The sequence below is a fragment of the Megascapheus bottae genome, chromosome 1 (assembly GCF_031878675.1).
Source record: "Megascapheus bottae isolate mThoBot1 chromosome 1, mThoBot2.hap1, whole genome shotgun sequence".
Classification (NCBI taxonomy): Eukaryota; Metazoa; Chordata; class Mammalia; order Rodentia; family Geomyidae; genus Megascapheus; species Megascapheus bottae.
Window position 1 is genome coordinate 20,335,904 of NC_143509.1, and position 144,179 is coordinate 20,480,082.

Consider the following 144,179-nt stretch of genomic DNA (forward strand, 5'->3'; position numbering starts at 1 on the left):
TTGAAGCCAGCCAGAGCAGAAAAGTCTATAAGACTGTATTTCCACTTAACAAAATAAAACTGAAAGAAGTTATTGTTCAAATGCTAAACCACCACACACACTTGCTGAAAAAGCTAATAAGAGTACAAAAGTACAAGACAGAATTTCTATCCAGGGTTAGCAATATAGGTGAATATACAGTATTTTTATACCCTTCATAGGCTTGGACTTAAATCCTCTTCTATTCCTTTAAATAGGTTTATTTTTAATTTAGTTTTTATTTATAATTTGTACATTTATAAGTAGTTAAATAATTGTATTTGACATGTAGATACCAGTCAACTAGATTGATTAATTAGTGAAGCCATTAAATGGTTGAATATGCAAAAACAGATGATTAGGAAAAGAAATCTCTGATGTCCATGATAAATAACTGCCATTTGTCAACAGAGTTCAAATATCATCCATCTCTCATTCAACTTCCTCCTATTATATTTATCAGGAAACTGGAGAATGCTGAACTTTAGGAATCCCAACGTATGTGGTATTTTGAGACAGATTATATCCCAATGAACAGATATGTAAGTTTGAGCAATTTATTTAATCTTCAGCTCTTTCTTCATTTAGAACATGATAATATATACACACTATCATGTTGCACATTAAAATAATATCTGAAAAGCAATCCCTACCACGAAAAAGTTTTAGTATTTCATGCAGCTCATGACCATACATCCAGGCATTGGTTCAGCATGAATTCAGTAGCAAGAATTCTGATGTCCCAGGATGTCACTTTCAACTCACTTGAACAAAGATTCCATCTGACTAAGAAACAAGAAGAAAGTGAGAGTATCTGTTAGTAACAGATGGCATCTATGTGTCAAACTCATGTGGACACAGACACATTCTTGCGTGTGGATCTCATGATCTCCAGCTGAGGTTCACCTGTCCCAGTAATTTCCTGTCCTTGAGTTTGAACAATGCCTAAGACTGGGTCTGATCAGTACAAAAATGGCTGTTGGTATATGGCTGTCATAGATATCCTGCAAGATGTCTCACACTAGAGGTGACCCCTGGTGACTTGAATTTGCAAATGGCTTTGGTTAGGAAGAACCAGTAGGAAGAACTGATTGTTGCCTGCCATAAGTGAATGGAAGCAGCACTGAGGAGCTGAGGGCAGCATCCAGATGACAGAGCCTTGGTCCTCAGATGAACAAGCAAAAGAATACACTACATTCTACAACAGACTATCTAAGAGCCTATCTGAGAGCAGACTAATGGAGAATAATTCTTGCTGTTCACAGGCAGGATTGGAACACAATCTAGCTGATGTTTTAATTTGCTGAGAGCTAAGACGGGTTGACTTTCAGTGATAATATGAAAGTCCTCAGAGTACACTAAGCAGTTAAGCTTTCTTTTCTCAAAGACTAAAGTGGGTATATCTCTGGACTAGACTTTCCCACATTATGGAAAAATGTATCTGTCATTTAAAAAGGAAATAAAGAAAAAAAAACTTACAACAGGAATTGTTTTAAGCTCTAGGTTTCTGATGTGTTAGTGCTTGAACCTGTTAATTCTGGGCCAGGGTTTAGGCAGCATACCATGGCAATGGGAGGAAATAGCAACTCATGATAGAGAGCAAAAAGGGGATGAGAAAGACAGCATCTCATTTTATATGAACAGCTACATGAGCACAAGCTATCTAATGTTTTTTGTTAGAAAATTTATCTGGAAGTCTTCACTACCTAGATATGGTATTGGAAATCAAATAAGGTTGCTATATAGATACATCATCAAAGTTCTGTTTTAAGAACATGATACCTTTGACTAATTATGAACAACAAATATTCTGGTATTTGCAAAGTAGCTTAGGTCTCAAAAAGAGCACTAAATTAGGAGCTCTCATATGACACTCAGATTGTCATTTCTTTCCTCTGGCAGTCATAGTTGATGTCTGAACTCAGACACAACATAAACAAAGTTGAATTTACTGTGAGGACGAATAACACAATTCCTGAGAATACACAAAATGTCTTTCAATGACAAGTTCGAAGTGTTATAAAAATTGGAATTGTGCTATGTGAATTAGGGAAGGGGTCATGGGAGGAAATAGGCTACAGCTGAAATTTTTGGTAAAAAATAAACATAAATCTGATAGTTCTGTCATCCCAAAGAGTAGATGATCACAATTACTACTGTCTCTTGCTTCCTGCCCTCAGACATAACTAGGGAAGTCTCTTGCTTCTTTCTTGTTCCACTGTATTCACAGGGAGGGCTTCTGCCATGCCTGTGTTCTCAAAAAGCAGTTTTCCATAACAGAAGTTTATCATGGTTCTTAAAGCCCAATCACCTCCAAGCTGATTATACTTTATTTTCTGTTTCAGTAACAATATTTAGTGTTATTTGGTGCCTTGGGAGAGCCTCTCAAGGGTGAATTAAATCACTGTTATTATTATTATTATTATTATTATTTGCAATGATCTTTTTACTTTGAGTTATGAATTTTTTTTTATTTTGTGGGTCTTAGGGTTGAACTCTGGGCTGGGGCACTGTCCCTGAGCTCTTCTATTCAAGGCTAGCCCTCTACCACTTGATCCACAGTGCCACTTCTGGTTTTCTGGCGGTTAATTGAAGATAAGAGTCTCATGGCCTTTTGTTACCTGGGCTGACTTTGTACTGTAAAACTTAGATCTCAGCCTCCTGAGTCACTAGGATTGTAGGTTGAGCCACATGTGCCCAGCGCAAATTGTCTTAAATATTCCACGGTTACAATGTTCTAATTTTCTAAAACAAAAATATCATGTCAAGTCTTGGGCAAATAATAGACTAAGCAAGTTAGTAATAACTTTATTGCTAGAAATACCAATAAAAACTATTCTAGGCTATGAGACTTTCAAAATGAACAAAGAAGGAAGAACTCAACTAAAAATCATTAGACACTAGTGTTGGTTTCTCCTCTATATGAAGTGAAACCATGAAATAAAAAATGGATTTATCTTTCCCCAAAATAGATTTTTTTCCAAACAATAATCACCAATAAGCTATGTGTTAGAGATGAGTCTTTAGGGGAGGAGATGATGTCATGAATTTGTAACCCCAAATCAGGGTTAGGGCCCTTAATATTAGAAAAGAAATAAAATTTTATTTGATATTAGTGTCCTTCATAGAAGAAAAAAATAATTAAAACTAACACTCTCTCTCTCTCTCTCTCTCTCTCTCTCTCTCTCTCTCTCTCTCTCTCTCTCTCTCTCTCTCTCTCTCTCTCCCACTCTCTCCATCTTTCTGTTGCTCCATGCATTCTATGAGTATAGACAAAAGATATAATTAAGAGTTTGTCTCCATTACATCACATATGAATGAGAGCATCACCAGTCACTAAATTTCTATGTGCCTTCATCTTCAGTTTCTGAACCTTGTAATCTGTGAAAAATTGTTTCTTGTTAAAGCAACTGAGATATAATTTGTTACAGCAGTTCAAATCTAAGGAGAGTAATTCATTTAGAAAAAAAATAAAGGGGAAACAAAAAGAATGATTTATTATACACACACACTTTATTTTCTGTTGCCTAATTAAATGTACACAGTACAAAATAATTAAATTTTGTATAAGTTGTTATATAAGTTAAATCTACAAAATACTGAAGGAAACCCTATATATAATTTACAGTTATACAGAATTTCAACTTAATTTAAATAACACCTGTTTTAATTACATTCTAGTTACATACATACTTGTTTAGAGACTTTTTATAAGTATAAATACTATTATTTAGATTTCAATATATTTAAAAGTGGAGTCCTAGCCATATTATTGTAATAAAATCAAAGTACTATTGATGTGCTCAGTACTACAATTTTAGATGATTTCTATGAAAGCATGCTTTAGAGAATATTTGAAGACAACAGCAAGTTTAGTGAAGTTCAGTATTCATTTCTCCTCAAGAAATCCAACCGACAGGGAGTTTCATGACCAACTGATTGTTATTGGCTCATCCAGAGTAACCTGATTATTTTTTAGGTCAATGCTTAATATCTAAAAAAAAGAATAAAATTGCAAATAATTGCTCAATCATAATCACATTGTTTTTTGCCAAAGATAATTTCTATTTCATGAATTGTGTAATTAATTATATCTTGTCTTTCATTTGATAGATTTTTATTTAAAAGTAGTCCAAATGGCTGTTAAGTGACATGGAAAATCAAAACTACTAACCGAGCATCTTAATATCTATGCCATCCTTTTTTCCACATTATTTGTAAACATGAAGTAATTTCCAGCCATCCTACAACATACCCTCTACTCCCCTCCTTCAGTTTTTTCCCGTTGCCCAAACCCAAAATATGGATAACAAAATGTAATTGCAGTTCTGCAAATGTTAACTGTGGTTTAGAGAGATTTTATTTTATTGGCATGTATTAGTTGTTTAAGAGGATTTAGTGTTATATTTCAAACATATACACTGTACACCACCTAATTCACATACCATTTCCATCTCTCTTCTTTATTTTCTGAGATCCCTTCTTAAGACAATTTCAATAAGTTTTGCTGTTGTTTTTATACATGCTTACAAAGTACTTTGACAATATCCACTCTTTTCACCTTCTCCATTGTCTCTCCGGTTAAGCTGGCACCACTCCCCCCTATTCATTATGCTTTTTATTTTTTTAATTGCTTTGATTCCCTTCAATATTTATTTCTCAAAATGTTTTCAATTTGCTATTTCACACATGAATGTATTATAATTCTGTCAAACTGTCTTCTATTGCTTTCTCTTTACCCATTTCAATGATTAACAGCTTTACTATTGCCTGTTTCTTTCATTGGAAATAATTCAAACTGGCCATATAAGGTATAGTCATGAAGATAATCAATACAGCAGCTGTAGTCAGGCAGTCATTGGTTACAATTTTATGATGTGACCATTTAGGAAGATCACATATTTACTGATTTTTCTTCAGCATATTTCGTGCCTTAGCTCAGAAAGTTTAGGTATAATTCTCAATAGGTAAAGAAAAAGAAATGAAGAATATCAATGTTTTTTAATTCCTCCTATAGATCATGCTCTCCTAAGCATTTTATAGGGTCAGATTTTCATTGTGGACACAGTCTGAGTCCAATTGCTACACTTTCTAATGCAGATATTTTAAAGTGAATATTAAACTTTGTTTAACATGGATAGGCCCGGTGGCTCATGCCTGAAATCTTAGCTATTCAGGAGGCTGAGATCTGAGGATGAAGATTCAAAGCCAGCCCGGGAACAAAAGAACCTGAGACACTTATTTCCAATTAATCTCTAGAAAATGAGGAGTGGGGCTTGGCTCAAGGGTAGGGTGGTAGTCTTGAGTGCCCAGGCAGAGTTCAAGCCCCATGACCCACAAAAAAAAAAAAGAAAGAAAGAAATGTTGTTTAACATGATTGAGAAATAGAGACAGATGTTTTGAATGGTTACCTTGCAACAATACATCACTTACCTTGCTTGTTGTGTTATGACTAAAGTGAGTTGTCTCAATTTTGTCACTGTGAATCAAAGAAACCTCTTGGATAGAACTGCTCCCCTCTCCCCACACTTCAATAATTCCAAGCCTAAGTTCATCTTTGTTTATGTAACCACTTTTCAATATGGTGGTCGTCAAAATGGTCTAAAAAGGTGAAGAAAAATAAACAAAAGAAATCTTTCATTAACAAACCACACATAATTTTTAAGAAAAAATACCTGTTCAACAATATATGTTGCATAGTCAAAAATTATCTGCATACTTGAATTAAGTATGTTACATAATAAATACTGAATAAAACATTACACATATTCCAACAAAATTTTTGTAAATAATCTGAAATACCTTGTTTAAATTAAATTGCACCAGGAAATATATGTCTCTTTCATAGGTATCTGTAGAAAGTAAAAAAGAGATTGATTTTTATTTTCAAAGAATAATAGTATTCATGTAAATAACTTTTATTCCCAAGGAAAATTTCTCTGGATTCATTTTGAATTAAAATAAAAATAACTCATATATGTTTCATCCTAACTAATGTGTGTTGTTGATATAATTATTCCATACATAAATCTAATTAACTATATTCTAATGGCAGAGTTTAAGTACTTTATCACAAATATAATATTACTCTTAAGGTACAAATGTGGATAATCTGGGACTGGGAGTTTGGACTAGTGGTAGAATGCTTGTCTAGCATGCACAAAGACCTGGGTTACCCAATACTTTCCAGGTCTGTAAATAAAGTCAAGTTTTCTTGACTTCTGATATTGAATTTTCACATGAATAAAAAATTTAAAAAGAGCATAGTGGAAAGAAAAAGAAAAGTAGTCAAGCACATGAATAAAACAAGCAAATGTCATAGCAAAACCAATGTATTTTAACACTTCTTTGATCTATACGTATTAGCACTCTAGTAAGCAATTTATTCAAAATTAATTTGCTGTGAAATATTTCTGTCAAGTTTTCTTGAACAGCTAAGTGTATACACACAATAAAGTATATAAGAAGTATATAAGTGGTAATATGCCATCCACAGTTTAGTATTAACATTTAAATATAAAATTCTATGCTAATTTAGTGGTTTTAAGCAGCGAATGAGGTTTAAAAAGTTTTGAAAATAGTGATAGATTATTAGGGAAACACGGGTATTCTGCTTAGATAAGAGAAAAACAATGCATGTGACCTTTGTGAATGGCACATAAAAATATTTTTCTTTAGGATAAGTACAACAAGTTAACATTTTATGTGGTTATAACTTTATAAAGCTATTAAAGCTAAACTTCTTTACAGTAAATGGATTTTAATATAACATCCTTTGCATATATCTTTGATATTTTAAGAAGGAAAAATTTAGTCTGTAACTTATATAGCAGATTTGGTGTTTGTTTAAAATAGATGGGTGCGTTGCAGCTGGCTGAGGAGTCTGCAGTAAGAGAAAACCCATGAGAAACCACAGAAAATTATTACTGCTGTATTATGGCTTGTGTCTAGTCAAGAAAATTCCAGGGCTTATTTGAAATCTTTATACTTAACTATATCAAATATACTGACATTGTGATGTATAACAAAATTAGTTTCAATTGTCCAGAACAAGTGCTCTCTTTTCATGAAGAGATCATGAAGAAATACATGGATTTACTGTTACATTCCCATCTTTAAAGAACAGATTCAGTCATGGAAACTAAATACAATAAAGGCCAGACAATGAGGATGTAGCTTGATTTTTTTTTAATGAAGAGAAAAAATTTCTAAAACAAAGAAATATTCCCTAGCAAAACATTATAATGCATTAAGTTGGTTTGTTTAATTATGATACTCATTCCTGGGAAATGGTGAGGCAAATGACAAATGCTATAAACTGTGAAGAATTTCATTAATTTGTTAATGACCATCTAAGAAATGAAATAGAAGGTTTCATTCCACATTTTCTACATGAAAACTTTAGGAAGAAAATTTATTTTTCCCTCAATTAGAGGCTTCTCGCTATTATAGAATTATTTTATCTGCCTTAATATAGATAAAAGAATATCTGCCTTAATATAGATATTTACTAATAGACTCACTTCTTATGGTGGCAGAATATTAAATTTGACCTAAACACAAACACACACACACACACACACACACACACTCACCCTAACATATGTATACACACATTGTAAACTCTTCCATGTCCTTCACAAAAATTCTTAGGAAATCTTTTATTTATGTACAAGAACTAAGACTAGAAAACAAGGCAGCAGACAAAAATCTCAGTAGACTAAATATTGGGCTGATGCAATATGATAAAATGTATATGTATACATATTACTGTCAAGAAAATCTCTTTTATATGGATATTTTCATTTTCAGAAAACCCATCTAAGAGATTTTCAGTTTGTTACTGATGTTAATTCATATTAAAAAGTCTTGTGTAAGCTGGGCATTGGTGTACTGTGCCTGTATTTGTAACTGATCCGGGGGCTGAGAACTGAGGATTGTACTTTAAAGCTACCCTAGGCATAGCATTTTATGAGACTCTTCTCTTCAGTGAGCCACCAAAAGGTTGTAAGTGGAACTGCGGTTCAAGTAGTAGAGAAATATCCCTGAACACAAAGGTCAGTGACAGCACCCACATCCTGAGTCCAAGCCTCAGGTCTAGCCAAAAACATAACAATATCAGCTCTACTGAATAGAGTGTTAATATAAGTGGTCATTAGTGGTCAGTGAACAATCTTAATTGTACCTGATGCCAAAGGACAGATAGCAGAAGCCACATAGCTCAGCGTTTTGCTGTCTAGGGTGCTCTTCAGGTAAAAATCATAATTGAAAGAAACATAGGTGCATGTGTAATGATATCTTAATGCTGATTTTTTTTAATTAGAGCAAAAAGTGAAACCAATGAATACAATGTACAGAGACCCAACTCAATCTGGTTTCATGTTGTTGCACTTTTTTTGGTTCAAGAGTCACCTACTGCGCACAAATTTTGTTTGTTTTGAACATTGAATGGACCTTGTTATCCACGTTAAGCTAACACAAACTACAGGCACTCCATCCCACCATGGTTAGCCCATGCCCAGAGCACTCTTTCAGTTACTTAGTTAGTCTAGAGTGTAAGTATGATAAAAAGGAGGTGGGAGTTTATAAATGTGATCAACATTGTTTATATAAATTGAAATAATAATAAGGCTTTTTTAGCTTTTTGTTCAGACTCTCAGAGTATAATAAAAGCTAGTGTGAAAGTAGTGTGCAGGATTATGTAGGACGTGGATTAGATTTCTCCACCAGTTAGCACACTCACCAATGGTGTCACCGTCATCCCAAAACAGAGAACCCTGTGCCATTTGATTGTCATCTGCTGCAACAATGAGCTTCATATGATTTTTTCGACTACAAGAAAGAAATGGATAATTGTGGTATTGCATTTGTATTTATGGCATGTACAAATGAGTCCAATCTCATGCAAGTGTAATTTCAATTAATTAGAGTGCAAATGTTTACACAAAAATATCAACACATACCCCTTTAAAAAACTGAAACAGAAAAACCAACTAAATCCATAAGTTTAATTTTTGTCTTGTTTTTCTTATTCATTTCCTTTTTTCTTTTTTTTGGCCTTTTATATTTTTTCTTTTCTTACTTTCTTTTTTTTTTGACAGTCCTGGGGCTTGAATTGAGGACCTGGGCATTTTCCCTGAGCCTTTTTGTGCTCAAGACTAGCCCTCTATCCCTTTTCTCCCTAGACTAGATTTGAACCAAAATCCTCAGATTTTAGTATTGCTAGGATCACAGGCGTGAGCCAGAGGCACTCAGATAAAATTCACAATTTTTAATACAAATACCATGAATGTCATTTCATACTGAAGAGTTTCAGAAGTCTCCCCACTTACCTAATGGCAATTTCTTTTTTTGTTTTTTTCCATATATTTTTATTGTAATTAATAGAAGGATTACATTATATTCACCAGATAGAAGGTGCATTACTTCACATCTATTGATACCCTTTCTCATGTCTTGGTCCCCATTTCCCTTCCCTCACCCCCACCCCTCATGTTGTTTTCCCCATTTCCCTATCCAATTTCAAATAACCAAATACAAATATATGCAATATATCAGATAACAAGGTGAAATACTGCAACAATATGAGATAACCAAGGGACAACAAAAGAGATGAGAGATAAGATAGTACATTAAGGACAACAATCACTCATTACATGGCTTTTGTTTCTATATCCTGGAGATCATTTCATTTAGCATCATACTATATGGCCTTATGTATCTAGGTTTTGTTGTATACTATATGGCCTTACATATCTTGGTTTTGTTGTATTGTAAATATCTGCTAGGAGAGCCCAAGATTTCTACTGATTATGACAAATGAGGGAAAAACCATTGAGCCTATGTTCCTTAGAGTCTGGCTTACTTCACTTAATACGATTTTTTTCTAAGTCATTCCATTTCCTTACAAATGGGGCAATGTCATTCTTTCTGACAGCAGCATAGAATTCCATTGTGTATAAATACCACATCTAGGTGATCCATTCATCAACTGAGAGGCATCTGAGTTTGTTCCATATATTTGCTCTGATAAATAGTGCTGCAATGAACATCATTGTGCTACTTGCTTTAGTATATCCTTGTTTCTGGACGATTGGGTAAATGCCAAGGAGTGGGATTGCTGGGTCATAGGGAAGCTCTATGTTTAGTCTTTTGAGGAATTGCCATACTTCTTTCCATAGTGGTTGGACGACTTTACTCTCCCACCAACAGTGTAGTAGTGATCCCTTCTGGCCACATCCCCTCTAGCATTTGTTGTTCATAATGGCAATTTTTATGGTATTTATATTATGACAATTATAGTGTGGAAATTTGGTGTGACTGGTTCAAATTCCCAAATAAGAATTTCTTAAACCAACGATGTTTTGCTGTCATTTCCAGAGTGAGAGACTGGTTGCCATGAATGTGCCAGATATAACCAGAATCTGACACTGCAAGATACTTCAAAACCTTGATTTTTTTTCTGGCACAAGATTTTAACTTGACATATCAGCATGAATGTAAATATTTCAATTAACATTCATTGGGGTAAAAGAGGACTCTATCATCATATTAAGAGAGAATCATCAGATAAGATGAAATCCAAAAAAACTATAGAAAGAATCAACAAAACAAGGAGTTGGTTCTTTGAAAGAATTAACAAAATTGACAAACCCTTAGCTAATCTTACCAAAAAGAGAGCATACCAAAATAAACAAAATAGCAGACGAAAATGGCAATATCACAACAGAAATTACCAAGATCCAGAGTATCATGAGGGTATACTTCTCAAACCTTTACGCCAACAACTTTGAGAATCTAGAAGAAATAAATGAATTCCTAGCCAATATTAACATACACACTGAACCAAGAAGAACTATCCCAACTAAACTGGCCTATTTCAAGCACTGAAATAGAAATGGCAATAAGAGAACTTCCACCTAAGAAAAGCCCAGGGCCAGATGGATTCACAGCTGAATTCTACAAGGTCTTCAAAGCAGAGCTCGCACCAATACTCCTCAAGCTCTTCAACAAATTTGAAAATGGAGGTTCTTTACCAAACTCATACTATGAAACCAGTATAACCCTCATCCCCAAACCAGAAAGAGAGTCATCAAAGAAAGAGAACTATAGACCTATTTCTTTGATGAACATCGATGCAAAACTTCTCAACAAAATACTGGCCAACCGTCTACAACAACTTATCCAAAAAATTATACACTAAGATCAAACTGGATTCATCACAGGGAGGCAAAGATGGTTCAACATATGCAAATGAAATAATATAATTCAACATATCAACAAGAGCAAGGACAAAAATCACATGATTGTCTCAATATATGCGGAAAAAGCATTTGACAAGATCCAACACCCTTTATGTTAAAAGCTCTGGAGAAACTAGGAATCCATGGAACATTCCTGAATATAATAAAGGCTGTGTATGACAAACCCACAGCTAATATTACACCTAATGGTGAAAAGCTAAAGCCATTCCCTCTAAAATCAGGAACGAGACAAGGATGCCCACTCTCTCCATTCCTCTTTAACATAGTATTAGAATTCCTAGCCAGTGCAATAAGGCAAGAAGCAAGCATAAAGGGGATCCAAGTAGGGAAAGAGAAAGCAAAACTATCCCTCTTTGAAGAGGACATGATTCTGTATTTAAAGAATCCTATACACTCTACTCCCAAGCTCCTTGAGCTGATTCAAAACTTTGGAAGGGTAGGGGGCTATAAAATTAACCCTCAAGAATCAACTGCCTTCCTCTACGCCAACACTGAGAGGAACAAGACAACAATCAGGAAAGCAATTCCTTTCGCAAAAGCCTCAAAGAAAATAAAGCGTCTAGGAATTAGCTTAACTAAGAATGTAAAGGACCTTTTTGATGAAAACTTTAAAACCCTGAAAAAGGAAATTAAAACAGAACTAAGGAAATGGAAAAACCTCCCATGCTCCTGGATTGGAAGAATCAAAATCGTGAAAATGACAATCTTGCCAAGAGCTATCTACAAATTCAATGCAATACCCATCAATATCCCAATGGCATTCTTTAAAAAAATAGAAGAGGCAATCCAAAATTTCATATGGAATAATAAAAGACACCATAAACGAAAAACACTTCTTAGCAGAAAGAACAGCGCTGGAGGAATTTCAATACCAAACTTTACACTCTATTACAGAGCTATAATAATCAAAACAGCTTGGTACTGGCACAAGAACAGGCCTGAAGACCAATGAAATAGAACTGAGGACCCAGATATTAAACCACAGACCTATGGCCACCTAATTTTGACAAGGGAGCAAAAAAAATAGAATAGAAGAAAGACAGCCTCTTCAACAAGTTGTGCTGGCAGAACTGGTTAAGCACCTGCAGAAAACTAAAGTTGGATCCTTCTTTGTCACCCTGCACTAGAATTAACTCCAAATGGATCAAAGACCTGGAGGTAAAAGCTGACACACAGAAAACTTTACAAGAAGGAATAGGAGATACACTAGGCCTCTTTGGCACAGGTAGAAACTTTCTTAATAAGGACCAAGAATCACAACAAATCAGAGAAAGGCTGGATAAGTGGGGCTGCATTAAACTGCAGAGCTTTTGTATGGCAAAGAACATAGCTACTAAATTAATTAGGAAGCCTACAGAGTGGGAGAAGATCTTCACCAACCAAACAGCGGACAAAGCCTCATATCTAAAATATATCAACAGCTCAAAAAATTGAATCACTCCAAAATTAATCTCCAAAGTAACAACCATCCCATTAAAAAATGGGCCAAAGACTTAAAGAGAATCTTCTCTGAAGAAGAAACAAAAATGGACTATAGACACATGAAGAAATGCTCAACATCTCTGGTCATAAAAGAAATGCAAATCAAAACAACTCTAAGATTCCACCTCACTCCAGTTAGAATGGCCAGGATCAGGAAAACTAATAACAACAGATGCTGGAGGGGATGTGGCCAGGAGGGATCACTACTACACTGTTGGTGGGAGTGCAAACTCATTCAATCACTATGGAAAGCAGTGTGGCAGTGCCTCAAAAGGCTAAACATAGAGCTCCCCTATGACCCAGCAATTCCACTACCCAACCATCCAGAAACAAGGGCATACTAAATCCACTAGCACAACAATGTTCATTGCAGCACTATTCACCATAGCAAAGATATGGAACCAACCTAGATGTCCCTCTGTTGATGAGTGGATCAACAAGTTGTGGTATTTGTACACAATGGAATTCTATTCTGCTGTCAGAAAAACCAACATCGTCCCATTTGTTAGGAAATGCAAAGTCTTAGAAAAAAATCATATTAAGTGAAGTAAGCCAGACTCAAAGGAACTTAGGCTCAATGGTTTCCCTCATTTGTCATAATCTGTAGAAACCTTGGGCTCTACTAGCAGAGATTTGCAATAGAGCAAAACCTTGATACATAAGGCCATATAGTATGAAGCTAATTGAAAGGACCTCAATGATATTGAAACAAAAGCCATATAATGAATGATTGTTGTCCTTAATGTACTATGTTATCTCTCATCTCTTTTGCTGTCCCTTGGGTATCTCATATTGTTACAGTATCTCACTTTGTTATCTGATATATTGAATATATTTGTATTTGGTTATTTGAAATGGTATAGGGAAGGGGGGAAAACAAGATGAGGGGTGGGAGTGGGGGTGAGGGTAATGGGGACCAAGACATGTGAATTAATGCACCTTCTATCTGGCAAATGTCATGTAACTCTTTTATTAATTACAATAAAAAATATTTAAAAAAGAGGAAATCATCAAAAGTCTGGTTGAATCCACAATTTTCCAATACTTATTAAATTTTTAGGTAAAAATGTTCACAATTTGCATTGTAATGTTTATGCAATATACATATCTAGATCTGTATATTTAGCTATATCTACCTAGGAATAGATATATGTATGTAGATATCCAAATAGAGATTAATCTAAACATAGATAGTTATAATTAGATAGAAACATATATGCATAGATATCTATATCTATCTAGATATATAGAGCTATTTGTATATTTATCTATTTGTCTCATTACATAAAAAGGTAGATAGATCCACATTCAATGCTGCATGTGGCATTCTCTCACAGACAAATTGAGATAGATAAACAGACAGCGATAGGAAAACTGTATTGTAGGAGGATGTAATAGATCCTACAAACCATGATACATGTATATCAATGTAACAGGTGTAAGACCGCATGAGTGGATACTTGAAAATGTTGAGCTTGGAGTAAGAGGTAAGTTCCTGCTGGCTCTCAGTTCCTCATTCATATATGATTATGACCGTGAGAGTTCCATAGAAAACTCAGCCTTCCTCTCTTGCTGCTAAAATGTAAAGCTACTCTATTTTAAATGTCTTATAAAAATAATAAAGCAACAATTAACTCCACGTATCAGAAGGAGGACAAAAAGATGATTGCTTAGCCAAATTTGTCCCTGAAAAGACACAATATTGGCTTGTCAATTCTTCTCTATGTTATTATATAGCTCTGCAGTCAGAATTTGTATCTCTCTTTGGGGAGCTTTCTTTCTTTACAAAAGGAAATTTCATCGGAAATCAGTTTCTCCAGGGTCTCTTGAATTGCCAACTATTCCCACCTACAAAGATGCTGAAGTTATTTTTCAGAACTTTTTTTAGGTTAAAAAATAAATTGCAGCACTATTTACCATAGCAAAGATATGTAACCAACCCAGATGCCCCTCAGTACATGAATGTATCAAAAAGATATGATACTTATACACAATGGAATTCTATGCTGCCATCAGAAAGGATGACATCTTTCCATTTGTAAGGAAATGGAAAGACTTGGAAAAAATCATATTAAGTGAAGTAAGACAGACCCAAAAGAACATAGGCTGAATAGTTTCCCTCATTTGTATTAATTAGTATATACCTAGGACTCTAGCAGAGGATTGCAATAGGGCAAAACCTTGATGAATAAGGCCATATATCTTGAGGGTAAATGAAAGGATCTCCAGAATATGGAAAGAAGAGGTTTGTCTTTTGTGACTGTCTTTCTTAATGTACTATGTTATTTCTCTTCTCCTTTGTTGTCCTTTGGTTAAACTTATATTGTTACTATATTTGACTTTGTTACTTTCTATATTGTAAATAGATGAATTTTTTATTTGAAATAGGAAAGGGAAGGTGTGAAAACAAGCTGATTGGGGGGGGTGGGGGGAAAGAAATGGGGACAAAAACATGAGAAGAGGTATCAATGTGTGAGAAGTAATGCACCTACTATCTGGCTAATGTAACTGTAACCCCTCTATACATTACCTCAATAATAAAATAAAAAATTAAATAAAAAATTAAAGAACATTTGGAGGTTAAGATTGGATTTTTACAAAAATATCAGTTACTTTATTTTTTAATCCTCCAGTTCAATAAAGTCCCTGCCCAGGTGGTGGCTAAACAAATTTGTTTGCAGTTTATTATAAACTACTTAGTTCCCTAATATTTGAGGTTCCTCTGGTGTGACACAATCCTGCTACGTGTGTAGGGCAACACTGGCTGGGTGACATCCCTTGATGTCTTCCTAGGGACTCACAATGCCAATCCCACTGCCACTGACAGTAATGATTTTTCCTTTGCTGTGCTTATGTGAGGATGCTCAATGTATCTTCCCCCACACAGGTGGTAGTACAACATAATAACTAGTATGAGTGTCCAGTAAACATTCAGGCCCTACTTACTAGCTTAGAAGTCATGCAATTATTATGAGCCTTCTTATTTCTGTTATCTCTGCACTCTATATTGCAAAGTTTAATCAAAGCCCTGAAAATAATTGTGCTAACCTGTGAAATGTGTTCTGTGCCGGCTCTTGACACGGCAGGATGTAGCCACCACGCACATGTAGATTTATCATATCAAAAGGAGCTGAGAAAGTATGAGTTTGACCTCTGATATTTATATCCTGGCCCTGGAAATGAATGGAGGGGTTAGGAAAACAAGAAAAGAAGAAATAGATTCATCCACAATATTGATATTTGAGGGGGAACATTTATAAATCAAATGTCATACTTCTGAATTAAAGAAAGGCAGGTTCTGGTGGCTCAGACCATTAGTCTTAGCAATTCAGAAGGCTAATCTAAGAAATTCTTGTCTGCAATCAATAAACAAAACTCAGAAGTGGTAGTGTGGCTGACGTGGTAGAGCAACAGCCACAAAAACCACAAGCTATCTGATAAGCCAAGCCCATTATCAACATAAAAAGTAAAAAACAAATTTTAAAATAATTTTTTAAAGCCTAAACATTTAGGAAACCATAGTGCCAAAGCAAATCTTTAGTTCTGTTCAAGTACAGGTCCTCATAATATCTCAGAAAAGTTATCTGTTTTGTAATGCTCACTTGAAGACATTCTGTGGGGTTTTAAAGTTACTGACTTTCCATGAACATTAGACTTTGACAGACTGCATTGCTTTTAATGAGCATATCTGAAAATACAGAGCAATGACCTTTCTGAGTATTATGTGAAATTTCCCTCTTTATTTTTTTAATGACAAACTAAGGAACTCTTCTCCCTCACTTCATACAATGCAATTCAACTGCAATTAGCAAGAACTGTCTTACTCTTGTTATTTTTTAAAGTGGAAAAGAAGCAAATGCATCATAGATAGCATTGATTCCAGTTTAGTGAATTCTCCAGAATCATGTTAACAACTTACAGTGTGGTAGTCAAACCACCGAGCATCAGGAACGTAACCACTTACAGATGTCATGTACTAGAATTAAAAAAATGAAATCGTTAAAGCCATATAAACCCCGAACTATCATTTTATGAAGAAAATTTGTGGTAGAACTTACAGCGTCTAGTACAGGAGTAACCAAAAATGCTGGACCCCACAGAAACTGTCTGAATATATCCCAGGTTGCCTTATCCTGGAAGAACCTTGAAAAGCAATTACAAAATAATATTAAGTCAAGAATTTATCTGTCCCATAGATCAAAAATTTTATTTTTCAAATTCTGTGTTCATTTAAACCATACTAAAACCCAAATTCCAGATATCTCTAACAACCTTGCCACTTAAAATGAAATTTGCATCAGTGTGAAATTCTATAAAGAAAATTGTGTCATTATTAAACAAGAAAACGCACATCATTATGATGAATATAGAATCAAGTGATCAAAACAACTCTGGAAGAGGATTCATGAATACTAACTTTTCAAGGCATACCACTGAAATACTTAGAAGTATAAATATGCATTCTGGCAGAGAATTGTAAAGCATATCCAATACAGGTGTTTACTTTAGAAACTTTAGAAAAGAAATGGAAGCCAGAAAGAACAGCTTACACCTATAAGACAAGCACTTGGGAGAATGAGGCAAGATAATCCTGAGTTTGATGCGAGCCTTGACTGCAGAGCAAGAGTGACTCAAATAACTCAAAAACAAAACAAACAAAAAATACAGAAGGGCTGGGAGTTTGGCCTAGTGGTAGAGTGCTTGCCTAGCATGCACGAAGACCCAGGTTTGATATCTCAGTACCACATAATAGAAAAAAGTCAGAAGTAGTGATGAGGCTCAAGTGGTAGAGCTCTAGCCTTGAGAAAACCCAAGGACAGTGCTCAGGCCCTGATCCTAAGACCTTATGGGAAATAAGAAAAGATAATAGGAGACACTCATCAATATGTATTAGAGGTGTATGAAGAATTCTCACTTATTTTTACAATAATATAGACTAATGAAAAGTTAAAAGACATTCTTTTATGTGTTAATAAAATGCTGAATTAGACACATGACCATCAAGCCTTAAACCAATTATATAGTTTGATGATAGTCATTATTATATAGATATGTTATCTAATTAAAATGAAATTATTGTAAATATGTTTATTCTTGGCCTTTTTCTTTGGTAACTGAGGCCAGTGCTTAACTAGATTTGTGGATTTATACATCCACACACTTCTCATGAGAACAGAACCAAGACAGTCTCAATAGGACAAGAATATGTGAGCTTCTGGATAGGGACTTGGTTCAGAGTTGATAATCCAGTCATTGCAAGCAATTAATAGGGATCAGTCGAAGTGATTCATTTGTAAAGGGCAGAGAAAGGAATCAATAGTACAGTATGAGAAAGATAAAAATGATTTAATGGCCCATTAGAAAGATAACTTGACAATATCTTGAGTAAAACAAATTAAAATAAAGTTGGGGTTTTCATGCAGTTATTAAAAAAATAAAGAAATGCAGATATGTATATTATTTCTGCAAGCATTTTACTAGCTCAGTAAATATGTTGGCATTTTTATTGTTTCATTCACAGAAAATTCTGGAAAACCACCTCGTTTAACAATTCTGACCATCTATCTTATGAATAACTAGAGGATCCTGGCTACCCCTTCGTGTCATTGGACTGTGTATTTAGATTTTATAACATCTACAACAAGAATATGTATTTGTCTTAAAATGAGAATAAACAAAAAATATTCTCAATGATCTGTACTGACTTGACATCCTTAAATGTGATATATATATATATATATATATCATTCAGAACAATGTCTGGCATACTGAAAGTACTTTAATATTATTACATTTTAATAGCTTATTACCATGTTTCCTTGGCTAATGGAACTTTTGTGTGATTACAAGATTTATTCATTTACATTCTTTTAATCCAACTGAATACCAAAATTCACAACAAAAGCTCTCCACTGTAAGAGTTATTTGAGCAAATTAAATGGAAACTCCCTAGGTAGAAGGAAGAAAGTGACTTTTTACTTACTCATGCAAAAGGGGTCGGATAACAGTGCCACCCTCAGCATGAACTTCATGCATTTGTGTGTAGAAATAAGGCAATAAAGTGTATCTAATCTCTAGGACATTCTTTGACATTTCTGCAAAAGATGCATTCCAGGAAACAGGATCTTGTCTCTGAAATAGGAGATAATTAAGTAGACCTAAGTTATTATCTCTGTTTAATACTGACATGGACAAGAAAAGAAATTTTATGGATTCACTGTCACGGGCTATGCATCCTCTTCATATGCGCTAGGACTTTTCTACTTCATATGATTTAAGATAAAAGAGAAGGGAGTATGTGAATATTTTATTATAATGTTATGTCAGCCCAAGGCTAAACCTACACAAATAAAAGTTCCCCTTTGAATGGAAGAGAACACATACACAACCGAAGATGGTGCTACCCACTAACAAGGCAGATGATCTAGGTGGAAATGATGTGACAACGCTCCATTATAATGCTGTGTGATAATGCTGTACTGAAATGATGAGAGAAATACAGAATGTATCATGATGCCCACACACTCTCGTGAGAAATGAGGAGATGATAGCAGTAAAGAACCCACAGAGTCAAAGGAGGACAGGGCACAAGGTGAAGCTACAGACCATGCTCAAGATTGGTCTGCAACGTCCACTCCATGAATCAAGACTGAAACTAAGAACAAAAACCTGCACATTTATCATTGACCCTGTGAGTTAAAATAAAACAGAGCATGATTACTATTTTATATTGACAGCAAAGATACAGGAGATTTTTTCTATCTGTGTTATGTTTATTTTTGTTTTTTGTTATTGTTATCGTTTGTTGTCAGTTCTGGGGCTTGAACTCAGGGCCTAGCCACTGTCCTTGGACACATTTTTGTCCAAGTCTAATGCTGTGCTACTTGTGCCATAGCACCACATCTGGCTTTTTCTGTATATGTGGTATGGAAGAATTGAACCCAGGGCCTCATGCATGCTAGGAGAAGTCTACCACTAGGCTATGTTCCCAGCCCCCCTTGTTATGTTTATGAAGGTGGTCACTTTAGTAGATTTGGGGATAAGAAAGATTGAATGTTGACTGGGTAATAATCCTAGTTTCCAAGTGCTAGGATCCCAAGAGCCATTACAGTAAAAGTAGAACTGGAACTACTAAAATACATACGGAATACTATTGCTATTTGCAATAGTGGGGTAAGAAAAGATAATGTTTAAACTGTGCATTCTTTTTGAATGGAATACTAAGATTTTGAACTCAGGACCTTGCACTTACTAGGCAAGCTGTTTTCCACATAAGCCTTTAGTGCTTTGTAGTTTAGTTTTGCTGTGGACAGGGTTTCAACAATTTTCCATGGCATTCTTGACTGAAATTCTACTTTGTATTCCTTCTACATGGAATTCCAAAAGTAATATTACACTCAGCTTAATGTTTGAGATGGTGTCTTGCTTACTGTTGCCCAGACAGGCCTCGAACTATTTTCCTCCAAAATTTTCCATCTCAAAAATCTGAGATTACATGCATAAGATGCCACCTTCAGTTTCTGTCATACATTCTTAAATATGAGTCCATTAATTCATGTTTAATCAAAATGAAGTTTCTAGTCTGACATTTTTATTTCTGAGAGGTTATTCTTTTTCTCCTATTCTCTGGAGTCTGTCCTCCCAAACTTCAGTTTGCCATTTTATAAACCGTTCAAATGACCCCTGAACTTCTCTTTTTCATGTTTATATTGAATATTTTTATGCATCGGATGTCAACAAATGTTTCCCATTTAAACACAGGTAATTGAATCTGATGTAACACAATTTTTCCCTTTTTTTTTAAAGTTTCTCTAGGACACAGTGATTCACTGTGAAGAGCTAGTAGATATTCAGTGTCAGACTTTGAATAAATATTATTTAATCAGTCCCTGTGCAGGCTTTTATTAAGCCATTCCCTATTTCCCAAATAGTATAGTCTTCTAAATTTTACTATTAACTATACATGTGCTCTGAGTTCCAAATCCTTTCAAAATGTAAAACTATCCTGCCTTTTGTCCTGAAAGACAGGTGCCTTCACACCTTCTAGGAGATGTATTTTGCCACTCATTTACTCTCCACTCTTTCACTGAAGGCATCAGCAAATGCATTACTGAGATATTTATTTATTATACTTGATCATCTTTCAAGCATTATAGTGGTGTCCCTCCTATCACTCCATGTGTTAATAAGTGGACACCCCCAAAGCTACTTTTCATGAATTTCTTCTCTTATTTTCTCAATTTTCAACTCCATATTTGGCATTTTCCTTTTAAGCCTACCCACTCCAGTCATTGTTACAAATGGCTTTTCTTCCAATTATTGACTTGGAAGCAGATTTATTTCTTGCTCTGTTTTAGTCTGGGAGAAATTCAAGAGGCAGATATTTCTCTGGCTGCTTAAAATGCAAGTAAAATGAGTACAGAAAATAGATCAACTAATCGTGCCATGTACCCTGAAATACAATAAAGAGGTGTTTCCATCAGAAAATTCACCAGTGTTAGGATAAGAGATATTCTTCATACCCTAAGGAAATTCAAGAGGAATGCAGTCTCCTGAAACACGGCTATGGTTGGCTGGGGGGGAATGGTTGGAGGAACCCAAAGGATGACTTACTCGAGTAAATGCAATGTTGTGATTCCTTGAATAGGGGTAGAATGCCCCGAGCTGCATCCAGCGAGCACAGAGATGGTATTCAGAGTTGTTAAAGAAACCACAGATATCTGCTCCAGTCTGAAAGATAATATTAGATCTCATTCATTTTGAATAAAGGGCTTTAAAAATATCTGTAGTCAATAAAACAAGATAAACAGACATACTTACGTATGACATTCCAAAGAGACTAAATTCCATCATACCTAAATATTAGAAAGAATTATTTTAGAAAGCAAAACTTTATATATCGTAAAATTATTACTTTTCTCAAACTTACTGTCTTTTAAAATCAACTCAGTTTCAATGAAACTGTTTTAGATTATTCATATGAACTTCTCCATCTTCTTATAAAATTCAAGACAAATTTTACCTTGTAATGTTAACAAGGATCATAAAGTCAGTTATTTATAAAATAAGCTTCATTGACAGTTGAAATAAGACATGTTCAATACACAAGTCTGTTTAAACATATTACATGATAGAGAAGAAAGCAGCTGTGATTTATTCTATTTCATTGTGAAATTAATCTGTTTGTTTCTGCAGCTATGTCACTAAAGGTCTTGTCATTGAAATCAAATGAATTAATAGACTCTTGTAGGATTTATGTAATACATCTCTATGTTAAAGAAACATGTTTATATATTTTTCCTTGAAATGATCATTCAGAAAATAATTTTAAAGCAAACTAGAAAAATACTTAAAATAACACTATTCATCTAATTTATCTGATTATCACATTGTTAAGAGAAGTTTTACAATTTCATTTAGAAATATTGTATTCTTTACCATTTGTCAGGGTTTTCTAGTGTCAACTATCTACAACTTGTTACTCATACTTTTTATATTAGCATTGGAATTTTTCTCAGTTCCTGCCCTTGTCAGTGTGAAAGCTGAGGCCAAAGTGAAAAGATTATATTTCTCAATGTAAATCTCTTGGATATTGTTCATTCTTGTTTACATTGGGGCTAATAGCATTAGATAGATAGATAGGTAGATAGATAGATAGTATGATAGTTTGACTGATTATAGGTACATTGTGAGGTGTTGGCATCTTTAATACTTTAACTCCTTTCTTTAAAAACTTTTATTATTATGAAGTAATTGTACAAAGGTATTTTATTTCATCATATCAGTTTATGAGTACAATGTATCTTGATCGGTGTAATGTCTGTCTTAATTCTACACCACCTCTCTCAATCCTGTCCATTTCCTCCAAGGGATTAATTCTGTTTCAAAATATATACATTGAATATTATGCTTGCATTTGCCTGTTCTTCCTCACTTGCACTTACTATATCATTGACCCACCACTAATATTTTAGTTTTTCTGAGTCAAACCATGATACCAGAAGGATAATTCTGATGATCTAAGTATATGAACCAGTGTCAAATGAAAATGTCATAGACTACTCATAAAACGTGGGTGACTATCACATACCAATGATGGATTTGTCCAGGTTGTCCCAGTTGGCATAGTTGTCTCCAAGCCAGTGACCTCCCCAGCGCCCCGCTGTGGGATATGTGGACCTGGAGATGACGATTCCCCTCTTGCCAGTTGTCTTCTGCAATGCACTAACAGAGACCAGGAAATACTGTGAGCTCTTTCACAGGCATGATATTTGTCTGCTTCTACTTAGGACCATGGAGTTCAAGTGTATACATTCAGATTGTCTCCTACTAAAACCAACTCTTCGTAACTCAGTAATAGCCTCACAGGCAGGAGAGAGATTATTCTTTCCTTCTGGTGATTACTAGAGTGCCATACAGATAATAAACATGACTGAAGGTTTATTAAGGCTTCATATGAAGCAAATGTCTTCATATTTATCTAACAAAACTGAGTTGATAGGTTTCATTCTTGGGCATCCATCAACAATATTCATACAAATTTTCAATTAAAACAAGGCAATTCAACAATAATATGAAGTACTTGATTTGAAATATTCATTGTACACAAATATTCCATTAATGTTCCAGTTCTTTTTAATTATAGCTTATGACCATTTAACATTCATGTCACTTCACAGAAAAGCCATGTTAAATAATACTGTACAGAAAAACAATGCTAAAATATTCTTGTTTGGGAGAGGAGATTAAAGGAAATAAGATATTAATGGATCTTAACAATAAAACTGTGGATCTTGTTACTGACATAGAATCTATACCAACGCAATAAATTTGGTGATTTATTTTTAATTTTCTTCAGTCTTTGAGGTTGACTTTAATGTCCTATACATTTTAAAACACAAACTAATGCAATTAAACATGTTTATAAATAATCTTTCTCTATTCTTCATTGCCTCTCTAACTTCTCTCTTATTTCCTGACTATAGAATATTTCAAAATTATTAAATAGAAAATATCAATACAATACAAAGTAGAAAAATATTTGCATTTAAAATAAGTTTATACAAACTGCAGGACTATCTCTGGAGAGCATAACTCAAACTCAAATATCTAATTAGGAAGACTTTTTCCAGTAAACATTATGGCCAATATCAAATACTTTCCTTGTTGCAACAAAGACAACACTGAACTAAGAGGTTTATGTATTTATAATAACTGCATTGACAGCTTGAAATTGTTAATATCAAATATTACTTCTGGTATTCCTTGTATCTTATAAGGTATAACCCTGCCATAGTGCTTGGCATGTAAAAAAATAGCTCAAGGGTTGTTTATAATTAGAAAACAACTCAAGTAAAATTATAGGAGCCTATAAATATAGTAGATACAAAAGATACTAAACCATCCTTTGATAAATGAAACAAAATTATATAGATATATTCATTAACTTAATTTTCCCACTCACCACTTACTGCATCATAATTTAATTTTTAATATTTTAATTAAGTGCTATTAAAATTCCATTCCAGAGTTACCATCTTGCTCAACAGCCATATTTTTTAATGTGTTTTTGATACACAATTATGTATCAGCTGCTTCACCTGAGGAATTTTTATTGTACAGATATAATAAATTCTTGGTCTGTACAAACAGCCTATATTCCAGTAATGAGTTTGTTTAAGATCAAGGTGATTAGGAGAAGTATTAATGAGAAACTGAGGTCAGTCAGAGATCCTGTCATTGCTAACAAATGATTTATGGGAGGTTTTACTCAAGTATCTATTCCTTGGTCAGTATCATTAAATTGTCTTACTTGCTTGACACTGTTCATGAAGTCTTTTCTTAGTAAGAAATACAATAAAATATTCTCAATAAGATGAGAATTAAAAAAAGAATCAATAGACACATATATAAAAGACACATAGATATATAGATAACAAATAGATGAGGGTTAGATAGAGAATAACAAGATGGATAAGTAGGTAATCTATAACACAGATGACTGATAGATAAATAGGCAGATACATGATTAATAAATAGGTAGACAGATGTTGATATGTGATTAATATGAGATAGATGGACTGATAAATATAGATAGGCATATTGTAGATGAAAGATGGATATGTGGGTGTGATCACTGAATGATAGGGAGACAGACAGATATATAGATAGATTTTCTTTGGTTCCTGGGAGAAGAAGACCATTTTAGAGAACGATTAGGAAGGAAAGCGCTAGGAGAGAAGCCCAAAGGATTCTCACACTAAATATTACCAAGAGAAGCCCTAACGAGTGTGAGTCCTGTGAGTGTGTGCACGGTTATTTGAAACCCGGCTTACTCGTAAGTAGGTTTCATCTGGGACCAGCCGTAGAGGTTGTGCACATCGTAGTGCAGGACTGAGGAGCCATCACTGAGAATCTGCTCGGCCTCCATGCATATGGTTCGGAAATGCAATCCCTCATATCTCTTTGTAAGCGCTGAAGGAAATCAGGAACAACAGTTAAAAAGTACAAAAAGCAAAGACGGGAAGCTGGTACTTCATACATACATATTCTTATTTCCATTTTAATTTGTGGGAAGTAAGAATTGTATCTATTTGTACTGTGTGGTGTTTTGATTCATCTATATATTGTGGAGGAATTATTACAAGGTTATTAAGCTTAACTAACCAAAGAAATTTGTATTATCTCTTTATACAGTTAGAATATATGTACAGTAAAATTCCATTCTTTTAAACACTTTAAGGTAGGTAACATAGTATTACTTTTTCATCATAATTTTTATTAAATTATCTTAAGTAAATGTGAAGCAATAGTTGATTCATGGTGACAGTATAAAACATCACTGAATGAATGCCACAATATTTTCCTTATATAAAATTATATCTTTGAGCAAAATGATATATTCTTTTAGTGAAGAAATTATGTGTTGAAAAATATGTATCAGCATTTAGCATTTGTATATGGCTTCTAAGAGTTTTACGTTTATAAATATACATATAGTCTATAATTATAACTCTATTACATGAGTTTTAACATATATCTAAGAACAAATCCAACCCTAAATATGTACTATTTTATTTATTTAGAAGGAAAATGCTGACTAAATAAACTTTTATTTTTTACATCTACTTAATAACACTAAACTTTCTCCATTGCTTTCAACAATTTTTTCCTCTGGTATTTTTAAGATTGTTTTTGTCCTTTCAGCTGTTAATATAGATCAGCTCAGCAATCAGCAGAAAAATCGTACATTTCTTCCATTAGCCCCCACTTTAAAAAAGCAAATAAGCAAATATTGTAAAAATGCTTAACAAAATTGGTCATGTCTAGGTAGGAAAGTGCCTGTCAGACTCTTATGTATAATTAACCACTAAAAACAGAAGTAAGCTGTGGCTCAAAGGGATAGGGTACTAGCCTTGAGCAGAAAAACAAAAACAAAAAGAAACAAAAGCAAAAGCAAAACTGTAGCTTGGCATTTCACTCCTAGAATCCCAGCTACTCAGGAGGAAGAGGCCAGGAGAACTGCAAAATCAAAACATGATGAAGCCAAGCTGGTGAGACACTTGTCACTAGCACCAAGCTTGCAGAGCCAGGGCCCTGAGTTAAATCTCCAGTACATTTTTCTTTTTTTTTTGTTTTAATGTTTGGTTTGAATACAAAATTTTTAAATCTGTGACAAATTATTTTAAAATATCAGCACAAAAAAATTCCAAACAAGAAATGGTGGGACAAAGGGTAAGCTGATGAATCACTGGTCGATGCTACACACTACGTTGAAAATAAACTACATATTCTCTGGGTAGGGATGAGCAGAAAACTAGGAGAGAGGGAGAGATGAGGTGACACTAATCAAAAAGGAAGGTACTCATTAGGTGACTTATGTAACCGTAAGTCTTCTGTATATCTCCTTTATAATAATGGGGTTTTTTTTCAAACAAATTTATATTTGGGGTGGTTCAAACAACACTTTCTTGTTTATGTTCCTTTCAACGTAGTGTTAAGTAGTATGGGTAATAGGTGAGGACGTAGCCCAGTGTGTGGAGATGTACTGAAAACACAGAATAGAAATCTTCTGGCCTGGTTCTGGTGTAATCCTTGCTATTCAGGAGGATTTTGATTTGAAGCCAGCCCAAGCAGGAATGCCCAAAAGTCTCTTATCTCCAATTAACAACCCAAAAGCCAGAAGTGGTGCTATGTGGCTCAAATAACAGAGTGCTGACCTCAAGCTCAGGGACAGCATTCAGGCCCTGAGCTCAAACCCAAGGATGGGCAAAAAGGAAAAAAATAAATGAAAAATAAAAGATGTGAACCTTTTGGCCTGAATTCTTAGGTAAGCATATACTAGATGATAGTATGGTCATATTAGAGGCACAGCAAATACAATTGTACCTGGGGAATAAGGTGGATAATTTAACTTGTCATTTCTGCATCGATTAGTAGTTGTCCCATTTACAAAACTTGATGGCTCATTCATGTCCTTAGAAAGACAGACAACCAACATTGTTTGAGGGATTTAGAACACAGATTCTGAAAACAATTGCTTGAGATTGCAAGGGGATTAAAACAGCTTTGAACAATATTATCTATATTCAGTATATCAGAAATTATACATAAAATTCTTTCAATTACACTGAGTATTTTAGCATAATGTTCCTTCGCACTTTTTACTGTCTATGTCTTCTTTTGAGAAAAAGAAAAGATTCTATGTTCTCCTGTGGTATAAATTACTCATAAAAAAGTGAAATTAATAATGTTTCCAAGGAATAACTTGTAACAGTGTATAATTTAGCAAGTCCACCCTTCTCATTGCTGCTTAGAACCTGGTAATACTTCATTTTTATTTAAAAAACCCAGAGAGATAATTTAAAAGTATAGACTATTTTATTGTCTCAATTGAGCAACTCTTAGTCTCCAAAAACATATGAAACTAGCCTTTGACTTAATATGTGAATATTTAAAAATATGGAAATACCCTTTCTTGATCAAAGTGCCAATTTAAGATAAGCACAATTAAACCTTTTATAACAGTCTATACATTTTTCTATCAAATTTTTGTCTTGCCAATATTTTAGAGCTACATTTTATAATATTTTATGCCTTAAAAGATTGTTCATAACAGCATCCATATAAAATTTTACTCAACTAAAAGTCTGTATATTTTCCTATGCAGAGAAATGTCACATCTGAAATCTACCCTAGGCTACATATAATCTCCTATATTAAATATTTACTTATGATAAAGAAATTTCTTTCTATACTACCTCAAATTTCTATGTAAAACTGAAAACCTTCTATAGACACTTTAGGCCTTCATGTAAAATAAGGAAATAATTTGAAATACAACATCATGATAGTCATAACTGATTATTTCACAAAACCTAAAAGTGAAATGAAACTTACTCACTGAATAAAAACAAAACAAATGTTTGGTGAATTTATTAACAACTTGAAAAGCTAAGTGATTAAGATTCCTCGGCCAAGCTGATAATTTCCAGTGAAATGCTCCCATATACCTATAGAATTATTCAAACTGCATCCCTACCAGCCTTTTTCATGAGAAAGTTCTACAGAAACTGTTCTGTCTTTTACAAAGAAGGTTGTATTAATGCAATTAGAGTTACATAAGAACGTTTCATAACTGTTACCCCCAAAGAACGTAAAATGAATTGTTTAAAGCGTACTTACAATCCACAAGCCATCAAACTTCATTTGGTCATTATAGAAATCCATGATTTCCTGGGCCCACCACTCTGCAGTGGAAGTCTTGAAGAAATCTGGGAAAGCTACATGTGCTCTGGAGGCCTGCAAAAATTAAAATTCAGACGCTTGGGTAGAAAGGCATCAAAGGTCTTATGAGTTCCATTCAGTGCTTGTGTGACTCACAAGTCATGTAGGAGTAACAAAGACAGTAATTGGATGACAATTTAATTACATAAATGTTTGTGACTGTCCTTCAACATTTCCAGTATTTTTTGGGGGGGGGAGACTGTCTCAACCAAACATTATAGGGCAAAATAAAACCAAATGCAGCAATTAAAATTTAAATCCTAAGTAAAAATAAGTAAACATTGTGTACCCACATCTCTGAACTCTCACAACCAACATGTTCTTTCATCAGCCCCAATTAACTTCTTTATTATTATAATTATATTTGTGAGCTGTCAATAATTTGTGATACTTGAGGGGTCTACTGTGACACATCTACACACACACACACACACACACACACACACACACACACACACACACAGAGTGAACTTTGAATCAACTCCTCTCTTCTATCAGTTACCTTTTTCTCTGTCTTTCTCACATAAAACTTTCCACAAACTATCAGGAAACAGAGATCTTATTCAGTTTCCTACCAAAATAAATTCCTATTTGTCAGTCTTCATGGAAAAATTCCAAGTTCTATGCTACTGGGTGTCAGCAAGATTGCCCTGAAGCTAAGTCAGTTAAAATTGAAGAACAACAATAAAAATACAAAATTGCTACAAATCAAGTGCTTTCTTGGAATACCTTGAATGTATGACTTGCCAGTGAGACTTTAGAAAATGTTATAAGAAGGAAATAGGCAAAGAGAAAATGCGGAACGCAGGTTGATGGTATCACTTATGAGTATTATGAGTATTTTAAGTATTTAAATTTATCATGTCTCTCCATGCTTGTAGTTTTCTCCACTCCAAAGACAAAAGTTTACTGGGATTATAGTCATTGAATATTTTGTAAGTGAAGATCATCTCAGGATCAAAATCATAAATCACAAGAAAGTCACCACCAGATCATATTCTTTAATTTTTCTGTCCTTTCTATAATTTATTTGTTGGATTGTTTACTGTATTTTTCTTTCCTCTTTGCTTTCTTTCATTTTAGTTTTAGGGTTTTTTTTTTTCCTTTTTGTGCGTTGTGGGGCTTGAATTCAGGGCCGGGCATTATTATCCCTCAGTGGGTTTCCAGATTTTGATTGGTTAATGGAGATAAGAGTCTCACAGGACATTTCTGCCCAGGCTGGCTTTGAAAACTGATTCTCAAATCTCAGCCTTCTGAGTAGCTGGGAGCATAGGCGTGAGCTACCCTGGATTATTTTTTATTGGATTTCTTTAGATGAATGTTTCCATGCTCTCAAAGCAAATGAGTGCGTTTCAAGAAAAAAAAAGCTAAATACATCTAGTCCAACATCCTTTGCACCTGTCATGGAGCAGAATCCTAAAGAATTTCTTTTATTAAATTATTTTATTGTTGTTACATAGGTGATGTAGAGAGCAATTGCAATTAAAAGTCAGGTGATGAATATGTTACCTTTTGCCTACATCTATTTAAGAAATAAAATCTTCTACTTCAGTGTTACCACAAGAATAAAGGCTTATAAAGACATGAAATTAACCTTTTCCCTCAACTTGATACTTCGGTATGTTGTTTTTTTTAACTCTGCATTAAAATATTTGAAGAAATTTTAAGGTCCCTATTTTCTTACAATTAGCATAAACCTAATGATTTAATGATTATAGTTCAAATTAAATAGATTGCAAACTCTGTTTTTTAAAATAATTCTGTATTTTGTATTTCTTTTTACTCTCATCTAATATTTATTTTCCCCCTTATGTTAACTTTGGGCTTCATTTATACTTTCTCTTATTTCTTTTGTCATTTATTGGAAATCTTTATTTTTCATGTATTATTATAAATTCTATTCACATGGCTTTTGCTGTATCCCATATGTTTTGATATTTTGCTTTTATCTTACAATAAGTATATTGCAAGATACTTTGCAATTCATTTTTAATTATTCTTTTATTCACTGATTATTCAAAAGTTTATTTCTTCATATCATTATGTATATTATGCTTTGGTTAAGATTTTATTAACATTGATTTTTACATCATATTTCAAATGTTATGTTTAACAAGCAAGTATTCAAGAAGGAATCTCTATAAATAATCACTGGCATATAGATTTTAGAACACAATTAAAATTAAGCTGAGGGTTTGTATGTTATACATACATATTAATCTATGTAATAAAATGTTATGTCTAAACAGTATAAAGACCATCATAGATTTTTATGTCTATGTAGTTATGTTTATATCTCCAAGACCATGTCTATAACCTTGGGTGGCCGAATATTAATTCCTTGCTCTTGTACTGTTTGGATCTAATATCCACATATCAAGGAGAACATGCTCCTTTTTGGTTCTTTGCTTTGACTTATCTCACTCAACATGCTCTACTGCATCCTATTCTTTAATAATAAGCATAGGAATGCTAGGAAAACAATGAATAAAAAAATATCTGACATCAATCAATCTTCCCAACATTCAATATCAGTCTTCACTAACATAATCTAAGCTGGAAAATATCTGATGAGATTTGATGAAATAAAAAATTATTTTGGTGTTAATTAGATGGGCTTTACTATACAGACTACTTAATCAATATTTTGTTCAAGTCTGCACTTTCTCTTCTGAATTGTCTCTAGTTTTTCTATCCATAAACAAAAATAAAGTATGGAATATATTAACTATTCTCAGATGGAGATCCATTTCCAACTTCAAGATTGTAGGCAGATGGACTATACAGTTTCAAGTAAAAATGTGCATTATTATTATATTTATCTTATATTGATTTATCAATAACAATATGCTATTGATATTATTAATTGGGTATAAGTTTATGATTGGTATATCTCTCTAGTGAGTAAATCTATTATCATTACAGTTAACCTATTTCTACTGTGATAACAGATTTAAAATCTATTTTCTTCAATTTGTTATCTTGTTCTCTATTTATTATTAATAAATGAGTTAGGTTGCTATTTGTTTCAATTTTGTTAAGGAATCTGCTATACTGTGTAAAATAGGGTGGGCACAGAACATCTACTATATGACTCTATTTACTTTAGGTAAATAAAAATGTCAAATTCAAAAAATACTGAGGATAAAATGTAATTTCCCAAAGAGAGACGTTGAGAAAGTAGGAAATTGCTATAGAACAGGCATAAAATCACAATTATATAAGTGGAATAAATTGTGGCAATTAGCTGTATGACATTGTTCCTATGGTAAATGTACTTAATTATATACACTAAATTTTACTGCTAGTCTCAAATTAATTGTCCTTACCACAGTTAATAGTTGATTTTTTTAATCAAAAAAAGCAATGTCTGTTTGAATGAAGTAAAATATGACATAGCTAAATCAAATGACTGGTACATTTTTATTTCTATTACTAGTTAAATGTGTACTAAATATGATTAGATATAGAAGCCACTTCTTTTTTAGAAAAGAGAATTCAAATTTAATTGTTGCTCAAAAATGATTACTAAATCCAAGCCAAGCATTTTTTAAGTTATAGAATTAATCACAAAAACTTACATTGACAGCTTCATCTTCAGTTAAAGTCTCGTCTATTGTTATATTTGGTAAATCTGGCCAAACCTATAAGCAAAGATAGAAAAACAGCTCAAAATAAAATCAGTACAAAATGGTTACATTCAGTGGAAGAATGATATATTATCAAAGCATGCTCTAGTCCTGTCCTGTCTCAAGATCCTTGGCTCAGCAGTCTTTCACTTACTTTTCAGTGTTTTCTGTTTTTGCCATCCCCACCCCTGCAGGAGACTCCCATTTGCTCCATTTGTCTAATTTGTAACAAGGTAATATAAAAAATGATACTTGATACAATGCCCACACATATATATATAATATATATAAATATAACATATATTGAATCATTTATATTATACATGTATTATATAATAAATATATAATATACTATTAAATTGCATATGTTAAGAGTATTTATTAATATTATGAATATAAAAAATTTACTTGAAAAGACAGAAGATTTGATTCAGGAGTGGTTTGCTGAGACAAAACATCTGTTAACTTGCACTGTTAGTGATAAATCTTTGAGCCATCTACCCCAAATTACTAAGTTGTGTTCCTAAACTCCCATACATCAGAAACACAAAAACAGACATGAACTTCAGTCATGCTGCCAGCTCCAAGAATTTGCATCTAAAAAGAAGAAGCTGGAGACACCATAGGAAAATATAAATGGTCCCCAAAGAGTAATGATTTGAGTGGGGTTAAACACTGATAGCAGATAGTGCTCTCGAGTAAGGAATGGAAGGTTGAATTGGAGAAAATGTGTGGAAATATAGAATGAACAGAAATAAGTATGGGAGATTTTTTTCCTCTGAGACAATATGACATATCTTATAATTGCCTGATTCTGAAGATACTATTATGATTTTTCATAGGATTTTATTTTAAAATTTTTATTTTGTAAAGTCATGTAAACACTGCTACAAAAGTAGTATCTCAGGGTTTTCCTCTCTATTTACTCAACTTCTAATGCTGGAACATTCTGTTATCATAGTCTGATGATCAAATCAAGCAATTTAAGTCACTAATGTAAGATGTATGTTTAAACTTTACCGTTTATTAATATTGTCTTCAATTAGATAAAAAAATACAGAAACTAAGTCCATATTTAACTTTGCCCCTCATCATGGGACTTTGAAAGTTTTAGTATGTCATTCTTTATACTGCATGTAGCAGTCTGAATATTGTGATCATATGACATTCCATGAATTGTATTCCTTGTTCAAGTTAGTAATATAATTATAGCTCTTAAGTATTGCTATTTCAGTTCATGAAATGGTTTTTAGAGGATTACAAATACTTAAATGACTCAAAGCAAAGACTCTTGAGTAGCTATTGTACTAGTGGCACTTTTATAACGAAACTCTAAAGACTCAAAGAAATACAATAAAATAAAATATAATACAATCAATATAATACAAAATAAGGGAAATAATATAATTGATTTCATGATTTATATGAAGTTACTTTTTTTGAATTAACCATTTGACCTAAATTCAAAGAGAATAGACTACCTTTGTAGTCATAAAAATAATTATGACTTTTGTTTCTTTTTCCAAATATATTTTAATATTTTAGTTAAATACCAATGTGATTTAAAGTAACACTTTTACCATTATTCTCTTTTAGAAATTAATTTATACCTTCGCCCAGCAAATGTCATTGGTGTTTGGCCATTTGACGAAGACATCTTTTTCAATACCTCTTGAAAATGCAGGATAAGGCTTTGTTTCATTTCCTGAAATTGCTGGATCCTAAAGTTAAAATAAAACACAAGCAAGATGTATGTATGAGGAATAAAATGTAGCCACATGGGAGTCTGTGATAAAATATTTCCATGTTCCATTACCATAAGGCTTGGCTCTTACATGAACGTCACACCTATAGTTACATTATCCTCTAATTTCCTTAGAAGGGTAGTCTAATAGCTTTTAAAATTCATTAGTTACCATGTTTAGAAAGTTCCTTAGTGCTTTCTTGTTTTAGTTTCATTTCCCATGATATTTCTGTTTGCTTAACTTGCTCACTATATGAAAATGATAAAAAAAATATTCTCCCTATTGAATTATTCATTTAAAGGCCAAGAGTTAAATGTGAAACACAGGAGAAACAGTCCTAATGAATTATTTCAGAATTATTCAGGAACAAGTAACCTACCATCTTTCTTGAAAGTCCTATAAGTTAATGGCAATTTATAGCTTGGATGGTAACAATCTGTCTTTGACTTCGAATTTACAATTTACCAATGTAAGAATATACCTAAGGGGGCTGGGAGTTTGGCCTAGTGGTTAAAGTGCTTGACTAGCATGCACGAAGACCCGGGTTCGATTCCTCAGTACCACATACATAGAAAAAAGCCGGAAGTGGTGCTGAGGCTCAAGTGGTAGAGCTCTAACCTTGAGAAAGTCCAAGGACAGTGCTCAGGCCCTGAGCCCAAGCCCAGGACTGGCAAAAAAAAAAAAGAATATACCTAAGTAAAAGGCAGGCAGTATCTATCAGGCTTGGTAAATAAAAGGAAATGTTAATGAAGGAAACTGTTAGATCTGAGAGGAGAGTTCAACAGCAGTTCCTATTTGAAATGTCTTTTTTGTGCTGTCATCAGTTAGAGACCAAAACATTGTAAGAGAAAACAAAAATACAAACACTGACCAGGATAATAATGTATCTCATCCCTTCATTTCTTATTCTGTCAACAAACTGAGGCAGCTCACGGAAATTTTCACCAATTGTGAAGTCTAGTTGTCTTTCCATGTAATTAATGTCTGTGTATTGGACATCCTGAAATACAAAAGAAAAGTGGCAATTTGGTAAGAAACACTTAAGAGTCAGTGTGTAGTATTCTATTGTATGTGTGAAAAAGACAGCAATATGAAAGCACCAGTTCTTGCCTACTTTAATCTTAAAGAGAATTAATCTATAATTACGTGTTCAAGCAATAAATGTGAGATGAGCATTTTGGAGCATTTTGTAATCCCAGTTCGGAGGAGGTGGATGAAAGGGATCACTAGTATGAGAGCAATATTCATCATATAGTATGATCAAGGCAGGACAAAGGTATAGTTTTATGGTATCTTAAAGGGAAAGAAAATAAATAAAAATGGTATACAGCTTTATAAATTATTCTAAGGATAACAGAATAGCTTAGATAGGTATTCTCTGTTGCCAAGGTTTATTTGCAATTTTTAATTAGAAGTAAATGTTCTAAATCAGTGTATTTTGATATGTAATTTCCAAAGAAAATTAAAAAAGAAGCAAAATGATTTATGATGATATGAAATCATAATAAATTCATATAGAAAGTTCTTACAGTGTATGAACAAGCAAATTACTGCTCTATTACTGGGAAATATAAAGGAAAGAAAGATAATTTCATGTAATTCAAGTAGTCGTAGGAAGGAGAAAAGAATATTAGCATGTACATCAATTATGCTATGTCCTGTTTAACTTGTCAAAGAAATATTTGGAATAATATCTTTGGCAAATAAGCAATGCATTTTGACATATAAGTATTTTGAGATGGGCAGTGGTGATGAATGCCAGTAATCCTATCTACTTAAGAGGCTGAGATTGGAGGATCATGGTACAAATGCAGTCTAGACAGAGAAGTCTGTGGGACTCTTGTGATTCAAAGTGGCAGAGAGCTTGCTGCTCCTGCACAAAAAGTGCTGAGGAACAGTGCTCAGACTCCAAGTTAAATTCCCACAAATGACAGAACAACAGCAATAATAATAATAATAATAATAATAATAATAATAAATTGATATTTTGACATCAAAATTGAATGAAATTTTGTAATTTGTAATTTGAAATATAAGTATTCAAACAAATGTTAACGTTTACCAGAGAATTATTACTAGTTAAATAATTTATTATTTTCAAGTAATCAACTTTAGCTTGATTTCTTTTCTAATAGTTAAAAATAATGACTAATAAAGAGTTGAACAGCATTATAAAACTTTTTATAATGCATTTCTCTTTGTATATTTCTATATCACCACAGATGATACATCCTTCCAGCAGTACTGGATTCTATGTAAGTACCAATATCTTATAATGAGTTGATCCTTCTTAGAATGGTTTCTACCAAGCCTTCTGTACTTTAGTATTAAGTACTACGAGAAAAATTTTGTGATTTGTTAAATTTGCCAAAAAGAATTAAAATAAAATTTCATACTGATTAGTTATGACATTTTAGAATATAATTTCCCAAATATTGAGCAAAGTAATTTTAAGACTTTTCTCATGGGATAATATAAATTACAACTGTTGGCTACACCACAGTGAAAATCATGCAATGTAACATACAACTCTTTTTCTATAATGAGCCCTGTTCATTGATCATGAAGATCAATGTAGATTCTATAGGTTATCAGAACAGACACAAGGTATCTGACTGTGTCACCCACCATCTATGACAGTAGCAAATGTGTGTGGTGACAGAGTTAGGATATCACAGGATCACAGATAATGAAGGGAAAGATTGGAAAATAAGGGTGTTTGCCTTTCTCCATTATCAATCTTATAAAAGATAATTACATCAAATTTTATATCTAGTTCTGTCATTATTACCACAACCTAAGTATCTGCTTGATTTTTTTTCTGATTTTCTTAGTGCAGCCTTCAAAGTAGGTACATACATATGGAATCTTGGCAGCCACCATCTCATCATATAGTTGTACAATTTCTGAAGTATTTCTGTATCCATAGCGGCACAGCTGGAATCCCAAACCCCAGTAAGGGGGCATTACTGGGTGGCCAATTACCTTAATAACAACAAGAAAATGTTGTTACATATGAAGAAGAGCATTTTCTAATAGGAAGAAACCAATTTTTAAATAGATACACAATCATACTTCATGATATTGCTTTGTTGCAACCTCTGGAGTTGGGCCCAAAAACATGTAAAAATCCAAGATGCCTCCAACAGTGCGGTAAGTCAAAGCAGGAGTTGGCTGGAAGGTAACATCTGGAAACAATCCAACACAAAATTCGTGTTTATCTATGCATAGCTATTTGATTTGTTTCAACAGTCACCTTGTATTCCTGGTGAGAAATTCAATAATTATCTTACCCATTGCATTGCTGTTCAGTAAGAGAACTCCATGAGCGTTCCCTTCTTCCTCCAGTGCCATGTAATAGGGCTGAAATCCATAGGAATTGAGTTTATACTGAAACAAAGGATTAGGCACAATGAATGCTTAATAATAGGAGCCTTCATATTGAAATGATCTGGTTAGCCTGCTAAAACTGTGTTTGAATTAAAATTAATGTATTTTCCTACAAAAATAATTTCCCAGTTGTTGGAAATATTATTAGTTTTTGAACATGTAAAAAATTGCACAAATCTGGTGTAACATCCCCAAATCTGGCATAGTAATTGACATAGGATGTCAATGATACTGTATTTGGATTTCTTCTACAGGCTACGTATCTGACTGCAATTCCTTTTGATGACCTAGAAATGATTAAAGCAATTGATCAAGACCATAGCTTATAGAAATATAATATTTTCATTCAGAAAGCATTTTATTCCTTCCCCACACTTTAATTGCAGAAATTTGATATCACCTGGATATAATTGTCTATATTGAGAATCAAGGTTCTATTCATTTAGTAATACCTATCGTAATGATGAAGAGTTAGTTCTTACACAGGCAATTTTGGTAAAATGCTTGGAAAACCACATCTTCATTTGGACAATTATGACAAAAGTAAAGACTTGTTTGGTCTACTGGGCTCAAAATTAAATGTGCACCTCCCAATTTAAAAAAATGCAAATGCCTGCACGTTGGAAATGAACTTTACAACTTGGGCGAAGGAGGTGTGGAAAGGTAAAGCAGGAGAAAATGTGGGAGGAGGTAATAGTGTTTGAAAAAAATGTACTCATTACCTTACTTATGTAACTGTAACTGTTCTCTACACAACCTTACAAAATGGCTGCAGTAGTAAACTGATTATGATTTATTACAGAGTGTATTTTTAACATAGACATTTTTACTAAAATGCTTTTCTTTTCATGACATGCTTGGAGCCATTGTAATTAAGACATTATATATATTTCACACACACACACACACTCTCCTGGCCCCAAGCCTATATGTTTTATAAAGCAGGAGTTATTTATGAAATGTATTCTTTTAGCAAGACAGAACTCTAAGAAATGTATCACAAGTATAACAAAAAAATATTCTCAAGATGTAGCTAGGGCTGAGAGCATAGCCTAGTGGTAGAGTACCTGCCTAGTATGTATGAAGCCCTGGGTTTGATTTCTCAGTAGCACAGAAATGGTGTTATGGCTCAACTGGCAGAGCGTTAGCTTTGAGCAAAAAGTTCTAGGAACAGTGCCCATACCCTGAGTTCAAGCCTCAGGAGTGGCAAAAAAAATAAAAAATAAATAAAATAAATAAATAAAATAAAAAATATGTAGCTAGTAATTTGGCCTCAGGAAAGTATACAATTGCAACAGTGTATTACAATAGACTAGGTATCAAATCACTGTGTAAAAAATACAAATTAATAACTAAAAATAGAACCCTAGAGAGATGTTTTTCAAGAGGCCTCTATCCACATAAAATAAGAATTCTATGAGTCTATGTGACTGGAGCAGTAGAATAATCACATTATTAACCTGGATCTTTTAATCATCAGGTCAGTAGACATTTTTTCCTGTTCCCATCTGTATTTTTATAAATGGTATGATTAAGTACTAGTACAAAGAGGATACATTTCCATAAGTCAAGTAATTTTTAATAGTATTTTAGTTGGTTTTTAGAAAATAAAAATATTTTCTAAAATATTTGTTATAATATTTGCATTTGGTTTTAGAAAACCTCCAGAGCATGAGAAGGGGTAACATAGAAATGTACTCTTGCCGAGCGCGGTGGCTCACGCCTGTAATCCTAGCCATTCAGAAGGCTGAGATCTGAGGATCGAGGTTCAAAGCCAGCCCGGGCACAAAAGGACCTGAGACCCTTACCACTTAACCCCTGGAAAATGGGACGTGGGGCTTGGCTCAAGGGTAGGGTGGTAGCCTTGAGCTGAAGAGCTCAGGGACAGCACCCTGGTCCAAAGTTCAAGCCCCATGACCCACAAATAATTACATATATATGTATATGTATATGCACGTATATGTATATATAAAGTTTAATAAAAGAGAAAAAGGAAAAGTACTCTTTGCCTGACTTAGGTAACTGCAAGCTCCCCTCATTTTATAATAACCAGAGAAGTAATTTTTGGACTGTGAACGCACTTCCCTTGCTCTCTCCCAGTTTCAGGAAGCCTTTGGTCATCACTAGCCTGCTTTGCATTTCTTCAGCTCTGCCCAGGAGCCAGCCCAGGTTGTGGGAGCCTCCTGGGGCCCTCCTGGCTCTGGTGGGTACTCACTCCAGGGGGCTGGTCCCGCGTGAACATGCCCCAGGTGTTCCAGTTCAGGTCTCGCTTAAACGCTGTGTGCTCCACTTCTCCAAAGCCATAGATGTACTCCGAGGGCAAGCGCGTTGAGATTTGGATGAACTGGTCATTGAATGCAAAGCCAGGGAGGCGAGAATCCCAGCTGAAAACACAGGAAGAACGCACTACTTAGGCCCAAATATATCTCTCATCAGTAGCATATTTAGAAGATTCTAATAATTACGCTCCCGGCAATCTGAAAACCAGTGATTTTCTCATGTGCATGTATTATACCCAGAGAGTAAGGTTTACTGATCATTATTACAATATATGTATAAATATGTGTCTATGCAAATATATATATGTATGTGTATCATATATACATATATATACATATATGCATATGTATCAGCCAATTATTTCTCAATACCAATAAATGTGGGAAAGGAAGCAAAGCCAAATAAAATAAGCAAAGCAAAGCAAGGAAATGAGGTGGGAAAGAGAGGGAAAAGGAGAAAAATAAGGAAGTTCAATTGAAGAGGAAAAATGATTGAATTTATCATAGATGTGTTTGACAATGAAACCCTTCCCTATATACAATTTATAAAGCCCTTACTATGTACATTCCAATAATTGATAAAGAAAAACATTTTAGTCTCAAAAAAAACTAATGCACAATTAACTGTTACTCAGAAATTCATTTTCACTTTACCTTGAGAAAATCAAGGGAAAAAATTCTACATGTGAAAGAAGAAGTAAATATGGAGGTGTAGTCATATTTTAATTCAGCTCTCCCTATATTACACTCTCAATCTTTCCATCATGTTTTCTTCTGCATTTCTGAATGAAGTTATTGAAGAAATAATACATTACAAAAAATTCCTTTATTAGTTGAGTCATTGGTTAGCAAAATGGACACGAAGAGATAGCTTACCTACAATGAATAAATCTGTGGCATATTCAAAGTTTGGCATTCCTTTCGGGAAAAGTAGTAAAGAGTACCTCACCCCAATGAGATTTAAGCTATGTTAGGATATTTCTATGAAATGTGTTTTTTTGTTCATTTGAATAGAAATTCATCATAATAAAAAGATTAAGTCAGCATGGCCTGGTGCTGTAATTACTATGCACCGTGATAATGTCTGAGCTACATAAATAAGGCCTCAAGGCCACCTAGCATTTAGCAGCTTTCTCCTTCTCTTGTTTGCTCTGTCTGGCCATGGCTGACTATCTGTATCTGTAATGATCATTTTGTATGGCCTTCAAGACAATGTTAAAAAAAGAGGCTCCTCACCTCTGAAAGAATGATAAAAAAAATTAAAATAGATAAAAGTATAGTTTATTCTAGTGAAACTTAAGTAAAGCCAACGACTTCAGCTGAGTTTATTATCTGCCACATCAAAATAAAGATTTATGTATGAAACCTTTGCCTTTCATATTCTTAGCTGAGTCCTTTCTTCCATAAGTAATTTTAGTTGTTCTAGTGATATATTTGTGTGATACATTTATTTTTATATTTTTTCATTCCTGTGGCTTGAACTCAAGACCCAAGCACTGCCCTTGAACTTTCTCAAGGCTAGAGCTCTACCACTTGAGCCACAGCACCATTTCTGGCTTTTTCTGTTTATGTGGTATTAAGGAATCGAACCTGGGGATTCATATATGCTAGGCAAGCACTCTACCACTGGGACACACTCCTGACCCCAATGTGTGATATATTTATAAGGCATTATCCTAAGTTATTTTTATTAATGGTTGGCATGGCTAGGAGTCAGTTTCATTTTCCGTTGACTAAAAAAATGTAGTTACTTTTCCATTAATGTAAGCCATTAGATTACTAGTGTAAATCTAATTTCAGATCAGTTTTGTCTGATAGTCTCATTCCTGTAAAAACTGGCAATCATTTCACACATCTTAAATCAATAATGTAGTGTCATTGTACCATTGTCATAATAGTGACCTTACGTTACTGCCTGAGCTCACAGCAATATCTTTCATAAGGAATAATTCAATCACTTACATTATTCTCCCAGTGCTTCGGCGTCGAACTTGGATGCCAAAAGGCTTTTCCTTGATTTCCACATCATAAAGTCTGTTTTCATAAGTACTCATTGGAGTTTGTGGAATGTTTAATGGCACTGGAACTTCATATCTCTTATTTTTGGAATCATAAATCTGTTTCAGATAAATAGGAAGCAAGAGTGATTGTGTTCATTCTTTGTTGCTGACAATGTGCAAATCTAAAAAAAGATTTAAAGTGACCACTTAAACAATTGTGTTTCCAATAATCACCTTCAAATACTAATTCTAAATCTATGTCCCATGTAAGTAGGTAGCATTCTATGGTTAATTTTATATAGATATTTTAATGATGCATGTAGACTCATTGTATAAATTTAAGTTTTTATAGGACAGAATATCAAAACTTTGAGTAGCTAGGATTTCAGGTGTGAGCCACCAGTATCTGGCTAATACTGGTTTGATATCTAGTGCATGATAATCTAATGTTGCAAATGTACATTTACCTGAGGTCAAGCTACTAGCTACATCTTCAAAAATATTTTACATACTTGAAACACTATGAATACACATTTTCTATGAATATAAATATTTGGACAATTTTATTTTGCAGTTTTCCTTTTTGCTTCAGGAAATGTCTAAAGTTCCTTCAGTTGAATTTGCCCTTTTACCCCCACAAGAGGAAACAATTTATTGGTGGGATTTATGTGAGATTATTTTTATTGATGGATTTATATGACTTGAAAGACCAGTGCAAGCCTGGTTCAAGTGCATGCAAAAATGGTTTGCAGCTTATGTTTAGTTGACTTTACATAGAATGCTCAAGTTAAATTTGGTCATTGCTTAAGGCAGACAATTTTACATGCATTATTAAGTAATCTGATCCTTCCTAATTGGTTGCTGAATTTCTCTTGTTTCACATTAAAGTTTGTTTTATTTTTTTGTTGGCTGTGGGGCTTGAACTCTGGGCCTGGCCGCTGTCCCTGAGCTCTTCAGCTCAAGGCTACCATCCTATCCCTTCAGCTAGAGCACCACTTCCAGTTTTCTAGTGGTTAATTGGAGAGAAGAGTCTCACAGACTTTAGTGCCTGGGCTGACTTTGAACCTTGATCCTCAGATCTCAGCCTCCTGTGTAGCTAGGATTACAGGCAAGAGCCATCACGCCTAGCTTCATGTTAAAACTTTAAAATCACATGTATTCTACATATTTAGATACCTATGGGCAATTTGAGCACATTGCCTCTATTATTTGTCTAGAAATTCTGATTATAGACTTACATTATTGTAATTTTACCAATGTTAAGCATTTCTCTTTTAAAACATGACCATAAACTGAATATAGAAAACTATTAGTCAATAAGTCTTAACCTACAAAGTTTAAAACATTATTTTACTATAATTTTATGAAAATACATTAATTGCACCAACTTATCTAAAATGAATTAACATATGAAATATCAGCTAATTTTACATATGATTTAGTATTTCATATTTATTAATGTGTATTATTAGTTTCCTCTTACAGAGAGTATAACCATTTCTCTGGTCATGATATTTTGATTATTATTTCATTTTTTAAAATTTTACTAGACTTGCTATTATTTTGACTTCTAGTTTCTTATATATCTTAGAAAATAAGTAAATATAGTTTTGAACAATTAGTTTATACCCAGTCATTTGAGTGTTCATTTTAATCGTTGTCAAGGAATAGATTTTTGTTAGGATTCTTAAAAGTAAAATTGCTACCTGTAATGCTGGAAGAATTACACTTTTTCATGTCTTATTTCATCAGATGTAAGGCCAGTTTTTATATATAGGAAATAACAGAATATAGAAAATAGAAAATAATAAACATTGTGCTTTATTTATTTCGAAACGTTCAACAAGATTTAATTCTAGGTAAATTTTCTATATGGTACCTATTTATGTCTTTAGACCAGTTATTAATCCAGTTCTTGTTTCTTTGGGGGGCCTGAGAGGAGGGATTTAATTTTTTGAGCTCTGAGCATGGTGTTTTTTTGTTTTTTAATCACAAGAAGTGAGTCAGTGGAATAGTATAAGTGAACCCACCTTAAACTGCAGCATGTCATTTTTGTGGTATTTCACCTCCAATTGAAGGTCAGTGATGGGTTCTGATGGAAGCGTAATTCTAGCTTTTGAAGTACTGAGCCGAAGGTTGGCTGTTATACCCGTTGGAAGATACTGAAGGGATGAAACTGAATAAGAGTTGTCTTCTTTAGGAAAGTAACATTCAGGTGCTCTGGGGTCAGTCGTACCCTAAAATCATAATGAATGCTCATGGTCAGACAGTGCATGTTAATGGAGAGCACACTTAAGCTGAGTTGTGTTTATAACATGAATCATCTATTACGCAGTTAGCACCAAGTCATAAAATATTGTGTTCCGTTTTTATATTGATTCTAGTAATACAACAGTAGAGGAGAAAGTTCAAAAGTCACCCATTTTCAGCTTTGAACAAAAAGCCAATTTGAATAGACAGTTGAGCCATTTATAAAGCTAGAGGTTTTGAAGTAATATGTAAAACTGAAATGTAAAAACAATTTTAAATGGACCTTTGAAGCTAAAAGATTATTGTAAAATGGAAACACGGTTTCTTATCTTTGCAAAAATCAAATTCTTCAAACAATTTTGGTACTATACTTATTCTTTTTTTGTTTTTGTTTTATTTTTCCAGTCCTGGGGCTTGAACTCAGGGCCTGGGCACTGTCCTTGAGCTTTCTAAGGCTAGTACTCTATCAGGTGAACCACGACACAACTTCCACCTTTTAATGTATATGTGCTACTGAAGAATCAAACCCAGAGTTTCCTGCATGCTAGGCAAGCACTTTACCACTAGGCCACACTCCTGGTACCCTATATTTATTCTTAATAATGACTCTTAATAATGTGTGTTTAAGAGACAGAGAAAGCAAGAGGAGAAAGGGAGAGAGGGAGGGAGGGAGGGGAGAGGAGAGGAAGAGAGAGAGTAATGAGCTTATAATAAACCTCAAAACAACATGTGAGTAGGGTGCCAGTGGGTCAAGCCAGTATCCTAACTACTCAAGAGGCTGAGAAGTAATATTATAATCCAAAGCCAGTACAATCTGAAAAGTCTATAAGGCTCTTATCACTACTTGACCACCTAAACCAGGAGTTGAGTTGCAACTCAACTCAAAGAGTACCATCCTTGAATAGAAAAGAGAGAGAGAGAGAGAGACAGAGAGAGAGAGAGAGAGAGAGAGAGAGAGAGAGAGAGAGAGAGAGAGAGAGAGAGAGAGAGAGAGAGAGAATAAAAGGAAAAAAAAGGGAAGGAACAGTTTTCAGGCCTTTAGTTTAAGGAGTTCAAGGCCTGGTACTGGCACACACACACACATACACACACTCACATGTACTTAATAATTTTAAAAAGAACACCTGGAAAAGCATGTGCTCAGGCTCTTTGTTCCATTTTTTTTTTGCCAATCCTGGGCTTGAGCTCAGGGCCTGAGCACTGTCCTTGGACTTTCTCAAGGCTAGAGCTCCACCACTTGAGCCTCAGCACCACTTCCGGCTTTTTTCTATGTATGTGGTACCAAGGAATCGAACCCGGGTCTTCCTGCATGCTAGGCAAGCACTTTAACCACTAGGCCAAACTCCCGGCCCTCTTTGTTCCATATTTAAGGACATAATTTTACAAATTCCCTCACTTTTTCAGTGTTAAGCTGCTCAGGAGCATGTTGATCTGCACCCAACTTAGGAACTGTAACCAAACATTAGAACTAGATGTGTTACTCAGAAATAAGAGCTAAGACTCAAACGAAGAAAACATTTTCACTATAGCTCGCTGATTTACCCAAATCTTTTCTCCTAATCTTCCTAATTATGAACCTATTGTTTGGTTTTTTTTAAACTTATTTTATTATTCTTTTTTGGTTCTCATAAACTCTTTTGCAGACATTGGGTAAGACAACCAAGGCATCTTAGATAAAAAAGATATGAATTGTGGTACAGAAATTGTGATGAAGAGATACAAATTTTGATGGTGTCTGTTTGGCATTGTCCCTGTGGCATGTAGAACGTAAATAAATATAGTTCCAACAGCCATGATAAAACTAAAAGATAAAAAAAAAGTCAATCATATAGTAAATATGGAGGAGCCCAGGACATTGATGACATTAGAAAGTCAGCATATTAGGCTTGAGATTCATCTTGTAAAAAATGTGCATGGAGGGACTGATTTCTCAGTACAACAATTCTTAACTCTCATGGTCACTATTGATTTCACACACAGGCTTGAATCAACATCACCAGGACCAGGGATTTGACTGCCTTTAGAAAATATCAGCCTCTGAGTTTTCCCTACCTATTTTTTCTGCCCATAATCCATTTACATTTATCATTCTGTAAGTCATCTGTTGATATTTGTTGTTGTTGAGCGTGGTTATTTGTAAATTTGTGGTGAGAATAAGTAAGCTTCTTTAATGCAGAGCAAGTATACAGCTCTGTGGTTGATTGTTCAACTTAATCTGTTGGGTTTGATTCTAATATTTCACTACTAAATAATATTAATAATGATGATAATAATAATAAAGGGATGTCTCTAACATTAGTGAGATGGGAGAGAGTGGAGAGCTGATAAATGTCCTTTCAGGAAGAGAGGTATGCTGTTCTTAAACAAATGTTGAATCCTGTAGACAGATATTGGGGACACAGCTGTGAATAGGTGGGCTTCGGGGCATGGAGTTCTGCCAGACTGCTTTCCTGAAAGCAGTTTTATTACCAAGCATGAGATTATAGTAAGGCATTGTGAAAAAGCAGATTCACTGATGGAGGTGTCACTAGTATTTTACCTCCAGTCTTCCCTGCCCTTTTCTCTTATACTTCCTCCTTCACAGTATTTATCAAATACAAAACACATATGTTTAGGGTTTGATTCTTTTCCTAAGCTGAATATAAGCTCTAACAGGACAGGTGGATTTTTTTTAATCTTTTTCAAATGGAGTTATAATCACAAAGCAATAAGTTTATTACCTGAGCACTAGTGGCTTCCGGTATAATCCTAGATGCTCAAGAGGCTGAAACACAAAGCACTGGCAGGAACATTCACTAGATTCCATCATCAAAATAACCAGGAAAATGCCAGGCTGGAGGCACGTCTTACGTGATTGTGTGCCTACAATCACTATGCCAAGCAGCAGGGCACCCTGGGTTCAAACTTTAAAACTAGCAACAACAACAACAATAAAAAAGTAATGGGTCCTGATGAATACTTCTTAACAGAAACTGTGGTTATTAAATAGCAACAATGTGTTCTAAAGAATTACAAGAAAGCATGTCTACTCTAAACAATCAAACTGAATGTCTTATGTCTGATTTTTTTTCTCTTGGCTTCCTTGCTCATATTATAGATGATACTCTATTACTGGAATTAATTTCCAGACTGGTATTTTACTAGTTACTTGGAAGATGGAATCTTGTGGACTTTTCATTCCGGATTTATTGGAAACTCCAGCTCAAAGATCTCAGTCTTAAGAATGCCCTGGTTTAAAGGGTTATCTACAAATTCAACGCAATACCCATCAATATCCCAATGGCATTCTTTGAAGAAATACAACAGGCAATTCAAAATTTCATATGGAATAATGAAAGAGCCCGTATAGCAAAAACACTTCTTAGCAGAAAGAAGAGCGATGGAGGAATTTCAATTCCAAACTTTAGACTCTATTACAGGGCTATAATTATCAAAACAGCTTGGTACTGGCACAAGAACAGGCCTGAAGACCAATGGAATGGAACTGAGGACCCAGATATTAAGCCACAGACCTATGGCCACCTAATCTTTGACAAGGGAGCCAAAAAAATAGAATGGAAGAAAGACAGCCTCTTCAACAAGTGGTGCTGGCAGAACTGGTTAAGCACCTGCAGAAAACTAAAGTTGGATCCTTCTTTGTCACCCTGCATTAGAATTAACTCCAAATGGATCAAAGACCTGGAGGTAAAAGCTGACACACTGAAAACTTTACAAGAAGGAATAGGAGACATATTAGGCCTCCTTGGCACAGGTCGAAACTTTCTTAATAAGGACCAAGAAGCACAACAAATCAGAGAAAGGCTGGATAAGTAGGACTGCATTAAACTGCGGAGCTTTTGTATGGCAAAGGACATAGCTAGTAAATTAGTTAGGAAGCCTACAGAGTGGGAGAAGATCTTCACCAACCAAACAACGGACAAAGGCCGCATATCTAAAATATATCAACAGCTCAAAAAATTGAATCACTCCAAAACTAATCTCCAAACTAACAACCATCCCATTAAAAAATGGGCCAGAGACTTAAAGAGAGTCTTCTCTGAAGAAGAAACAAAAATGGCCTATAGACACATGAAGAAATGCTCAACATCTCTGGTCATAAAAGAAATGCAAATCAAAACAACTCTAAGATTCCACCTCACTCCAGTTAGAATGGCCAGGATCAGGAAAACGAATAACAACAGATGCTGGAGGGGATGTGGCCAGGAGGGATCACTACTACACTGTTGGTGGGAGTGCAAACTCATTCAACCACTATGGAAAGCATTATGGCAGTGCTTCAAAAGGCTAAACATAGAGCTCCCCTACGACCCAGCAATTTCACTACTTGGCATTTACCCAACCATCCAGAAACTAGGGCATACTAAATCCACTAGCACAACAATGTTCATTGCAGCATTATTCGCCATAGCAAAGATATGGAGCCAACCTAGATGTCCCTCAGTTGATGAGTGGATCAACAAGTTGTGGTATTTGTACACAATGGAATTCTATGCTGCTGTCAGAAAGAATGACATCGCCCCATTTGTTAGGAAATGGAAAGACTTAGAAAAAATCGTATTAAGTGAAGTAAGCCAGACTCAGAGGAACTTAGGCTCAATGGTTTCCCTCATTTGTCATAATCAGTAGAAACCTTGGGCTCTACTAGCAGTGGTCTGCAATAGGGCAAAACCTTGATACATAAGGCCATAAAGTATGAAGCTAATTGGAAGGACCTCCAGGATATTGAAACAAAAGCCATATAACCAATGATTTTTGTTCTTAATGTATTATGTTATCTCTCATCTCTTTTGCTGTCCCTTGGGTATCTCATATTGTTACAGTATCTCACTTTGTCATCTGATATATTGGATTTATTTGTATTTGGTTATTTGAAATTGGATAGGGAAGGGGGGGAAACCAAATGAGGGGGAGTGGGGGGGAGGGTAATGGGGATGAAGACATGTGAAAGGGTATCAATGTATGTGAATTAATGCACCCTCTATCTGGCAAATATCATGTTACCCTTTTATTAATTACAATAAAAAATATTAAAGAAAAGAATGCCCTGGTTTACCAAGGTATGAGCCTATGTCACTCAAATGGGAGTCTTAAGTTATTAAACAAAGTAACAGCATCTAATGTCCAAACAGTTTATATTAACATATTGATTAATATGTCAAATTAAACACCTTAAATAAAGTTGGATCGTGTAGCAGCGCTACTAGTTGGACATTCCAAATGGCTCTATATTAATTGGTTTAGATATTGTAGAATTCAAAACATTGAGAAAGTTCACATTGAAATGCTTTTATGGAAATGTATATTGAGTCAGAGATGAAATTGTTCGTTACCTTTGCTGTTAAACAGCCACGCTGAGAGCACTGTGCTTCTGTTACCATATCTGTATCAGGGTAGCAGTTGAATCTCTCAGAATCGGGGAAAACTTGATTCCACTGAACACTAAAGGTTTTTCCAAGGTTAAAGCTGAGATCCGTAATTAGGAGAACCTTTGAAGATTAAAAAAAGTTAAATGTTTTTTTTTCTTTAACTTGTCCATAACAATTTTAAAATATCTAACATTGCCCAGAGTGCGTGAATTCCAGAAATTCTTCAAAACAGTTCATGAATAGTTTTGGTAGTGGTATGAAGGAATAGATGAGCAAGATACAAAAAGCCACACCATGAAGTTGCTGGATCTTACAAATGGTACCAGCTGTAAGAGGTGTAGACACTGGATGGAATTCACAACTTCTAAGGAATTCCTTCACGGTGATTTTAAGGTCGTGTACCTTGTATTCATGGGTTTTGAGGAACTATGCATTTGGTGTCATCTGCAGTTTCCTCCATTGTAAAATAAACACAGAAATCCTAATTAGTAAGAGAGCTTTCTGTACAGAATGAATGAGATGTGAAACTTGAAGAATGTAGCACCATACCCTAGATGGTCATTCTAAGTACGAGATAGACACTAATTTCTGCAGAGCATATACAGCGGCACAAAGGTTGGTCAATATGATATGGAAGCTTCTAGAGTAAGAAAGGATTGTATACTTCTTTAATATAATAATTTATTCATATTTACTATTTGCAGTTTGTGAGGAAGAAATTGAAGGAAAATAAGATGGAACTATGAAAAAGGGGGATGAACAAGAAATGAAAAAGTAAGGGAGGAAAGAAAGGGGAAAAAGGAAGGAAGGAAGGAAGGAAGGAAGGAAGGAAGGAAGGAAGGAAGGAAGGAAGGAAGGAAGGAAGGAAAAGAAAACATGAGGAACAAAAGGAGGAAAAGAAGGAGAGTGTAAAGGAGAAAAAAGGAGGAAGGGAGAAAGAAAGGGAAGGAAAGGAAGGAGAGAGGATGGAGGGAGGGAAGAAGGTAGGCAGGCAGGCAATAAGGCAGGAAGGGAGAGAGGGAAGGAAAGCAGGAGGGAGGGAGGGAAGGAAGGAAGGAAGGAAGGAAGGAAGGAAGGAAGGAAGGAAGGAAGGAAGGAAGGAAGGGGGAAGACATACCATGAAGAAAAAGAAATTTTGTAATATGGTGATTCTGCAGTACTAACAATGAGAGATCATGGAAGCTGAAAAGTTTTCCAAGGTTATCTTTACCTGGTTGGAAGCATCGTAAGTGAAGTTGCCATGTGCAGACATAATCTGGTTGTTTTCACCTATTTTAACTTCAGTAACAGTTTCTGTCAACCCAAGGACTTTTATGGTTTCAAAGGCTAAAGTGGTTCCTTCCTCATAGTTTTCATGGGTGCATATACATTGTAAATTGTTCTGGAAGAAGAACACAGAGCAGATAATAATATAAACCAGTTATCAGATACAACATTGAAATAACAACATGCTAGGAAAAATTACATGATCCAACCACCAACTTCTCCAATCCCACAGGCCTCCTCATGCAACCAACTTTTCATTTTCCATATATACCACACAACATGATTTTCAGAGCTACCTTAAATCAAGTATGGCACGAATCATACATAAAGTTCCTTATTCTAGCCCTGCTATTGATGACTAGCATACCTTAGACAAAAAAAAATGTGGTAAAATGACTCCTCATTTATGAAATCCTTCTGTATTTGTTGTTCAAACTTAAAATATACATAGATTTTTATCCTCAAATTCCATACCCATGATCATTGCGATGTTAACAATTTTTTAAACTGATGTGATAGATAATTCAAGAGGCCCAAGAATTTAAGGGGCCAGTTATATGATAAAAGTGATATATCACCCTTACTTATGAAATTCCAAAATAAATTGTTCATAATTTAGCAATTATAACTTACAAGATAATTCCATTATATTGCTACGATAGGAAGGGTAACAAATTTTTTTCCAAAACTAATTTACATCTAAAAAGACATTAGCAAAACTTGCATTTATTCAAATGTCAAGAGAGAATACTTACATTAGAAACTGAAAATTCATACAATATATAGCTGCCACTGTCAATGCTTTCTGAAATGAAAAAAAATCTCAGATCAAAATGCAGTCGATTACAGTTATACATTTAATTTTTTTCCTTGGGTAATGTCTACTAAGGACATCTCCTGAGGAATTTTCCTATTGCATTTCTCCCATTTATTTAAAAAAAACTTTGTATTTTATTTCTGTGGTATATAAAACAATTCTTAAAGTTTCAATGAATGATGCAATATTTCTAGAAGTTGTAAACAGCACTGATAGAAAAAGAAACATTATTGTACATCTATTATTTTGTACAGAACTTATATTTTAATCTCTATCAAAAAATGTGTGCAGTATTTAGCCTTCCCCCCCCCAAAAAAAACATGGCCATCCCCATGTAATATTTTCATTATTTGGAGCAAAAAAAAATCGATGAATAGGATAACATGACAAAGACCAAAACAAACTTTAATTTGTTCTTGAAATAAACTCTAAAGCCTTGCATGATTCATTTCTTCTCAGCTAGTTTAACCTCCAAGTGGTTGTACAAGGACATTGAAATTTAACGTGAGTATCCAAATGTCCAGACCATCTTCATCCAATCAACCCCTGCACCCTTCTCCCACATCCTGTGTGCATCCTCCCATAGACTCAGCCCATATTTCCTTTAACACATATTTACCTCGAGTATTCTTGCTGTATTAACCCCTAGTCCTATTTCTCAATAAACCAAGCTTCTCCTACTAGATTCCCTACTGAAAAAAAAATGATATTTTGTTTTGTTTGTGAAAGAAAGTTTGTGTTCTTTATCAATAATGGAAGATTAAGACTAATATAATTGTAAGGAAACTGATAAAACAACAAAAGTAAACATAAGATTTGTATATTATTTTTAACAGTATTAATTGGCTTACATTTTTATAGAACAGAACAAATTACAATCAGAATATGAATTTTTACCATTCAAATGTTTGCTTACAAATTTATTGTCTAAAAATATTGGATTGAAAGGCTGTGAAGAGTTTAGATTTTGTTAATATCTACTTTTCTTGAACTTATATGTAATAAGAAATTGCTTTTGACTCACAGTGTGCTTAAGCTCCTGACTGTATAAGAAACATTAGGAAGGCTAGTGTGCTAAAGTAGAATGAGACAGGGAGAAGGGTTTGGGCAGTGTATGTGTGTCAGCATTTGTGTGTGTGTGTGTGTGTGTGTGTGTGTGTGTGTGTGTGTGTGTGTGTGTGTGTGTTTATCTGTCTGTATACATGTTTGTGTGCATGTCTACATGCAGGGAACGCTAGAAGCACAAATTGTGATAAACCTATAGGTTGTATATAATTTTTTATTTTTAAATGAGCAAGTCAATTTTCACTAGAGGATTTGTGGCACAGGTGTAATAATTTGAGTCAACTTTTATAGGGATTATGAAACTATTAGACTGTTCATTGCAAAAGTTTTTGTTTGTTCGTTTTTTTTACAACTGCAGATCTAGATCTGTTAGGCAATCAGAAGTGACAGAAAGGAAAACTTGCAGAAACGAAAATGAAACAGTAATGACCATAATGGGTGTGATAAGAAAATTCAGTCCCAAAAGAAGACTCAAAAGAAATGTCTAGGCTGTAAGACACAGCAGTCAGCTTTCCAGTGCTTGGCCTCAAAAGCACTGGTTTCCATCAATTATTTTTTTTGCCAGTCCTGGGCTTGAGCTCAGGGCCTGATCACTGTCCTTGAACTTTCTCAAGGCTAGACCTCTACTACTTTAGCCACAGCACCACTTCTGGCTTTTTCAAACTCCTAGCCAGGTTTCCATCAATTTTTAAAGGCAAGATTATGCCAGCATGTTCAAAAGCGAAGCACATTCATTCAAAGGCCACACGATAGTGAATGGTGTGCTCTGGGAAGTCCTGAGTTCTGATGAGAGAATATAATGGCAATGGAAGGAACACAGAGGGCCTATCTAAAAGTATCCTCTGGGCATCAGCAGCAGAGGACAAATCACAGTAGTCATGGAAGGATGGCATAAACAGATGACAGGAGGAAATGTACCAGTTCTGACTGACCATTGTAAAGGCAATTCATCTTGAATTAAGGAAGCTCTTTCACAGAATGCTATAGAATAATTTAGAAGATTTTAACATAGTGATCAATTTCCACAAAGAAATGTTATTGATTTGAACAAATTCTAGTTAAGTGTGAGTTGCACAAGTGAAGGAATGACTGAATCCCAGCAATAGTTTTAAAATACTTGACTATTTGTAAATTCATGACACCAAAGAGAATAAGTTTTTTTCCCAGAGATGTCACACTCTCAGATTATAAAATAGCATGAAAAGTGTCTCACTTGTGGTATAAGTATAGAGACATGGGATGATAATGTGGATTTAAAATGTATGTTTATTTTCCAATGCATTTTGAGAAGGATTGAGCTCAAATAAAAGCTAGCATTAAATTTGTGCACACTGGAACAACCCTCTGTTAATTGAAATAGGTAGTAAGTATAATGTTGAAGAATTAAAAATAACTTAATTGAAAATCTACCACCATTTAATTAACATACATATCTCAATTATAAATATTTTAAAAACTGAAATCTAAAGTTTGGTATTGAGAAAATAAATAAACTGAATAAAATAAATAAATTGTGAAACCTACTCACTGTAAATAATTTGATGTTGTTTACCCCAATTCTTTAAACTTTGGACTTTTTTCATCTATAAGAACACAATTTTAAAAACTAGAATCATGGAAAACATGTGAAAACATGATCTGTATAGCTGGAAACATCACCTTAATTTGAAAGGTATTCATACTTATACAGACACAGTGGATGAAAATTAATGAGAAATCAATACTCAAAACTAGTTAGCTTTATGATACATAAGCAGGTGAGCTGACAGTGTTAAGTTTCATAGAGGAACTGAAAAACCTAAAATAACGTGCGATTTGTCTAGAAGCATGAGCAGTAGGGAACTTCATCAAGGGGTTATCACTGCCATCAAAGCCAACTTACTGGTGCTTTCTCCATCATCCCAGAAAAAATCTCCCTTGGCTGTGTTATTTTCATTCAGTGCAATAATAAGGCCGAGAGGATTCTTCCGGCTGTTGGGTAAAATAAGGTTCATCCATAATTAAAAAGAAATGTATGACACGAGGTGTTCTGTAAATTAGTGTATTTCAATCTCCCATGGAGTTCTGCATTAATACATGACACCGATCCATAGATTTAAAACAATACCAATTTTCTTTCAAATTCTTATGTGCATGCAGAGATAATAATTATGTAATTAGGAACTACACCAAATTAACAAATAGAAAATACAAAAACAAAGTTCTGAATTGTCTAATAGCAATACAATTGCCACAATATCACATTTCAATGCAAACAAGAAAAATTAAGGGTTGTACATCAGTATCAGCAACCATAATCTAAAGTTGCAATTTAATAAATCTATATTTTCAGTGTAAAACAATGAGAAAATGATGCAAAATAGTATAAGTGCCTAGAGAAGTCTTTACTAATTTTATAACTGAATGCAATTATACCAGGAGTGCAACATGTGATAAACAATGTAATTCTTAGATCTGTATTATCATAAAATACTACCCTTGGGGCTAAGTGATCCAAGAAATAATCTTTACAGATTCTAGTTCTCCTAACTCATATTCTAACACAACTGTTTTGTTTTCTTCTTCAGGATATCTTTACAATAGAACTAAATTTCATGATTTATAGTCATAAGGCAATGATAAGATAATTTTAGAATATCAAAGAAATTAAATGTACATTGATTCCATCATTAACCTATTGCCTCAATAAATATTTATTTATTTATTTATTTATTTGCTAGTACTGGGCTTGGGCTTAGAGCCTGAGCACTGTCTTTGTTTTTCTCAAAGTTAGAGCTCTACCACTTGAGCATCAGCACCACTTCCAGCTTTTTTTCTATGTATGTGGTACCGAGGAATTGAACCCAGGTCTTCAGGCATGCTAGGCAAGCACTCTACCGCTAGGCCAAACTCCTGGCCCCTCAATGAATATTTTACAGTAAATAGTCTATGGTAGATTAATTGGGGTGACAGAAAGAAAGGTTAACACTAAAAGTTCAGGTAACTGCTTTTATGGATTGTATAATACGGAATAATACACACATCACATATAAGAAAACCTAAGTAATATAATTCTTTATCTTGCCAGTGTAGAAAGAAATTGAGACATTTTCCTGTCGTCTGAAGAAATGGAAAGCCGGTAAATTAAACAGGCCTGCTGAGGCCTGATGTTGGAGGACTGCACAATAGAGGACCAGAGATTTCTGATGATTTGGAGGGGTGGGGGTTGTTTTTGCTTTATTTTTTCTGGATTGCACACTTACAAGACAATTTAAGTTTATTTTATTCTTCACTTAAAATATCCACCCGACTTACATACTAAAAAGTAAAACATTCTAGCCAAAAGGAAAATTGTGTTTGGAAAACTGCATATATAACTTTCAATTATATCTCAAAGATTAAATTTGAACTTATTATAAATCAGACATTAACTTTCAATTGCATGTAAATTTAGAAAATGTGAATGAATCTTTGGATTTTAACCTAATTTTTATAAAATCAAATAATTGTGTGTATGTTGTATACGTATAAATATACATGTCTTTATACATATGCATATACACATATATTTAAATATATATTTGCATATATACTTACAAGTCTTTAAGTTATTATGTTTAACTTAATATATATGTATATTTGTAACTTAAAATTTTAGGTGTGAAGCTGAGTGCAGTGACTCACATTTTTAATCCTAGCTACTCAGGAAGATGAGATCTGAGGATGTTGGTTCAAAGACAGCCAGGGCACTAAAATCCATGAGATTCTTATCTCTAATGAACTACCAGAAAAGCAGAAGTGGTGCTGTGGCTCAAAGGGTAGGGCAGTAGACTTGAGCAGAAGAACTCAGAGATAAAGCCCAGGTCCAGAGTTCAAGCCCCACAACTGACAAAAAATTATATATGTGTATTTATACATAATTTAATTATTTATGTAAACACACCATCTCTAAGAATAACCTGCGTATAAAGTATCTTAGAGTGAAAGTTAATATTGAGCTCTGATATTTAATGAAAGTAAGAGCTAGTGCAGGGAGTGTTGGCTCAATTTACCTTGCAGTAGTTGTTACATCAGGCTGCTGGATGGGAATAATGAAGCCTCCTCTCAGGTGCAATCCTATTTTGTCTGCTGGAAGGTACATGTTCACCCTCTCTTTCCTCCAAGGTCGTTTTGCCCCCTAATGTTTGTGAAAGAATTTTATTCCACATAGAGTTTTTATGTCACCAGAATAGCAATTTATACATTGAGGCACTTTTTATCATGAATAAATCATATCATTGAAAGAAATGCTATTCTATTTTTTGCCTTTGTAGAGAATTATTAGTGTAAAGTTATAGAAAATTATATGCAAAGTTATAGAAAATTATTTTTTCCCTAAACTAGAAAAATTAGACGGAAAACTTAGCTTCTCTGAATCAATGACTGATTAGCTATATATTTTATGTTTATTTTGGCTTAAAGTTAACATGTTTCTAGTGGTGATTCATCATTTTCATAAGAATTGTTTTAGAATCCACATGTGAGAATAAACAAACAGTATCTATCTGTCCGGTTTATTTTGCTTGACAAAAATTACATTCATTTTATTGCAATAATTTCTGTCAATAAATACTATCTCATGATGTACACATACCTTATTTTCTCTATCCATTCATCTATTGATAGACACCTGATGATTATATATACTAGACCTTGTAAAATATGTTGCAATAGTAAATATCAGAGTGACACTATTTCATACATATGTTCATATTATTGCTTTGGATATATACTCCTACATGGATTATCTGCTATATCTATTTTTATTTCTTTTGTGAAACCTCCCTTCTGTTCCTGTACCAAAACACATCAAAATGAAATAAGGAAGGCTATAATTCAAAGCTGTAGCAAGAGATTTCAGTTGGCCAATTATATACATTACAAAAATTCAAGAAGAGGTCATGCAGTCTAACACAAGGCAATAATGTCGAGACAAAAAAAGTCATTGAACCAACTCCTTTATTGCACAGTAGACAACTGCTGAGTTATTATGCTGTATATTACAAATAAGTAAAGTGAAATTAATACTACATGATCTGATATTTTAATCTATATTAGAATGAAACAGTGAGAAGTCAGTTTTAGACATAAAATGGCCATGTGAACATTTTGATGTACTTTAACTTGATATATCCAAACATTTAACAAAATGTCTAGTGCTTAAATGTGATGAATGTATTAAGAGAATAATGATACTCTGCTGAAATGGGTGAGGGGGAGGAATAAATGAAAGCAAACTGATACACACACTGAACTTCATGACAATTTGCCTTTTAAAGATCTTTAAAAAAACAAAGCTTACTGTTTGTATCAAAATAAATAGCCTGATCAGCAAATACAGGCTACATGTCAAATAATAATTTGGAAAATATTTTAAGAACAATTGTTCAATTAAAAAAGATTGTGTATATGAATGAAAGCTATGGCTTATGTCTTTCAAAATTATAAAAAAAAAAGGTTTTCACAATTGTTTGGAGGCACCAGACAGAAACAAATGTAAAGTGATCTCAATAATTCTGGGAAGAAACATTAAAATAATTAATCACCCCTTCTTACAAGATTCCTTTGATTCTATTATAAAATAAGATCTGATGGTATATGAAAATCTGCTACATTTTCATAAATAGACTTACATGCATTGTTTTACAGTTCTCTGCTTTGAATTATTATTCTTTGTGGTAATTTTTTAAGGAAAATCTAGATACAAATGTGCTATGTATTTGGAGTTCCACTCTGTACATAAATGTTGAGAGTTGCTTATGAGCCAGGAACAATGGGGGGAAGAGTACTTACTGTTTCATAGTCATACCAGGTTGCATCTGGAATGTAGGCACTCACCACTTCTGTTTCCTGAAATCAAGCAGGACAACATACAGCCTCAGTCCATGAGCTGGGGGCATGGATATCTTAATAGAGAAAATGCCTAGGAATCATAAAGCCCTGAGTTCAAACACCAGTGCAATCAAAAGGGAAAAAAATAAAACAATAAAAGGATTGAAAAGCAAAATTCAATCCTTAGCAAAGAGCAAAGAATATTGCACTTCAATAGGTCTAATAAATATTAAGATTTACAATAAATAATCAAAGGGTCACAATATGTCACAATGTAAAACACAGGCAAAGGGCTGGGAGTTTGGCCTAGTGGTAGAGGGCTTGCCTAGCATGCACAAAGACCCAGTTCAATTCCTCAGTACCACAAACATAGAAAAAAAGCTGAAAGTGGTGTTGAGGCTCAAGTGGTAGAGCTCTAGCCTTGAGAAAGTTCAAGGACAGTGCTCAGGCCCTGAGCTCAAGCCCAGGACTGGCAAAAAAAAAAACAACAAAAAAAAAACAAAAACAAAACAAAAAAACCCACAGGCAACACAGACATCATTTCCAGTGATGAATAAGAAGGCTGTAAAACAATAAGACTATGTCCTCCATTTCTCTTTGCCTTCATGGACTGACAGACATATTAAAAATGGGAACCACATGACCAAGTTCATTATTTGGTCAACATTTTCTTGGAACAGTCTGATTTTTAAGTTTCCTCATATGTAATATAGCAAAATGTCAATGAGGTTATTAGTATTTGAGTCCAATTAAATGCATGATGGTTTTTTGGAGAAGCCTAATTTTATACATTCCCCCCTCATGAAATAGTTCTGGTAACCCTATGTCTATTGAATAGTTTCATAAAAAGTTTAATGACGTGTAATTCACACACGGATGAGGCATCCATCAGCTTGAAGTTAGCTATTAAGTGCTAAGTATTATCTAATGCTTTGTCGTTAAGTATAGACTGGACATACAAAATTCCCTTTAAGAAATAAATTTAGTAAATTTGTAAGACGTACCGGCTTCAAAACAGGAGTAATGAGTAATGCAGGGCCCCACATAAACTCAGTGTCCTCAATCCAGCTGTTCATGTCGCTATAAAACCTAGGGGGGAAAAAGTGACATTGATAATATTACAATGCAAAATGTTTATATCCGGATTTCTCATTTGGTATACCTTTCTAACATTTTCAGAAAACTGTGATTTAATTTTCCTTAGCATATCCTTTTCAACCAATACTTCCTACACCTGCTATGTCTCATCAGAGTCAACACAGGAGGGTAGGGTGGAGACGAATACAGAGAGGAAGGCGACAGCATTGTTAATTCTGCTCCATCTACATTGAGGGTGCTGTTACCTATAATCTCTCATCAGCAATCATATGTACTTTCTCCTGTGGAACATCTAACTTTCATATCATACAAGAAGTCTTTTATAATCTTCTCCCTGCTGTTTAAACTGCTTTGCTATTGAATTCCAGTATGTTGTGATTTTTAGATGTAATTTTCAGTCATTTCTTAAGCCCAATTTTGGTCCTGATACTTGCAAAGATAAGGACAATTCATCCTTTCCTGAAACTACTCCCTATACTTTCTTGGTCTCTATTGCATGGTATTACATTTATTATTTATTATTATTTAAATCCGCATCTATTCACATGGCTTTCCAATATATATTCTGTATACTTTCAATAGCCCTAGACTTAATTTCTTACTGATCTAATTTCTCTAACACATATTGTGAATTTTATTCAGTTCTCACATAATTTTGTTCATCTACAAAAGTTTGACTCATAAATCATTTTCTAGAGTGTAAAGCTGTAAAGAGTGTAAAGAGATATCTACCTAATATCTTGATTTATCTCCACTCATTTTCATTACCTTCTGAATGTTCTTTAAAAATACATTAAACATAGAAGCCTTTTCCTATTTTGCTGTTTCTGTTGTTTTTCCTTTTCATTTTGCTTGTTTATAAATCGTTCGAAGGGGAAGAAGAAACACAGAAAAGTGGAACAAAGGATGAAAAAATGCAGCAGTGGAACTTACTGGACACAGTGTGGAAAATGAAATATCCAACTTGTGGGTGGAAATGGGAGGGAAAAACTTGGAGAGAGAAAGGGAAGGAGTGACATCATCCAAAAAGAAATATACTCATCCCCTGCCTTATGAAACAGTCACATTTATAATAATAATACATTTTTAAAAGGCAAATATATTGAACTTTTATACATAATACTTACTCGTGAAGAACTGGCCTAGCTACTGTTTCTCCAAACTTATGTGCTCTATAGAACAGCGTGTAGAGGAAGGGCAAAAGTGTATAGCGAATCCTGAGATAATGCCTGGATGTCTTGACCAGAAGTGAGTCCAGTCCGAAGACTGCAGGATCCTGTTCCTGTAGAGAGAAAACAAAATAAGAGAAAAAGAAAATAAGAAAAGGAAATGACATGAGATAAGAAAATTAAAACTAAAAGAATGTTTCGAGTCCTTTATAAAACAACACACAAATATATAAGATTGGCTTTTTTTATTAAAACTACCCCATTTTATCTGTAAAATGTCTGAATAAGTTCTAACCTGGTTTAAAAGAAACTCTTGATCGTAAGGAGACACACTCCACTTAAATACACAAGGAGGAAAGATGAAATATACAAAAAGAAAGGGTTTTCATCTGGTAAACATGAATACAATGAATTATTGGCTTCATTGCACCTTAAATATCTCTTTCTAATAAAAAATGTTGGCATATCTTTATGGCCCCTAGCAGTAACGACGGAGGACAGAACTCCACGAGACGTGGGGCCCTACGCTGTGACATGGTTTGCCAGTAGCCATCATATAAGGATTTGAAGCCAGAGCTGAAGTCTTGCATTGCCCTTAGAATAAAGCCACGGAGTCCACAGGCACAGGACCTTGGAGCAGAGCTGTGGGGCAGCCCTGGGGGATTTGAAGGAGCACTCATTGCTCTTGAGACCAGCACAGGTGCTCGCACTGCAATTCTGCCTAGGTATTCTGCTGTAGGTCACAAAGCAGGCCATCCAGAACTTTCCCCGTAAAAAGGGGCTTTCCCATCTCCTCCTTGTCTTATCCCCCACTCCCCGCTCCCCACTGCCCAGACTGAAGCTTTACTAGAGTTGAGTCCCAGGCTGTCATTCTCCCTACCAGGCTTCTATAGCTGTGCCTGGCTGAGAACTGAATTTTGTTTTCACACACACACACACATACACTCACACACACACACACTCACACACACACTCACACACACACACACCTACACACTTTTCATAAGTACTTCAAGAAACCTCCACTATGCTGACTTGTTGTCAATGTTCTCAAGAAAGCAAATGAAGAGAACGTAAATGAATAAAGAATATAACAACTTATACTGTGATTATGATCTCAGCATAATCAATCGCTAAGTTCTAGTCAGGCATCACCATTTGCTTTTAGAAATACTTGTCCACACAGGATGGTTTCAGGACTGGCAGAATAACTGTATTCTCTTGTGTTGCTTTTCTTACCAGCTCAGACTCATGTTTTAAAAGGGTCCATTTTGTCTTGTACTGGCATGTTTATTACAATTTCATTATAGAAAGATTCTGGGATCAACTCACTTTTATTTTTCTTTTTTTGCTTTTCATTTGAAGCTTATGTTTTTCATTTGAAACTTTTCTTTCACTACACAAGACATGGAAAACTTGATATAATATTTCATTTTCTTTTTCTGAAAGAAAAGCTACCTGGAAATAACATTATTATTATGTATATAATATACATGTAATATAATGTATACACATATATATTGTCTGTACATTATAAATACATGTACATATATTATATATGTATGTGCATATGTGCATTATATTCTTAGATATGCATTATTCAATATATGTATATTCTTTATTATATATTCTTATATATATAATGTATGAAGAAGAGGGATCCTATTACAAATTTTGTGACAAACTTTCAGATTACCTCACTTGCAGACATAAAGAACAATATTAAAATCAGAACATGATGGGGTGGGTGGTGAGTTTGGCCTAGTGGTAGAATGCTTGCCTAGCATGCATGAAGACCTGGGTTTGATTCCTCAGTTCCACATACATAGAAAAAGCCAGAAGTGATGCTGTGATTCAAGTAGTAGAGCTCCAGCCTTGAGAAAACCTAAGGACAGTGTTCAGGGCCTGAGTTCAAGCTCAAGGACTGGAAAAAAAATCAGAAAGTGCTTCACTACAAACCACATGAAACACAGTCACTCACCGCGTAGCCATCAGCATTATGGTTCCTAGAAAATGGATAGAAGGCTCCAAGCTGCATCCACCTTCTGCAGAGCTCCTCCGTGGTGTCCGCCAGAAACCCGCAGATATCTGCACCCACCTGTGAGACAAGCATAGCTGCTGTTCAGTCCTCAGACTCAAAACATCCCCAGCACAGCCATTTCGAGGCATGGCATATAAAATAAAATATTTGTTTTACCACCTTTAAATCTTTCTCCTCAAACTAGTGTTGTTTTCCATTATTTTGCACAACATTTTTCAAGACTCAGAGGTTGACAGCCCAACAGGGGCTGCAAACCCGTAACCCTCCTGATTCCGTGTTCCTATTAGAGGACAATGTGTACATGCAGACATTACATGTGGTCATGTCTTTCCTTCTTTGTCACTCTTTAGGGTTTCTCTTCTTCATGTGTATTTTTATGTATTTTTCACTTCTGAAATAACCATTAGTTCACTGCATAAAGATGAAAGCATTCTATTAAAAATATCTTGTTTTTGAATTCAAAACTTTCCTCTTCGATTTTTCCCAGTTAAATCACGCACTATCAAAAGGAGCGAAGAAGCACAAATGACATTGTGTTTATGTGTAGCTCTCAAAGAAAAAAGTAATCTAAATTAAGAATATTTTCATTCAACAGGTACTCCCAGATACCGGAAAGTACTGGTCTCTAATATTTATGATTAATATTTGTTTATATTTCTTTATATCTACCAATTCATCTATAAATAATATGTAATTGTACATGTTTTCCATTTTTTAGTGCTCCTCAGTTTGTGAAATTAAGTCTGTCTGGCGATTTTGTTTCTGTTTTACTTATTTGTTGTTTTTGTTTTGTTAATTTAACTTTAAGTCTCGGATGGACTTTCCAGCCAGGTCCAGCCAGGACTGGCTTTGAAAGGTGATGCTCAGATCTCAGCTGCCCCAGGGTTAGGATTACAAGTGAGAGTCACTGGCATCCAGCTGTATCTTCACTTTTTATCTTGCTGCTAAAATAGTATTGTGCTTTGAAACTAAACTGATAATAGAACATCTTATATTTAGAGCTTTGACATTTACATCATTATCTATGTGTTTAAATTTTCCCCTACTGTCTTGTGGCTTTACATTTCTTACATAAACATATTTTCTCTTTTCTTAAGACACTTATTTCCCATTTAGACTGGTTGAACTGGATTATAATTTCATCTGGGGTCATGTCAGAAGTATCATCAAGGTTTTTGTGTATATTTTATGTTCATTATGTTTATATATTCATAAAGGACACCGTTGCATGGTTTCTTTAACAGAGTGCTGTGTGGTCATTTTAAATAAATACCAGAAACATGATATTGATAATTTAATATATAAGGCTCTGGACTGATCTCTTTCATTGTCAAAAACAAACACCCTAGATAAATACACAACATGAAAGAAGGAGAGAGCCAACAGCCTGCAGGTAATTCAGTGCTGTTCTCAGTCTGTTGCTAGGGGAGGCCATCTGACCATGCCTATGTGTTGGTCTGCGCAGGCGCGCTGGCATCTGCAGCAGCTTCTTACCAGAGGCATCCCGAACAGCCCGAACTCCAGCATCCCTGTGATGGACCACTCCATCTGCTCCCAGGAGGCCGTGTTGTCGCCGAGCCAGTGGGCCGCGTGCCTCCCGGAGCCCGCAAATGTGGACCGGGTGAGGATGAAGCTCCTCTTATCCTGAAAGACCGTTTCTACAGCTCTGAAAGTGAGGCCAGTCAGAAACATTAGTTGTCAAATTGTGTTTCTTTGAATGCTTTGGTCTCGGATGGACAATTGCTGTTCCTAGAGATGTCACTACAGGCATAACTGGGGGCAGAATTTTGCTTGCTTTCTGTCTCAACTTTGGGTATTCAGACAGGAGCAAACGGTAAATCCTGTGTTGCAAGCCAGAACTCATTGTTGACTGTGGGATTTTGGTACATGTAACAAGAAATAGGATTCCCACAGTAGTTAGCTATAGTTGGGTTAACTCAAGCAAGTTGGGCCTGAGAATAAAGTTGATGTAAAAGCTAAAAAACAAGCAAACATAGACTTATATGGAGTTTTTTTTTTAACTACCTTAAACAGAAATTAAGAAAATGCTGGATAAAGAGCATTCATTTAATATAGGAGACTCCTCATTCCTTTTTATTAAGTTATATCATGGTATTATAAAATTGTTTAATGATCTAGTATTTAGAAAATGTGTGAACGTGAGACATATATGCATCTATATACCGTATATGCCCACACATATAGGAGAATTAAATAAATCCTATAACACTTTATAACTAAATTCAAAATTCATAAACCTTGGGCTGAGAATGAGGCTTAGTGGTAGAGTGATTGCCTAGCATATAAAGCCTTGAGTTTGATTCCTCAGACGACATAAACAGAAAAAGCCCAAAGTGATGCTGTGGCTCAAATGGTAAGTACTAGCCTTGAGAAAGCTCAAGGACAGTGTCCAGACCCCAAGTTCAAGCCCTAGGCAAATAAATAAATAAATAAGTTGATAAACCTTATTGGACAGTCTGACATTTGGAAAGCCAGAAATTTCAGGCTGAAAGATTGCTGCTTCTTTCTTCCTTTGTCTTGCTGTTTCCCAGCTGTGGGGCCAGATCATGCTAATCTCCTCTAGACCGGAGCCCTACCTGGGTCTCCATATGAAGCTGTACTCACTTCTCAGTGGCAATGGCCATGCTGTAGCCATACAGGCTGTGCACGTCGTACTGAGACCCCCAGCTCTGCATAGCATCCATGCAAAGTGTCTTGGAATACAGGAGTTTATCAACAATACCTTAGAAAAAAGACATTAGAGATCATTCTTTACATTCAGCTCTTTATATCGTCCTACTGTTTTTATTTTTAAACAAATGTACTATGTAATATTGTACTTAATCAAAGGGGTAATGACAAAATACAAATAGGTAAACTGGTATTCAATTAGGTATCACTTTATCTCATGCCTGTTTGACAGTGGAGAAAGTATTTGCAAAAAGAGGCAAGTAGTCACTTTGATTAAATGATGTAAAGGCATATGTGAAATACCATGGTGAATCCTGGTTTTGAACAATATATATATATGTATATATTCATTTTTATATAAAAGGAGACTTTAACCATGTTTGGGAGGCTCACACCTATAATCCTAGCTACTCAAGATGCTGAGATCTGAGGATCAAGGTTTGAAGCCAGAGCAGATAGGAAAGTCTGTGAGATACTTCCAATAAACCACTAAAAGGCAAGAAGTGGAGCTGATGCTCAAGTGGTAAAGCACTAGCCTTGGGCAAAAACATTCAGGGGCAGAGCCCAGTGCCTGAGTTCAGGAGTAGCAAAAAATAAATGAATGTTATAAAGATAAAACATGACCTACTGACCTATAAATAAAATTAGGTGTGGGATGGAGAGCTGAGAAGATGGAGGAGGAAAATATGATCAGGAAACTTTGTATACGTATGTGGAAATTGAGCAAAGAATCTTGATGAAATTAGTTTGAGAAAGAGAAATGTGGGGCAGACAGGGGATGAAGGAAAAAAATCTTTAAAAAGTCCATTTTATGAAAATATAGGTTCATGACATAATGGATGTCCTTTCTATAACTAATTGATGACAGTAGATCCATTAACTTTTCTATCATATTAATAAGCATAAATTTTAGTGCTTATAGTTCCAAATTTTAATAAAAAAATCAATGGGAAAATAATCCTTAAGAGGCATATAAATATATGTCTATATTTTATCAATCGGCATATTTAAAGCTTATGATATATTATTTAAATACAACCTTAATTGCCAAATATTTTGGATAAAAGAAAAATATTTCATGATATTATACAAAGGTTTTAAATTTAGAAACATATATTAAAAGTTAAAAATTATCATGAAACCATAATTAATTTAGATAATCAAATGGAATTTACCAGGAATGAAAGGTGGATAATTCAATTTGTTGTCACTACAGCCTTTCAGTGAACCTTGAATGAAACTGGAAACTTCATTCATGTCCTGAATGTACACAAAAAGGAAAACAAGCAGATATTAAATAATTGTAAAGCATAAAGACAGAATCACATTGTTCTCAAAGAATACAGTATTTAAGGCAATTTTTTTCCTACAAGAATACAAGTTGCAAACTAAACCATACTTTTTTGTGTGTATTCATGTGGCTTGAATTGGGCCTGGACACTGTCCCTTAGTTCTTTAACTCAAGGCTACCGCCCTACCCTTGAGCCAGGCCCCACTGCCAGTTTTATAGAGGTTAATTGGAGATAAGAATCTCAGGTCCTTTTGTGCCTGGGCTGGCTTTAAACCTTGACTCTCAGATCTAAGCCTCCTGAGTAGCTAGGATTACAGTCTTGAGCCACTGTGCCCAGCCTAAACCAGATTTTTAATCATCATTTTGCTCATTTTAATTGTTCATGTCACTGTAAAGCTACCTTCTGCATCTGTTCCTTTGGCTTATTCTGTTGTTGCTGTCATTTTTCTAATTTCAGTGAAGCACTAGGCATATTATATCAGAATAATTTAATAATCCACATCTCCTAAAATTTCAGAAGACAAAGCTGGGCCAAATCACCTGTTAATATTTGAATTAAAAGAGTAACTCCTCATGGACTAAAGAAGTGCCAGGTGAGTTGATCACATTCTGAGAATCATTAACAGACATCTTTGGAGACAGATCAGGGGATATTGAATTCACTGATTGTTATAATATTTTTAAACAAATGCTCAATGTTTCCTAATTACATACAATGAAATAAGCATAACACATTAAGGAAAGCCTTGTGCTTATTAGCTCTGCTAATTTACCTCTACTAACTTGTCTCTCTGCTCTGAGAAAACACAGTAGTGACAAATCCAGCTTGTGTTAAATATTCTTTAAATGTAAAAAGTGTATTTTATGTATCCTCTATTCTCCCACACCCCATGTCATAGACACATTATAAGACCCAGATCTTTCATCTTCATGGGTCATATTCCTGCCTAACTCAAACTCTCAAATATCTCCTTAACAGCATCCTTTCCACATCCTCTTGGCTTGATTCCTTTTCTATCTCCTAATACTCTAAAGCAGTCAACATATATTTATTTGACATTTCTTTTCTAAGAGAATGACAGTCACTATGAAAATTATATTAAAAATAGAAAGTATATAAGTGGTTAACTAGACATTATTATTATTATTATTATTATTATTGTCATTCAGATTTTTGGAGTCCCCCTTAATTTATCAGTTGCTTCTGAATGTGAGACGTGAATACGATTTCACATCTCCCTAATAAACTCAGAATTACGTATATGAGTATCCAATCGTGAGAAGCAACAGAATCTAAGGAAACATCATATGAGATTAAGTGAGGTTCTCAAGGGAGATTTCCCACAGTGATACAAAAGGCAAATATTGCAGACGTTTGTCCTAAACAGTTAAGCATGAGGAAACCCATACACCTGTTTTTTTATTTAAAGAATTTATTAACAGGAAGGGTATCAATGTATGTGAATTAATGCACCTTCTATCTGACAAATATCATGTTACCCTTTTATTAAATACAATAAAAAAAGAATTTATTAACATTGATTTTTATGTCATATTTCAAATGACGTGTTTAACAAACAAGTATTCAAGAAGGGAATCTCTATATATAATCACTGGCACTTAGGTTTTAGAACATAATTAAAATTAGGCTGAGGGTTTGAATGTCATAGATACATATTAATCTAAGTAATGAAACATTTTGCATATACCTGTTTTAAAGTTCAAGAATAATTGAAGTGTCATTGGGTTATTTCTTTCACATTTATATCAATTGCACTTTTCTACTACACCTAAGTTTCCCATCATAAGCAAAAACTATAGCTTAGCACTGTGGCTCACATCTATAATCCTAGCTAGTCAGGAGGCTGAGATCTAAGGATCATGGTTCAAAGCTAGCCCAGTCACTAAAGACTGGAAGACTCTTATCTCCAATTAACCACTAGAAAATGGGAAGTAGGCCTATGGCTCAAGGACAGGGCAATAGCCTTGAGCTGAAGAGCTCAGGACAGTGCCCAGGCCCAGAGTTCAAGCCCCACAACACACAAAAAAAGAAGAAAGCTATATAAAAGTTTAATACTGTACATTTTTTTTACTATTTTTATGTAACAGTTGACTCCCTATTTTAGGATTTAAAAACACAGCAAAAGAATTTCCATCTTTATACTCTTAATGCCACCATAGAATTCCTGAAGGCATTGCTAATATTTTACTCAATTTCATTTTGTTATCAAAATGCATCACTCTCCCATATTTGTTTATTGTATATGGTATAAAAATAATCATTTGAAAAACCAGTTGTTTATTTATTACAAAAATAGCTTAATATTAAAGTTGATGAGCACTTCAAAAAAAGAAATAATATGAATTCTTTTTTGAAAAAGAATCCTGATTTTGCTCTCTGTATTCAAAACTATTTTTTCTAAACTCATTCATACTTTCGAGTCAGATTTCAGTCTAGGATTTTGTGAGTCATTATTTTTTTTTGAGATAAAATCCAATCAAATCAGTCTTGATTTGTTCTACTCACAGACTACTCAAAAGTAAATTTCTTTTTTCCTTTTTCTTTTTTGTCAATTGAGGGGCTTGAATTCAGGGTCTCATTGCTGTCCCTGGGCCTCCTTGTACTCAAAACTACCACTTTGGGCCCCAGTGCCACTTCTGGTTTTTGAGCTGTTCATTTTAGAAAAGTCTGTTAGGGAGTTTTCGCCTACAATGGCTGTGAACCGTGATCCTCAGATCTCAGCCTCTGAGATCTACATATAATAGCTACATATGATGACAGATGGGAGCCACTGGCAACCAGGAAAAGTTTATTTCTGAAATGAGGTAACTTTCACAGGTTTATGATGCCATCTTAATCTGCTAAAGCATATATACGCTCATAAAGATTTTCTTGAACTTGAATGGACATAGGCCTTTCGTCAAAACTCATTAACTGTTCTCTCATAGAAATCTCTAATCTTAAATTTTTTTCATATATTTTTTATTGTAATTAATAGAAGGGTTACATGATATTTGCCAGATAGATGGTGCATTAATTCCCATACATTGATACCCTTTCACATGTCTTGGTCCCCATTTCCCTCCCCCCTACCGCCACCCCTCTTCTTGTTTTACCCCGTTCCCTATCCAATTTCAAATAACCAATTAGTATTTGGTTATTGGTTAATCTTAAAATTTTAACAGATTACTTACAAAAGTAAAATTTATACCATGAACTATACTATTACAGAAGAAAAAAATAAAATTTCTAAGTTTTCTCTTTCCTTTCTATCCCTTGCCTGTGGCAGTATTTCTTGTATGCCTTCTAGAAAAACAACCCAAGAGCTCGAAATACTATGTTGCATGTATTTGAACACGTGATCAATGCTTTGATGAATAAACCATTCTGTATTCATAGTCAAAATCACTGATGTGAGATAGCTACTTACAGAGTTGACAGTGTATTTTAAGATGTACTGTATTTTAAAAACTGCTATGTTGAACTTAAAGGACTTGGTACAATGACTTCAAGATAATATTAAAAATATAATAAGTATAATGGCCACTTACAATCCAAAGTCCATCATATTGCACTTGCTTGTGGAATTCATTGCACTCATTTACCCACCAATCGATGCAGTCTGGATTTGTGAAATCTGGGTACACTGTAAGTCCTGGCCATACCTTGATGGGAAGAGTATTCACGTGTGTGTAGGTTAAATAAAATGTTAATGGAATACAAAGGTATATCAAAAAATCATTAAAGTTATGATATTGCCCTTTCATAGTGAATTATACATTTATTCAGAACCTTTCAATGATAAAAAGCAATATTAATTCATTTCTGAAGGCATTGCCTCCAAAAAGTGAAATAAAAATATTCATTTTTAGTATTTCTGTCTTGTCACTGAACATGGCCATGCTACTTCACATGTATTAGCACTCACTGAAACTTTTTATGATTTTTTTTTAAAGGCTTGCAACAGCACATTTATTTTATTTTATTTTTTTTTTGCCAGTCCTGGGCTTGAGCTCAGGGCCTGAGCACTGTCCTTGGACTTTCTCAAGGCTAGAGCTCTACCACTTGAGCCTCAGCACCACTTCTGGCTTTTTTCTATGTATGTGGTACTGAGGAATCGAACCCGGGTCTTCGTGCATGCTAGGCAAGCACTTTAACCACTAGGCCAAACTCCTGGCCCACTTTTTTATGATTATTAACAATTTTCATTAGCAATTCATGAGGTAAATACTATTTGTCATTTTTCTAAACAATAGAGTTACCAGAATTGAGATTGGAAAAGGAATATGCATGCATTTTCTTTTTTTCATATATTTTTTTATTGTAATTAATAGAAAGGTTACATTATATTCACCAGATAGATGGTGCATTACTTCACAGACACTGATACCCTTTCTCATGTCTTGGTCCCCATTTCCTCCCCCATCCCAACCCTATTAGGTCTGCCTGGGAGAAATGATTCCTTCCCTTGGCGTTCTCCTGTGCACTCTGGAAATCCCAGCCCGGACTGTAACCCTGGCAACTGGCATGTCCCCGAGTGGGAGGTCCCCCAGTCTGAAGTATTTCCTCATCCTCTAAGGTCACATCTGCTTCTGCTGTGGCCACACTCCTCCCCCTTATATAATGTCTCACTTCTGGCCGTAAGCCCTCTTTCTTCTGCCTGACTCCATCTTGTGCAGCTGGAGGTCTGTTTTCTCTCTTTCTCTCTCTCAATAAACCTTCGCCTCTTAAACTGCGTGGAGTTTCCTTTCGGCAAACCTTACAAGCCCCTCATCTTGTTTTCCTCCCTTCCCCATCTGGCTTCAAATAACCAAATATGCATATATACAATATATCAGATAACCAGGAGAAATACTGTAACAATATGAGATAACCAAGGGACAGGAAAAGAGATGAGAGATAACATAGTACATTAAGGACAACAATCACTCATTCATAGATTTTGTTTAACTAAGGGACAGCAAAAGAGATGAGAGAAAACATAGGACATTAAGGACAACAATCACTCATTTATGGCTTTTGTTTCTATATCCTGGAGGTCCTTTCATTTAGTGTCATTCTATATGGCTTTATGAATCTACGTTTTGTTCTTTTTTAAGAAAAAAAGAATTTACTAATGTTGATTTGTACATAATATTTTAAATGACAAGTTTAACAAACAGGTGTTCAAGGAGGGAATCTCTATTTACAATCACTGGGACTTAGTATTTAGAACTTAATCAAAATTAGGCTAAGGGTTTGTGTGTCATAGAAACATATTAATTTAAGAAATAAAACATGTCTATAGAGTCATAGGTTTTTATGTCTATATAGTTATGTTTATATTGTAAATCACCACATGCATTTTCTTTACTTGCTTGCTTGCCTGCCTTGTGGACTGGTGCTCTCCCACTTGAAACCTACCTCCATGCTTTAGATGTAATTTTTCTGACTATGGTGGTCTCAGACATTCTCCAGATCTTAGCCTATTGAGTTACTGTGATTACCAGCATGAGTCAACCAAGCCCTAAATATGTAGCTTAAAAGTAGTTATTTTCTTTTTCTAATCTAGTCATTTTTATTAAATCACAGAAGTAGGATCAGTGTTTAGATATTACTTTTATCTTTGATATATCTTACAAAGCTACCACCAGCAGAATATTTATTTTGGCTAACAATATACATTGGAGAGCTCAGTACTTTTCACTTTCTTCCTTATTTGCCTATTAAACTTAGGAAACTTACTAAGCAATAAGAAAACGGCTCACTGCTCAGTATTTCAGTATATTTTGCAAGGAATTTTAATAATAACTATTTCATTATTTAATTATGAATGGTATGTATAAATATTAAAACTCAGTGCTTAATATATAGGTGCTCCGTTTACATTTGCAAATATTTAGCACCAAATTTCTGCCTACACCTCTCAGAGTGTTTGTGAGATTATAAATTGTTATTGTGACTTACCAGCTTCAATTTGCTTTATGTGCTGTCAAATATTGTGTCTATTTGCTTTGCTAACCAAAGGAATTGAAATTGTGCTTGTTTTGACTGCAAATATTAAGTCTAAAGCCAGAAGAAACACGGTACATTCTCAAGAACATACTTCCAGAAGGTTTGTTGTTGAAGAATAGGAAAGATGACCTACACAAATTTATATAGTATCAGAGTTTACCTCCCCAATAAGTGGTGTTACTCCATCAGACTCATTTATCCACACATGTTTTGCATTTCCTTTCTCATAGGACTCATAGGGGGCTCCATTGGCACGCTTATCTATGGAAATTGCAGGGTCCTAAAAACAGAAAAAAAAATAGATGAGCAATCTATTACTTCCAAAATACACAAATGCTGAAAATATTTAACGCACAATTTGTCATTACCAAGATGATCACGTATTTCTGTCCATGGGCATGCAAATCTTCAACAAATTCAGGGAGCCCTTGAAATGTAACTGCATCATAAGTGAAATCTTTCTTGTCTTCCATATAGTCGATGTCAGTGACTTGTGTGTCCTGAAAATTGCCACAACATAGTCCAATAAGGAGTCAAAGCCTTTTATTTCCGTTTTTAACAAAAATGAGCTTGTACTATAAATGTGGTAATTAAAATTGAAAATAAAAAATATTTCATTTGGGAGCCAGTGGGTCCTAGCTTTCATTCTAAGTACTCTAGAAGCTGAGATTGGAGATTTGTGGTTTAAAAATCAACCCAGGTGGAAAAATCCAAGAGACTCTATCTTCAGTTAACCAGCAGAAATTCACAGCTGGAGGTGTGGCTTTAGTGCTAGAGCAGGAACGCTGAGCGAAAAGAGTCAAGTGAGAGATCTAGAGAGCCCAAGTAAAGAAAAAAGTAAATAAAATAACATTTTATTTCATAAAAGAAGCAATCATGTTAGTTATTCTCATTGTATTCCAATTTTTAGTTATTCTAATTCTAATATTAGTTGTTCTAATGTTCCTCTAATACCAGTTTTTTGCACTGAACACAGAGATTGAAATAATATTATTTCACCCACTAAGCCACAAACTCAACCCAAGTTTTGATCATTCTGAAACATAAAGAAAAAAATGGACTCTTCTAATATTGACTACAACAAGCCCTTATATTATAAATATATACAAGCACATGTATACATGTATGCACACGAACCTATATGCCCATAAATTTCATTACGTAAGAAATCAAATCTGCAGAATTCTGAAAAAAAATTTTAGAATACTTAGAATTTATTTGCTAAAACTGAATGCAATTTTGTTCTCATATATATATATATGATATGTAAATATATGTGATATATTAATATATGCCATATATTGGCATATATATACTATATGGATGTATGATACATGAATATATGTTGACTATATCTCCATTTCTTGGATAACTCCTCAAAATACATGGTATAACTGTCAGGCCCAAATAGGCATTGGGCATGGATGTAGAATATACTTTACCATTACAGAGCAGCTGAACCATCTTAAATACTCCCCAGAGTATTATGTGGCAGTGTTTAACCTCAGATTTATCTCCACCATCTCTCCCGAAGCCCTCGTGCTACTTACATATGGAATGCCAGCTTCCCGGTTTCTTTTCACCACTTCCTTCACTACATCTAAGGACTTGTAATTCCAGCGACTCAACTGGAATCCAAGACTCCAGTAGGCAGGCATGGCTGGCAGGCCAATAAACTGAGGAGACACAATGCATGTTTGTTTCATTACTACAATGAAAGTATAGTTAGCACTGTTCACCAATATTAACAGATTTTGTACTTTGCCATGTCTTTGGCAATCGTTTAACTTTATTGTAAGGAAATTTTGAAATGAGTTGTCTTTTCAAATTTTCCTTGCTTACCCTTTGAGAATTTTTTTATGAAACTCTCAGAAAGTTTATGTGCCATTCCTGATATTCTGTTTATTTTAGGTTTAAATTTTAAAGAAAATAACATTTCAAGAAATAACATTTGTCATGATATTTTCTATCATAAAAAGTTAGAGAATAAAAATAGTCAAAAATAATAAAAGGGAAGTTTTCTATTAAGAACAAGCTCTTATTTTTATCCAAATTATCCTCAAATAGGCACTGAGAATAAGATCTATTTTCAGGGTACAAAAATCAGATATAACCTACTGCGCTATTCTACTGAAACAGGTTGGGAATAATAGGCTATAATGTGGAACATATCAAAGAAATATAACTCCTGAAGTTAGTTATTTGGAAGTGAAAATCACTTTGAAATGAAAGGTAGAGAACTGTGCTGAGAAGTTGATATGTTGAGACAATACCCCTTTGTAAAGCTATTAAAAAATTGAAACTAACTATGTGTATGTGTTTCATTACATAGGAGGAAAACAAAAACTATATACTTGGAAAAATGGCCATAGACATGTGATATAATGTTTCAGTGTGTGGAATTTTTAGATAATAAAATGATACAGCATAAAATAATAGTATTAAATAAGTATGGAACACACACCTCTTGATATAGTTGCACCACTTGTTCTGGTGTATCTCCAAGAAAGATATAGAAGTCCAGAATACCACCAATGATTTTGTAAGTTACTATTGGTGTGGGTTGGATTAAAACCTCTGAAAAATAAAAATCAAAGAACAACTGCACACTTGAATAAAACTTGCTCTGAACATATGACTGAACACAACTTTGATTGGAAGAAATAATGTATTGCCTGTAGCAATAACATGAAAGAAAAATAGAATACCACATATTTGAGGCATCTGTTAAAAAAGTGCAAAACTGTCTTGGGGATTTCATAGCTTAAGAATTAGAAAATGTACCTCTAACAAGCAAGAGATTTATTTCCCTAATCATATATTAGATAGTCATTTCAACACAATATTCTACGGAGGGTCATGTTACATATATTAATTCCAAAGTGAGAAAGGAATCTAGTTTTTCAGTTTAATATTTTATATGTTATTTGATATTCATGTTAAACATTCAATTTGATCACTTTTTACTACTATGGACTCGCTTGATGTCATAGATAGGTAGATATAGATATATGTATCTATAATTAAGAATAGATTCCATATATAATTTGATTTATAGTAAAACTAGAATGTTTTTCTTCCTTCTTTTTCTTTGTGACAGTCCTGGGGCTTGAACTCAAAGCCTGGGTTCTACCTCTGAGCTGTGTGTGTGTGTGTGTGTGTGTGTGTGTGTGTGTGTGTGTGTGGAGGAGGGGGTGGGCATGGAGCCTGAACTTGGCCTGAGCGCTGTCCCTGAGCTCTTCAGCTCAAGGCTATCACCGTACCCTTGAGCCAAGTCCCACTTCCCATTTTCTAGAGGTTAATTGGACATAAGAATCTCAGGTCCTTTCGCACTCAGCCAATTTTTTTTCATATTTACTACTTTTTACCTCTATAGAGTATTTCTTTCTTCTAAAGAGTAATATACTATTTTTGACTTGATAAATGGGGTGGTTGGAATGAGGGAAGGTTGTACGAGTGGATATGTTTTCATATTGTTCTAAAAGGAAATACCCATTTTAAAAGCAAATTCTCCACATCATAGAAACGCTGATAAGCAAAAGTATTGCATCAATAAATTCAAACAGCATTTTTTTTTGCCAGTCCTGGGCTTGAGCTCAGGGCGTGAGCACTGTCCTTGGACTTTCTCAAGGCTAGAGCTCTACCACTTGAGCCTCATCACCACTTCCAGCTTTTTTCTATGTATGTGGTACCGAGGAATCGAACCCGAGTTTTCGTGCATGCTAGGCAAGCACTTTAACCACTAGGCCAAACTCCCAGACCCCTCAAACCGCATTTCTATACATTTCAAATGCTTAATCAAATACAAAGCTTGGAAACCCCCTAAAAATTTCTGGTTGGCATCAAACCAGTGAGGGATAACATAGCAAAATCCCTTGAATGCTTAGACGAGGTGAACCTACCCATTGCATTGCTGTTCATTAAAAATACCCCAAACGCTTTGCCAGTTGTGTCCTCCATGCACATGAAGAATGTCTGGTGGCCATATAAGTTGTGATTGTTCTACAAGGCAAAAATTAGCTAATTAAAGTTTCAAGTAAAGGCTACCTATGTCAAAAGATTCCTCGGAAAGTAGTTTTTATTATTTAGCTACCTACATTACTTTTTCTTTCATTGGAATCCCAAACTAAATATTGTAGCATAAAATTTGTGTAATTTATTTTACTTAACATTTCTATTAAAGAATTCAGTATAAAACATATTAATACATTACTATACTGTTTTCCCTTCTCTGTACTTCATTATAATTAAGAGAGTGTTCATAAGCTATCTATAATGAAATGAAATTTACCAGTTATTCACATTCTGATAGATAACTACATAAAAATTGCCCAATGTGTTTATTCTGAATGAACATATAGCTGGACTAACAGAAGGAAATATGAAAGCATTGAAAAGGTGACAGAAAATGACTAAAGCAATTTTTTTAAAGAATATAAACATAGACAAATAAATATGCCCATTATCTCAAGTATTTAGGTGGCATAATCAGTAGGGTTATAGTGCTGAGGCAGCCCCAAGGAAAAAGCAAAACTCTATCTGAAAATTTAAAAGGGTTGCAATGTAACTAAACTGGTTGAATGGTTTATGAATGAGCCTATAATTTCAAACCAGAACAGAAGCAAAAAATTAAACAAAAAAAAATTAAACAAAATGAATAAAGAAAGAATGTATGGAGAAATAAAGGTGAAGGAAGCTCCAGGCAAGAGGCTGTGAGTTTCTTATCTTTAGTAAACTACTCAGGAAAAAAACATAAGTGGTGATATGGCTCAAGTCTTTGCCTTGAGAAGCTCAGAGACAGTGCCCAGGCCCAGATATCAAGACCCAGGACTGACTAAGGTTCTCATCTTGGTGTTCATTATAGGCAGGAAAACTGTAACAGAATTTTATAGAATTTACTCTTACTTCTGTATCAAGGGAGTTTTCTCAAAATAAGCATTTATTCACTTGGAAGAAGAATATAGCACTGGTATTTAAATGTCATAAGTGCTACTAAACATGAATAGTATATTTCTTGTCCTGAAGAATCTCACATTCTGGAAGAAATGAATCTATGAAGAAATATTTCATATTATATCTTAGCACAATCTTTTGCCATGGTGTATTAAAGACAGGAAGACACTGAACAAAGGTCATTGCATAATGACACAAAAAAGTAGATTTGGAAATATAGATTAAACACGCAGCTAGAATATGTTCAAACAATAGTCCTTATACATGTAAAATACAAAGTGATTGAATAGAAATAATAAAACATAACAATGAAAGTCAAAGAAATAATTCATAACCCAGATAGTCTTTGCTCTACAACTTTGCTCTAACAAATTCAGTCACAGAGTTCATTTAGGCTTTAGCCCTCACTAAATTGAGCGAGATTTTGTGTTACCTATCAGTAACTAACTGTACCAATCATTTAACTGATACTGTCAAATCAATAATGCACCCAAAGTTGGCTGCTCATTCTTGTAATTTTAGCTACTCAAGAGTCAGATAGCTGAGGAAAGTGGTTCAAAGCCATCTCAAGCAGAAAAATCCATTCAAATCTGTCTCCAAAGAACCCATCAAAACCAGGACTGGAGGTATGGGTCAAGTGGTAGAGTGACAGATGTGTGAGAGAAAAGTAGACAAAGGCACAGAACGCTGAGTTCCAGCCCCACTACAAATATGCATACAAACATCATACATATGTATGTATATATGTATGTATGTACGCAAACCTTGCAGTACATACATGCCTATATGCAAAGTCAAATATGCTTCAATTAGCATCTGCTCCAACAGACTCATTTAATTTAAATCAAGAAATATGATTTCTCACATTCCCAGGAATTTCATCTCGAGTAAAGATCGGCCATGTTTTCCAATTCAAGTCATGACGAAATCTCTTATGAATGTGTTCCCCGAGACCATACATGTATTCACTCGGAAGTTTGGTTGAAATCTGCAGGTACTGGTCGGAGTAAATGAGAGGTCCAACACTGGTATCAAATCTGAACCATGAAAGAAAGAAAGACAAAGTGCAGAAAGATATATCAAGTATTCCTCCATGTATGGTTATGTGTAAACACATAACCTCATTTGAATGAGGTCAGTCACTTTGTTTTTCCAGAACTGAGGACTGAACTCATGCCCCAGTACTTCCCAGGCAATGCTATTCTGCTGAATTAAATCCTCAACCGCTGTTCTCTATTTTTATTTCTTTAACTATGATTTTATTATTTATGTGGTACTGAGGTATCAAACCCAGGGCCTCATGTATGCCACATTCACTAAGCCACATTCCTAGCCCCAGAGGTCAGTTACTTTGAAGAAAAAAATACTACTACAGAGTCAGCACATGCCTGTTGCATCCACACAACCTCTCTGTCATTTCATGCAATCTCGTCTTTATCATCCTTCCAACACTAAGACAAGAGGAGCTTTGCTTATCTCACACAACAGCTACTGCCAGCTGGTGAAAATCAATTCATATTGTCTGAGTGAATCAATAGTAAAGTCACGTTTCACACGTGGCCTTGCCTAGCTCCAGTGACTGAGTTTCATAGCATGATTTTTTGATAGAGTATTGTCCTGGCTTCTACACATCCAACATTTATCTTACAACTACTTCAAAACTATTTTCTTAATAGGAAAAAGTTTACATATTGTATACCCACCAAATATATACTATTAACTATCCCTTAACACTTTACATTTGAATTAAGCAGCTATGAACATAGACATGTATGGTGCATAATATGCTATTTGGATATATATACATATATCTTAAAAGTTTTTGAAATATATTAAAATATTAAAGTCTATTAGCTTCATACTATATGGCCTTATGTATCAAGATTTTGCTCTATTGCAGATCTCTGCTAGTAGAGCCCAAGGTTTCTACTGATTATGACAAATGAGGGAAACCATTGAGCCTAAGTTCCTTTGAGTCTGGCTTACTTCACTTAATATGATTTTTTCTAAGTCTTTCCATTTCCTAACAAATGGGGCGATGTCATTCTTTCTGACAGCAGCATAGAATTCCATTGTGTACAAATACCACAACTTGTTGATCCACTCATCAACTGAGGGACATCTAGGTTGGTTCCATATCTTTGCTATGGTGAATAGTGCTGCAATGAACATTGTTGTGCTAGTGGATTTAGTATGCCCTTGTTTCTGGATGGTTGGGTAAATGCCAAGTAGTGGAATTGCTGGGTCATAGGGGAGTTCTATGTTTAGTCTTTTGAGGCACTGCCACACTGCTTTCCATAGTGGTTGAACAAGTTTGCACTCCCACCAACAGTGTAGTAGTGATCCCTCCTGGCCACATCCCCTCCAGCATCTGTTGTTATTCGTTTTCCTGATCCTGGTCATTCTAACTGGAGTGAGGTGGAATCTTAGAGTTGTTTTGATTTGCATTTCTTTTATGACCAGAGATGTTGAGCATTTCTTCATGTGTCTATAGGCCATTTTTGTTTCTTCTTCAGAGAAGATTCTCTTTAAGTCTTTGGCCCATTTTTTAATGGGATGGTTGTTACTTTGGAGATTAGTTTGGGGGTGATTCAATTTTTGAGTTGTTGATATATTTTAGATATGAGGCCTTTGTCCGTTGTTTGGTGGCTGAAGATCGAAACAAAAGCCATATAACGAATGTTTGTTGTCCTTAATGTACTATGTTGTCTCTCATCTCCTTTGCTGTCCCTTGGTTATCTCATATTGTTATAGTATCTCACTTTGTTATCTGCTATATTGAATTTATTTGTGTTTGGTTATTTGAAATTTGATAGGGAAGGGGGAAAAACCAAGACGGGTGGGGGGTGTGGGGGGGGAGGGAAATGGGTACCAAGACATGTGAAAGGGTATCAATGTACGTGAATTAGTGCACCTTCTATCTGGCAAATATCATGTAACCCTTTTACTAATGACAATAAAAAAATGCAAAAAAAAGAAATATGCTCTAAAAAATAAAATAAAATAAAATATTAAAGTCTATCAAGGTGTGGTGCCTCAACCAAACTTGGAATTCTAGTTATTTGAGAGTCTGAGATCAGGGGATTGTGGATAGAGAGCAGTAAAAATGTGAAAAATTCCATGTCAATCAGAGAATGGGTGTGAGGGGAAGGTAGAGTAAAGCAAACCTATCATCCCATGACACAAAGAAGCACAAATAGGACAGCACTGGACTGTCCAGCCCAGGCATAAAGTAAGATTTTACCTTGAACATAACCAAGACATAAAAAAGGGGCTGGAGATATGGCTCAAAGGAGATAGTACAGGTCAAAAGCACATGTCCTAAATTCAATACTCACTACCAGAAAAAAGAAAAATTAGTAATGGATGTTTGATGCTTATTATCATGTAATAGGTCTTGAAAATTCACTCTTTAACCGGCACCAAAAAATATTCACTGTGCTCCCCTTTTCCCTCTCAGCGACCTGTCACCAATGTTCTATGCTCTGCCCCTATGATTTTAGCTGATCTGGATTCCCTGTGGAAGTTTGAATGTCATTAATTTGTCTCTTTCACTTTTAATTCAATACTATTTTACAATGTATCACAAAGTCAACTGCAAAAGTTACAAGAATGTTTATAGCTAATTTCTGATGCTGAGTTTTGACATTTGGGTAAGTAATACTTAGGGAAATGCAAGGTTATTATTCTCTTTTATGGGAAATTTCCTATGGGAAATTTCTCAAATCTTGGCACCAATGATTTCACCCTGAGCAATTCATACCAAGTATGGTGAATTTAACTAGGATGTATTATGCATATGAAAAATTCCTTTAAGGTTGTTATAGTAACTAATATCTTACGTGATAACTATATTTTCCTACAAACTGGCTATAGAATTTGGTAAATAATAAGCCTAACATACGGCAGTGGCTCTACATATGGAAAACAATAGGCAAAATTCTCATCAGCTTCACCTTTCTAACCTTGGCTGTGTTTCTTTCACTCATGCTTTAGGACACGTTAGCCACAGCAAACAACTCCCCTTTTCTCATCCTAATTTTTAAACACTTCTACAGCCATTCATTTGGGGAGAAGAAATTCATTCCTTGTGACAAATGTCTTGATATTATTCTATAACAATAGACTAAAGTCAGCCACTTACTTAAATTAATATAAATGCAATTTGTTTCTTTGGTAAATCACAACTTACAAAATGTTGTTGTTGCTTTTTCTGATAACTTTGATGCTGAATGGATTATCAGTCATCTGGACATTATACAGTGTTTCAGAAGGCACAGATCCAGAAAAATCTTTTACAAACTGATGGGGAACTTCATATCGTTTGTTATTAGGATCAGTAATCTGCAAATATTAAAACAAATCGAACTGATTCAGAATATTCTAATTCTGCATGACCAAATGGAAGCCTCAATAAAATGTTTAGCAGCACTGTAGACAAAGGAACATAGTCACAATCCAAAGTTTGACTTTATGAAAACACACAAATTATCAAAAAAAGTAAATGTATTTAATTGATTATAAAAGTTAAAATACACAAAATCAAGTAATTTTCATCTGTTGATGGAAAAGTCAGTGATAGCATTACCAAATACTGATTCTTTAATACTACACAGTAATGTGTAGTAGGGTTTTTCAGTGTTAATCTCCTTAGATAGACTGTAAAATTTGTTTTAGAAAACTATTCAGGAAAGTCGGGCTCTGAGACTCACGCCTGTAATCCTAGCTACCCAGGAGGCTGGGATCTGAGGATCAAGGTTCAAAGCCAGCCTGGCACTAAAGACCGTGAGACTCTTATCTATCCTCAATTAACCACTAGAAAACTGGAAGTGGTACTGTGGCTCCAGGGGTAGGGTGTTAGCCTTGAGCTGAAGAGCTCAGGGACAGCGCCCAGGCCCAGACTTCATGCCCCATGATGGACAAAAAAAAGAAAAAAGAAAGAATGAAAGAAAGAAAGAAAGAAGGAAGGAAGGAAGGAAGGAAGGAAGGAAGGAAGGAAGGAAGGAAGGAAGGAGGGAAGGAAGGAAGGAAAGATAGAAAGAAAGAAAGAAAGAAAGAAAGAAAGAAAGAAAGAAAGAAAGAAAGAAAGAAAGAAAGAAAAGAAAGAAAGAAAAGAAAGAAAAGAAAAAAGAAAAAAGTACTCGGGAATGTGAATTCAGCTACTGCAAGAGAAATATCCTAAGCTCATTGCAAACAAAAATAATTAATTTGTTTAAATATCACCTAGGTTTGATTCCTCTGTACCACATACACACACAAAAGCCAGAAGTGGTGCTGTGGCTTAAGTGGTAGAGCTCTAGCCTTGAGAAAGCCCAAAGATGGTGTCTAGGTCCTGAGTTCAAGCCAGGACTGGCGAAAATAAAAGTGCTTAGGTAATTTACACAAAGTTCATAAATAGCAGGAAGTAACTATTATTTTTATTAATGTTATCATTGATGAGTAAGAAAGCTCCAAGAAAGAGATTAATTAATATGACTAAATCCTATGGTAAGGAAAAATACATCCCAGGTGAGAAAAGATTAAAAGGGAGAAGATTATGTTCATAAAGTATATTATAATATTAACTCTTCTTTAGAAATATGAGATCATCAAACCTTGATCCGCAAACGGTTGGGTGTCTGGCTTTGAGTGGTGAGGAGAATATTAGGGATGTCATTCCCAAATAATGTAGGAGAAGGGATTCTGGTTAATTTGGCTTCAAGTCCTTAAAAAATAAACAACAGAAAAAAAAGGCGTGTATATTTTCAGTTATGAACATATACAAGGAGGTTTTAAAATTTCTTCATATGCTTATATTTTTATACTATTTAAGACAAAGATGGAGTATTTTTTTTAACTTGGAAGACACCTCTGAAAAAATCTTTGGTGGAAATAATTTGAATACTTTGTGTGCATATTCATTTTATTCTAAGTAAGAAATATTTCCAAAAGATACTTAGGAGAGATTTTCCACTTAAAAAGTGTTCTATTGGTTTAGGAGTTTGGCCTAGGAGTAGAGTACTTGCCTAGCATGCACAAAGCCCTGGGTTCAATTCATTGGTTACCACATAAAGAGAAAAAGCTCCAAGTGGGGTTGTGGCTCAAGTAGTAGAGTGGCTCAAAGATGGTGCCCATGGGCTGGGATGTAGGTCAGCTGCCAAGCGCTTGCCTAGTAAGTGAAACATCCTGGGTTCAATCCCCAATACCAAAAGAAAAGACAAAAAAAAAAAAGATAGTGCCCAGGCCCTGAGTTCAAGCCCTAGGACTGGCAAAAAAATATATATATATATATAAATATATGTATATTCTATCAACTTATCACAACAGAAAGCATCTCACCAGTGTTTTTTGCTGTCTTTTGCTCTATTTGATAGCCATGGTTATCAGCAAAGAAGCACCAAGGAACCCCAGAGTTATTCCCAGGCCTCCAACAGCAGCCTCGCTGAGCACATGTCATCTGGTAAAACAGTGCAACAGAGTAATATGACTAATTTCTATTACTTCATAGGTGAGTCTTTACCCAATATATGAATGCCTAAAAAGTAAGTTTATGTTTTCAAGTACAAAATATGCCCTAATAATATTTTTCCTTATCTTCTTTTTCACTTGGAAAAAAGGTAAATATTGAATAAATTGAATTAATCCAGATCACATCTGATAGACATGTGATGTCTCTAATCCATGTACATTATTATAACCTGGGGAATTTTATGTTTCTTCTTTCTAGAAAACTATAATTTGTTCTGCTTTATGATTGTGGTGCTGATAAATGAAAGGATTGATTCTAATCACATATCGAATTGCAAATGAATCTATAAAAATGAAATATATTCAATAGATAAAAATTCTGTAGTGATTTTCAGTTATATATCATTAGTTCAATATTCACGAATTTGAACATATATATTATATACAACATATATATTATATTATATATCTCATATTATCTATTTATATAATAGCTTTATATATTTTATGCCATGTTATATGTCACTTATGTAATATGACATACAGTATATAATACATAACACATATAACAATATAATATGTATAACTATATAATAACAAATCATACATAAGATATAATCGTATATATTATATGTTTATATATGTAATATATGCTCTTTTTTCTATATACAACATTGTTGCATATAATATATATTTGGAAAATATATATCAGATGTTACAAATAATTAGTGCAGCTCAATATGTAAGAGAGTTCTTAGACATTTCATTATCCAAATATAAGATTATTGCAGGTAGAAAGTATTTTAAACTCCCTGTGAGGCACTGGGTGGTGTGGGGAGGCTACGCATAAAATATCTCATAACTAGAAGTCTACTAATTCTAGCATTTCATACTGTGATATCATTTCAAAGTTTGAAAACCTGCAGAACTTTTCCCTGATTATTTATCTTTAAAACTAATTTAAAAGCCTCTGTGCTTAGTCAAGTGAAAGTACACTTTCATCTCTCTCCTGTTTAATCATTAAATTAAAATGGCTTCAGTTACACACACACACCTGCATTTAGAATAGAAATGTTTTACTATTGCACCTGCCCATTCTGGCTGGCTACTTCCTGTCAGCCCTTCAAATACAAGAGCTTTCTAATTGGGCACTTTTTAATCCAGTTACCAATGTAGTTTATATTATTATTCTCCACAATGCAAAATATAGCTCTACAAAAATGTATTTACAAAATTTTGCAAAGGCATTTTGAATGTTAACACAAAACGAAAACGTAGGACTAGAAAAAAAATGCAATGACTTTAAAAGATGGAGAATTGAGCTGGGGTGTGGCTCAGTGGTAAAGTGCTTGCTTATCATGCATGAAATACTGGCTTCTATTCCTCAGCACCATATTAAACAGAATAGGCTAGAGGAAACCCACCCTGTGGCTCTAGCCTTGAGCACAGTGAGGCTCGGGGACAGAGCCAGAGCACTGAGTTCAAGCCTCAGGACCAGCAGAAACAAAAACAACAACAAAAAGAAATAGAAATGGAATTGTTCCAAAAAAATTTAAAAAGTAGAAAAAGACAAGGTGCTGTAATCCTAGCTCCTCGGGAGGCAGATATTTGAGGACAGAGGTTCAAAGGCAATCCACACAGAAAAGGCAGTGAATCTTATCTCTGAAAAGAGATAAAAGAAAAAATGTTCAAATCCCATTTTGAAGAAATGAAAAATAGAAAAATACAGATACAGTAAATTTCTCAAAATATGCTCCAGTTTAAAACAAAATTTCTTCCTAGAGCTACAGTGTAGCCATGAGGAACTGCAGCATAAAACCGCAGAAATGAATAATCTCACAGTTCCACAAGCTGGAAACCTGTACTCAGAAGTACCAGATCGCCAAACTGCTCTGTACTGGACTCTCCTGGGCCACCCGTAAAGCTGAGAATCATCAGTTTATAGTCATCTCCAGGCTCTGCTTCCCCCTTCACGTGGCTTTCCTCTCTGTCATCATGCATCCTTTCCCAGCTTATGAAGACACCAGGTATTTTCAGGACAGATTTCATTCCAGAGGACCTTAACCTACTAGGACCTCAGCTTAAATTATAAAGGCTGCGTAACTCCTATTAGCAAAGTCAAATTCTGGATGCCCAAGTAAACACGAAGTGGTAGAGCATGTCTCTATCTATCTATCTATCTATCTATCTATCTATCTATCTATCTAATCTATCTATTCCAGCCAAACTGTTGAACATATAGCCCATATTTACAATTTCATGCCTGTAATTTATTCTTTTACACCAAAAAGTTGTCACTTAAGAAAATAGAAGATAATCTTCAAACATTAAAAAACATTTATGAAAGTATTAGAAAATGCATTATGCAGGGCCAGGAGTTTGGCCTAGTGGTAGAGTGCTTGCCTAGCATGCACCAAGACCTGGGTTCAATTCTTTGATATACATACATAGAGCTGAAGTGGTGCTGTGGATCAAGTAGTAAAGCTCTAACCTTTAGAAAGCCCAAGGACAGTGCTCAGGCCCTGAGTTCAAGTCCCAGGACTGGCAAAAATAAAAAAATAAAAAATAAAAATACATTATTCAAGTTATTTAACTATAAGGAAATTAAATTTTTCATTCCTGTTAGATAACTTTGTGCATATTTGGACACTTTGTTTATATGCTTAATTATATTCCTTATTTTTCTAAATTTTAATAATTTTTGATGATACTGTTAATTCACCATGATTGATTGATCACGTGCACAGTTACCTTCTCCTGAGCCCTGGACCTAGCAAGCTTATTCAGCTTTCCATTTCACAGCTAGCACGTTACTATGCCTACATTCTGCCATTTTGCTAGTTAATTATAAATAAATTCTTACAAACTTTTCTGGCTGGGCTTGTTCTGAACCAGGATCAAAGGAAACCAATTACCACATTGCACCTAGTAATACAGGCTAGCTAAGCCACCCTCACCCAGGCATCATCAATTCATATCCTGTGCTATGTTTGCAAAACAGAAAAAAGTTCATTAGGTAATCATTAATGTGTGATCTCATTAAATTCTAGCGGTAAAATGCACTACATTTTTTAAATTTTATTTTCATATGTATGTGCATGAGAATCTGTATTTACTACACTTCCACATACATAAAGGATCATATATAAAATTCATCTAGATTTGATTCAGGGTTACTATCCAAATCATGTTCCTCTCACATTCATATGTAAAAACTCTGAACCCTAATAGGATGTAATTTGTGAATAAGTCATTGAAAAAATAATTGTTTCAGATGATCATCTAGGTATACCCCAAACACAACAGTACTACTGTCTTTATGGGAAAATCAAATAGATCTCAGGGGCACCATTCCCTTTCAGTGTGCTCATAGAAGAAGAGATATTATATGAGGACACATAAAGACGCAATTTCCTTTAGAACATGAATATTGGCCATTACAAACCAGCCCTCTACACATATAGGCTAAACTCAGAAGCACAAACTGGGTAGCCTATGGAGAAAATAGAGTTAACTTAGCTCACTATCTGAAAGATACTTTTAGATACACAAAGAAGGGAAGCTTATAAAATGAAAATGCCTCAGAAATGGACAACTGATCCCGGATGGCGACACACTTTCAAGGTATACATGTATGTATATATAACTTATATATTAAATGAATTTATACAAAATAATATGTAATGTATAATATAAATATATAATTTGATATGCATATTGTATACATTTATATGTGTATATAATATATTATGCATTATATTTGTATAATTGTATAATTATTGTACAGTATAATGATATAATATGTAAATATGTCATATATCATATATAATGTGATATATTATGTAATATAGTTTATATAAAATAAGATTTATAAAATATTTGTATATAACATATTACATATAGGAATATACCACATTATATAAATATACATCCTGCTTTATAATTTAAAGTCATGCATCTGAAGGAAGTTGATTCAACATACAACAAAGAACCAGGACACCATATTTATTGCATCACTATTCACAATATCTGAGCTATGAGATCAGCCTGCATATTCATCAACCAATGATTGGAGAAAGGAAACTTGGTATATTATATATGTGATAGTGTATTTTTGAGGCATAAAGAAAATAATAATTTGTCAATTTCAGGGAATTTGGTGGAGCTGGAGATGATCATGTTGATTGAGATAAGCCAAGCGCAGAAAGTTTTTTTTTTCTCATATGTGGAATCTAGACCTAAAAAGAAAAAAAAATGCAACATGAATGTAAAAATGGAGCTAATGTGGAAAATCAACTTAAATGACAGCAAAAGGAAGTGGCTATTGGGGAATACATTTAAAAATCTATGATGAAAATAATAGTGAAATTCACTATGTTATAATCAAAAATATAAAACAAAAATAGGAGAGAATAACAGAGAGGGTGAGCATAATCAGAGAACATTATATGCATGTATACAAATATAGTATGATTTATACATCTAACAGACATAAATTAAACACAAATTTTATATAAAAAATTAAATCAACATTTCCTTTTTCAGTAGTGTTGCAAAGATGATCATCTTTATACATTAAAAAGCTCAAGAAAAATGTAATTAATATGATATAATTTCCAAGACAGGATGTATGTGATGTGTGTCTACCTATATCTATATTACCTACATCTGTATCATCTATCATTACCATCACTTATTATATTTATTATATTTAAATGATAAATTATTCCTTTACATGATAGCTTAAGACTATACAAAATTAATATTTAAAACATTTTAAAAAATCTTTCAACAACTTAGTATGAAAATATTGTTGAAGATATGTAAATTTAAGCAACAACAGAAAATGTAGATGTTAGAATTTGAATAAAAATTGTATTTGAGGGCCGGGAGTTTGGTAAAGTGCTTGCCTTGCATGCACGAAGACCAGGTTCAATTTCTCAGTACCACATACATAGAAAAATTGCAGGACTTGTGGCTCAAGTCCTGGAACACTAGCCTTGAGAAAGCCCAAGGATAGTGTTCAGGCCCTAAGTTCAAGCCCCAGGACTGGCAAAAAACAATTGTATTTGAAATTCATAAGATACTCTCAAGCAGAAAAAGTAGAAAAATGTGTATTCCTTTGTCCTAATTTAAACAAATACTAATTATTTTTTCACTTACATATCATGGGTTTTTAATCAATATCCCGTAGCAAAAAAAAATTAACATGTAAAATCGACTATTAAGAAAAAGTTGTGTGCTGCTGGTTAATGAGCAGTGACCAGTGAGTTCATGGACCAAAAGCTGACCGCAGACATTGCACATCACTTTTCTAATTCCCAGAAACTGGCAGAATGACTCTGACATATTCAACCAGCCTTGACAAACTCTAGAAATTCTCATAAAAGTTCCAAATCTAGTAGAGGAAGCACCATTTAACATTAGGTCCTCATTAAAATTATTTTGCTAAATTCCATGCCGTCTAATTAAAAATCTCAAGACACCATTTAATTTCACTTGAAATCTGGTAAGAGTCTCGTTGTACATACATAAGAGGTATGAAAAGCAATTTATTTTAGATGTCCAAAATTACACTTTTAAAACAGCTTCGATGTCATAGGAAAGTACATTTGCTGGGGTTTCATTTGCATTATATTGGCAATATTCTTCAGCAAACTAAGAAGTTGGAATGGCAAAATTAGAGTAGGCATCAAAACTAAATCACTGGCTTGTAATGTTGTAATATAATCCTGGTAACATAAATTGTTTCTAATATATTCTGTGATAGGCTTCAGTCATTTCTTGAAGAAGGTGTTATTTGAGAGAATGTCTGGCTACTTTCCTCCATGTATTTCAGTAAATACTATTATTTAATCTTTTACCTGTGGGTAATTTCCCAAACCTACACTTTTGTACTGTTTCTCATGGAAAATCTAATCTATTGAAAATGTCTGTGGTATATTAATCGGAATATTATGTGCTCATCATAATGTCACAAAGGGAGCTTAGAAATCTTAATGTTCATGTAGTTGTTCAGTGTAAAATGGGAAGAAACAGCAGAGGTGGGGTTTAAGCATATATACCATACAAATTATCAAAAGATGGAGATGAAAGATAAATGCAACATTCACTTTTGTTCCCATAAAGATTTTCACGAGTTAAAAAATTTAAAAAAAAAGATGATTAGGAGTGGTTAGGGGAAGAAAATGGGGACAAAATCATGAGAAGGGATATCAATACATGAAAAATAATTCTTTTATTACCTGATGAATGTAACTGTAACCTATACATTATCCTAACAATAAAAAAGTAAAATAAGAAAGAGCCAATTTAGGGTGAGATGAATACAGCCAGCTGTGCTTAACCTCTTCTCACCAAAGAATTTGAAGCTAGAGGCCCAGTAACTCCTACCAGTAATCCTAGCTACTAAGGAAACTGAGATCTGAGGATTGAGATTAAAAATCAGACCAAATAGACAAATTTGAGGGACATTTAACTTCAATTAACAGGTAAAGGCCAGAAGATGCAGCACAAATGATACAGCATACCCTTGAGCTAAAATCTTGCACGAGAGCATAAGACCCTGAGTTCAAGTCTGAGTAAGAAATAAAATAACTTTAAAGAAAGTGTGATATTTTTATACTATTATTACAAAACATACATGATATTATCATTACAAATCTGTATATATATATATATACAGATCTTTGAACGCAGATGTGTGTGAGCACTTATAAAAGGCCTGTACTGTTTTTGAGAAGATAGAAGAGATCAAAATTTCATGAAAGTTTCAGACATCAAGATCTTGTTAAGCATGATGAATATCAACATATTATTTTGAATGAGCAGAAATTTAGAAATGAAAGTCCAGTGATTTCAGTTATCTATTAACCTGTTACAATGTGGTACAGTAAAATAATTTATGCAGCTTGATTTATGTCTAGAATTTTAAAAATATGATACTATCCGATATTGAGAAATGATATATACTGTACATACTATTTTGTGTATTCATGGAAATGTTAAGAATATTCATACAGACCTGTGATGGGAATTGATCTGGAATGCAGTTGATCCTCATATTGGTAGGGTCATTTAAATCAGTGGGACATTTTCCTAAACCAGAAGGATTAGCAGTGGTGGCTGGAGTTGAAGTAGGCTGATTTAATACTGGAGGGAAAAAAAGAGTAAAATGAAACATGGTATTATTTTCTACCGATTTTTTAAGCAATGGATTTTCTATGTTGAAAGAATGCACAAATGTGTTTCTAGTTAAAATGTTAAAAACAAACTTAGCAGTAAAGAAGTCTCACAATAAGCGCTAGTCATCAAAAAGTAGTATATTGTCTGATATCAAGAAGCTAGAGATGAACTTAAAAACATAAAACGTTATTTTAGCTAGTTTTGCTATTTTTCAAAATTCCTTCATATTCTGAATATTGTTTTAGTAGACCTCGTGTCTCTGTGCAATTCAAACTGTCACTGAAAAGTAACGACATAGTTAAAAAAGAGTTTACAAAATCATTTTCTGGCTCAAGGAGAGGACAGTCATATCATTGTGTAAATCCTTGCCAACTTAGGAAAACAAAACACATTCACCAGGGCTCTGTCATCCAGTTAACAGGATATAAAAGATACAAAATGCATGCTCTCTATACATTGACAGTTTGTGTTTTACAGCTGAAAAAGGGAGCATCGAACTAAAAATGGGTAAAATGAGACAAGAAAAAGGAGGAGGAGGAATCCCTTGGAAGGGAATATTTAGTGAATAAATACCTAAGGAGGGAATTGAAACATTGAACTCATTCTATGTAAGGAAGAATTTTCTAGCCATAAGTGTGCAATGTAAACTAAAGTAAACCAATAAGAGCCACAAAGTTGATAAGCACAGTTAGACAGAATGGAGCATAATGTCTCCTATTCTTTCCAAGTATGATATGATCATAAGAGAAAGAAGAGGGGGCAGAGTTGGTGGTACAAAGGAGATTCAGTAATTCTAAATGATGACAGAAAAAACTAATTAAGTGCCTTTTGTCTTAAATCACTTTCTCTCTGCTTCTTGTTTTCATAAAACCTCTTTCTGTCAAATATCTGACAAAGAAACAAATTTGCTACATTCCCAACATATTCGGCGAATTTCTACAGGCCAGAGGCAAAATCTGTGTCCCCCATTAAAGAAAACAATTTCATTGGTCACAATGGGTAGTTATTCCACTTGCCTTAACCCTCTCATTACTTCACACTCTTCTGTTTTTCAAAGTACAAAAGTAGAGAAGTCCACTAAACATGAATCCACATAGTTCATCCATCAGAGGTAATTTCTTTAAATCTGTGATTACTAATGAGCTAAATTTACTTTACTATAGTGGTGGAGAATTCCTACATTGCTTACCATCAACAGCAGGTGTCTTTGTTGCTAGAACAATAACTAGAGCCACAGCTATTATAGTAACTATTATAAACAGGACAATCAGAGAGATTTCCAGTCCACTAAATTTCTTCTTTGCCATCTAAAGAAAAGAAAAATAATTTGTGTTTAGATATAGAAAACATAATTTTCCTCAACCACAATCAAGTAGAAAATTATATATATTATATTGAATGTTTTATATATTATGTTGTCTAAAAATATTATATACTACATAATATATACACAATTCGATACAAACATACCTGGAGATAGCTATATTACGTTATAATTAGTTTATAATGTAAAACAGTACACAATGACCACGACATAAGCAACATGCACAACTTCAAATAAAAGAAATGCTAATGCCATGCATATCATAAGATATTTCGACATGGAGAAAACCAAGGAAAGAGAATCCTCAAGCTAAGCTTTCTTGCACTCTCATTTAAAAACACTTTCAAAATAAAGAAAATTTCCACTAGTACTAAGCTCCTTAGGTGTCACCCTTAATTCTGTGAAATCAATGAACGTTTAACGGAGAGGGAATAAATGATATTTTCTGAATGAAATAATCCAAGACTGCTACTCTATGTGGCATGGATTCATTTTGAATTCAGCTGACATACAGCAATACTGTGGAAAGAAATGCAAATATAAATACCTGTAAATAGAGTTTACATTTGGGACATCTTGTTATATTTTAGAATGTTTTCTGCTCTGTGACCACAAGCACTTTGAAAAACCTACTAAGTAAAATACAACTAAAAAATCACACATCTAAATCATATTTACTTGGAGAATGCTATGCATTTGAGGAACTCTTCCATGATTTTTAACTTTTCCTAATTTAATTTGGGGCCTATATGCCCTATTTTTCCTACTTGTAAAGTCTCTGTGAATTTCTGTTATTTTGGAGTATATCTGCATGGATATTTTCCATATATTTTTATTGTAATTAATAGAAAGGTTACATTACATTCGCCAGATGGAAGGTACATTACTTCACATACATTGATACCCTTTCTCATGTCTTGGTCCCCATTTCCCTCCCCCCTATCCCCACTCTCATCTTGTTTTTCCCCCTTCCTATCCAATTTCAAATAACCAAATACGCATATATCCAATATATCAGATAACAAAGTGAAATACTGTAACAATATGAGCTAACCAAGGGACAGCAAAAGAGATGAGAGATAACATAGTACATTAAGGATAACAATCACTCATTATATGGCTTTTGTTCCTATATCTTGGAGGTCCTTTCATTTAGCGTCATACTGTATGGCCTTATGTATCTAGGTTTTGCTCTATTGCAAATCTCTGCTAGAAGATTCCACGGTTTCTACTGATTATGAAAAATGAGGGAAACCGTTGAGCCTATGTTCCTTTGAGTCTGGCTTACTTCACTTAATATGATTTTTTCTAAGTCTTTCCATTTCCTTACAAATGGGGAGAAGTCGTTCTTTGTGCACAGATATTTTCAAAATTGTTTTATGTATTTTTCCTCCCTGGGTGCTGGGTTGTTTATTGGACTCGGGTTTCACAACATAAAAGTCTCTTTTTCCTGTCCCATATTTTTCTGTCACTCAGAAAAATTCACCCTACTGAATTCTATCTTCCAGGTAGTTTCTGAAATATACCTCCATCCTATCAGTAAGCCTGCCATGCATTTTTAGATAGCAGTATACATCCTGACTACTGCTTCATCTCTCACCACTCACCACTGACTCAGCAAGGTGAGGCAACATAATGCCCTTGTAGTCCCATTTCTGGTCTTAGGGGCACAGCTAATCCTCTCTCCACCTTACCCCACACAATCAAGTGTACTATACTTGTTCATGTGTGTACCAGTGTTTGCCACTAGAGTGTCTCAGTCCTAATAAGAAGAAATATGAATGTGGACGTACAGTGGTAAGAATATGCCCAGGATTTTTTTTGGGGGGTGGTGGTGTTAGTCCTGGGGCTTGGATACTGTCCTTGACCTCTTTATCACAAGGCTAGAACTCTGCCTCTTGAGCCACAGCTCCATGTCAAGCTTTTCACTGGTTAATTGGAGGCATGAGTTTCATCTATTTCCCTTCCTGGATTGGCTTCCAACTCTGCTCCTCCTATCTCAGCCTCCATAGTAGCTGAGACTTCAGGTGTGAGCCACTACTGGTGCATTACTCCAGGCTTAATTTTTAATAACACTTATTAGCAAGTATTGGAGAACTGCATTTAGTTTCACTGTCAAATTGCCTGGTAAGGATACATAAGCTAAACTCTATATTATATCAGTAACCTTCAAACACATTAAACTTAGTAAAAAGGTAGGGTCAACTTTAAGCAATATGTGACACTCGAGGATTTTTAAACAATGAAACCTAGTTGTTTATAATGCACTATGAGTAGTAACTCAGTCATAGTTTCTTGGCTAATGTTTCACTTTGAGAAAGTATAAATTTTCCCCCGAGCAATATCCTAGTTTGGATTCAAGAAACCATCAGAGAGGATTGTGCTTTTCATTTACTAAAGAAAGCAGGGCTGGGGTGAGGGAGGAATCCATAGTATTATGATACAAATCTTTTACCTATGAAAATCAGAACAAAATTCAGGGACCAAAATGAAATTAGTCATATGAATACTTGCAGACAAAACAAGTGCTAAAATGATCTACTTGCTGTGGTCATAATTTAGATAATAGTAATTTTAAGTAAAACTTCTTTGGGGAAATTATAAACAGATTCTCTGTATTAAAATGAGTCTAATTTCTAACATACACTATTAATATTTTATAAATGTTGCATTCTACCATATCCATATCGATTCTCAATTATACTTCATTATACTTAGTGTCCTTCAATTTTTCAAAAAATGTTTTCAGTCCTATATTCGTTTACATTAAACATCTACACAGGGCTGGGGGTTTATTCCAGTGGTTGAGTGCTTGCCTAGTATTGCCGAAGACCTGGGTTAGATTCCTCGGTACCACTTACACAGAAAAAAAACAAACAAACAAACAGAAGTTGTGCTTCGGCTCAAGTGGTAGAGCTCTAGCCTTGAGAAAGCTGAGGGCAGTGCTCAGACCCTGAATTCAAGCCCCAGGACTGGTAACAAAAAGAAAAATCTACACAAAACCTGCCAAGATACTACTTATGTTTGACAAAATTTATGTTGCTTAACTGAATGAAAAAAATGTTCTCATATTCATAAAAATTAGAATTTTTGTTCTCTGATTTTAGTATAAAGATTACATATATAAAATATCAAATTAAATGCATTATTTCACTGTGAAACTTTGAAGACTATAGCTAATGTAAGCCAAAGCAAGACATAAACGAACTGATAGAAAAAAGTCCACAAACTTACCTTGTTTCATAGCCTGGTGTATTTGCTATGTTGTACTGGGTAAGGCTCTTACAATAATGATAAAGGGAAACTGCCAGGTATATATTGACCTACTCATAAAGTTTTATTGCACCCTCACTAGCCTATCAATTTTTAGTATACTTCTGCTCAACATGAAATAGTTAAAGCCTTGTGCTTAAAGGAAATTTATAAATAGTCCTCTCTGAGAAATTAAGTTAATTAATAATTGGGCTCTTAGACAGATTTTGATTTAGAGGCTAAGAACTATCTTAAGAACCTGCAAAGTAATTATTTCAATTGCTTTTACTTTTTGCAAATCTTATTTCTTTGTGGGTATTTTATACTCGTAGTAACTGTTTTATGTCATTGTGTGAAATTTACGGTCTCACTGAAAATAGGAAACATACTTGAAAGATATGAAATAAGAGAAACTTTTTCAGGAACTGAAAACCAAATACAGCCCAGGAATCCTAAATCTTACAGATTAAACAACAAAAGACATAGATTCATAGCATGACTAGGTCTCCTGCTATCTCTGCTCTAAATCTATAGATCTCTTTCCTGTCTACTTGATTATATTGTCTCTCTCTTTTTTGCTTCCAATTCATTGGAGTAGAGAAAAATTTAAAATCAACTTTGTGTTCAAACAAAAAAAAAAAAACCGGGATAATGTTACATCAGTACTACTATTTATATAAAAAACAACTGTCTCCTTGCTACTGCTGTGGTTGAAGAGCAGATCAAGTTACTAACAAGAATAGAAATTCATCAATGCCCTTAACTCAGTCAGAAACAAGTCACTGTCATCTATTTGTTTTCTTTCCCTTTTTTTTGTCATGGGACTTGAACTCTGGTCCTGGGTGTCATCCCTGAGCTCTTCAGCTCAAGGCTACCGCCCTACCCCTTGAGCCACAGCATCACATCTGCTTTTCTTGTGGTTAGTTGGAGATAAAAATCTCATGGACTTTAGTGCCCAGGCTGGCTTTGAACCTTGATCCTCAGATCTTTGCCTTCTGACTAGCTAGGAGTTCAAGAGTGAGGTACCATGCCTGGCAATCTATTTGTTTTCTATAGCACAAAAATCATATGGTAAAGTCTGTTGATGGTAGCTCACACCAATAATCATAGCTACTCAGGCGACAGAGATCTGAATATTTTGGTTGGAAGCCAGTTTAGGCTGACAAATTCCAAAAACTCTGATCTCCAATTAAGAAGCAAAAAAAATAAAGCAAAGGTAGAAGTGGAGATTTGGCTCAAATGGTAGAAAGCCAAGTTTGAGTGATAAAAGCTGAGGCCCTAAGTTTAAAACCCATTCCCTTCTTTTCTTCATGCACAATGTTGAAAAATAAAACCCTGCCCAGGCACAGGGTTACTGAGAAAATTATGATCACTTGTCAGGACTTTGCTGTCTTAGAGTCCAATTTCACTCAGAAAAATACTCAGATTGTACCACACATGCCATTAGCATTTTTTTCAAATATATGCATTAGGGTCAGGAGTGTGGTCCAGTAGTAGAATGCTTGTCTAGCCTTCTCCAAGCCCTGGGTTTGATTTCTTGGTACCACATAAAACAGAAAATGCTGGAAGCAGAGCTATACTTCAAGTGGTAGAGAGCTAATCTTGAGAAAACTCAAGGACAGTTCCCAGGCATGAGTTCAAGGCCCAGGACTGACAAAAAGTAAAATAATTCATATTAATATGTAATATAATATAATGTTATAATTATATGAATATAATTATATAATATACATGCATTAACATTAAAGTTAAAATGATGCAATTATACAGTCAAACAACTTGCATTTGAATGTAAATGTAAGAAGGGGCCAAGCATGAATGCCTCCATGACTATAAGATCCTGGCAGAGAGGATCTCCAGTTACCTAGAAATGAGATGACAATCACTACAGAAGGAAGGGCCCCAGTGAAATGCTCAGAATTCTAAGTTTACTTATTAGATGCACATTATATGAAATGTATCCAGAAAATATGACATTTGTATATGACATTATATATTTTTATTTCTCCCTTATCTATGAGACTGCTATATCTACAGATTTTATTCTCTAGATCTGACTAGTCTCACAAGCAACAGACTCAAGTTTGGAGGCAATTTGTTTCAGCAGATCTGAAAACATATTCTCTCAACTCTATCAAACTGTTCTTTACCTAACTTACTTGCTCAATCAATACCTTCCTTTCTTTGAAATTTCCAGTTTCTTTTGTTTCTCCCAATACACATAGGACAATTTCCTCCCTCCATATCCCTTATGCAATTCTCTCTGTTCACATTACTCCTGAAGTTGTAATTTGCAACTTCACGCTTTTGTATTCATTGTTTCCCAACAAGTCTTACAGATTTCAATTATTTGAATTTTCTACTTTCTTTAAAAGAAATCCAACTACTTCTCCTTCCTCCCTCACCCCAAAACTTTGACCTAGCTATATCACCAAAGTCCTAGGCCAGTGATAATTATGACCTAATCCTGTAGAACTAAATTACTTAAACTTTTACTGACATTCCTTGCATTTTGTGTTTACCATTTCGTTTTAAATCTCCAAATGGACCCATTCACTAGATAGTAAGCCTCTTTCATTTTCTGAAATCCAGGTGGAATCCTTCATTTCTTAAGGCAAGCTACACAAGCTTCCAGTGCCACAGGTCAGCCATCACTCATTCAGCCAAGGGAGGCCTGCATTCCCTCTCTGCTGGGAACCTTTGATGAACCTTGTCACTTCCACAACAATGACCTTTTCCATTACAGCTCTGTCCTAGTTATCTTCGATTAAAGTTATCCAGGGTTGCTGTTATTAACTATTTAACAATTTGCTCCCTATGCTTGCTGTTATCTCCTGTGTGCCTGTGAGGGGAAACACATAACTTCCCTGGCTTTTCTTGACTCACCAGGCCAGACTTCTACTTTGCACACAGAGTGGGATCCGGCAGTGACTGTGATCTGTATATGCACTCTTTTGTTCTTTGTCAAAACTGTACTTGGACATTATTAATTAAAAAGCAGTCTAAACATACACACAACAAGAAGAGGATTGCAAGGACCAAATAGGTATGTACATATGAAAGTACAAATTAATACCTACTGAAATAAATTCCAAGAAATGGAAGCAAGAGGTTTTCATATTGTGTTGATTTGGGTTTTCTTTTCTTTTCTTTTTCCTTTTCTTCTTTCCTTTATGTTCTACGTTCTTTGACTTTTATATATGTTTATCTGATTTGGGAGAGGAAGGGAAAGCACAGAAATGCAGGGACAAAGGCAGAACCACTCAGCAGCGAAACCCACTAGACACTTGACTAGAAATGAAGGAAGTCATGAGGGGATATGAAGGGGGGAGTGACACAGTTCAAAAGAAAATGTACTCATTCCCTGACTCATGTAACTATAATCCCTATATATAACACCTTTACAATAAAATAAAATATACATATATGTATATGTGTGTATATTTAAAAAGCCCACCAGCCTTAGACTTTTGGGAATGGTCCTGGAGTCAAATGAGAAAAGTCAAGTGTTTTCATCAAAGGGAATTGGAGATTTATAATAGAGTTTCAATGTGTGCTGTATGGTTTCAGAAGAGAATGACTCTTCATTGGATGATTGCACTAGCAAGGGCAATTCAATAATCCAGCTGCTGGAAATCATACTCTGTGCTCAGGAGAAAGCAGAAACTAAGATGGGAAAGAGATATAATTGATTAGAAAGCCACAACATACCCAAAAGTAAAATTTTGCTGCAAAATAACTTGAGAGAAATATGTTTGATCACGGTGTTATATGTTTGATCACGGTGTTATCACAAGTATAACTTCTGTCTTTTTGTCTTTTTGATGGCTACCTAAATTTTATTGAATATGTAGCTAACATGGTTTATCTTTCCAGCCAATGAGATGAAACTGGAATCCGTGTGTGTGTGTGTGTGTGTGTGTGTGTGTGTGTGTGTGTGTGTGTGTGTGTGTGTTGGTCCTACAGCTTGAACTCAGGACATTTGTGCTGTCCCTGAACTATTTCACTCAAGACTGGCACTCTACTATTTGAGCACACCTCCACTTCTTGACTTACTGGTGTTAATTGGTGTTAAGAGTCTCAAGGGCTTTCCTGCACGAGCTGGCTTTGAACTACGATCCTCTCATGATCCCCCTGAGTAACTAGGATTCCAGGTGTAAACCAACAGCACAGAACATAAATTTATTCTTAAAAGTGAACATTGAACTCAGGTGGTGTTATCATCTGAATGTTTATATTTCTGCAAAATGTATATGTTAAAATCTTCACCTTCAAAATGAGGGTCTTTGAAAAGTTACTGGGGCCTAGAGAGAGAGCCAACGAGAATGGACTCCAAAACGCAGTCTGAGAGCTAGGCACAATGGCTCACACCTGAAATTGCAGCCACACAGGAGGCTAAAATCTGAGGACTAAGATTCAAAGCCAGGCTATGCAGGAAAGTCCATAATAATCCTTATCTCCATTTAACTGTCAAAAACAACCATCACAAAAAGCCAAAAGTGTAGCTGTAGATCAAGAGGTAAAGCATTAGCCTTGAAAAAAAGAGCTCCGGGACAGTTCCCAATTTCTGAGCCCAAGCCCCATAATAGGCACCGAAAAAAAAAATTAAAATTAAAAAAGAAAAGTTAAAGAGCAAAGAAAAAGCCTATTTTACCTTGTGAAGACAGTCTATAAGCTTTATCTGCGGGCCAGGAAACAAGCCCTCACAAAATACTGAATGTGCTTGTGACTTAATCTGGCTTCTCAGATTCAATAATTGTAAGGAATAAATTTATATTGTCTAAAACTATTGAGTTCATGGGCTTCTGTAGAGAAGCCTACACAGATCCAAACAGATAGCAAGAATTCAGTATTTCATATATAAGTCCTTAGAAAACCCCCAGAAAAATTAATATTTAAAATGTGCCCTTTAATGTCCTATAGATAGATAACTAGCAAATAGTGATAGCTATCAAGTTTCTATCAGTAGAGATGCAAGAATATTTTATTTCTTTTTGGTACTATTATTAGCCTAATGTAATTCACAGTAAGTAGAAGTAGTAAAATAAATATCTGAGAGAAATTTTAATTATGAATACTGTAAATGAATATTGTAAATATTGAACACACCTCATCCCTGAGAATAGCCCTAAGAATTTCATTTCCAATTATTTCTTTATAAAATTCTCTTATTGATTTACAGGAAATATCTTTCAGGGAAACCTCTCTGAGTAGATGTAATACTCATTTGTATATTAAACTCTCTGATTCAAAATCATTATGTGTTTCAAACTGTATATATACAGTTCTTGAAGCAGAAATTCAAAATTATCAGTTGATATACATATAAATAAAGTAACTACAACTGCTCTGAGATATCTCTGATCCCCTTAATGCCGTCTATTTACCTACTTTTGAGCAAACAGTTTACGTACAAAAAAAAAAAACACTTTATTTGGCAAATAAAAATCCTGAGACCAACTAATAGATTTACTTTTTAAAATTCCTATAGGGTGATTTTTATGCTGTTATGGGTAATAAATGAAAATCTGCATTATAGTCCATAAAATTAATTTTCAGATCCAAATCAGAAAAGGATTTGAAAATGAGACTTAAGGTCTGGATGAAACAAAGGCATTCAGTTTCTTCTCCTTTGACACCTGTAATCCAGCTGATCAAAAGCTTATTAATTAGATGGCAGTTACTAGTCTGGATGTTAAATAAATGTAAATGCAAATCACTTGAACATCATGAAGTGGTCTCTTTTAAGAGAGCATATCCGAAACAGATCTACCCAAATTTCTGTTTAAGATGACATCCATCATCTTACACCATTACTTTTAGTATCCAGTCCTAATCACAAGAGTTGCAAGAAATATGAGCTAAAAGGGTCCAAAACAATCAGTGGCTATTGTACTGAGAAAGCCTGTGCAGCTGGAACAGTCATGTTTCTCACATCTGTAGAGCCTCATGACCATTCCAACATGTTCATGTTCTCAGCAACATAAGCTCAGCCCTAGGGATGAAAGACATTTCTATTTCTGCCATGCTGGCTTATGTAAGTACATAGTTGCCAACTTGGCACATTGATTATGTGCCATTGATTTTGTACCAGATGAAAAAGGCTTTGACTTGAAAATTCTTTACAAAATCATCAGAAGATAATCCCAAACTGATACATGAGAACACAGGCTAGCGAAGACATTTTATGTTGTTAATAAATCTCTTCTAGGCTTTTGCCAGGATTATATAAAATGCATCAGTAATAGCATCAGAATTTGATTTCTTCCCACCTACCCGAGAATGCCTGACAATCAATAAACATATAATGTTAACTTTAGATTTTCCTATATTTTGTGAATTGTAATCAAGGTAATCCTAATTCAGAAAAAAAGCTATGTGTGTATATCAAGTGAAGGGTTCTGCTCCTTCAGCAAACAGGATATATCCTCAGAAATCTCTTGATGTGGAACTTTGTGTTGGTATTGGCTTGCTGGCTTCTCACTAACATTTTGCACCAAAAAAATTATGAAAGTAGGAATGGTGCATTAGCTTCTTGTATTGAACAGTTAATTGTTGAAAAAAATATCTACCTCTTCAATGTTTTCAAATTAACATTAACTACTTATATAAAGTGACTTAATTTGTTTGTATTCCTTTATTTGTTTGCTTGTTTTTGGTCATGGGGCTCGAACTCAGGGCCTGTGCACAGTCCCTGAGGTCTTCTCCTTAAAGCCACAGTGCCACTTTTAGTTTTCTAGAGGTTAATTGAAGATAAGAGTCTCATGGACTTTCCTACTCTGTTGGCTTGAACCATAATCCTCAGATCTCAGCCTCTTGAGGAGCTTGGATTATAGCTATAAACCACTAGCTCCCAGCCTCAATATTCCCCTTTCTTAATCCCACGTTCTCTTCTTCTTTTCATTTCAAAAATCTTGACTGGTCTTGTTATATCGTGTTTAGACCCACACTAAATATCCTTTACAGTATGCAAATATTATGTGCTTTTTTTCCCCCTCTTTCCTCTCCTCTACTGATTTCTCCCCTTTTAGAATTCATGTACTAGCTAGGCATCGTGGCTCATGCCTGTATTCCTAGCTACTCAGGAAGCTGAGATCTGAGGATCATGGTTCAAAGCCAGCCCAGGCACTAAAGAACCTGAGACTCTTATCTCCAATTAATCACTAGAAAATGGAAAGTGGGGCTGTAGCTCCAGGGGTAGGGTGGTAGCCTTGAGGTGAAGAGCTCAGGGACAGCACCTAAGGCCAGAGTTCAAACTGCATGACTAACAAAAGAAATCAGATACTTGTCCAAAATTCAGCCTTTTCACAATGTACCAGAAAATTTCTTTAGCATTTGCCACATAAATAAATGGAAATATAAAGTTCCTTGTAAAGTATATTTCATCTTCTTTTTTTCTACCTAGGATAAACTTTTAATGATTAGCTAAATCTAGGAATAATTTGAGAGCATGTGTTTAAAAGTAAATATTTAACAACTAACAAAAATCAAAATATAAAAATCAATAATGGGAATAGTATAGTGTATATATTTACACTTTTATCAAAGGTATATAAGCTATGTGCTTAAAACAAAAATATTGTCTATGTAAATTCTATCTTAATAAAGCTGATTAAAATTAATAAACTTCACATATTTTATTTCCTAAATTACAGTAAATATGCAGACATATACATGAATCAAGAGTGAAATTGGAATTAGACTAGAATAGATCCAGAGAAAAATAAAAATAATAATTTTCCAAGTAAAAAATTGTACAGAGATAGCATAATTTATGGTAGGCACCTTATGCTAGTATAGAATGTGAGTTCACCTCAAACTTCTGAAGGACCTATTTTTCAGTAGTTAATAATTATAAGGTAGATTTGTGGTTTAGCTCATATTTATTCCTTTATTCAACAATTACTTAGCAAACTTTCCAAATCACTTTTGTTCCAGGCCAGTCTTATTGAAATGTTTTTGAAAAGTGATATTTCCTGAAAGATGAAATGAGAAGAGTATAAATGAGGATCTATATTGGATGTAGAGAAGGCTGGAGAGGAGGAACCAGTAAAGATGGGAAAAGAGGGTAAATAAGGTCAAAATATTTTAAGTACATATGGGAATGAGGGAGAGCAAAGGAGAGATACCGGTATACATACCACTGACATGTCAAAAATGAACCCTCTTGTACTATTAATCTATGTCAGTAAAAATGATAGGAAAATAAAGGATTTAGCTAGCTAATCCATAAAGGAAGTACTATTTTGTACCCTTATATTGGTAAAAACAGATTTGTAGCATCTATTTAGATAGGACCCTATAGGACCAACGTTTGCTTGCTGAAAGTCGAGGATTGCCAAGCCAATACTGAACTGCATCTCAAAAGATAGATCAGCAAAAACAAAGTTATATTGGCTTTTAAAATTACTTGCTACCTGTTTTTTCCTCAAAATTCTATCTTCCAGAGAATTCATCCTTCAATTGCCATTTCTATGTTGAAACTCCTTACGTTTGTTTTTCTAGTTTTTGTCCACATCTAAGCTACTTTAAGTCAAATTTTCTAGTGTCCATTTCTTTTCTTAATTTCATTTACTTCATTGTAAAGGCAATCTTCTCACTTAAACTCTAATATACCACTGCTTTGCTTAACATTTTTACACAGAGATACACAGAGATGTCTCTCAAAATCAAGAAATCAAATTTAGCATCCTTCCCTCACCGTTCTACTCATAATTTCAGTAGTGCAATTGTTTTACAACAAATACTATTAAGATAAAGATAAATACTTGTAAGATATTGGACTTTCTCAAGGCTAGAGCTCTACCACTTGAGCCTCAGCACCACTTCCGGCTTTTTTCTATGTATGTGGTACCGAGGAATCGAACCCGGGTCTTCATGCATGCTAGGCAAGCACTTTAACCACTAGGCCAAACTCCCGGCCCGGATATTTTTCCTTATCAGAATATAACATTCCAAAAATACATTTTCATTTATATCCAAGTTCTTAAGTTTTTATGTTCCAATCCAAAAGTAACTTCATGTAAAAGGAATTTAAACTGTACTTGCAAGTGATAATATTGTTTTTCCATTTTTTTTCTATACAGAGGCCTCTGTTATGAATATTGTGTTCTATGTCATCTAAGTAATCACTGATTCTAATGAGAACATATAATTCTGCTTAGATTAATCCTGCCAGATAGAATTTATAATTCCCATCTTACAGATGGCATAGTAAGACCTGGAGCAACATCTTGTTTACGTCTAAATCACAGTATGGAATTTCAATTTAATTCTACTCTGATTTATAATTTCAAGAAACTTCCATATCATATGTTTGTTCCTAATATATCATTTTTAAACTTTATCCTTCTGAATAAATGTAGAAGCATATAACTAGTTAATGGTTGTTTAATTGTTGCGAGTCTTGCGAAGTAATAACTATTCTATCTGACCATGAGTAAGGTAGCATTAACCAGCTTGCAAGACCAATAAAATAATTGTGCTTATGTAAGTGCACTGTCTATTATTTATAGTCACAATTAAAACCCAGTGAATCATATATAATGTGCAAAGTAATAAAATCTGAAATCAAATGACAGGCTGCCAAATGTCAACATGTGAAAAGTATATAAAACATAATATAAGAGAGGGCATTAAAAGACATCATTGATTAGTTTTAAATTGTGTGCAAGTCTTCTCATGTAAAACCATTAGTCAATGTCATTATTGTAGCAAACCATCAAGCTTCTGAAAGCACTGAAGGTCATTCAATAATACTTCCTCTTCTTTCTTTCAATAGAGCTTGGATAAAAGAAAACATCGTCTCAACATTTCAAAAGCTTTCCTAATAAGAGAATGATCCTATGAAAAGAAATGTGATTTTCTTTTCATTTGTTCCAAGGAAGACATCTAGGTTGAGTAGTTGCCTAATAGCCATAGGGAAAGGATCAGACTAAAACCCAGATTCCTGGTGAGCCCCTCAAAGACTGTTAGGCTCTGGAGCCTTCTGGACACGTTGAGTCCCTGAAAGGGACACTGTGTATTGTCCTCGCTGACTGCCAGCCTGGGGAGCTTATTCTGACCATTGCCAACCTTCGTGGAGAGCTCCACTTCTTCATTTCGGTGCTCCAGGAAGCCACATACATATGGAGGTCGGTTCCTTACTTACTCCAGATCCCAGAGGTGGGGTTCAGATTCTTCTCTAGGTCCCAGGTATCTGCCAGGGCTTTCTCCACTCATCTTTAGGACACGCTGGGTGCATAGCCTCACATGTTGGGCCTCATTGCACAGCCTCCTCATAGAAGTGGTTTGCGCCCTCCGGATTGGATGTGTCACCTTGGTCACGATAGCCCAGAGAGAAGGAGGTGTAGGAAGCCCAGGAGGGGAAGAGTAGCCTCCATCTTGGTGGATTAATTCTGTGCATAACTGAAGTCTTGGTTATTTGTCCTGGGTGGCAAGGATATATGTGAGAAGACTGAGAGTATGTAATTGGAAAGGAGATTCGAGAGCACCTGGTGTTGGAAAAGAGAGAAGGTCAGGTGCCCCGGACCTCTAGATGTGCTGTTAACCAACGTTTTAATATTATGTTATTGATAGTTGAGGAATTCATGTACACATTACACCTACTGAAAAGTGAAATTACACTAGGTAATCAACTACCTCTGAAAATAACTGATCTTTTCATTGTTTACAGAATCAATGAAGACTGATCACACTACACTTACTGAAAACTATATTTTTCTTATTTTTATTATTAATTTTGAAATCTAAGAATCTAAACTAACTTGACTCTGACCTTATTATAAGCAGTGTTATACTCTATAGAAAGGAAATGTTTTAATTCCCTGTACTAAAAGAAAAGCAAATATTTTAAAATATTTGAATTTCACAATTCAAATATTTATTACCTGTGTTAGCAATAAAATTAAATATGTTGAGAAACAAATGAGTATGTTCTATAATTCTTGATATGCTAGGTTCCAGTGAGGTATTTTATAGTCATCCATTTTGATAAAATATCATGCAAAAGAACTGAATTTATATAATAAATTACTTCTCAATAAGTAAAAATGGAACATGAAATGCTAGCTTATTAGCAATACAAATGTAACCATGATAAGACTATCAATGTACAGTAAGAATTTTCTCCCACATACAATTACCCATTTTATCACAATTGTATTTGATGAAAATATTAGAACAGAAGTTCACTGTTATACTTAGGCTCTTTTAAATGAAATGAAAAGTTTAAACATGAACTCTTATGCTTCTATTCAACTCATACTTATAGAGAATGTTATTTGCAATATGTAGAAAGCCGGTAAACATGCCTACCTAGGAATAAACAAGAGTCCACAAAAACAAATAAGAATACTTAAAAAATATTTTCATGTGAAAGTGTATGTCTAGAGAATCATGACAATACATTCCATCAAGTATAAGGTAAAAAATGAGTTTCCAGTGAAACAGAGGAAAAGTGTGGGATTTCACGCTTTTAGCCTTTCTTTGAAAACAACTTGCTATGTGATTTATTATTCTAAACCCAAAACTTTAAAAAATCCCTAATTAAACCCACACATGTGAACTGAGCAGTGGTTCTGTAGTTACTGGCAGAGAACAAAGTGCAAGATCCATAGTTATTGAAGGAACCAAAGCTGTTTGTCTCCAACACTCTCTGCAGCAATTGCTAACAACTTTGCAGTTGTTATTTTCAATAAAAGGAGCACTGTCATTACATAAAATATGCACCAAAAGGTTTCTCAGCACTATCTCAATTACCTGGGCAAAGTCCTAAAGTTCACCAAGTCACACTTCCTTATCAGACAGCACTATCTTCCTACCTTTTGAAAATGTGCATGTACCCTGCACGTGGCAGGAGAGATGTGCTTCTCCTGAGGCTGGATGCAGGAAGTGGAAGATGAGAGAGATTAGACATGTTGAAAGGGAACAAGCAGTTCTGGATTAAAACTGGGTGAACACCCCAAGTGGCATTGTGCATGCCTGGTGTTCCTACAACCTGAGTGCAGTAAAGACTTTCCCATCTTCAGCAGTATTAATAGTGTGTATGTAGAGAAGCACTTGGAATTTCTACATACCAGCTACAATGTTTACTTTTAATACTTACTCTTCCTAAGGAGAAGATGACTGGGAATATATAATTACAATACTATGTCATTCCCCCATCCCCCTTCTTTGTGGTGCTGAGTTTTGAACTCAGAGACTCCTGCTCACTAAGCAGCTGCTCTACCACTTGAGTGTCTACAGGATATCCTGTAAATTTTATTTACTATTTTGTTATGATTACATATTATACATATTATCTATTTCTTGCTTACATGTGATTACTCATCTTTTTTTGCTTACCCTCAATCATTATTAAATTTTTATGTCCTTTGCATTCAAATGAGTACATACTTAACCATGATCTGCTGCATGACTAAATTTGATCCAGTCGATCTATTAACTGTTTCTAAGTCAAGGTTTGGGATATATTATTAAGACTTCCTTTTATTTCATCAATATGGATAATAAATGGCAGAAAAATTTTAAATGTCTTTGTAAATGCTGTTACAATCAAAGTGCAATTCAAAATATTCAAAAGGCTAGCAAGTCAAATATTTGAGAAAAGAAAAGAACATGAGAAAAATAGGATTCTTTCCGATAAACTTAGTAAGCTTATAATTTTACTTAATCACACTGAACAGTTAATAGACTAAAAATATTTACATGAAGGTGAAACCATAGAAACCTTCTATTTACAGCTGCAGCTGTTTGGGAGGCATACATTGAGAGGGTCATGATTTAAAGCTAGCCTGGCAAAATGGTTAGTTAAATCCCATTTCAAGCAATAACTGATGGTGGTACAAAGGCCTCTTCTTCCAGAAGAAGAAGTGTGTATGGGGGGGGGGGACCTTTACTGGACCTGGGGTTTGAACACAGGGCTATCCTTGAACTTATTTTTTCTCAAGGCTAGCACTCTCTCACTTGAGCCACAACTCAAATTCTAACTGTTCTGGGAGTTCACTTGAGATGAGAATCTCATGGACTTTCCTTCATAGGCTGGTTTCCATCCTGAGACCTTAGACTTTAGCCTCCTGAATAGGTAGGATTACAGGAGGGAGCCACTGATACTAGTGCCAGCTAGTCTCCAAGCACAAATACAGGAAAGGTGGATCCAGCCACCTGAGCATAAACTAGAGTGTATTTCCAAAATAACTGAATCATAATGACCAGGGACATGGCTCATGTGGTGAGGCGACCGCTTGCAAGGGTAGAGCCCAAGCTCTTACCCTAGTAGCACCAAACAGAAAAGAAACTATAAAAGTATTACATGTAAATATCAACAAAACATCTTATTCCAGTTGGACCATTACTCAAATGACAGAACACCTGCCTACAAAATATGAGGATATGAGTTAAACCTCCAAAACAAATATATACATATATACATACACACATATACATACATAGATATACACACATGTGCAAACATATACAAGCAAAAGGAGAAAAAAGATAAATCTAATCCATTAAATAATAGATGATTTCTTGAATCCTAATATTCTAAGTAAAAACAATATTAAACAATCTAAGAAAGCTTTCTGAGATATATCAAACACTATATATAATTCCTGGGATGAATATAAATTTCCTTTTACAAATCAATATGCCATTCAATTGTTTAATCAGTAACAAATCGCATCACCAAAGAAAGCAGATCTTCCAAAATAGATATACTCATCATAAGAAACACACAAGCTAAAAATGCAAGCTCACTTTCAATAAAATCACTGAATTACATTGTGATAAAAACTGTATATAAAGAAAATTTTCTTTCTCAGCTGAACTCCAAAGACTCACACTTATTCTTTCTTCATTTATTTATTTATTGTAAAGGTAAAGAACAGGGGGTTACAACTACAAAAGGTAATGAGTGCATTTCTTTTCTTTCATTTATTTTTTATTATTGAGGAAATGTATAGAGGGCTTACAGTTACATTCACCAGATAGTAGGTGCATTACTTTTCACACATTAATACCCTTCTTATGTTTTTGTCCCCATTTTCTTCCCCACCCCCTCTCTAGTACATTTCTTTTTTCCTTATATTTTTATTGTAATTAATAGAAGGGTTACATTATATTCATCAGATAGAAGGTGCATTACTTCACAAATATTGATACCCTTTCTCATGTCATGGTCTCCATTTCCCTCCCCCCTTCCCTCATTCATCTTGTTTTCCCCCTTTCCCTCCCTCCTTCATTTTTCTCCCACTGCAAGTTGTACAGTTCATTTCCAAAACAGTGTCTAGTGAGTTCCATTAGTTCATGCTTCGTCCTGCTATTTCTAGCTTCTAGGAGGTACGCTTCTGGTGGAACTTGGTCCAGTGCTAGCCTGTACAGAAAATCTGTGGGATTGAATCCCAGAATTACTTAGCAAATCCAGGCTGCAGGTGTGTCTCAAGTGGTAGAGTGCCAGCTGAGCAATGAATGCCAAACATTGCCTTGAATTTAAACTCTGTTGCTATCAACAAAATTCTAGTGAAAATCTTGTTAGTGGTGATTTTGGCACATCTATTGAAATTTTAAAGGTATCTATATTTTGAATCAGAAATTCCATCTTTGGAATTTCTTTCTATAAATATAATGACACATATGGGTGGAGAATAGTCAATGCTTTCAGGATATATTGCAAAAAATGGGAAAATGTTAAACTTCATCATTTATTAACTAGTTATGATGCATATAGGTAAAAGAATGTATAGCAATGAAATCCCCAAGAGAAGGAAAGCTAAGAGCCAACAATTTGCATTGTATATATTTTGTATAAATAAATATACATGCATGTACTTTGAAATGGACAGAATTCCATGGAAAGATACAGATAATAGAAGTTGCCTCTGAGAAAAGCATTAGATATCCATGCCATTTGAAGGTAGATAAGGTAAATGTATTACCAACTTGTGCCCACACCCACAGTAACAACTGCGTAAGTGCAGATTTGAATGACTGCATAACAAACGTTATTTGGAAACTGAAAGTTACATGTGGAGATTTTTTCTCTAATCATTATTCAATCAACACATAGAATAAAATTTTACATAGCAACAACATTAAATTTTACACATAATGTGCTTAATGTATATGGAAGGATAAGTATTGTTCATGCACAAACATTACATTTTCTGTAAGACTTGAGCACTGAAGATTTTTGTACAGAGATCCTGGAACTTACCTTTCATAGATGATAAGGTCAAGGACATATATTCTATCCTTGTGAATTTACAGTGTGGAAACATATGAACAGCATACTACTATGCTAAACTCTCAGAGGAATTCAACCGAATTAAGTGTTCAAGGAAGAGACAGAAGCAGAATGAGATTTTCTGTTCAAGGACCTGCACTGGCACTGCAGGCACTGCACGATCAAGTAAACAGGCATGTGTACTCTAGCCATTCTTGGTCTCAGTTTACTGGGTGTTATAATACGTCTTCTATTAAGCCTTGGGTTTACAGATTGAATTCTTATTCTTTTATCCTTAGCCATATATTTCTAGCAAAAGACTAAATCCATCTGTGCTTTGTATTTTGTAATTTAAATATCTGTTAGTGCTGCCAGCAAAAAATGAGGTTCAAAACTGTTACATCATTTGGTCAGAATTGTACATATTTTTATGGATAATAATATCTGCCAATAAAATTTAGATGACCTTTTCACTAGTGCATAGAGTGCATTCTCAAGCAAAATATCCCTGATGACAGTATCAAGAGATAAGTACACATATAAATTTTCTTATATTGTTCTTAACATGAACTTTGTAGTTGTATTTTCAATATGCTGACTTCAAACTCTCATATTAACCTTTGATGTTCTTAAAGTCATGGATGCAGAGACATTTTATCCTCAGTTTTATCACTCCATTTACAAATTAGTATTTAGCAAACTACTTAGAAGATAAAAATAAGTAGAATTTTGCTTCACTCTGGAATTCTAGGGTGGAGGGAGAAAATTAGAGGTGAGTTTAAAAATATAAATAAAGTAGGACCAGGAGTGTAGCCTACTGTAGAGGGCTTGCCTACCATTCACTAAGCCCTGGGTTTGATTCTCAGGTACTATGTATACAAAAAAGCCATATGTTCCATGAACCAGTAACAATGTTTAAGAAGTAATATAACTGTATGAATGTAACTGTAAACCCTCTATACATCACCCTGACAGTACAATAAAATTGAAAATAAAAAGCCATATGTGGTGCTGTGGCTCAAGTGGTAGAGCACTAGTTAGTCTTCAGAAAGTCCAAGGACAGTTCCCAGGTCCTGACTTTAAGCCCTGGGACTGGCAAAAAAAATAGATGAATAAATAGTAAGTACTGATTGCTATATTTGATAATGAAGGTATATTACTTCTGGTAAAAAGTCGGTGGTCCTTTTAATGTATTTTCATTTCAACTTGTTTTGTACTATTTTAAATAATTTTAATGTTGGTTTTCTCCTAATTAAACAGTACTACTAATACTGTATAATAAACTAATAAGCATAATCTTTCAGAATGATTCTAATGGAGAATACCAGCAATTCATAATCTCATTGGTTAAGAAATGTACAATAATTTATGCATACAATTTTTCATACACTTCTATTTAGCAGATCAATATACAACAAGACAACTGATACTAAACTAGAATTCAAGTTCACCAAATAATTGAATTCTTTGGGGGAAGCTATAGAACTTTATATGCATTCGTGAAATGACATTGGGAAAGCTGCGGTTCAGGCTCAGCATAGGGTTCTAGATTATCAGGAGACTGAGATCTGCATCTCAAGCAGATAGTCCTTGAGCTTCTTTCTCCAATTAAGCAGGAGCAGCAACAACTAAAAAGCTAGACTGGGAGGTTTGCTCAAGTGATTGAGTAACACTATGGCAGGAGAAAGTAGAGTAAAGGCACAGAGACCTGAGTTCAAATCCTTGTACCAGAACATGAAAATAAAATAGGAAGGAAAAACAAAAAGGAAAGAGAAGGGAAGGGAAGGAAAGGCAAGGCATTAGTGAAACTTGAGAAAGGGGGAAGGGAGAGGTTAGAGAGTAAGAGGATGGGTTCAATCAAGGTATGCATAGAAATGCCACAGTGAAACTCTCTTCTATTACTAATATATGGCAAAAAATACAAAATAATCCTTTAAAAATATTTTTCTTACCATTACAATGGCAAATTATTAGGCCTAGTGGTAGAATGCTTGCTAAGCATGCATAAAGACCAGGGTTCAATTCCACTGTACCATATACATAGAAAAAAAGCTGTGGCTCAAGTGGCAGACCACTAGCCTTGAGGAAAAAAAGTCCAAGAACAATGCTCAGACCCTGAGTTCAAGCACCAGGACTGGGAAAAAAACTCATTAATATCAAATACATACAAATATATACTTTAGTATCATTATTACAGATTAGAACCCTAATCTAATAATTTATTACTAGGAATTCTTTATCTTTCAAACAGTTGGCCAGAGATGTTGAACATTTCTTCATATGTCTATTAACCATTCTTTTTCTTCTTCTGAGAGGTGTCTCTTTAAATCAATAGCCCACTAATTAATGGGATTGTGTTTCTTTGAGGATTTGTTTCTGAGGGGTTTAATTTTTTGAACTCTACATATATTTTAGATCTGAGGCCTTTGTTAGATGCATAGCTAGTAAAGATCTTCTCTTATTCTATGGGCTTTCTTTTTATCTTTTTACTATGTCCTTTGCCATGCAGAAACTCTCCGGTTCAATGCAATGTCATCTATCTAGTCTTTCTTTGATTGTGATTCTGGATCTTTGTTTACGAAATCTCAACCTGAGTCAAGGTGCCTTGGGGTTTCCACTAACCATTCCTGTAATATTTTCATGATATCTGGCTTTACATTTTGTCTTAGATCCATTTAGTACCGATTCTAGTGTAGGGTGATATACTAGGATCTAACTTCAGGTTTCAGCATGTGAATACTCAATTCTGTCAGCCTCATTTGTCCCACCTCACCCCAGTTAGAATGATCATTAGCAAGAAAACTAACAATAACAGATTCTGGCAGGGGTGTGGCCAAAAGGGAATGCACTGTTGGTGGGAATGTAAACTTGTCCAACCACTCTGGAAAGCAGTATGGAGGTTCCTCAAAAGACTAAACATAGACCTTCCTATGATCCAATAATCCCAACTCCTGGGCATTTACCCAAATAACCACAAACAAGGCCACACTAAAGCCACCAGCACAACCATGTTCATTGCAGCATTATGTACCATAGCTAAGGAATCAAGCCAGATGGCCTTCAGTGGATGAATGCATCAAAAAACTTAGTTCATACATATAATGGAATTCTGTTTCCATCAGAAAGAATGGCATTGTCTCATTCATACGGAAATGGAAAGACTAAAAAAAATATATTAAACAAAGTATGCCAGACCCAAAGAAATATAGGCTTCATGGCTTCCTTCATTTGTAATAACAAGAATGTTTTTATAAATCTAAAAGTAAGTCCAATGGATAGTAAAAAAACAGATGTGTGCACTTGGACATAATTAATTAAGCAGCACTCCAAACATTCACACGGTGAGAACAAAGGAGGATATTCCTAAGAGAAGATCACAAGGGCTCATTAGCTACCATTAGCTACATATATATGACCATGTAAAATGATAATGTTTCCAAGACACATTTGTGGCTCTTGACTCCCTCGCCTTTTTCTTTGGTTTATTCCTTTTGGATGCTGCTTTTTTTATTTCCATAGCCTTCATCTTGTATATAAGTTTATCTGATGAGGGAAGGGGAAGCACTGAAATGGTGGGATGGAGAGAGTGAACCAATTCAGTAGTGATATTCACTAGAAACTATGCTGGCGAGGGGTAGGCTCAGGATAGGAAAACTAGAAGAAAATGAAGGAAGGGTGATACCATTCATAGCAAATGTACTTAACTGACTTATGTTACTATAATTGCACTGTACATAACTATTACAATAAAATATAAATAAAAATACTGTGAAAAGAGTGTGATTTTTAAAACTTAATAGCCATTGGAGAAAATGGAGAATGGGTGAGATTGCTCAAGGTGCATTGTAAATATAAACTGACTTGTTGAATTGAAACCAATTTGTACAACTAATTAAAAATAATAAAAAATGAATAATAACTTTTGTTAAAAAATCTTTACAGGAAATGGTAAAACAAAAATATGCAATTAAATTGATGGCAAATGTACTCATTAAAATTGTAAAAATAAGATACAATTGGGGGTGAATTTAAGCACTGAATATGTCCTTGCTTAGATAATGCCATGTGTTAAATTTCATGGTCTTCTTTAGAATACTTATTAAATTTTAATTTTTTCATCTCAGATAATGACTTTAAACCGCAAGCTTATTCCTCTTATTTTTAATAAATAAATGAAAATTTAATCTGCATATTGAGGGTAGGGAGAAGTTTTGGGGCTTTTATGCTCAAGATTAGCATTCTACTACTTGAGCCAGAGTTCCACTTCTACCTTATTTGCTGGTTAATCCGAGGCAAGAGTCTCACAGATTTTCTAGTCCTGACTACCTTCAAACCACATCCTCAGATCGTAGCTTCTTGAGTAGCTATGGACATAGCCATGAGCCACCAATGCCTGGCAAGTCAGCATTTCTTATTTCCATGTTATTAATACCTCGTTTAATTCCCAGAAAACAAATCTACATCAACAATTGTAGCTTAGGTACATCTATGTGTGTGACTATGTAGAAAGCATAGATAAATAGATAGATAGATAGATAGATAGATAGATAGATAGATGCAAGTAACAATGCTATAGTATTTTTTTCCAGTTCTTGCCCTTGAACTCAGTACCTGAACACTGTCCTTGAGCTTTGTGAAGGCTACTGCTCTACCACTTGAGCCACAGCATCACTTCTGGCTTTTTCTGTGTATGTAGTTCTGAGGAATCAAACTCTGGTCTTCATGCATATTAGGCAAGAACTCTACCTTAAGGCCAAACTCCCTGTCCACAGTGCTATAGTTTTTATGTGTGGATATATAAAAGGCTACTGGAGAAATTTGCCTGCCAAAACAGGACTAGGGATTAACAAATGAATATTTGTATCTCAAATCCCAGAGTTTACCTAGGCTATTTGCTAATAATGGCCATAAACAAAATTTCCAGGAGAATGATACCTGCAATTGACGCAATGCGTGTATCCTCTCAAATTGCATGTCATGAAACCTCCAGTGCTACAACCATGGGTTGATGCTGTTGGCAAGTTCGGCCTTTCCGCAGAAAGGAGGTGAGAAAAGTGGGTTTCTCTGGAATGGTGTTAATGATACAATAGGAGACAGAAGATCTTGTTTACTTTCTTAATCCTCTGCATTTTGATGATAGAAAAAAAGCATCTATAGAATGGAAAGGCAGGAGTCCAATCTTGAACTGATATTAGACATTTAGAAGTATTAGATATTCAGAATCATTGGGCATTCAGAAGTATAAGAATTAACCCTCTTGTTAACTCACGCAGGCCGTGGTTTCTCAAAGCAGCCTGTACTGGCTCAGACAAATCTTCAAATTCCATATTGCTATAACTGTCCCTCTGCCCTCTATCTTAAATATACTTTCCTACCATTTTGTAAAAGCCTCAGAGCAATGAGTAAACAATAGATGACTTCAGTGGTTGGAGGTTTATCATCAGGTTTCTGCATTTCAAATGTTCTTTCAAGATGTATGTAGAGGAAATCATTGGTGGATATCAAGAAAAATAAGCACATTATGGCAATTCAGAGGGACAATGTTTGCTTAAACTTAGGTATTGAAGAAAAGAGCCACAAACTCCTCTACTACTCATCTAAAAGCTAAAGCAGCTAAGGCTAAGCTTAATTGTTTTGTTTGTTCTGTTGAAGGTTACATTGCAGAAAGGGGTTAGAACTGAACTAGTAAAAAATAAAAGCATCCAAGAGAGTGAATAGTAGTTCAAATAATTATTTAAAAGGGACTCGGGAATAAGTATAAGTGTGGGGATAGAACCATTTTACAATTACATATCAAGGTCAAATCTGAGCAATCCTTGAAGCATAGAACTTGGATAGTTTCACATCTTGATCCTCAGATCACACTCTCCTTTCTCCCTGAGATTACAGTTGTGAGCCTCCAGCACCTGGAATTTTTGTGTAATTTTGAAATAAGAGCTGAGATGATTGATTTCAGACTTCTCTTTGCTGATAACATTTAGTACTGGAGGATTTCCTTTCAATACTGACAAAAATTTTGATCATCTTAGTTTTATTTTCTGTTCCTTTCCTTTTTTCAATTCTTGGTTTGCTACAAAGTGATCTAAAAATCATACTCCTTAGGATGTCTTTTCACTTTGTTTGCTTGCCCCCAAAAAGAATATGTGGCGAGCTGGGTACCAGTGGCTCATGTCTGTAATCCTATTCAAGAGGCTGAGATCAGAGAATCATTTTGAAGCCAACCTCGGTAAGAAAGTTCCCCTGAGACTCCTATCTCCATGTAACCCCTAGAAAAATGGAGGTGGAGCTGGGGCTCAAGGTGGTAGAGCACCAGCCTTATGTGGAAGAGCTCAGGGACACTGGCCAGGGCCCTGAGTTCAAGGCCCACAACAACACAAAGAATCTGTGGTAATGTTCCAAACAATATTTTGATAAATATCTATTGGAGATGAAATGAACTGGTTATTTTGTTGCTGATGGTGCCAGAGTTCTCTAGATTTTAATTATGTTCCATTGGTTGCTGGTGTTGAGGTCTTGGACACCATTCTCCATTGATCAACTCTATAAAAAGTGTAATAAAAGACTTCATTGTGACTGTTATACTGACCCATTTCTGCTTCAAAAACTTCTTTCTTTCTTTTTTCTATTTTTTCATATATTTTTATTGTAATTAATAGAAGGGTTACATGATATTTGCCAGATAGATGGTGCATTAATTCCCATACATTGATACCCTTTCACATGTCTTGGTCCCCATTTCCCTCCCCCCCACCTCCACCCCTCATCTTGTTTTCCCCTGTTTCCTATCCAATTTCAAATAACCAAATACAAATATATCCGCTATATCAGGTAACAAAGTGAGATACTGTAATAATATGAGATAACCAAGGGACAGCAAAAGAGATGAGAGATAACATAGTACCTTAAGAACAACAATCATTCATTATATGACTTATGTTTCTATATCCTAGAGATCCTTTCATTTAGCGTCCTACTATATGGCCTTTTGTATCAAGGTTTTGCTCTATTGCAAATCACTTCTAGGAGAGCCCAAGTTTCTACTGATTATGACAAATGAGGGAAACCATTGAGCCTAAGTTCCTTTGAGTATGGCTTACAAAACTTCTTTTTTTCTTTCAATTACTTTGCAGCTTGGCAAAAGGTGATGTCCAAAAGGTAATTGTTCAAAAGATAATGTACCCATGACCTGAAGAATGTAATTGACCCCACTGTGTATCACCCCCATCAATAGAATATAATTTTAAAAAAAGAAACCTTTGTGTCCCTTGCCATGGGCTAGTATAAAAAAGATTATTTGTCCTACCTTCACTCATTGTAGGTCATAATATTTCATTCTAAAGGACTTGAGCTTCAACCCACTGATAGAACAATGCTGCAAAGAGCACAGAAGCAGCAAGGCACTGGAGGCTTTCCCTGTCCAGTCCATGAGTATGATATCATGCCCTTTGGTCCATTTACAATTCTCCATGGCCCTCCATGCCTTCTTCACGAGAATGCAATGTAGTCTCCAAGATAGCCCCAGGACAAGACTTTAAGAAAAAATCACCATCTGTAGTGATAGCATCTTTGTTTTGATCACTTTAGTACATTTTCTCTCTAATTTTCAAAATCGGTCATTTGTAATTTCTGTCTTCCACAGGAGTGACTAGAAGTTTTGTTTATCTTACACTCAAGCTCCTACACGGAAATGTTTCTTTCCATTTTATTATCATCTGTAAAAATTCAATTTGTTTGTTCCATGTCTTTCCCCAAACTTTCAACTTCTTTTCTGAAGTTTTGTATCTTGTTATTTCCTTCAAAATTGATTCTAAGTGCAGGCTAGAGCATTTTTATCATGGCTGCATTAAAATCTTTGATTGTACTATCTTTACCTTCTCATCTTTTGTATCACTTGCTTGCTGTTTTATTAGTATCTGAAGGTTCTTATTGTGCTCTGATTTTTACAATGTGTGTGTGTGTGTGTGTGTGTGTGTGTGTGTGTGTGTGTGGCCTTGAACTCAGGGCCAGGGTGCTGTCCCTAAGGTTTTTTACACAAGGCCAGTGCTCTACCACTTGAACCAGAGTTCTGATTCTCTGGCTTTTGTGGTGGTTAACTGAAGATAAGATCCTCATCAGCTTTGCTACCCGCATAGCTTTAAACCATAGTTCTCAGATATCAGATTCCTGAGTAGCTAGGATTATAAGTATACCTGAATTCTTTTTTGAAACTGAGATCTGAGCATCTTTATATATTGCATTGATACATCATTGAAAATTAATTTTTCAGTTTGGTGGATATTTTTCTGACCATGTTGATCCATCAGAAAAAGACAGGTAAGTTGCTACAAGATGGATGTGAACATCTAATATTCTTCACTGGTTCTGTGCTGACACATGAAGGATAACATTCTCCTTTTACTGGTCAGCAATGAGATTTCTGTACTCTCCTTCAGTCTTGATTTGATTTACTGATTTCGTTTCTGCTGGGTTCTACACCTTAACCCCATTTCCACTAAGTCTTTTTAACAGTACACCAGAGGTACTTGAACAGACTCTAGATACCACACAGTGAGAATGCATGCCATGGATATTCACCGTTGATTCCGATGATGTAGCAATCTAATTCCTTCCTTTAACAGAAGGTTGTTCACAAGGCTCAGTTGGAGTTGAAATTGTAAGTCTCCAGACTAAAGTTGCTAAGTGCTTTTATAAGTATGCGACCTATCATTATCTACCTACAAAGAAAGAGGGAAATCAGTTTATTACATTTATCTGGGTAAAGAGCATGTTCTGAATACTTTCCAATGAAAAAATTAAGATACAATTTTATTCAGTGTAAGTTATAATTATAAATTAAATTGCTGAAAACTAATATGAAATGTTAGAACAAATAAAAACTTGCCTGTGGTCTATTTTCCTTCCTTCCTACCTTCCTTCCTTCCTTCCTCCCTTCCTCCCTCCCTCTTCCTTCTCTCTCTTTCTCTCTCTGTCTCTCTCTGTCTCTCTCTCTCTGTCTCTCTCTCTTTGAGTTGGTGGTAGGGCTTGAACTTTGGGCCTTGACACTGTCCCTGAGCTTTTCAGCTCAAACTCTACCCCTTGAGCCTCAACTGCACTTCCAGTTTTCCTGTGGTTAATTGGAGATAAGAGTTTCACAGACTTTTGTGCCCGGGCTGGCTTTGAACCATGATCCTCAGATCTCAGCCTCCTGAGTAACTAGGATTACAGGTGTGAGCCACCAATGCTCCTTTCTTTCTTTCTTCCTTCCTTCCTTCCTTCCTTCTTCTTTTCTTGTCTTTTGAGGCAGCATATTTCTACATACCTCAGGCTAGCTTGGATGTTGCTTTGTTGCCCAAACTTATGACCTCCTGCTTCTTCTGCCTTTCTAATGACAGGATTATAGGCACTTACCACCTCACCATGTGGCTCTATAAACATTTTGTTATCAACTAGTAAATCATTACTTGATCAATGAGCACTGGGAAAAAAAAACAACTCTGTTGAAAGGCCAAACTTCATTGATAATGTTCACGTGATAGAACAAACTCTGCACTCTCAGTGAGATAAAATTCCCCTAAAAAATCACATGCAGTCAAGTATTGAGTTACTTACAGTGACATTCTTCACAGATCATCAGCTATTGTTTCTACCTGCTCAGCTATGAAATGATGTCATATCAACCAGTCGAGATCAACTATCTATTCTAGTTTGAAACCTTTATGATTTTGATTCCAGGGTATTTACTACAAATCAGTTAATTGTGTTAACACACCAAAGGTCAGGACCTACAACCAGCAGGATATGTGGAGCCTTCTTATCTTGTTATGTAGTGTTCCTTCACCTTGATACCCTTCTGGCATCTTTCACTCCATAGTTCACAAATCACATGCACATTACATTTTGGGATGTACTTATCCTCTGGAATTGCTTTACTTTCATTTTGTGAAACTCTGGTTTTCCAACCACACACATCTTGCCCAGAATTCTGTTTCTGCTCTTCCTGTGATTGACTACTCACAATTTAAGCACTGTGGAAAAAATCACCTGTATACTGGATTAAATGCCTTAAAGTCAGCTATCTCAGAGGAAAGCTTTGTCATTTCAGTCTTTCATTTATCCATAGCCAAATATCCACACACTACCAGACCTACAAATGTCTGATTTCTTTGTCAGTCATCAGGTTTGAACTCAGGGCAATGAGTTAGTGCTCTACCACTTTGAGCCACAGCCCATTTCCAGTTTTTGATGGTTAACTGGATATAAGAGTCTCACAGCAACTTTTCTGCCCCTTCTTGCTTCCAACGGCAATCCTCCATTTCAGCCTCCAGTGTAACTAGTATTACAGGCATGAGCCTCTGGTGCCTGGAAAATTAATTTTTAACATCTGTTTGTCTTTAACATTTGTTTATTTTTAACATTTGTCCTCATTCAGATTGGAATTAAAATCTTATGCCTCTAAATTTCTTGAAAACATCAGACTGCCTGCCATTCAGTACTGTGGGGTTTTTCCTTCTTGTACATTGTCGAACTTCAGTCATTGCATTGGATTTCTCTTCCTTTTTTATTTTATAATTTTGGGGATTAAGATCACAAATGTCAGAAACTCAACAAGTTTCATATGTCAAGTTGAAATTTCACCTTCCCAGTCTTCACAGGGCATAAACAACTGCCAGGTGATTCTTGATTTCATCAGTTCCAGATCCATTGGTCCTCAGAGTTCCTCGCCTTTTATCTTTGTCCTGTCCCTGTACTCTTTAGGATATGATATTTAATAAGGAACTAGGGTAACTACTTGGCTCTCATCACTGCTCAAGCTTCAGTCTTGTTAATCAGAACTATTTATTTCAGCTGCATCCCACTGGCCCTTTATGCAAAAGGTGCCAGAATGTACTTTTCTACTTGGTCCAAAGAGCAAAGAGAAGCCAAACACAGTAATTGTTCATTGTTTCTAAGAACTAAATTATTATTATGAGAATGGATGACAGATAAGACATGTTGACAAAGGGGGCTTACAACTGTTTTTAAGACACTTGAGAAATAGTTATAGAAAAGTACAATGAAGTGTACTTATAGTATCATTATGAGTGAGAATCCATATCCCTGTGCTACACAGAGAAATGTGAAAACTTTAAAGGACCAAGATATAATCTTTTAATTTTTACAAAAGATATTTTCCAATGTGAATTTGGAGCTTTAATTTTTAGAGTAGAAAATTATAAATATATGCCTCCCTAGTCATATTTTTCAGGACACTGCAAAAAAAATTAGAAATAGTATTTTTTTACGGTCACAACTAGGGTGAGAAAAAAAGAAATATGTTGAAAGATTTAATGAAGGAATCATTTTCATTTTCAGGAATCATGCTCAGGGTCAGCATTTGCAGAAGAGAGGGGGCTTTAAATTTTACACCTGTGGCAATGTTTATGGTCACTATGAATCTACTGTGTGTAAACTTTGTAGGTATATTGAAAAATACTTAACAACAAGCAAGAGAGAAGCAAACTTGAAGAGTTCTGCTCCCCTAGGCTTAATAGAGCAAGACTACTTTATCATATCCAAAAGTCTTAGGCAATAAAAACTCATTTAAAAATACTAATTAGACAAAGCACATTAAGTATTTTCAGGGTATTTTTGTTCTTTTTTCTTTCTTTCCTTTTTTTGGCAGTACTAGGTTCAGATCTCAGGGTCTTTTGCTTCCTAAGAAGGTACTCTAGCACTTGAGCCTGAAACCCTTCTTTATGGTATTTTTTCAGACAGGGTCTTGTATATTTGTCAAGGCCAGCTTTAAACCATGATGTCCTATATGTACATCATGACTGTACTTGCCCACATTCTGTCCTTCCATTGTTTTTCTTCATCCACCTCCTTAATTCACCTCCCCTGAACACAGGTTCCAGCTTCTTTGACTTTGTATTAAACTGTAAAGTAGTTGTTCAGAGAATTTACACCATTGTATTACTCCCTTACATGCCAAACTTTAGTTAATATGTTTGTGTATATATGCATATAACATGTTTAAATGGCTATTAATTTTTGGATGGGAGGAAGAAAGGAAGGAAGGAAAGAAGGAAGGAAGGAGGGAGGGAGGGAGAGAGGGGGGCTAGAGAGAGGGAGAGAAGGGTACTCGTCCACATGCCAGCAAACTAATCTGTTTATTCCTTCAGCAAATAATCTGTAGTGTGTAAGTCCAATTAGTTAAGAGAAGTTTTAAATGACATGCAAATAGTTCGCCCCTTTTTCTTCTGGTAACTTTTACTAGAAGCAACTAGAAATGGTATTTACCTGTAAAAAGTGATCAATTGACAGCTAAACTCATTTTCCACATTGCAGTGATTATGAATAAAGAAATGAACATTTGGTTAACCACTTTTGTCGATTTATGTCACCCACTAAGATAATTATTCCTCATCCTTCTGTATCTATATTTTGGCTTTCAGGGAAGTCATTTATCAGATTGGCCCGTTTTGCTGAGAACAAAATCACAATTTGAAATGCCAAATTTAGCTGTCCTGGAAAGGCTGTGGATGAAAATGGGGTCGTTTTAACAGGTTTCAAAATCCAACATCTTTTGTTTATAAATGGTATATTTTATTGTTTTTTAACTTTTTATTTTTAAGTGGTTGCACAAAGAAGATGGCATGTAGTACAGCAGTTTAAGAATGCAATGCATCTTGATCCTTTCAACATTTCCACCACACTTGGACCCATCCCTTCCCTTCCTTTTCTTAATTTTGTGGTATGTACAATGAAACTGTTATTACATTCTCTACCACCCTTCTCCTCATCGGTGATCTGGACTTTTCCCCTTGGCCCCACATATCCCTTAGATGAACTTATTTCTATTTTGTTGGGCTATGATCTAGTCTTTCTAAAAAAAATTTATACAATTCAAGCTCTCCATGAAGTCTATCACACTTCAATTAATTCATTTGTAACCATTTGCATACCACCCAATGTGTTTACTTAGAGATTTATAGGTAGATTCTAGCTACCCCAAATGAAGCTCTGAGTCTGGCTTATATCACTTAATGTAATATTATCCAATACTTCACATTTCCTTAGGAATGGTGCAGTCTCATTCTTTCTGACAGATGAGTAAATCCCTTTATGTGTACATACAACATTTTCTTGATCCATTCAGCTACTGAGGGACATGTGGGCCAATTCCATGCTTTGACTATGGTGAACTGTGCTTTAATGAACAGGATTAGTGTAAAGCCAGCATCCTTCTAAAGCCTTTTACTAGTACTGCTACAACTGCCTCACTAAGTCATTCTCCATTTGGGACTTTTGAGTGAAAACTTGCTGTTACTTTTACCCTTCAAATAATTTTCAGATTTTTCTATTCTATATCCTAATATTCTATATACTAATTTGGGGTTAGTGGACAGGATGACCAGCTCAATACATAGAGGCCATAGGAATGAAGGGTAGGGCATCTAGAGTATTCAGGAGTTTTGAAGTTTCTTGTTCAGGGATGTGGAATTACTTAACAGAAACAAGAGGAGATACATATTGAGTAAAATACTGTATAGAAACTGGAGAGGCATGACTGAAGACTCAGGTAGCAGTACCACAGACAGGAATGGTAAAGTTATGCAAAATCAAATCTTTAAAATCTGTTTTTCTTACTTTAAAGAAGAAACCTAGAAGTACCTACAAATTCTAAAGATTTATTTTCAATACTTATAAAATACTGATGATTTTTCCTAGTTCTGTTAACTAAACAAAAGCTATTTTAATGGATGAGATGAAATCTACAACAGTGTTATAATTATATTCAAGTTAAAGAAACTAGGTATCTCCTCAGCACATTGGTGTCTCTGTATGCATAGAAGTAAATTGTGTTGATCATTACTTCAAGTAATTCCAGCAAAATCTAATAATCCTATGAATAAGGCAGGAAGGCAAGGTTTTAAGCATCCACATATCTCTCCGTTGTTTATTTATATGAAGTCAATCTCCACCGGCATTTCCTCTGTGCCCAGGGCTGCTGTTAAAGGACAGAATCTGCTAAGGGGATTCATGTCTGGATCTTGGCATGCTGGCTCTGAAGGAAAACATTTTCTTAATATCATTTGTTTGTTTGTGCATGCTTAAGCCTTATTATTTTTCATTGTGTGGTATATGGATTCTTCTCAAGAAAATAAAAATATAAGCACATCAAATGAATTGAAGCTGTATGTAAATCCCCATAGAAGACAGGGCATTTAAGACCAGCATCTTTGCTGCCACTCACTAAGGGTGTATTAAAAATTCTCAGGAAAAGATACATAGATAGATAGATAGATAGATAGATAGATAGATAGATAGATAGATGGATAATGGAATTTTCCTTATCTATCAGGAAGAAAGGAATTATGTTATCTGCAGAAATAATGGATAGAATTGATAAAAATTATCATAAAGACAAAGAATACATGTTTTGTCTTATGTGGAAGTTAGATATATATTAGAAATACATCTGTAAACATATACAGGATCATATACATACACACACACACACACACACACACATCAGTGTATGTTATATACAAGGAAGTGTTATAGTGGTGGAACTCCTCTGGACAATAGCTCATAGTTTAACAAATGAAGACCAAGAAGCTGAGATGTGTTGTCAGTGGGTTGGGATGATTATTTTCTCAGTTATCTATGCTTATAAATCTTTCCTTTTCAGCACATGGAGCATGAGGAAGGCTCTTATAACTTTGCCTACCATGGTTCAGAGCGATCATGCGTCTGAGATGTTATCAAATTTGCCGAAAAGTATTTCCTTTTTCTAGGAAGCTATTGAAATAACCAAAGTGGCTTTCCCTCAGAGACATAGAGAATTGGACAAAGGGGGAAATTACCAGAAATATTAACAAAGTCTCCACCTTTGTTTTTAACTGTGGACTTGGTTCCATACCAGTCCTCTTGCAGAGTTTATACACATGTTCCACAATTTATGAAATGATGACTTGACAGTCCCACCTGCATGGAAGACAGATACTGGCAAGGTCATGGGTTGATGATGGTCCATTCAAAAATTTAGTGAGATTCCAACTCAACCAATAAGCTCCATGTGGTGGCGCGTGCCTGTTACACTAGCTGCAGAGGATTGCATTCTATGTCCAGTCCAAACTCCCTCCCTATAAAAAGGTGCATGATTCCACAGCCAACTTTAGGAGATGTATAGATTTGAAGTATATGGAGAGGAGAAGAAAGAAAAGGCGACACTGACCAAGATGCATGTAGCTATAAATCAAAATGTTCAATGGCAACCCCTTTTGTACAGCTCATTAAAGATAATTTTAAATAAATAAGTAAATAAAATTTAAAGAACATGACTGGGGTGTGGTACAAGTGATACAATGCTCACTTAGCAAGCATGGAGCCATGACTTCAAATTTCAATACTTAAAAAGAAAGTCAGCAGCAAAATGGGAAAATATGAATTTTTAAGCTGTTTTCTCACAGATCTAGTTCTTTTGATATTGGTACAGGAGTTGGATTCCAGCCAATCCAAACTTTCAGTATTTATACACAGAGAAATTTTAACATCTTAAATCTTTTTTCACAAGAGAGACAGTATTGGGGAGCAAAATTTATAATTGGTGTTTAGCTGTACGAGTCAACAGTGTACTGAAGATCATGGCTTTGGTGGAGAAGTGGGGCAATTCTCTGACATTGCAGGGTGCAGTAGAGTTCATATGATGAGTTGTCTGCCTCCCCGTACAATAGCAGACACTCTCTATCACTATGGGACTCTCTTAAAATAGTCATAAATGCTAAATTTTGATGTACATGTTTTATATCTTTCCTGTGATCTTTTCAAAGATAAGCATATAATCCATGGGAACTAATACATATTTGTTATTTGCAGTACTTGGGTTTGAACTCAGGGCCTTGTATTTGCTAAGCAGACACTCTACCACTGACCCACACCTCTCTCTTTTATGGTGGTAATTTTTGTAGCATGTTACTCCTAGCTTGTGTGTGGCCTGTGACCCAGCTCAGTTGCACTATCACAGTAGTTCAGTGACAGATCAGATGTGGACAACTGTGTCCAACTTTGTTCAGACAAGTCTCATGGACATTTCTTCCTAGAACTGTGATTTGCCCAATAGAACAGGGCTGTCTGGGTCCCCCGGCCAGATCCTGTTAAGAATTAAGAACAGCTGTCAAGGGTCTTTCATTCTTTTCTGCACTGGATAGATTTGGACTGTGCGTTTGTTTTTCTTTATTTTATCTGATACTGGGGTCTGAAGTCAGAGTCTGAGTGCTGTCCTTGAGCCTTATTTCTCAAGATTAGTGATCTACCAATTTAATCATACCTCTACTTTTTGAGAGTAAATAAGAGATAAGTCTCATGAATTTTTCTGTCAGGGCTGGCTTTGAACCTTGATTCATAGATCTCAGCCTGCTGAGTAGATAAGATTAAAGCATGAACAATACTATTGCTCAGCTACCGTGGAATTTCTTCTCTTAGCAACCCAAGTAACTAAGATGACAGCCAGTTTCCACTAACATCCAGCCAATATAAAATAATATTGACTCACCAAAACCTGCATATAGGAGTGATAGAAATTCTCAACTACTAACATATGCTAATCACATTCCAATTTCACAACTCTAAATAGAATTTCAATATACAGTGCAATTGCTTCTACATTTCTGAAATAGCACTCTATAATGCCACGCTATAACTTACAGTTTAGTGCACATATTACACTTTTGTCAGATTACTTCATTTATTGTTCTATTTCACTACTCCCTCACCGTACTACTGTTTGACAGTTTTTACTCAGTTTTCTTACGCTATCATCACATATGGGCCCAAAATATTTTTCACACTCCATCTTTCTCCTTTCTTTTCTCTAATCTCCCTCTACACCCAAACAAACCACCATCACAATCATTTTAGATATATATTCCATAATATATTCCACATATGGAATATATTTGTATATATAATATATATAACATGAAACATTTCACATGAAATATATAGTATATATTGTTACATAGCACACACCGTATACATGCTACATATTAATTATATTTTACATATAATATCTTGTATACAATATATCATACATATATATTCCATATAGGGAATATATTTGCAATAAATAATATGTAAGATATTCTATGCTACACTCTATATATACATTTCGGTGAAATTATTTTGGACATTAATATACTCTAAAAATGAAGAAATAAATAAAAAAGGAAAACAGATCCTGTAGGTGTCAGGTACCACTGGGAAGATAGAAGACAGTAGGTGAAAAGCATGTGTGCAAAATATTTTACATGCATGTATGCAAAACAGAACAACAAAAGCTCTTGAAATGGATCTCTAATAAGCAGTGTGGGATTAGAAAAGTAATGGAAAGGATGAGTTTAATTAGGATACATTGTATGAAAGTATGAAAAGCCACTATAAAATCCCTTTGTACAACTAATATATGCTAATACAAATAGTTAAGGTTTTTAAATAAAATGTAGCTCCCAAAATAAAGAAAGTTAGTTACCAGATTGAAACCATGGGAAAAGCTTTTCCTGGAACCTGATAATTACCAAATCTGCCTTCAGTTTTGAATAATTTATATTGAATTTTATTTGAAAAAGTTAAGCTGAAATATTTTCTAAATTTTATGGTAGGTTAAGATATGAAACTTACATTATATCTTATGTTGCTTGCTTTTGTCATTTTATATCAAACTTTATATGTTTTTATTAATGGAAATTATACTGAAAGATTGAAAATTGTCTTACATCCCTATATCGACAAAATACTTTATCATAGTAGTATATTAAATTATCCCCAAATGCTGTTGCTTTAGATTTTAATTTTATACAACCCTATGACATGTGTGAGGAACATGTCACCTCTACATCCCTGTGCTGATTAGAAAGATACATTATTTTTCTATAACTGGACTGCCTGACCTTCATTTACTTGAGCAAAAGATTGAAATCCTGCAATCCATTTTATTCAGTAAGTTCTAAAATAATTAAATTAGTCTCATTCAAATTTATTGTAAAGTTTGGATACTTTCTCCTAATAGGTTTAGAATTCAAACACTTGTATATTTCAAGGACAACAGAAAATGCCAACATCACTTTTAACACAAAGTCAAAACATTCAAACCAGCTCTAATGAAGTTGCATCATGCCAAACTTAAAGAAATAAATAAAGCAAAGCTCTACTGAAAATAAATGCCTGGAGTTTATTCTTTAAAAAGCATTTCTTTATTCTTATATCCTCTTTAAAAGGAACTCATTGCACAAATTGTGCTATCGGTTAAATTGTGGTTTATTATAACCTTTAGCAAAATAGAGAATAAGAAAATTGTAATATAAAGATTCTCAAAATGAAAAAAATAAGGAGTTCACCATTAAAATCCTTCCTGTACACACAGATTGTGAACTCAACAAAAGATTTTAATATGCATTGTTAGCTTAGCTTTTCCTAATGATTTATTTTTTGGCCCTACAATTTACTTTTAATTGCAGTTGGTTTAGGTTGGTGAAGCTTTGATTTCACATCCAGGGAATATCTTAACAGATAGTAATTGAGACAGCTTATAATTGTGCTGAAAGACACAATGGTTTTACTATGGGTCTTAAAGGCAGAATTTAATATGGAAATTGCCTTCAAACTTTGTCCATTAAACCTATCTTCAGAACAGGTTATTTTAATTTCCCCTCCTTTTCCATTACTCATTCTAAGCCATTGAAAAAAAATGGCTTACAAGAAAACTGAGAAAATTGTGTATTTGGTTTTTCCACATACCAATTACATATATTGGAATCAATATATTCTACACTCAACTCCCATTTTACTGCCAAAAAATAGAACACAAAAATTGCTATCAATAAAAGTCAGAGGAACAGGCTTAGAATTGAACCCAACTCTGATGTAAAAAGCTCAGAAGGAAAACAAAATTTGACTTTCATTTACTTGCACACAAACTATTTAATTTAGCTGGGCACTGGTGACTCATACCTATAATCCTAACTCACTAGGCTGAAATCTGAGGATATCTGTTTAAAGCCACCCCAGGAAGAAAGGTCCTTGAGAATACTATCTCTAATAAAGTACTCAGAAAGATGGAAACAGTGCTGTGGCTTAAGTGATAGAGCTTTAGCCTCGAGTCAAATAAGCTCAGGGACAGGGCTCAGACCCTCATTTCCAGCCCAGGACTGGAACAATGTTTGTTTTGTTGTTTTTTTTAAAAAACAAAAACAAAAACTAGTTTAGATATAAGATTTCCTCACTATTTTCAGGATTAAGGACTATGCTCAAACCTGGTATTAATTCCAAGTTAGTAATCTAGAAATGATAATAATATTTCAAAATAAATACTTTTATCTGAATCCTGTAGGGAAAAATACAAAATGAGGACACTGTGATATCTTTTACAAATATAAACTGTAAAATAAGAAAGAATGCTAATTGTTATTAAAAAAAGGAGTTACAGTACAAATATTTCACTATGACTTGTGCATTTTAATTAAGCTTATACTTTGGATTCCATGACCAAAAGAAAAAAAAATATTTGAGAGGAAGAAAATTCAACTCCATATTTTTTAAATGTTTAGCATGACTCCTGTTACCTTTAGTTCAAACTTGTTTTACCAAACGTAGGAAAGAGTTCCCAATGAGAGCAGCTAGGTCCAAAGGACATTTTAGCTCTCATTGGCCCTGATTTGACCTTGGCCCTGACCTTGAGCTCAGAGAGCCTGCCCTGGTCACCAAAGCTTGGGTGAGCTGGAAGAAGCACATGGAAGCTGAGCATCCCTCATCCTGGAGGATGACCAGGCAACTTCTTTATTTTTGCTTTCTTTAAAAAAACTCTATTTAGAGAAATTTTGTGTTTGTTTTAAATAGACCAAAATAATATAGTATTTCTTCATTTCAGTGGAGAAAATGTGACAGAATAGTAGATTCCTGACTTTGTACTTAATACAAGTACACCAGCAACGCTGCCTTTCACAATCAAGAAACATCACAATTTGATGGAGACAAAGTGTTCATTTTGCTAGTATCTGACAAGTAGCACCTTCGCTCTGAGAAAATGTTTATTTTTGGTATGACTTAAAATGCTGTAAAATATTAATTTATTTTTCTCAGATAAGTGAATGAATTCTACTAAAATAAAATCACATTTTGTTCTTTGATAATACATGGTAGTGAATAGAGCCTTTAGTGTTATTTATCACATTTTGCTGTTTAAAGGTAATATAGGGGTTGAGTGAAACCATCATAAATTTATCATCATACTTCTGTGTGTCAAATATAAGGCATGTATATATGTATATATGACATGAATAGTTGAATGTGTATATAGATATATGTGGATCTTTGCATATGTATATATGTGTGAATGAGAAGTATTATTTTCTACTAGAATTAAGGATAATTTAAAATTATGGAAAGTTGGTATGTAAAGGTAATGGTATCTCAGTATGATGTTCTCAGAGGTAAATGTTGAAATTAACATGTTGGTCAACAGTTTTCAAAATGACCAGCCAATTTTATGTATATGAATTTCATGGTGTGGAAAGTTTATTCAGACTTTTTCAGATTCTTTATCAGCATGCTACAAATGGTCAGTTTTGGCGATTGTCATCACTCAGATTTTTTAATAATAGTAACTTCTAATAGAAAAAAATGAACTTTTATTTTTGCCAGTTATGGGGACTTGAACTCAGGGCCTGAGCGCTGTCCTTCCTTGAGCTTTCTCAAGGCTAGCACTCTGCCGCTTGAGCCACAAGCCACAGCTCCACTTCTGGCTTTTTTCTATGTATGTGGTACCAAGGAATTAAACCCCGTTTTCATGCATGCTAGGCAAGCACTCTACCACTAGACCAAACTACCAGCCCCAAATAAATTATCTTGATAAATGTTTTAATTAGTTCTGTTTCAAGCTTCAGAATTGACTTTTTCTACATATCAAAATAAATTATGGAGATCTTGGCTAAAAAAGCTACTAAAATTGATTTCACCTGTAAAATTTATTTTAGAGATAGAAAAATGAAGCACTTATTTTTTTCATTTGACTTCACATTGCACATTTATAAGAAATTAAGTCCTTTGTGGTGAAGAGCTAATTTAATATAAAAGACAACTTGATGGACAGTTTAGTTGACAATTTAAATGACAATTTAACTGATTGATGGTTTTAAGTTTGACTTTAAATATCAGAAAGAAACTCAACATGGAAAGTAAAAGAACTTTTCAATTCATAATTGTTCATTATAGTTTTACTTTTTTACATGTGAATATTCCAAAATGAAACCTTACCACTTTAGGCTAACTTGACTCGGAAGGTGGCAAGTGAAAACAAGGAAAATAACTTCATAAAACTGAAATCGTTATACATGTAAGAAAAAATTTATAATTTACACATAAGTATAATTCAGCATATACAAACTATATAAATGTATATACAATATATATATATACATATATAGTAGTTCTACACATATACATGTGCGTGTGTCCACACACGACTGCTCAATCACACATGTGTTATTGCTACCATGAACTTTAAAAGATGTTTAGCATCTGAAACAGAACGACTAGATGGAGAACGATTAGTGGAGTTCTGTTCACCTGGATTTTCATGATTTTGAGCTAAATGTTCCACGTCTAAGTTCAAATTAGATTATTATAAATCACTTAAGAAGGGGCCATCCTTGATTTTCTTTTCTCTCACAATATCTTGATTTGTCATTGTCATTTGTGTCACATATTCCCCTTGTCACAGCCATTTCACATGAAGTACAGAGTTTCTTGGCATAGGCACCTTGAGTGCAATTAGACAGGATTCCACAAACAAAGCATCTGGACAGAGAGAATGAGCACAAAGGGCCATGAAGCCCCCAAAAACCTCCAATCTTCTTGTCTACTATCATCTTATGTTCTTAATAATCCTAAAAATAAATATTGTCTCAAATAGAAGTGGTTCAAACTAAAATGGCCAAGAAAGAAAAATAAAATGTTTCCTAACTCATTCATTATACTTGCCTTGTCATTCTCTTGAACTTCTATTAAGAATATTGTACCCATTGACCTTATTTTTAAGTTATTTTGCAATTAGATGTAATATCCTTCTGATTGAAAATAGTTATCTACATAGATAATACCATTTCATGATAAACACTATGCTTAAAAACCATGTTAAAAGTATCACAGAATTAGATGACTAGTTCCTTTGTAATTACTTTACAGTAAAAATTTCATCACTGAATATAGTACAATTTACTATTTCCAAATATTATTACTGTTATTAGTAACAAAATAGCAATAAGAGCAAATATCTGACTGCTTTGGTAGCAGACCATTGCAATAAAATGAATTATTTTTGTTTGTATAAATAAATACTTTACTGCAGTGAAAAATAAAGCAAATCTTATCTGTACTTATGGTAAATAATATCAGTACAATTTCATGAAACCATAACTGTGGTTGTAAATAAAAGCCAACATTAAGTAATCTCAATGCAGTTAAGTAAGTGGCCAAGGGTAAAAATCACAATGGAAGCAAAAAATATCCTTTTTAATTACAAAATTCCATTCCCATATAAATTTATTTTGTCTTTTAAATAAATATATTCCTCCTTCATAGGTGAAATTACTACCTATATTTAACATAAGGCAGTCAGTCTGACTCTCACTATTGATAAATAAAATATAAGCACTGTAATTCAATCAATTTAATATGGTGTATGGACACTAATTTTTCAAATATCAAAAGCACCCAGATCTGTGGGGACTTTAGCCAGGTTGGCTTGCTATATTACATTATGGAAGTGTGCCTTATTGTTAATAATTATTATTAGAAGGATCTAGCTTTGAACTTTGTTATATTCCTTCTATTTTCACCAAAATAACCTAGTTAAGTTGAGAAAGCATCCCATATAAAAAGATAATCTACAGAAAAGTGCAAAAAGCAGACAGGGTAGCAGGAAGAGGAAGATGGAAAAGAGGAAAAGGAAGAGATAGAGGAGAAGGAAGGGCAAGAGCAAGTATATATTGACTCAATAATCCATTTTACTTCCTTGAACAAGAAGACTTGCATTTTAGTATTTTTCTATCAAGACACCCTGAATTATGATTAAGGGCTCTTTTCCTAAAATAATTTCCAAATAAAATTCAATAAGTGAAGGCAAAAATCTAAAGAGGTCGAACTCAAAAGTAACCCTGACACTTTCCACTGGTGTGTCTATATATATAATGTGATTTTTATTTGTGTGCATATTTGTTTTGGTATCTGTATGTATTTATGATTGTATAAATAGATTGCAGATAGTCTCCTTAGTGCTGTATCTGCCACTCAGCTGTAGAAACTTCTGGACTTGTTTTTGTGGGTGAAAGTGTTATGTAAGGCATCCGTTTTTTATGATGAAATACATTCAGCATGTAACGATAATTTTTAGTAAGGACAGTTTGAAGAAAGGCTAGCGAGCAAACAAGGTCCTCGCTGCACATGTCTGTAGCTAGACTCTGGATCTCTGGGACTCTGCTGCCCTCTACTGGCTGTGCTCAAAGCTCTCGATTTTCATCGAAGTATTAAACATCCTAAATTCCCAACTTCTTTGGTTTTGCTCACATTTACAAGGATCATAACCTGGAATACTGTCTAGTTATTCTTACAACCTCATCATAATGTCATAGAGTTAAATAATTCACTCAACATCCTCAGCCTTAGGTCAAACATTTTGGGGATCCTGTGCATGAGTCCTTGGAGAAATCCAGTGGCCAAGAAACAGCCAAATCTCTCACCGATGACAGTACTCGGAAACCCACACTGGATTCAAGGCCTTTGATTTTGATTAGGTTTCGGGTGTGCACAAACGCGTGAGTGTGTGTATGGGGACTGAGCAAATATGTGGACAATCATGGTACTTTTTTTTTTAAGACAACAATTTCACTGCCTTTTTTCTGTCTTATGACACATGGGTCCCAACTCACTTTTTCCAAATTAGTCCTGTAAATCTAAGTAATGTAGTTACTTTATTTACTGCCTTGTTGGATACTGAATTTGAAATTCACAATCCAAGGTTTTTTGTTTGTTTTTTTTTTAAGCGAACTTATTAGGAAACCGTGCATTCTCCATTGTAACATGGCATGAATATCATACCTCACACTTGGCAATAAGCTAGCCTTTGGCATAACAAGTAAGACAAATCATTATTTGTTTGAAATGGTAACATGAAAAGGGATGGTATAGCTGAAAGTTAAGGGTCAACCTCTGCATCACCTATATAGGATGTATTGTATTTTTTTTTTCAGAAAAAAAAAAAGCTTTATTAAGAAAGCTATACTGGACGCATCATCATTATACAATGATTAAACAGTACCTTTACAATTTATAGTCACTGAAATTACAGAATAAATATATGCACATTTCTTTTGAATCTTTGCGTGTGTGTGTGAGAAAGAGAGAGAAAACATTAAAAGTGCTTCTTACAAAGCTGTTAGTGATATATACCAGTTGCCTTTATTTTTAATATTATTTATATATGTATATATGTATATATAAGAAAGTGCAGATATTCTCCAAAAAGAAAGAGAAAAAAAGGGAGGGGGGAACCTTGACATGGGGAAGAGGTGTGACAAAGATGTGGGGGCATCCTGGGTGTTCGTGTCCAGCTGGTCACTGCTGTTAGCTTCAGCTTTGCGCAGGTGGTAGGAGAGGCTATGTGGGCTGTACACCAGGAAGGGAGGGCGAGTGATGCCATGGAGGGGAGACGGATGGACTAAACCCCAACTAAGCAGATTGGGGGGTGGATGGAGTGGGTGTGTGGGGGTGTGTGCATGGGGTGGGTGTGTGGATGGGGGTGTGTGGATGGGGTCTGTGTGTGTGGATGGGTGTGTGTGTGTGTGTGTATGGGGTGATGGGGTTTGTGTGTGTGTGGATGGAGTGTGTGTATATGAGGTGTGTGTGTATGGGGTGTGTGTATGGGGTGTGTGTGTGTGTGTGCATGGGGTGATGGTGTGTGTGTATGGAGTGTGTATGTGTGTGTGGATAGGGATTGTGTGTGGATGGGGTGTGTGTGTGTGTGGATGGGGGTGTGTGTGGATAGGGGTTGTGTGTGGTGTGTTGCACGCACAGACTGCAGGTGTGGGGGTTTCACTAGGCCAGGACGTGGTCGGTTGCACATGAGCATGGGTGCCAGAGACGACAGAGTGAGAACATTCCAGCAAGACCCGCCCCTCCCCCCGCCCAGTCTCGCAATTAAGTGTTCAAGCATGCAGCCACTGCATTGTTGATACATATACAGAATCTGTGCCATGATGGGAAAGAGAAAAGAAAGCGACAGACGCCCGGCCCTCCCCCCTCCCTCCCTCCCTCCCTCCCTCCCTCCCTGTCCAACAGAACCTCAACTGAGGAGAAAAGCTTCCTGGAAAAGGAAAAAGCAAAGCAAACCAAACCAAAACCAAACAGGAAAGGAGAGGAGAAGTCCGGTTGGAGTTGACGTGGTGAGGATCAATGCAACGTCCCCCCTCCCCCCGCCCCGCCCCCGCCCACCTCATACACGGCACAAAGTCTCGAGTTTCAGTATAAAAAAATAATGATAACATTTGCTGGCAAAAGTCTGCGAAGGCACTTCATCGATTAATAATGATCGGAGGGCGGCCCTCCCTCCCACCGCCGCGGGGGAGGGCCGGGCGCGGCTGCGTCCTCGAGTGAGCATGCGCGGGCGGTTCCAGTCCGGGCGGGCGGGTGGGAGGGGCTCACGGGATAGAATTCTTTCCTTTTCCGGTTTCTTTTGAAAACCAAATTTATTTATTTATTTATTTATTTTAAAAAAAAAGAAAGAAAAGAACACTGAAGGAAAAAAAAAAAAAAACAACCCAAGAGAAGAAAAAGAAAGGAGCCCCCCCCTTCCGGCACCCCCCCTCCCCCAGAGCTCAGAACCTGTAGGTCGTCTTCTCCAGGACTTCGAGGTAGTCCGGCTTCGTGTGCAGTTTGGCCCTTAACTCGAGGTAATCGCTGTGCGGCGCATGGCGGTCGGCCAGGCCGGCCCCGGCGGCGGCAGCGGCGAGGAGGAGGGTGTCGTGGAGCCTGGCGTCGTGCTGCAGGTCGGGGTACTGCATGCCGGGCGGGTGCACGTGGAGCTCCTTCAACCGGGGCGCCGTGCCGTACACGCAGTCCCCGCGGCCTCCGCAGGCCGGCCCCGCCCGGGGCTCCCGCTCCGCCAGCGTTCCACCGCCGCCGCCCGGGGGGAACAGCACCACCCCGCCATTCTTCTCCAGCTGCCGCAGGCCGCCCGGCCCGGGACCCGGCGCTGCCCCGACGCCGGCCGCGCGCAGCGGGTGCGGCGCGGTGACGATGGTGTTGAGCTGGGAGCTGGACACGGCCAGCGCCCACTCCTGGTCCTTCTCCAGCAAGGTCCGGTAGCTGCCGGCACCATCCTTGGGGGCCTCGGCGAACGGCTCGCCGCCTCCCCGGAGCCCCTCGCCCAGGCCGGCGGCCCGGTCCGCTCCTGAGCAGTCGGGCCCTGTCGACCCTGCCACCTCGTCGTCCTCCCGGGGCTTGTAGATGGGGTTGTTGCACATCTGGGTCACTGGGTGGGGGATGTATTCGTACACGTGGCCCACCGGAGGGGCTTTCTCCGGGGACGCGAGCGGGGGACGGCCCCCGAGCCCCCCGACGCCGCCACCGCCGCCGCCGCCCGTGACCACGCCGCCCCCGACCACGCCGCCGCCGTCCTCGAAGAGCCGGTGGCACTGCATCTGGATGCCGGTCAGGTCCACGCCGCCCTCGGGCCGCTTGCTCCGGAAAGGCAGCTTCTTCCGACGGCGGCGGAGGACGTAGGCGAACAGGCCGGCGGCCAGGAAAACGGCGGAGAAGAAGAGGACCAGGAGGCTGAGGATCAGCACGGAGAGGGGCACCGGCCCCCCGGGGGGCGAGAACTCATAGGGCGCCGCCCCGGTGGGGCCTCCGATGGCGCGCGGCTCCCCGAGCCCGCCGGGTGATGCCCCCCCAGCGGGTGCGCCATGGCGCAGCAGCTCCGGGCAGAGCAGCTCCGGCTCGACGGAGCGCACGTCGCGGTGCGTCAGATTCTCCGGGCTGGCGCACAGCACGTCCCCCACCACGCTGACCGAGCTGATGGTCTCGATCCACTGCTTGAAGGGCACCAGGTCGCACGTGCAGTCCCACGGGTTCTCGTTGAGGTCGATCTGCACGATGGCGTTCAGGTGCTCCAGCACGCCGGCCACGGGGAGGTAGAGGAAGTAGTTCTTCCGCAGGTTGAGGCGCGCCAGGGACGTGCCCGCGAAGGCGTCGGTGGGCAGCGTGCGCAGCAGGTTGTTGTTGAGGAAGAGCAGCTTCAGGTTGGGCATGAGGCTGAAGGCGGCCGGCTGGATCTCCCGGATCACGTTGAACTCGAAGTACAAGTAGTGGAGACTCTGCAGGCCCCGGAACATGCCTGGCGTCAGCCTCTCCAGGTCGTTGCCGTTGAGGAACAGACTCTTCAGGTTGGGCAGGTTGAGGAAGGCGCCATCCTGCACGTACGAGATGCGGTTGTTGCCCAGGTGCAGAAGATCCAGAGAGGAGAAATTCCAGAAGTCCGAGCGGTATATCTTCTGGATCAGGTTGCTGCTCAGGTAGAGTTTCTTGGCGTTCAGGGGTCTGGGGAGGAGCTCGGAAATGTTGTTGAAACCCCGCTCCTTGCAGTTGACCGTCAGGCCCAGGTCATTGATGTGCAGGTTGCAGGTGCACCCGGCCGGGCAGATGATGGGAATGGGCGGTCGAGTCTGATAAGGAGCGATGGGAGGTTGGTTGGGCCCCGGATAGAAAGCCTGGGACGTGGAGGGAGGCCTCGGCGTCCGCGGCTGTTTGGTGGGCTTCGGTTGCTTGTTCGAAGAAGACTTGTACTCGACCGAGGAAGCGGTGAAGTGGACCGAGGACAGCATGGAGGAGGGCTTGGTGGGCCACACGTTCTCCTTGTTGGAGGACAGGTGCGGGAGGCCTAGGCTGGCCTCCACCTCGGAGTCTGACAGCAAAGGGCAGAGCTCGGTCTTTCTGATCTCGCGCAAGTCCTTGCCGTGGAAGTGGAAGGGCGTCTCGCAGGTGATGTCTCCCACCAGCGCCGTGTAGGGGATGCGTCCCAGCCAGCTCTTGAGCTGCACGATGTCGCACGTGCAATTCCACGGGTTCTCTTCCAGCTGGAGTTCCATGAGGTTTCTACCGATGTGATCCAGCATGCCCCGGTAGGAAAGGACCTTTAACCGATTCCCGCGCAGATCCAAATGGGTCAGCGAGACAGCCTTAAACAAGTTGGTGGGGAGCACGGGAATGAGATTATCGTTCAGGATGAGCACCCTCAGTTTACTGAGGTTCCGAAAGGCTCCACTCTCGATGCGCTTGATGACGTTGTAATCTGCCTGCAGATATTCCAAACTCTCCAAGCCCAGGAAGGTGTCGTTTCTGAAGACATCCAGCTTGTTCTCGTGCAGGTAGAGCCTCTTCAAGATCCGAAGGCCGTTGAAAGCCCCCGTTTGGATATCCTGCAATGCGTTGTTGCCCAAGTTAATGGACACCGCGTTGTTGAGATGAAGAAAACTGTTGGTGTATAATTTCCTCATTGAATTCCTCTGCAGGTATAGTTTGAAAGGTCTGGACCAGAACTCGGTGATCTGGCTGATATTTGTAAATCCTTTGCTGTCACAATGGATGTGGAAAAGGCTCTCTTTGACTTCACAGTAGCAGGGGTCGAAGCAAGGCTCGTCTATCTCCTCGGAGTCCTCTATGAGGGGGATTGGGGTAGGCCACGCCAGAGCAATTGTGCTCAGCAGAATTAGCCACAGCATCCTCGCTCTGTGCACCGCCTTGGCTAGAGAAAGCAGCATCTCTCCTGGTGGATTACCAAGCTGCAACAGAAAGAAAGAGGCAGGTTTTCAGAGTGGAGGCAGGTGTCCTAGTTTCATTGACTCCTACCTGGAAAGCTTTGTGGAGAGGGTTAGAGCGAAACCTCAACAGTGATTGAACTGACGCTGGACCAGGGCGAGGAACAGATTTTATGCCTACAGTAGTTCCTGTGTTTTAAATGGAGGAGAACCTGCACTATTGAACCAGAAAGGGACGTTCTCCTAAGCACAATGGACATGGCAAACAGCAGCTCACGTCAGCCAAAGCAGTTGCCATTCTGGCTTCCAGAAAATCACAAAACTGCAGAGTCCTGATGCCTGGTAGGCCTAGGCCCACAGGTTCAGTCGTCTTGGCGACCAGTTGCCCTTTAGATGTGTTTGACTGCTGACATGCAGGCTCACATTGAACCCAAAGCTCACTGGAACTCTGATGGAAGGAAAACACGTTTTTCAGTCTAGACCTTTTTACTATGAAAAAGACATGACCTAGCCCAAAGGTTCTGAAGTATGATCAAGTACCAGATCTGGGGGAGGTAAAAGCTGTTTGGCAGTTTAGGAACACACACACACACACACACACACACACACACACACACACACACACACACATACACACAAATCTCTTCTGAGAAACTGTTAAAACATGCACAATGGCAAGATGTGGTCCAGCAATCCACAATACTCCTGTCCTTTTGCCCAAGGAAGGGGTAGCAACGTTTCTTTCAATTAAATAAATGACTCTTGCATATCGTGCCATTTCTCTGTTTAAATTACTTTGGAGTGATCGGGCCGTCTACAGAATGTTCCTGCACAACTGTCAGAGCTAAATGTAGTGACAGATAAAGGTGGTTAAGCTGAGGAGTGTCTGAATTTCAACACTTGCAGAAGCTAGTTTGGAATACCTGCCTGTACCTACAACAAAAACCAAGGAAACTGAAAGGTTTGCGTGGATGGGGTGTTGGTGGGAGGAGGGGTGGTTACCTGGAAGGGAGAGGAGTAGATTAAAGCCAAAGAAGGTAGAGACCTCAGTTCTTAACTGCTGCTAAATCATCTCTCCTGTGAAGTACATTTCACAAACAGACATTTTTCCCCAACCAGGAGAAATAAGTACAGGGCTGTATTATGAGGTGGAGGGGTGGAAGAGGAAGAAGAAGAGGAGGAGGAGGAGAAGTAGGATACAGAGAGGAGGGGAGGCTGAAAAGAAGGAAGAAGAGGAGAGGGGAAGAGGAGAAACCATACTGAGCTCACTTGCTCTATGTAAAATCATCAGCCTATGAAAATATGTTCATAAATAAATGATAATAATGCACTTTTATTAGATTGTTCTTCCTGAGTCACTGAAATATCAATCAAAATTGAATGGCTGATTTAATCAATAAGATTTCAGCAGGGCTCCAAGCATATCTTTCTCCCCACACATAGAGACACCAACCCAGGAAAACTTGCCTCCCTGGAAACACAGCGCTATAATTTATAGAGAAAGTGAAAAGAATTCTTCACAGTCAACGTGTATATAAATGCACACAGCTGTAGGAAAAACAGAAAGCAAACAGACATTGGCTTCAGACAAGCAATACTAAATTTTAGAAACAATTAAACAGGAAAAGAGAAGGCAGATGAGGCAACATTGCAGTATCCCATCTCCTTGATAAAATATTAAAATCTATTTAAGCACTTTCTCCTTTCCCATTCCACTCCTCAGTGTTTGATTTTTTTTTCGTTTCTTTTTTTCTTCTTACGTTCCTAAGGTTTCCGCAAAGGCAGGATCCAGATATCTTTGACTTACCTATTTTGCAGATTAAAAAAAAAAATGCACTGAACATTGAAAGAAGAAAACAATCAAATAAATCTTGACTTTAAGGATTCTTTCTCCTTCTCACTGTCTCCCTGGCTGAAGCAGAAGCTGAGGGGACAAGGAGAGAGGGGGAAGGGGGGATAGTCGGAGAGGGGGGAAGGCGAGCCGCAGGCGTGCTGTGAATAAATAGGGCTCTTCAATGGGTTTCTTTGGGAGCCCTTCGCCCCCCTCAGAAGAGGAGGGTGGAGAAGGGCTGCAGTCTTCCAGCTCTGCTGCCGCGGCTGAGCTTGCTGACCTCCCTGGATATCCACTGCTCATCATTGGGCACCGGGAGAAAGGCCGACAGAGGAGAGGATGTGCAGAATCTCCAGTTCTCTGCCTATGGGCTTTTTTTTTTTTTTTAATCCTCTTTATCGTGTGCAGTAACCTCTCATCGAATCTTGTGTTCCACGTCATGAAAATGAGCTTCAAGGAAGGGCCGCGCGCTGAGCATGGGGTCGGGAGCGAGCACTGGGAAAGCTCTCTAAGCTCTTGTTTCTCTCTCTCTCTCTCTCTCTCTCTCTCTCTCTCTCTCTCTCTCTCTCTCTCTCTCTCTCTCTCTCTCTCTCTCTCTCTCTCTCTCTCTCTGGAGAGGGAAAAGTAGAGGAGACAAGATGGCAAATTTGCTCACATGAATAACTAATGATAATAATACAGAAACGCAAGAGGGGGGAAAAAGCCCAGCCCAAGGGAGACACGGCTTCGAGTGGGGTGGTGGAGGGCGGGCAGATGTTTGGGGCAAGTTCGAATCTCAGCCAGTCCCCTGGCTTTGACTCTCAAGGAACGGATCCTCTGGGTGGTTTATACTTCTGTTATTTCGTGCAAACGTTTTGGAAAGTGAAACTCTTTATTTCCCTCACAATTGCCTCCCTGCCAGCCTGGAAGCCCCCCCCCCCACACTTCCTCAGGCAAAAGAGCTGCGAATGGCTGCTACTGCCTCGATCCCACCCCCAGCCCTCCCAAAAGAGCTCAGTCTAAGCCACTTGCACTGACTTTCTCTTGCATCTTGCTTCCATATCCTTGCCTCTGGAATGTTTTATTATGCTGCAGAGCAAAACCTTCGGTTTCTCTCATATTTTCTTCAGCATTTCTTTTTCTTTTTTCCTCCCCCCTCCCCCTTAAAGACAAGCCAAGGCCCTGGAAGATGATGACCACTTCACATCCTTCCACTTTTAGGACCTCGCTGACACAGAGAGGGAATTCTGGGCTTAGCGTCTCTTCTCTCTTCTCTTCCCTTCTCTTCCTTCCTCCCTCCTTTCTGTCCTCCCTCCCTTGCTGCCTTCTCTTCTCTAACCAAATACTTCTCTGTTATAATTTCAGAGAGGCCATAGTAGGAAGCCTGAGGGTTGGAGCAGACAGAAGAAGGATGGCATGGGAATGGAGTGAGGCCACCCCAGAACCCATCACAAGGAGTTCTTGAAGCCTCAACTGTCAGGTCCAGGGCCCTACCTACTGCAGCAAATGAGAGCCCTGTGCAGCAGACTCAAGTTAAACAGAGAATGCTGGCATAAAGGCCCCCTCCCCAGCTGGCCCATCACAGCCCCAGCCCAAGCAGCAGCTCACAGGTAGGGGGATGGGACTGGAGAACTAAACTCAGTTTCAGTCGCCTCCAAGCTCCAAGTTAGTCAGGAGCCAAGGCTTGTCTTTCTTTACCTTAAAAAGCACTGCATGCTAAAGACAGCCATAACCTTAGTATAAATCTCTTAAGACTCTAAAATTCAAACACAAAACCAGAAATCACCTAACTCTCAACATCTAAAACTCAGTCACAGTCCATTTCCAGGGTGTTTGGGGGCCCCTCGGAGCCCCCTGACCTCAGGTTGGAAAGAGGCTGGCCCAGCGCACACACTCTCCACGCTTCAGGTTGCTGACCCACCCTGATCTCCCCTAGGGCTCGGGATTCGACCCGTCTCCCAGCAGGCGCCCGCGCGCCGGGGCCGCCGCCCCCAGCGGCAGCCCCCGCCCCCATCTCGGCCCCGGGCGTGATTTCACCAATGTGGGGGGAGCCCAGCTTTTGGTGAAATGAATGGCTAATCAGGAGAGGGCCGGGAGGAGCCTCCCCGCCGGGGACGTGGCGCCCCCGGCAGTCAGATTGTCTCTCTCTTTAGCTACACCCCAGCCCCCAGTTGTGGACTTTGGTCACCTTCGGAGGCGATTCCCTTCGCCCTTCCCCCCGGATGTATCTCAGGGATAGCACAGGAGAAGGCTAGGAAAGCCTCCAAAAGTTCGGGCACGAAGAAAACGGGGGGCCGCTGCTTCCTTCTGGGTCTTGCCGGGGGCTCCCTGGGCACCATTTGTTTGCCCAGCGCGAGGACAAGAAACCCTTTCTCCCCAGGGCGCCCCATCTCCACCCTCCCCACCTACCCCAACCCCCCTGCCTCTGCACGTCGCCCCGATACCCGAACCCAGGAACCCCTTCCACATCGCAGATTCAAAAATTCCAACATGGAAGCAGCACCTCTCCTCCGGAGCAAAATAATTAAAACGCTGCATCATTCATTTTCCGAGGACCTTTTTTTTCCCCCCCAACCTTCTAATGGAACCTCTGCTAATCAGCGGGCGCCGGCGGAGCCACAATGGCTCTGTTGAAAAAAAAATGAGCATGTATATGTATAGATATGT

The 144,179-nt window shown here is 35.8% G+C and overlaps 2 protein-coding genes across 2 annotated transcripts; both read right to left on the minus strand.

The window, feature by feature from the left end:
* Positions 1 to 3,937: 3,937 nt before the first annotated feature.
* Si (sucrase-isomaltase) lies at positions 3,938 to 92,384 on the minus strand. Its single transcript, XM_090334608.1, has 47 exons — positions 92,267 to 92,384; positions 90,917 to 91,044; positions 83,764 to 83,881; positions 83,040 to 83,149; positions 81,638 to 81,789; positions 78,311 to 78,482; positions 76,395 to 76,494; positions 74,957 to 75,069; positions 74,043 to 74,168; positions 72,861 to 72,992; positions 72,653 to 72,772; positions 70,050 to 70,163; positions 66,382 to 66,466; positions 65,141 to 65,258; positions 64,010 to 64,181; positions 62,456 to 62,572; positions 60,433 to 60,587; positions 59,212 to 59,296; positions 58,169 to 58,225; positions 56,389 to 56,513; positions 54,240 to 54,328; positions 51,231 to 51,280; positions 50,420 to 50,590; positions 49,174 to 49,329; positions 43,624 to 43,830; positions 41,556 to 41,710; positions 39,530 to 39,698; positions 37,218 to 37,314; positions 37,000 to 37,112; positions 36,784 to 36,909; positions 34,796 to 34,924; positions 33,790 to 33,900; positions 32,132 to 32,194; positions 28,449 to 28,565; positions 27,153 to 27,240; positions 25,100 to 25,238; positions 22,855 to 22,988; positions 21,585 to 21,619; positions 21,378 to 21,494; positions 18,748 to 18,896; positions 16,823 to 16,907; positions 16,684 to 16,740; positions 15,813 to 15,937; positions 8,762 to 8,850; positions 5,821 to 5,870; positions 5,452 to 5,619; positions 3,938 to 4,012 (listed from the first exon to the last, which is right to left on the minus strand). The coding sequence occupies exons 1-47, from the start codon at positions 92,382 to 92,384 to the stop codon at positions 3,944 to 3,946; spliced, it is 5,475 nt and encodes a 1,824-aa protein (XP_090190734.1). The 3' UTR covers positions 3,938 to 3,943.
* A 44,378-nt stretch (positions 92,385 to 136,762) lies between these two features.
* Positions 136,763 to 139,705, minus strand: Slitrk3 (SLIT and NTRK like family member 3). The gene has a single exon (XM_090334740.1). It carries the CDS (start codon positions 139,703 to 139,705, stop codon positions 136,763 to 136,765), a length of 2,943 nt encoding a protein of 980 aa, XP_090190866.1.
* Between the last annotated feature and the right edge of the window lie 4,474 nt (positions 139,706 to 144,179).

Excerpts from the sequence above, each read along its gene's own strand:
- Si (XM_090334608.1), bottom strand. The coding sequence starts at position 92,384 with ATGGCAAAGAAGAAATTTAGTGGACTGGAAATCTCTCTGATTGTCCTG. Across the intron at positions 51,281-54,239 it reads GGATGATGGAGAAAGCACCA|AAAGCATTGACAGTGGCAGC; the intron begins GTAAGTTGGCTT and ends TTTTCATTTCAG. Across the intron at positions 21,620-22,854 it reads CCTGGACAAATCCATCATTG|GTATGATGGAATTTAGTCTC; the intron begins GTATGTGATAGT and ends TCTAATATTTAG.
- Slitrk3 (XM_090334740.1), bottom strand. The coding sequence starts at position 139,705 with ATGCTGCTTTCTCTAGCCAAGGCGGTGCACAGAGCGAGGATGCTGTGG.